The sequence below is a fragment of the Perca flavescens genome, chromosome 2 (assembly GCF_004354835.1).
Source record: "Perca flavescens isolate YP-PL-M2 chromosome 2, PFLA_1.0, whole genome shotgun sequence".
NCBI lineage: Eukaryota > Metazoa > Chordata > Actinopteri > Perciformes > Percidae > Perca > Perca flavescens.
This window is the reverse complement of record NC_041332.1, coordinates 16,800,856-16,945,034: the sequence shown is the minus strand read 5'-3', so window position 1 is coordinate 16,945,034 and position 144,179 is coordinate 16,800,856. Positions and strand designations below refer to the sequence as shown.

Genomic DNA, 144,179 nt, shown 5'->3' with positions numbered 1-144,179 from the left:
CGCTGCATACCTAATGCACATCTCACTTTTGAGTACTTGTTGAAGGCATTTTTCACACAATTGTTTACAGCTAAAAGTAAATACACACACAAAAAAAAGAAAAACTTCCAAAGCTTTTATAGAAAACCCAGGAATGCAATGCCTCCGGTGTGTTGTTGAGCGTGAACACAGAAAGCCCTTTTTACATTTTTTTGTGTTGTCTTTTTCCGACAGTCTTGTACTGTAACTGCGTTAAGCTCAAATATGCACCTTGTTGTGTTGTCATCGTTGTGTCCAAAACGATTTGATCTGTGAGAAACTCTCGGGGCCTGACGCCAGATCGAAAAAGGTCAGTGGATCTGTCCCTCGTCAGGTTTTTGAGTGAAGACTGTATCAGTGTTGGGAGTGGGTCGTTTCCCGCCTCCTTCCCTCCATGGCTCTCTCCCCCCCCCGTCTTGTACAGCATATGTTTCAGTCCAAAAGCAGCAACAGGTTCTGCTGGTAAATTCGAAGCAGCGGTACATCGTTCCCCATGACCCGGCCCCACCCCCGAGGTGAGCTGTGGCGCTCTCATCACACAGGCCTCCCGTAGTGGAGCGCATTACCACAGCCCACAAAAACACACCAAGCTGCTGCTGCTGCAAAAAACAAAGACCCAGTTTCAATAGATAACAGAATCATGATTGATTATAGAGCGGGGATGCAACACATTTCCCCAAAAAAAAAAAGAATTTAAAAAAAAAGGGTTTGTCTGATTACCTTTTTGTTGGGGATTTGAATGTACAGTCTCTTGAAATAATACTAACTGAATGCACATTTCATCATTTAGAAAAAAAGGAAACACTTAATGTAAAAGTGATTTAAAATAAACGCCGTTCTGAACTGCAATAAGCCGTTTTGCTTGCAATGGCGAAAGGACATGGGAACCTTATAACATCTCAAAGCCCCACAGACCCTTCTACAGGTCAAGACAGCAAGTTCCTTTTAAGATTGACAGGATAAAACTTCCTCAAAGAAAGTTAACTAGTATATTCTGAGCCCACTTAGCTCAACATTTATATTTAATTGATACAAATTTACATAAACCATTCGTTTAACAGATAAAATACTTTATGAAACAAAATGCCCCCATTCAAAATAACCAATGAGAGGCTACTGTGTGTTTTATTTCCGTAATATAGAGGATGCCAATGTCTTCTATTTTATTTTAAAAGTGCATAAGAGCAGCAGCATTGCTGGGACAGTGTGGGACAAAAGAAGATATATAAAAGAAAAAATGAAATTCTAAATCAAGGGAACCTTTTTTTTTCCCACCATGTAATTAAGATTCTTAGGAGACCCTGTCAAAAACAAGAAACTATAGAAATAATAAGAATATTAATGAAAAAGGAAGTGTTACCTGTCAATTTTTAATTATAAAACATTTTTTTGAAGCTCTAACACTCTCCACTTGCTCCAGAGACCCAGATAATGTCTTTTTGTTAAATGCGTGATATGTTGGTCAATGGTCAATTGAATGACAGCTATGCAGCCCAACACTGAAGATAATATCAAACCAGTAAACATAACTAAAAATTGCACTCAAGGCAACAACCAGGATTTGAATAATATATATATATAAAAAAAAAAAAAAAACCTCATCATTTATCCCATCACCCTTTTGTCACACAAAAGCAATATAGACGGGGGTCACGGCACCACCCGATTTGGAGAAAAGTCCAACTTGCTTCTTTTTTTCTTCAAGCATGTATGATTGGCATTTCTCATATGTATACATTACTAGCTTAATGTTTAACAACTACTGCTGCTATTTGTTAAAAATATCTCCAATAACCCTATTTTACAACTGATATCACTTGCTTTAACAGATTAATGTAACAGCAAAAGGAACACTTAAAAAAAAAAAAAAAAAAAAAAAGGAAAAACTAAAGTCAAAACAGCAGTAATAAAAAAAGAATTATTTAAATAATTTATATCTTTGTATTCTCATGGAAAATTTTGTTTAGAAATGAACCACTGGATCAGTCTAAACATAGGCACAGTTTTTAAAAATAAACAAATGATTAAAAAAAAAAAAAAAATTATAAACACGCCATCATCAGACCTTTGTTCTCTATGGTCAAAAAGCAGTTAGCATAAGTTATATTGAGCGAAGGTGAGGTTTAAAAAAAAAAAGTGAATATCAAAAGAAAATATAACAAGATGACAAAGTTAAAATTTCGGCAGCAGCAGTAAATGTGAAGTTCCAAAGACTTTTTTTGTTTGTTTTTGCATACAATTGTATCCTTGCTCACATAATAGATGCTTGTAATTACTGTAAATACATTGGCAATGGGAGCATGGTTTATATGGTTAAAAGACTTGCCACTTAGCTCACAGTTACTCAATATATATATAACTTCATATATCTTCAGTTTTGGCAAAGACATGGAAATATTTTCCTCTTGTATGATTCGGAATGAAACATGAGTTTGGGCTGGGGTCCTAAAATGACCGTGATGAACTCTGGAGTAACACAGAAGTCAAGTCTCAGACGATTCACCTCGTTTCTGCCCAAGGATGGCGAAAGAAACATTTTCTTCTTTCTTTCTTTCTTTCTTTCTTTCTTTTTCTTCTTCTTCTTCTTCTTCTTCCTCCTCCTCCTCCTCCTCCTCCTCCTCCTCCTGGTATTTGCCCCCGACACTGATTGTGGCCAGTCTGTTCTCTTTACAGTGTATGATACACATAATGGGGGCGGGCAGGCGAGAGGGTGCAGAGCAAGTGGAGGGTTTGGAGGTAAGAAGGACTGGGATTGAGCTGCTCTTGGCTCAGACCATGGCACGGTATGGTCCCTGCATCTTGAGGAACTGGATGATGAAGGAGGGGCCTCCCGCAACAATCTGGGGCGGCAGGTGGCTGAGGGGACAGTTCTCGATGCTCATGATGGACAGCTTGCTGCACAGGGCCAGCTCGAACGGGAGGCTGTGCAGGTTGGGGTTGTCATTGAGGTACAGTTCCTCCAAGTTCTCCAGTGTACCTGAGGACAGACATCAGTTACTGTTACTCGCGGCGTGTACTCAAACTGATGCGGTCACACAGGGAAAAAGGGTCTGAAATCAACAACCTCTGAGCAATACAGGTCAATAAAATATGATTTTCAGGAATAAAATAGTGCTCATCGCAGTAATTCCTTTGTTATACTAATTTGAGCTGTGATTGTAAATATAAGATTTGAGAAGGTTACAGTACAAATAGTAATATCTCTTTTTTTTTATTGACCAATTTTTCTTGATTTATATGTCAATCTGAAAAGAAATGTGGAATAAAATGGCCATTACAATTTCTAAGACCCAAGGGGACGTCTCCAAATTCCTTGTTTTATCTGACCAAACCCCCAAAGTATTTAATTTACTACCATATAGGACAAAGAAAAGCAGAACATTCTCACAATGTTTGGTATTTTTGCTTGACTGAAACCGTTAAAAAATGATCAAAATAGTTTTAGATTAATCTACCAACTAATCGTTTCAGCTCTAATAATACTGTATTACTGTATTTTTTTTGTTCCACCCCTGGAAAGACATGATATGGTTGAAACGCTGTAGTGGTCCTTTTTTTTTTTTTTTTTTAAATGACAAACTATTAGTGGTGATGTTCATACATTATACTGTATAGTCATACTAAAAAAATTATTGAAATGTAGTGGTTTCTAATGACAACCTAAATACCTCCAAGCCTTCTAAATATACACCCACCTTTAGCTTCTTCCTCCACTCATTTTAATCTCTAGCTTAACTCCTAAAATCAGCAGTCACCAGCCTAGCGATGCTAACCTAATCACTCGGAGGCAGAATCAGAGTGCGGTTAAGCTCTTAAATCCTAATGGTTAAGTTTAGCTTTCATCAAGAAAACAATGGTACACTTCAAATAGATTAAAAAAGCAGTTTATAAAAATTAGATTTTCAAAAAGTGCCACCAACTCCTTTAATATTGTTGACACAAACAAGTTTGTAGATTAGGCTAAATATTAGAGTTTAGCTAACTTGTGTGTATGAACGTACAATGTGCAGGTCATGTACAGTTTTACACGTCACTACAGAACAATGAGGTGTAGTTTTTTTTAAATTATTGTTTTACTCCATTTTTGTGTTTAGTTTAATAAGAGTACTTACCAATCTCCTCTGGAAGGTGTTGCAGCAGGTTCTCCCCCAAACCAAGATGAGTCAGGTTGGTGAGGTGGCCGATGCCTCTGGGTAACGTGGTCAGCTGATTATTTGTCAACACCAATTTCTAAAAAAGGTCGTTGAAATGAGAATTGCATTTACCAATAGCAAAGTATAATTACCATCAAACCATTTATAACCCGGTTATAACCAACACCATTGCCCTCACAGAGACCAAATGTGGATGATTATCTAGTGGGTAGACAGCATGTTCGATAACCGGTTCCTAAAAAAAAAATGTAAATGATGATTTGTATATAGCCAAGGATTAGCCTCTCAATGTTTTAGTTTGCTGGAATGACGTTACATTAGTTTGAGTATCTTTGACCTATTACTGCACACCAGTTCACTCGTCCAACACCATCATTAAATTGTTATTAGTTTAATTAAATGAATGGCCGTTACAGGTCGGCCAAAACATGCACCTCCAGATTCAGGAATGGTTTTTATTCCCACAGGCAATTTGAACATTAAATAAGAAAAAAAACAATAATTTCATCCACTCATGCTGCGACGCACCTGCACGTTATGTTACAATGTGCAATAAGAGTAAATTATTTACCATTTTACTAAATTATTTTACTATGTTTTAATCCTTTTACCAGCTTCGCATTATCTACTCTATGTTCTTACTTTAATGCACCATAGCATTTTTAACATCGTTGTATGTACTACAACTACAATAAAGTCCATTCTAATTCTGGTTATTTCAACCCACTAACCAGGACTGGATACTGTGGATACCAATTGTGATTTTGCTTACTGATTTAGGTTCGTGTTAGGTCCTGATTCTTATTACAGGTCCACTATTAAGCCCAGTTCAGACCAAAGATTTGCGACGAGATGAGTTGAAACTTGCAAGGCCCCTAGGTCTACAATGGTCTAAAACCTTCCAGTTTAAACCAATGCGACTAGACAAGATGGTGTATCATCTCCATAGCAACGACTCTCTTTACTTCCGTTCCAAGGTCCACCTTTTCAGTTGTTTTTTTTAGCTGGGTATAATTTGTAGTGTCTTAAAATATGAATGGGGATAGTGATAGTGTTGAATTTCTAGTAGTGATCCAATGGTGAAAACAACGTGTTATTTGTCCGATTTACTGCTTTGTTCTAGCGCCTCTCCTTCTCTACGTTCACTTGCTCGCGGGCACTTCTTGAGACTCCGTCCAAAACTCTGCCATTTCATTCAGCTGACAGCTAACTGACTGACTTAACCAGCTAACTTCGCTACTAGTTGATAGGCTGTTGAAACAAGTGAGGTCCTCTACATTCTAAAACCAGCCACTGGCGACTTTTCAAGCTGAGTCGGAGGGGATCATCAGCTGGCTCGAGATTAGGGCTGCAACAACAAATCAATAAAATTTGATTACTAAAAAAGTTGGCAACGAATTTAATTATCGATTTGTTGTGTCGAGCAACTATTACGCCACCTAGTCGCGGAGATAAAAAAAAAAAAAATTTAGTTGAGCGCGGAGCGAAAGAAAAGAAAAAAGAGCAGAGCGGGGGTAGAGGAAATACGGAGAGAGACCGGAGACGTAACGTTGTTCTGAAACACTCGGCGGAGGCAGAGAAATCAGTACGACCCAAGTCATCCAAGGTGTGGGAGCATTTCACACTAAATAAATCAAAAACGTGTCAATTGCAAGATAAGCAAAAGCGACACGGCATGGCACGGGCGCACCACGGTGATGAGTCAGCACCTAAAACGTAAACCTGTTGGAGTCCTTGATGAGGAGGAAGGGAGTTCAACAGCAGGGTAAAGTCACTACACTATCCTACTTCTGTTCCGTTCTGGAGTGAGGAACGTACCGTCCCTCCAGTAGCTCTTCTGGTGCTGCTGTTTACTTGTTATCCAGCTGACTAGCATGACAAGCTAGCATTAGCTCAGTAATAACAGTAGTAAAGCAGGGGTGGTATACTTTGCAAGACTAAAGACACTGTTTTATTCACTCGACTTTTTTGGCCCATTAATTTTTCAATCTGTTGTCATGTATATATTATGTGCTTGTCCCATATCAGTTATTGTTGACAAATATATTAGTGTGTGGTGTATAAATTAACTTAACTTGCACTTACTACAATTATGTCTGTCTGTCTGTCCAATACAACAAGTATGTATGTATTGAGTTGATGTAAATTAATGTTTTTTTTTTTTATCAGATTCATCGAAAAAAATAATCAACAGATTAATCGATTATTAAATTAATCGTTAGTTGCAGCCCTACTCGAGAGGAGCTAAAACCGGCCAGTTCAGACCCCTGCAACGTTCTAAAACTGGGCTTCGGAGCAAGAAAATAAGTATATTAAAAGCAAAAATCCACCTTTATTTACAGCAAAATTTGAGGCATGCATTGCCATCTGTTGCAGTGTGTGATACTACCAGTCGCCAAAATCAGATTTTTTTAAAATACATTTACAAGGCTCCTCAGCCATGAACTGAAAATGAGCCTTACCAAATGCATCTAAAAAGAAAGAAGCAGCAGCTGTAAAAGTCATTAAACAAAAGAGCTTCAAGTATAATGGAGAGAACTGCATTTCTGAAACACTTACCTGTAAATCTTTAAGATACGCAATTTCATTAGGTAGAGATTCCAACTTGTTTTCCTCCAAGTCAAGTTCCCGTAGCTTTCTCAAATTCCCAATACCATGCGGTAACTTCTTGAGAAGATTATTGGACAATATTAACACCTGTGGAGATAATGGACAAGAAAACAGGTCAAAAGTGACAGTCTTGCATCATGGCACAAGCCATAAAGCAATCAGTCTCGACACAGAATCAACACATCTTTCTTAAATGATGTCAAATAACCAATGAAGACATTGGTAATTTTTTTATTCAAGTGAAACCATGAAAATTAAAAAACAAAAAAAAAGTATACTACTCACACTTCACTACTCTAATATTCATGTTTAGTGTTACTTTATAGTTTTACTTTTATTTCAGCCAAAACTTAGGTTACTACAGTTTTTGTAGGGTCTGTGTAGTAGTTCTGCATTTTTAACCAAACCCAAAACTTAATACCGTGACTAAGACTTGCTAATAAGTAAAGCCCTATGGCTATCTATGTTTGTTACACAAGCCATTTGCCTCAACGATACACTGCCAAGATAAGGGTTGTAATGTCTGGCTCCACCTGTTTTATTCCTAATTACTGGTTGCACAAAATCTACAATTGTAATATATGTAAATGTAATGGTACCTTCCACTTCTTCAATAAACTCACTGGGTACTGCAATGGCAAGCTTAATAACTACTATGTGTGAACGTAAGACTCACCTCCAGAGAGACTAAACCACAGACATCCTCTGGGATCTTTGTCAGCTGATTGGTGGCCAGGTTAAGCTCGACCATGCTAGTCCATGTGCCAAAGTCCAATGGCAGAGATGTTAACTGGTTGTCCTGAAGAAGACAATGACATGCCTTTATTAGCAAAATAACAATTCAGAGGGTCAACACAAGGGCAATGCTGTTCAGAAGGCTGAGTAAACTAGTGCACTATGCCAGGGTTACCTGGCACCAGGCAAAAATGTTCAAACTACATCCAATATGGACATAAACCGGGTAACAAGTTAAAGGTTTTTAAATGGTTGTGCATGCCTGGCTTAAGGCCAGTACAGTTGAGATAAATACTGCATAAGCAAATAGGCAATGCAGTTCCACTCTACGGTGTTAAATTAAAGTGGCACTGGCCGTGAGATGTAATACTACATGTAAATGCAGTATTTTTTTATTTTTCCAGCACCACTACTTCTCACTATGAAAAACAGATTCTCACACTGGCATCAAAAATAGACACTCTAAATTGTATGCACAACCTGGCTTCTGTAAAACAATGAAAGATGCATCATTGGTCAGTGTAACGCTTATCAGTTACATTTTCTAAGCACAAACGGACATTTGGAAAAACAGAAAAATGGGTTCAAATATCAAATTTTTCACCATGACAAATTTAAAAAATTGGATCTTTAACCTGTTTTTTTCCAATTTTCTGTTTTTATTCAGAGGATCAGAAATTTAGAAAATTACAAAATTGCGCCTGGGCTCCAATTATTCAATACTGCAGAAAAAAAACTGATAGACTTTGGGGTCAGAGGTGCTTGCAACTGATGGTTTCGAGTGGGGGGGGTGGGGCGTAACTAGGCGGAACGAGGGAGAGAATACCATTGCAGTATTGAATAATTGGAGCTCAGATGCAATATTGTAATTTTCTAAATTTCTGATCCTCTAAATAAAAACTGAAAATTGGAAAAACAGTTTAAAGATCCGATTTTTCAATTTGTCAAAGGCAGAAAAAAATGATAAATTGGATATTGGAACCCATTTTTCTGTTTTTCCAAATGTCGGTTTGTGCTTAGAAAGTTGAACTGATAAGCATTACACGGACCATCATTGGACCTTGTTTTGCTTAATTGTACAATTATACACAATTTTACAGTACCAGCTCAGTTGTATTATAAATTAAGCCAAGTCAACAGTACACAATGCTGAAGACCTACAAGACAGTGGATTTACCATCTCAAAATTTACATTCCCCACTAAGTATGTTTAAGATTTAAAAACTTCTATATTACTTATGGGAGGGTATATTTTTTGTTTCTGACACAGTATAGCTCAGGTATAATTTAATTTCACAGGCCTTTTTTTATAGATTTTATTCATATTTTAAGATATATTTACATGTCGCAGCAGGAAATTCACAGGTGTATGTAAAATAATTATAATGGCTGAATTTAGCTGCTTCAGTTTCAGGGTCCTGGTATTGTGCATGCTGACTCACTGCCATGGCTTACTTGGACACTTGAATAGAACAGAGCCATCATTTATGTTATTAATAACACCTGTGTTTTTGTATTATGAAAAGTCAAAATGTGTGCTGTCTAGTCATCAAAGACTTTGATATCTTGTGATGCCGTGATCACACCTGACTTTGGCAAAAAATAAAAGTTTCAAGCAGACAAAATTAAGAAGGTATTGATTCGTGATTGTCCCTACATTGATTAGAAATTTTAAAGACAGCTGACTTAAGAATTTCTCTCAATCACTTTACAAACAAAAATGCATATATATATATATATATATATATATACCTTCATGTTAAGCTTGCTTAACACTTTGGCTCTGGAGAAGATACCAAAGGGGATCTTGTTGATGCGGTTGTGCTCCATGTTGAGGGAGTAGATGGTGGAGAACTGGGATGGTCCTCCCACAGGATACGACTGGAAGCAGTTCCTCGCCAGTGTTAGACTGGTCAGGTTAACCAAACTTGACAGTAGGCCCTGGTCAAGCACAGCAAAGAGACACAACGGAACCCGTATGAAAATGACAGGACTCATCACTACAGGCTGTGATTTTAACTCCGGATGCACGAGTGGACCTCAGTTATACACAAGAATTTAAGATGATTAGCTCTTTGCAAACAACAGTTATTAGAGGCTCTCGAGGCTCCAACATGAATTTGTAGTTTGTCAATTTGTTTTTGCATTTACAAGAGCATTGCAGGAAACAGTTGATGTAGCAATATTTTAAATGGCACTATTTCTGGTTCCACTTACCTCTGGCAAAACGGAAATGTTGTTGTTTTCAAGATTTAGCTCCTCCAGTTCTCGACATGTGGCTAATGATCTGGGGATGGCTGACAATCTATTGTATCGCAGACCTAAACGATTTATGCTTGCCAGGTTGCCTACAATGACAAAAAAAAAAAAACATATCTAAGTAAACTTTTATTTTACTTTAACATTGATCAAATCATTATGCAATAACGTTGGTTTTGAGTCGTAAAATACACTTAATTACCTATAGTCTCTGGGAGGTCCAAGAGCTCATTGTGCTGCAAGTCGAGGTTGGTTATCTGCGTACAATTCCCAATCTCCTTCGGTAGGTGTTCCAACTGGTTATGGGCAACATCCAGAGTTATGAGGTTGCATAGCTCCCCTGCAAAAAGATGCACACCAAATTGAGATATTTAGCTAATTTAAGATGAAAGCACTTTCATTAACCCACCTGCTGTACTGAAGACATCCATTCATTTATCTAATTTTTCACAAAGTCAGAATGCCATTGGTGCATAGCTTACAAAAACTAACCAAGTGTGGTAGCCACTACTCTCTCTTGCAGTACAATAAGACACTAAGTGTATGGGATACAATGAGCAGCTGGATTCATCGCCTCAACGTTCAGTAATTTGTTTGTGGTTTTTAACAGTAAGATATGTATTACTGCTGGAGCTGAAGAAGGGTGTGTACTCAATAACCATTAATTCTAGGGCCCAGCATAGTATAAGAATGTTTTACTGAACCGAATAAGATGTGCAAAATGCATTATGAGCACAAGATAAGCTGCACTGGAAATTAACACAAGCTGAATGCTATAAAGCCATTGGTAACAGACTACCTCCCACAATTATTTGATTTCTTATGGCCACTAGGCAAAAAAAAAAAAAAAAAAAAAAAAAAACTTTCCTTAATTAGAGGAAATTATCCAGTCTTTACACATTTTTGCTCACCTATCTCTGCGGGCAGCTGTTTAATTTTGTTCTCACGAATGCTGAGCATTGTGAGCTTGGATAGGTTTCGGATGTCCTTCTCCACAGTTGTAATGCGGTTGAAGCGCAGGTACAGCGTGGTCAGAGATGTCAGCCGGTAGACAACAGCCGGTATCTCTCTCAGCTTGTTGTGCCGGAGGTCGAGCATTCGAAGCTTCTTAAGGGAGTCCAGGGAGTCAGGCAAACTGGTCAGGGAGTTCTCACTCAGGGCCAAAGTGACCAGGCCTGATAGGCAACCCACCTCCGCCGGCAGGCTCTGCAGCTTGTTGCTGTACAAGTAGAGTTCAGCCAGCTGCGTCAACTCCTTAATGGAGGTGGGCAGCATGTGAATGGACCTTTTAGATAGGTCCAGTCTCATTGAGTTCTCCTCCCGACACTTGTTGAGCTCTTTGATCACCTCGGCATTGCTGGACTTCTTGCGCGTACCTGGTGCCGGGTTTGGCCGCTTTATCGTATTGTCAACAGAGAAGGCAACACCCGGTGTTGAGCTGCTGGTGTCCTTCTTTCCTTCTTTGGCATCTTTCCCTTTGGTCTTCGTTTCTTTGCCACCATCCTTTACTAAGCTGGCTAGAGCCTTGGCCTCCTTTTCCCTTTCTTTCCCGGCTGGACCACCTTTGGGGTCCTTTTCTTTCGGGTCTTTTTCTTTGCCTAAAGTACTACTCATGTCGACGTTATCGGGCCTCCTGTAAAGTTGCTCATGGGAGTCTCTCTTGTCAGGTTACTTATTCGGAAAAAAAGAGACACAGATAGCCAAGGAGGCTTTTAAAGAAAACATCCCTATACAGGCCCATGCATTTATGATTATCCTTGAAATAAAGGCCTTGTGATCCAAAGGTTTTTGGGATACTTTGTTAAAATGCCATGGGAGAAAAAATCCTTTGAAGTAGCTGGACTATGGCACCCATAGGCCACATGCTTAAGGGTTTGAACTGCATAAAATCCCAGGACCTTTGGATATAAGTTTAGGCTGCAAAGGTCATCAAGTTTGCTTTTTTTTTTTTTAAATCCCTCGAAGATTTGCTGTTGAGAAAAGAGAAATACATTTTGTTTACATTTACAATTTCATTTTCACACTTTCACACAATGTGTTCCTAAGGCTCATTTTTGTTTTCTGCCACTTTACAGAGATAAACAAACTCATCTGTTCCAAAAGGAACAAAACTAATTTTCATCTGGATTTTCTGTCCTCATGATGCATCCAGAAACTGTTAAATTTTCTACTCAAAGATGACACTGCTCGCCACAATTTATAATAAACAGGGTCTTCTCGTGGGGGACACAGATCAGAATATGCCCCCACTGTTGGAGAGTGAGGAGGAAATTGAGAAGAAAATGTGAATAAGCTGCATCAGATTCCCTCAAATAAACAGTGACTGATAAACAGTGACATTTTGCAGGTGAACCACTAAGGCTGGGTATCGAATTCAATAAAAAAAAAAAAACTTTTTTACTCCTTAGTATCGAAAAATGCCTCGTCATTCAATAACCAATTTGAATTCCTAAAGAGTAAATCTCATGAGCGATGGCGAGCCAATGGGCCCACAGCACGCTTCTACCAAGATCTAATAAAGTTTTCTGATTGGCTGTCTAACATAACACGTCGCAGAGACACGCAGGGAAAACTCTACCTTACACACAGAGACGGCTCACGTAGCATTAGCTGAAAAATAAATAAAAAGATGTGTGTTGTAATGTTGTCATTTTTTTTTTTTTTTTAAATTGTTATCGAAAAGTGTCTGGGCTGAGAGGTTTATGCCTTGACGCCGAGGTCCAGGGTTCGAATCTGACCTGTGACGAATTCCTGCATGTCTTCCCCCTCTCTCGCCCCTTTCTCACCTAGCTGTCCTGTCAAATTAAAAGGCGGAAAAAAAATTGTTATCGAAAAAAGTATCGTTTAAGAGTTGGTATTGAAGTCACGGTATTGGTACTGAAATTTTTTCTAACGATACCCAGCCCTGTGAACCACAACTCTAAAGAACCACTGTTAGTGGAAAACTTTTTCATGCCATAAAAAAATAAATAAAAATAAGTCTAAAAGAGAGGCTTTCCAAGCCGTCCTGCCATAACAAATCCACACCAACACTCCTCTCTTAACAGATATTATGCTATATGGGACAAATATTAACTATCATTTGAACAAATTTTAAGTTGGGCCTGCTGTGAGCTAAGGGTGCAATGTAAGCTCCATTATGTAGAAAGAAATACACAAATAGACCTACATTAAAAAGGAGCCCTAATACCCTGACAATATTCTTCCATATTTATGAGGCATGAAAATCTGTTGAATGTACTGAGCATAACCATAACCTCACACCAACTTACTACTAAAAAAACATGGCCCAGTGGGTGTTGACAACACTGCAAGTCTACGGCTCCACTTAAACATGCAATCAGCTATTCTCCTACGAAGCCAATAACCCAACAATCACATGGAATGTTAACATCTCAAAGACACAAAGACAAAACTCTCAACTCTCTGGATCTTACATGACAAACTGAGCCAAAATGTCTCTGGAGGCATGTCTCTGTTTAGTCTCTGTTGCTGTTGTTCCTCTGTGACTGTGTAAAGCTCTTCTGCACTAGTACAAGCTAAGCTGTGGCAAAAAGAGAGGCAGGTTTGGCTCAGGATCAGAGATAAGTGAAAAGGTTAGGACTGCTGAGAGTAATCTTTAGAAGTAGCCTTCAAAGCATGAAGTCCCCACAACAACAGGTCATATGACCTTTTTGGAAAAAGCAATAGCAGCACTCCTAATATGACAGAATGCTTGACAGTGTGTTCGTTAAATAAAAAAGGTACCATTGCTCTTTGAGACGATCATAAATAAGAGGGTCAATCACTTTAACTGGCATACCTGTGTAGAAAATAATTAACATAAAATGAGAATAACCAGGCCAGCCCAACTGCTGGGGCCATCCAACCAAAACTGCAAGCAACTTCCTTTTATGGTTGTACTCTCTACATCCCTGCCCTGGTACATCATATGGTTTATAACAAGCCACATGTAAACATTATCTGTATAAAGTCATCTGTCTATTTAAAGACTTGATGTTTTCTGCTTAAACCTTAAAACAAAGACCAAACAAGACCAGAAAAAAAGTTTAACATTCAAAGTTTAACAGAAAGGTCATATCCTAGTTAATTTTACTAATTGTAATGACATTTATGACTATCATATCAATTTTTGGTAAAGAAATCAAGCTTGGCCAGGTCATGAGAACAAAATATTAACCAAACCAAAGCAGGCATACATATTTAAGGCAGTGCCCACTTTTTTTGCATGAATGTAATGACCGAATAGCCTTAACAGTCTGACCACAATGGAGGGGATATGTAGAAATGTAAACAACCCGTTAGCTGTGGAGAAAACAGCGGAATCACTAGATGGCCATTGGCCATTTGCCATCATTAAATGATTTTTGATCAGAAAACTGCCCTATTGATGTATGCTCTGAATCGGTTTAATGCCTTCACAACAGCCTAGTATCCAGGCGTGGAGGAATCATTTTTAAAAACGTCCTGGTTGTATGTTGACCAGAACCATTGGACAATGTCAATTCAACAGGTAAGTGCTAGGACAAGACTTGCAAGAATGTAATGAGTTCCATTAAGTTAATACTACTCATTTAGTAGAAATACGTATGAGGTTCAACTCACTTACAGCTTCAGAGAAAAGCTAATGCATGTACTTCCAACACAACACCACCATAAAGTGCTACTACACACTTGGACTTCATGGCACTTGCAACCCACATAGAGACTAATGAAGTTTCCATTAAGGATATATTGGGCCTATCTGACAATGCTAGTGCATTTAGGCCTAAGCAGTACGGTCTACTATTCTCGTGCTTGTGGTTGTTCATTTCAATGCCTTTTTGATTAAATAAGAAATGCATCATTGTAAGGCAATCAAAGAATACAATAAAGCCAATGTAACAAACTGAAGTTATACGATATGACAAAATGCACTACCGAATATCTAAAACCCAGATCCTGTGTTACTGCTCGACAGTGGGCTACTACCGAAGTATAAGAAATTACAAACCAGGAATAACCTGGTCTGTCAGGGAAAAGGGTTATCCGTGTAATATTGAGGTAAATCGCAAACCAGGAGGTGAGGTGGCAGCTATCAGCTACTGCTACTACACAGCACTCCACAGGACGCAGCTAGCTTGATGGCTACATGTGCCAATGACAAATCCTTGGAAACAGATTACTGATAAAACGGTAGCAGTTGAGTTCGCAATGTCAAATCGCGTTTTGAGATTAATGAATTAATATGGACACCTAAGGAAAAAACACTACGGTTGGTACCACTGTTTGGTCATCAGAATAGGATTTATTGCCAAGTACCTTAACACTTACAAGGAATTTGCCTTGGGGATTGGTGCATACAGAAACGTATTAAAAAGGAAATAAACAATAAAGCAAAGTACTGCAAGAGAAAAGACCATAAATATTACAACAAATAGGTAAAAGACACGATAACCTTACAAATATGTGCAATATAGCTGCTTTACAATAAGAAAAAGAAGGCTGCCATGTGTTGTGCAGGGAACGTGCAAAAGTTCAGGATACATGTAGCTAATGCTGTGACAATAATACCTTGACGCCAACAGTAATATTGCTAAATGTTACGTTTTGGCTGTTAACCCAACATCAACTCACGTCACGTAGGCTAAACATATCTAATGTTAGCTAAACCAGCCTTAAAAGTGACTGGGAGAAAATATCTACAATACATATATCTTGTGACCAATCTTTAAAAAGATGGAAAATTCAATGGCTAAGCCTACTAAAAAGGACTGACAACAAGGCAGGAAATAAAAGCAGCTAAGCTAAACGTCAACAGCGAACGTCAGTTGTGCCAGACTGCTAACGTCAGCTAGCGAGCCCGCCAGCTAACAGTATTTTAGCAAGAGACATTGTGAGTCACACGAAACAAAGTAACAGTGCGGCCAATGTGAAATAAAAAAAAGAACGTCTATTACTACACGTATAGGACAGTGCAAAGGGTGGAGGCTTTCCCTGACATACTTACCAACACCCAGCGGTTAGCTTTATCTCAAGCAGAGCTACCTATGTGTAGGCCCGAGCAGAGAGGCTGTCGGACGCGGACCGACCCGTCCGCCGTGAGTTCGACCGAGAGGGGAAATCTCTGCTGCAGACACCCAAAGAGAACAGCCGGTGGAGGCAACTGATATCGCAGCAGAGCGGCCACTTAAAGCACACAATGTGCGAGCTAACTGTAACACAGTGCATAAGACCCGTCCTTGTATTGAATATTAGCCGAGGAAAAAAAGAAAACACTCTGAAAAACAGCGGCCATTCCGAAGCTGAACAAAAGAGTGCGTTCGTACTCACCACCGCAAAATGACACTTAAATGTTACACACGCCGTATCAAGGGGCTGACAAGTGTATTATCTTTGGAGAGATGCGTTATCGTGCTGTGGGGGTAAAACATCCACTGTTAATGAGATAATATAGCTAACTGTTTTACCTTCAGAGGTGTGACTCCGCCATCCTTGCTGCTTCCTCCTCTTTTCCTACACTGCTGCTCTCTGCTCCCCTCCCTCCCCTGCCACCAAACTGCGTCATTCGCACGTCTAAACAATGTTATCACGAGACTTTGAAATACAATCAAATATTCTATATTCATTTTAATTTACATGTATACATCTTAGAAGTAAATAATGTTAAAGTTTTGTATGAAATATTAGTAGTAGTAATAGTAGTAATAGTAGTAATAATAATCCACTACAAGTAAAAGTCATGTATTCAATTTTTTTTTTTTATTTAAAGACTCCCTACATATATGACAGACGACATAGAATCTGCTTGAAAAAATAATTTGTGTTTACTATCCCCAAGAAATTCCAGTTACCTTGTTAAAAAATCTTACAACTACCCATCCCTAATTAAAAAAATCCAGAATATATGAATATGTAAATATATTTCATTTGAAAATTGGAACTGCTGGACACAAAACTCCATTCTCGGTGTATGTGTCTAGGGGTTTCAAGTTTCCTCATCACTTGGGTAAATGTAATATTTCACCACGATTGGCTTCCATTGGCGGAAATATGCATATTGAGATAAAGTCATTCTTTTAAAACGTTTCTCATTATTTTGAGATACTAAATCATTATTTCAAAACGTTTCTCATTATTTTGAGATACTAAGTCATTATTTTTAAAATAACATAGCATTATTTTGAGAAACTTTCTAATTCTAATGACTTACATGATCGTTTTTTTCATCACATTGGCAGAAATGGGCTTCCATAGACGTAACTGTAGCTGTCAAATAAATATATAGGAGTACAATATTTTTCTCTACGAGTGGAATAGAAGAATAAAGTAGCATTAATCGAAGCAAAGAACATACATTGATATCTAACTACATTCAACTCAAAAAAATCATACACTAATTATGCAAAACTCTTAATTAAACAAATGAAAAATAAAAAGCAGTCATGATCATGATTTTGAGTTGTGTTGTTATATGCTGTCTATGGTTGTCATAGATATCTATATATGGTTGTGAGAGCCGCCTGCAGATCTGAGAAACAAAGCGAAGAAGAAGGTCACGTGATTCTCGCGGAAGCGTTGGCCTGACAACCCCTGTAATCTCTTCCTGACGCTAACCATAGACAGTATATAAGAAGACGCTAACGGTGGGGTAATCAACAATCATTTTTTTATGAAATGTTTTTGAAGTATATTGTAAGCGGCAATACATTTGACTTGTAGTTTGATAAAAGAAGGGTACCGTTTAACATTACTTTAGCTCTGCCTATGCTGTGTGTGCCGTTAGCTAGCTACGTGCTGAACCTAGCTAGCTAGCTAGGTAATGTTAGTCTTATTTTGAGCTAACAGCTATTATGCTATAAAAGACGGCATCCGATTTCTACTCCCAGTCTTTGAATTAGCCCAACTACCCAGTCGGTCACCTTGTTAATGTTCATATGTTTATATACTCGGACATGAGCTCACTAAATTAACGCTACATCAAAATCATCTTGTCCAATTCGGGGTCGAATAGAATACGTGAACATTCAACATATTGCAGCAGCTAAATGTCACAAAAACACCACAGGACAGCACTGATGTGAGATTATTTCTTTCCTTTAGAGTCTAGCTAGTGTGTCTAGTGTGTGTCAAAGTATGTCACCTGGCTGCAAACCACATTTTATCTCACTATCTTCCGTATTACTGAAGTTGAACCTCTAATATTAATATCACTGTGCATGTAAATAAAGTTGAACAAGTGTGCTACAGTTCAAGCTAAGCTTGTACCCCCATATCTTGCCTGAATGCAATGAATCACCCAGTCATGCCTTAGAACAAGTATATTGTGCTTATCTGTTATAGTGTCTTTTACACATTTTATTGTAATATTTCTATTCTACATTTACTTAACTGTTACACTACTTTTTATTCCATTTTCATATGTTTATTGTATGCACCTAACATACCAAGTTAAATTCCTTGCAAGTGAAACTGGCAACAAATCTCATTCCGATCACCATTCATTATCGACTAAAACATACTCAGCAACATTAGTAGCTATCTTGATGACCCCACAATTTCACATTTTTAAATATTTGGCTTCTCTTCTTGAGCAGAGCTGCTTCGCAGATATTTTGTTCACTGCCTGTAGTACCTAGGTATTATAAATGTTTCATCTATGTCAGATTGAACATGCTAAATTCAATAAACTAATATGTTTACCTTTCAGCAAGCAATCAAGAGGACACAATGCCAGAAGTCAAGTCAATATTCAGAGAAGTTCTGCCTAAAACAGGTTTGTACCACAACAGTTAGCTATTTGGACAGCAGTAGTTACAAACAAAAGGCTGTTTGTGGAGCTCAATACAACATGTGAACTGTTTAGAAATGTGCAAAAGCTTGCAAAATTAGTCAGTGGGTGCTGTGTGCTCACTCTTTACAGTCTCTTTTACAGCTCAACACCATGGACATTGTTGCTGTACAAACCGTTATATAATTTGGGTTAGTACCATAGCTGGATAAAAATGTAGTTCTGGTGTTAAAAGTGTAATGCCTTCTAATGGGTACAAGCTGTTCAGGGGCAGAGCATTGGATGTGTGAAATGTACAGATGGTATGCAGTGAGACTGATTGGTCAAAACTGACCATCAGTAACATTGTAACATTAAAAATCCTGGGGGTCTTAGGCTACTAGAATGACACAATTTTAACTGCAGAACTGTTTGGCTGTGATGCTTTATTTAAATGTTTGTAGATAGGTAGAACACAGCTCGCACTGCTGCAAAAGGAGTCTGTGAAAAATAGAAACAATCCAGCAAAGTCAGATTATTTTGCATTTAAGCCAAGATTAGTTTCAATGATTTGAGAAATTATGGAGTTTAACATTTTTTTTCTGTTTCGGCAATATCTACAGGCCAACTTTCCATGGAAGATGTCCCTACCATGGTTCTGTGTAAGCCAAAGCTGCTCCCACTCAAATCAGTCACCCTAGAGAAACTGGAGAAGATGCAGATGGAGGCTCAAGAGGCCGTCAAGCAGCAGGAACTGGCAATGAAGGAGCAGTTGCAGTAGACGATAAACGGAGGATTTGTAACCGCAGGAATGGTCAAATTGGCAGAAAATTCCTTCAGATAGAAGGCACAAACCCCAAGTCTTCACACACTGGTAGAATTAGTATTTACATTACATGGAAAGTTAGGTGCATCGTTTAGGTTTGTAGCGCACTCAACTCTATTGAAAGTCTTCACTCACTAGTCATTGTCAAATAATCTACTGCATATCATCAGTGAAGGATTACATCTATTACCAGTTTTTCCAAGACCTGCGTACTTCTTCAGACTCCCCATTTGTATTACTGCATCTGTAAGTTGGCATTAATGCATACAAGAAAATGTCAGTTAACGGCTTCCTTCGTGAGTGAATGTAGAGCAGAACAATTAATGTGTCAGATCAAAGAGTGAAGTTGCAACATGTGGATAGTAATTTTGTGTTTATATTGTGACATTCACAAAAACAGTCTTGGTTTTTTTTTTAATAGCGATTTAATGAACAAACAAGGTCCAATACTGGTACATTTACAACACCAGTACTCCCCAGATATAAAAAATAAACACTCTAAACACTATTTTCTGAAGTTACCCAACTGGTATTTGTTTTTGTCTTGATACCTTCAACAATGACATGTGTGTAATTTAAAGGGTAAAAAGAAAAATAGTCAAGCACAGCATAGAAACAGCAGCTAGTTATGGAGCTAGTATTGCATTTAACCAACGTGCTCCCCTTTTCTTTATTTTTTTTATACCCCTTTATAAAGCTTTTGACACAAACAAGTCATCTCAGTACAAACACTGCTTTCTACAAAACAAAAAGGAGTGGCAGTGAAATCAAGAAAATACTGTACAAAAACAACATGGAATGACTGACACTGCGAGGTGTGGCACTTTAAGGGTTAGCTTATGTATATGTTTATATTGAAACACCTTGAAGAAAGTGATCTACTTCAGTTTCAATCAAAAGTGCAGTTTTTTTTTCCAATTTTAGAAATGAACATTATTTTGGGAAAAAAATGGTACCCCAATATTTTGAAAAATATGCAAGTAAAAAAGTAGCTTTGTCCTGTTCTTTCCGGGAAATCTGGCACATTAAAAAGGGCTCCTCAGTAACTTTCAAGTTTGACAACACCACCATCTCCCTCGCTGACAAATCTCTTCCGGCCTCTGACAAGAGACAGAACATATTAACGTACAGTAATAACAAAACAAAAAGAAAATCAGGGAAACACATCTCCCGAGTGTAAGGTGTGTGTCTGAGAAAACTAGTAGCGTGCACTTACCGACAGGGACAAAGATCTCTTAACTTTACATCAATGATTCCCATACTGAAGCTTTTGTCAACACATTGCTCCAGGATGAAGTATGCACGAGGGACATCAATGTTGATTTCAGCAATGTCCATATAAACTCTTTCATAGCCCTATGAAAGAAAAAGAAAAAAAAAAGACACTGTATATAAACAGCATTTTCTAAGGCTAGCGCACAAATGAGCTGGTGCTGGGAAATAATGATGTGCAGTGAATAATTCAAACACCAGGTGGCGCCTTACCCTTCTCATTTGGTCTATATTGATGACGGAAGAGACAGACAGGGACTTGAGTAACTGCAGAACCATTTTCAATGTTTTCTCTCCTTTGGACTCCAAAATCATCACAATTGCCTTAGGGAAATAGAAATATTCACAGCCTTGTATTAGCACTCAAAAACCGTTGCTGCTATCCACTGGAAGAACTAAGTGCAGTATAAAACATACAGTTATTTTATTTACACTCCTAAATAGGGATTGAAAATGTAAAGATAAAAACTTCAAACTATGATAAGATGTTTCAAACGATGGCGGAGTGTCATCTGCACACACAATATTGTTCAGGTATAGAATAAACATAGTCTTTCTGGCTCAGTTTGGGTTTTGTTTAGCCTCTGACACACCTGAAATGTGATACTTTATGTGAAAGACTGAGTTTGGGCTGTTCTGCTTTAAACTAAAGCAAAGGGTTTACCTCATAGACAAACTCATGGTGGAAATGGGGAACCTCCAGATCTTTCAGGCACTTCTCAGCCTCCTTGCTGTCTCCAGACAGGATGTACTCCTTCAGCAGCAGGTTCATCTGACAATACAGAATAGGAAATAACTATTATTAAAGGTCCCATGACATGCTGCTCTTTGGATGCTTTTATATAGGCCTTAGTGGTCCCCTAATACTCTATCTGAAGTCGCTTTCCTGAAATTCTGCCTTGGTGCAGAATTACAGCCACTAGAGCCAGTCCCACAATGAGCTTTCCTTAGAACGTGCCATTTCTGTGTCTGTAGCTTTAAATGCTATTGAGGAGAGAGGGGGGGAAAGGTGGAGGGTGGAGGTGTGGCCTTGACCAACTGCCACTTTGCTTGTTTGCAAGCCATGAGGTCTCTCTCTCTTTCTCATGAGCGGGCCAAATTCTCTGGGTGGGCAAAACAGAAAAAGGGGAGGTAACCTTGCTCCTTATGACCTCATAAGGAGGAGATTCCAGATCGGCCCATCTGAGCTTTCAGTTCCTCAAAGGCAGAGCAGGATACCCAGGGCTCGGTTTACACCTATCGCCATTTCTAGCCACTGGGGGACCATCGGCAGGCTGGGGGAACGCATATTAATGTTAAAAAAACCTGAAATTTGTGAAATTTTCATGCCATGGGACATTTAACCTATGGCGTTTTTCTTACAGCTACAAGTTGTAAAAAGAGCACCAATGAGTCGTAATTGTAGGGAATTCTTGGACTTGAATGAGTGTTAAGGCTCTCTAAGCGGAATAGATGTTTACGAATCATGGTATCGCACCCAATATTCATAGAAACCCCCTTCTCAAAAGAACAGTGGGCCAGACAGGTACATTGAAACTGCTACATATGTTAATGTAGTACTGTTTGTTCTTGAGCATTTGAGAAAATAAACCTGAACACTGTTTTCCTCAAGGGGTGCTGCATAGATAAAAGTTAGGGCAGTGTTTGCACAGAAGTGATGAAAGAGTTTGGGTTTCTCAGCCATCAAAAATGTATTTCTTGTGGTGGTGAATTTACTGAACCAGATAAAGCTTTATAACACAGACACACACAAAACCACAGGTCTACTACTGGTGTCTTTATGTAATCTACCTCTTTAATGAGCTGTATGACAGGTCTCTGGCCCCCGCCTGTGCCCCACTGGTTGTCTATGCGTAGGCCACCCATACTCATCCTCAGCAGCACCGCCGCCCGGTCTAGTGACACTCTGGAAGATAAAAAAAAAACAGTCAAGGTTTGTGGGGCAAAGTTGTTACACTGCAACACTTTCTTTCATACCCACATCCATTACTGTCCCATCTCTCGTACATGGAAGTGATCTCACTGCTTCTCCTCCAATATACAAAAATTCTGATGTTTTGCATGTTTGTTTTGTGGGTGCTGTGGCTTTGATAAAGAACCCCTTTACCAAAAGTTGCTTGTCATGTTTGAGAGAACCTTTGTTTATCACATTAGTGTACTTACTGGAAAACGCTTTGGATAGGATTTGATTCCTATATGTGAAATAGAAAACTCAATACAAGATATGTTTCCTTTACCTTTAAAGTGCTCATATTATTCTCATTTTCAGGTTCATAAATTGTGTTTAGGAGGTTGTACCAGAATAGGTTTATGTGGTTTAATTTTCAGAAAACACCATATATTTGTTATACTGCACATTGCTGCAGCTCCTCTTTTCACCCTGTGTGTTGAGCTCTCTGTTTTAGCTACAGAGTGAGGCATATCACTTCTGTACCATCTTTGTTGGGAGTCGCACATGCACAGTAAGTACTGCTAGCTTGTCAGTTGCAGAGTATGAGGGTGTGCCGTGCTAGCAGCTAGGCAAGCATTATAACGTGTGTTACAAAGTGACGCACAGTCGTCACGGAAGTAAAGGCTGGACTACAATGGAGCTGTTAGGAGCAATTGGTGAACAGTGTTTTCTGTTGGAGATGGTAAGTTCCTTTGGGGTGGACTTTGGGCTTTTTCACTTTGTAAACCAATGGACCTTTTTCACAGCAGACATTTTGACTTGTCATAGAAGGAAAAGCACACCTTAATGATGGCTCCATTCCATCAAGTGTCCCAGTAAGCTATTTCAGTGAGTCAGCATGCACAATACCAGGGCCTCTCCTAAGTGGAATGCAGCCATCATTAATGGTTTTGAATACACCTGTGCTTTATCTACTATGACATGTCAACATGTCTGCCGTAAAAAAGGTCTATAACGTGCACAAAAAGATATATAACACAATAAAGGAAAGGGGAAAAGCCAAAAAGCATAATATGAGCACTTTAATACATTTCTGATCTTGTTTAACACACTCCTCTAAGAAAAAAAAAAATCGGATTCTCCTGCACTTTCTTACCTTACTTCCTGAAGTGACCACTCTATGCTATATTTAATGATCTGACTATTATGTGTGGAACTCACCATTGACAGGGCTCAATCCAAAAAAATGTGTCTTTCAAATTCCCTCTGCACGTAATAGGATAGGGCTACAACCAGGCAGAGCAACGAAGAAGGAAGAGAAGCTAGTTGATAGATTAAACCTTTGCTGTATCCGGTCGGCAAAACTCTGAACACATCTTCCTTTTTAAAGAAGGATTTCAGTGCCGTTCTTTGTTCTTTTCTCGAAGAAAAGCTTAACTCCAAGTTTTCCAGAAGACCGCTGTTCCCAGCAGCAGCAACCATAAGCCCGCCCACCGACTCTATACACGACGTGATTGGCCTGACCAAAATTTGGTTTTTCCAGCTCGCAAAACAACGGAGAGTGCCTAGACTGACCCTGGCAGCAAAATAAATTTGCTGCCACTAGGGTGCGTCTAAATTTCTAGGCTACTTTAAACCCTGACATAATCACTAAGGATTTTCATAATAAGAGCATAAAACAGGAAACTAAAATAATGGCACCAGCAGAGCTCGGCCATCCCATACCTTGTGTATTGACAGTCAACTCTGCCTTTGTAGCCATCGATGTAGCTCTTGGACAATATTTGGTCGCTCACAGCGCGTGCAATGAATTGGCCCACCAACTGGAAAATGAACACAAAAGAGGAACATTTTTTTAAATAAACATGAAAGTCAAGGGCCTCATGTTCATGAATGCCGGACATTTAAAACATCTCGCCTTTTTGTGCAGGGACATTCTGTGAGGAATAAGCATTTATTCAGAAAGACACTGGCATTTCTATGGCTCCCTATTGATTCATTTTGTTTTTTTAATCTGGGAATTAATTTGTATTTGTTATATAGAAAATACAGGACAAAGTCATATTTTAAAATCACTAATACAAAGTTGTTTTATTCCATTACTTCAAGGAACAGTGTCTTCTTGCAACAGTAAATAGAATATAGTTTTGGTGCATGAGAATACATGGAAACACACAAAAACACTGACATGACAGATGACTGGCAGTGGACTCAGGGGCACGTGTGTATGTGTTTGTTTACAGTAGTGCAAGCACATGATTTAGGGAAACGAAAGAGCTGGCTTTGCTCTTCTGGCCTCCACAAAGCCTGTGCTCAACACTGATCATTGTTCCTGTTCAGACAAGAGGCAGCTCCGTCTCATTTGACCCGTGGCTGTGTCTAGACTGGCAGGCACATGAGGAGAAAGAGAGGAGTGTGCAATGTGTGTGAGAGAAACTGAGCAAGAGAGAGTGAAATGGGTAAAGGGAGGGAGGCGGGGGCAAGGCAGAGTCATTACCCACAGAGAACTGGGAGAGTGGGATAGAAATGACTAGTGAGCCCCAACGAGACAGGAAGGGTGTGAGGGGTGGCAACCAATAACCCTTTGAGCGTCCTTTGTTGAGCTTGCATTTTGCGAGAGCAGACAGACAATGGACAGAGATCTCATGTCTGTGCAGGACGGACACACACACACACACACACACACACACACACACACACACACACACACACACACACACACACACACACACACACACACACACACACACACACACACACACACACACACACACACACACACACACACACACACACACACACACACACACACACACACACACACACACACACACACACACACTCTCAGTATGAAACAAGTCTTGTGTGTTGACTGTAATGGGACTGACCAATACATAGTCAAAATTATATAAAAAATGACTATCGTATATATTTTTCCATATCGTTTCTATGGCGAGCTCGAAAAACCAGCGCCAGTAGCTGCGTTACGGCAACATGTACATCATTTGGACGACGCTTTGTCTCATACTTGAACATTATGTTCATTTTGTATTTAAGTTCTTAATAAAATGAGAAAATACTCAGTACTCTGCATTTGTCAAGTATTTAATTTACATGAGTATACAAAAATAGGCTTCACCATGTGGTTATTTAATTACCAGAACACATGCTATATTGCGATATACAGTATATCGATTGAGATATGAAATTACTTAATTCGGGATAGAAGATTTTGGCCATTATCGCCCAGCTATAAGTTGCTAATTGAGCTACAGGTGTACACCCTCAGTTGACTCACCTGTGGGGCTCCAGGTGTGTCCAAGACCAGATCGGGCAGCTCTAGGAGCAGTTGGTCGAAGGACTTTTCCATGTCGCTGAGGGACAGCACCGGCCCACACAGGTCGGCCAGCAGCCTGGAGGTGAGCTCCCGGTGGCTTGCTTTGGCCTCCAGGGCTAACGACACAGCCAGCGAGGGCACTTTGCTCTGCATCGGTCCCAGGTTCAGTTCTGCAAGCAGCTCCTGGATGTAGAGAGAAACATTAACTTGGCATGGGCTCTAATGGCTGTGTTCACTTCTTTCAATTCTTGTTATTTTTAGAGAACTTTCTATGTAGATTTCCGCTTCCGTTTCTTTCCGCTGCTGTCACGCACAAGTACACCGACAGGTTGTTTCCTGCACACTTACCGCTACTTCATTTGTGTCTCCATGTTCAAAGTACTCTTGCACTATGGGGGTGACTGTCTTCTCAAAGTCCCTCTCATCCAGCGGGGGAACCACAGTCTCATACACACAGTTTTCCTGTCAAAACAAAATCACATTCTAGGTCAAGCATTTGGGAGATTAAATAAAGATGAGCTGTAGGGCTGCACGACATGAGGAAAATATCTAATTGCGATTATTTTGACTGATATTGCAATTGCGATATGAATCACGATATTGGAGGGAATGTGTTTGACAGTGTTACAGTGTTTGACCCCCTTTCGCCTTCAGAACTTCCTTAATTCTTCGTGGCATTGATTCAACAAGGTGATGGAAGCATTCTTTAGAAATGTTGGACCATATTGATAGGATAGCATCTTGCAGTTGATGGAGATTTGTGAGATGCACATCCAGGGCACAAAGCTCCCGTTCCACCACATCCCAAAGATGTTCTATTGGGTTAAGATCTGGTGACTGTGGGGGCCATTTCAATACAGTGAACTCATTGTCATGTTCAAGAAACCAATTTGAAATGATTCAAGCTTTGTGACATGGTGCATTATCTTGCTGGAAGTAGCCATCAGTGGATGGGTACATGGTGGTCATAAAGGGATGGACATGGTCAGAAGCAATGCTCAGTTAGGCTGTGGCATTTAAACGATGCCCTATTGGTAGTAAGGGGCCTAAAGTGTGCCAAGAAAACATCCCCCACACCATTACACCACCACCACCAGACTGCCCAGTGGTAACAAGGCATGACGGATCCATGTTCTCATTGGGTTCACACCAAATTCTGACTCTACCATCTGAATGTCTCAACAAAAATCGAAACTCATCAGATCAGGCAACATGTTTCCAGTCTTCAACTGTCCAATTCTGGGTAGCTCGTGCAAATTGTTGCCTCATTTCCTATTTTTAGTGGAGATGAGTGTTGGTGGGGTCTTCTGCTGGTGTAGCCCATCCGCCTCAAGGTTGTGCATGTTGTGGCTTCACAAATGCTTTGCTGCATACCTCGGTTGTAACGAGTGGTTATTTGAGTCAAAGTTGATCCTCTCTCAGCTTGAATCACTCGGCCCATTCTCCTCTGACCTCTAGCATCAACGAGGCATTTTTGCCCCCCCAGGACTGCAGCATCCTGGATGTTTTTCCTTTTTCAGACCATTCTTTGTAAACCCTAGAAATGGTTGTGCGTGAACATCCCAGTAACTGAGCAGATTGTGAAAGACCAGCCCGTCTGGCACCAACAACCATGCCACGCTCAAAGTTGCTTAGATCAACTTTCTTTCCCATTCTTCAGTTTGGAGTTCAGGAGATTGTCTAGACCTGGACCACATCCCTAAATGCATTGAAGCAGCTGCCATGTGATTGGTTGATTAGATAATTTCATTAACATGAAATTTAACAGGTGTTCCTAATAATCCTTTAGGGGAGTGTATATTGCGCCTCCCTGCGATTTGGATATTGCACTAGTTCATATTGCGATTTTGATAAAATTGCGATTAATATTGCAGTCCTAATGAGCTGCCATACATGCTGGTAGTTTTATCAAGAATTAACATTTACAGTAAATGACTCACTTGTCCAGTTTTTGGTATTTATAAAACAGATTAATACAACACTTTATTATTATTTTATTCACCGTACATACAAATAATAGGAAAAATCTACAATATGATGCAAGTTAGTACAGCAACGTCATAAACTACACCTTCAAAAATTACTACATGGCAACAAAGTCTCAACAAACATTACACATTATAAGCCCCACATACATTTCTTTTATTGCAGGGTTTTGCATTGATTGCATCAGATTTTACAAGTGACCATGCTATTCCGAACACTACATGCATAATAAAGAAAAACACCACAGACAGTACCTGAGCTTCGTCATAGTTGGGGTCTTTCTGATCCACCTCCTCCAGTTCATAAACTTCACCAGATCGGCCCCACACACCTTTTCCTCCAGCCCCACCTGTGGACAAACGTCAGTGACAATGTTCAACATGAGATCTGACAACATCCTGATGGCTCATTTTAAAGGCAATATGGTAAAAAGAAAAAAGCAAGGCCATGAGCAGTGTCATTTTCAAAAGATTGAGTGGCACATATCTGGTTACTTGAAACATGAGTTGTTTTGAAAACATCTCATCTCTGAACATGATGTCCCTGAAATATAACTCCTGAGAAACACCTTCAAAGCCGTTTTAAAAGCAGAGAGAAGAAGGTGGGGTAGTGGTACTGAAGGTAAAAATTGAGACACGGAAACAGAAAGGTGACGCTGATCTATATATGAATCCTAAGTGTTTTTGTACCCTTTGTCAGATTAAATCTTATGAGCAATTTAGGGTCAAACACCCACTGTATGGTGCTAGTGTCAGACAAAACCCAGACACATTTTCATTATCTGCTCATTAAAAGCCTGACCAGCCCCATGCTGTGATGAGGGTCAGAACCCCTGTCACTCCTCGATGTGGGTCGAATGCAGATGGGAGTTGCGCATGCTCAGATTCAAACGGTTTACGGCGTAACGCCAAGGGATCCGGATCCAGCAAACATTTTAGCTATCTATGATTGTTTGATCGCTAACATTAGCTCAAAACGGCATTCAAGTGACAGCCTTTGTTGCGTTTGATTGCTAACTTGTAGCCAGCAGTGAACGAACTTCGTTGAGTAGGTCCATTTTTATTGTATAGACATTACATAAGTCTCTCGTTAGCAGGTTCTTGTAGGCTACTTCAGCCTCTAATCTAGAATTGACATCAGGTGCCGTGATGTCTTACGCTACATAATAAATTACTGCTATGTAATGTACCGATCTCATTATTCTGTGGCTAACAGCAAAACAGATCTGCTAGCCTACCTGTGTGGGGCTGTCGGAAAGTGACGCATGCGCAACTCAAATCTGCACTCGACTCACATCGGTTAGTAACAACCCCCACTGGTTATTTTGTTGTCCTGACCTGACCTCCAAACATTTCTGGAGACGTCCAGATTGTTTTCAAATGTGTGAAATTATTATTATCAGTATTATCATTAAAGGCTTTGCAGTGTCAAGCCTCTTGGATTCATTTTAAAGAGAAGTAACAGTTCTAACCTCAAGAAGGAAATAGCAGTCGAAAAAAAGTGAGATGTGTTGGGGACCAAGAGTCTAGTTAAACCAAAAGGCCTCAGATTAAACTGACCTCTGGATACAGGACACACATGTGCTCAGAGACAAAGGAATCTTGGCCTGCATGTAAACCCCCAAAGCCGGGGTAATTCACACCTCTATGCGAAAGTGCCAGCCAGAAGGGAAACGCCTCACAACTGGCAGGAAGTCAAAGAACTACAAGATTGTAGTCTTCACCCTTTCAAGAGTTTCGAGTCTTCCTATTGGTTCAGCGGGACCATAAACACAGCAGGGGGTCTTAACCTATAAAAAGCCTGATCCTAGGAAAATCCTCATCTTCCATTGCAACTCGGTTGCTGAGGGGAGCGCACAAGCGCTTGTGCTGAACTTCCATTTTCTGGAGAAAGTGGATTTTATTTCGGTGGATCCTTGAAAACGCACCAGTGTTTTCATATCTGCAGTGAGAAGGAAACAACGTTTATCTTCTCAAAGTTGACTAAACTTCCCCCTTTCTGCCTTTTTGGAGGAAGTTTCTCTGTGGCTGCTGACGAGCGCCAAGGGATTTGTTCTGTTTCATTTCTGTGGAAATCTATGGACAGAAACAAACAGACTGAACACACCGTAAGAAGGCTTACGTCTGGGCAGAGATAAGTAGTGTGTTTATTAATGAGCAAAGGGTTCGCTACCACTTGTTGCCATTAAGGTGATCTGATTTAATCATGTACTGGTCCATATGCGATTATTAATCTGTTCTGTGAATGTATAACTGATCACTATACTGTTCGATTTTTGTTGTGTTAAGTAGCTTGGTAAACCTTTCACAGAGTTTTAATTACTGTCTGCAATAGAATCGCGAAATCAGCAGTTAGCCACTGGAGTGGTTATAATGACCAAAGTTTCCCTCAGTAAGTCAAAAGTCTCAGTCTGTCCTAACTACACGTGTGGTCCAGACCTGAGTAGCTGAGGAGGGCGGGTCATTATCGATAACTACGATCAGAGTGCCTCTTTTCTTTACTCTTCTTCTCTTTCTTCTTTTACAAAAGACACACACACACACACACACACACACACACACACACACACACACACACACACACACACACACACACACACACACACACACACACACACACACACACACACACACACACACACAACGCTGTAGTTTAGCTATGTGGAATCGGCTTACGTTCGTACAGAGCTAACACAGGAACTAGCTACCATACCGGCTAAGCGTGCGCGTTGCCTAGCAACCCCCCGGCTTCTTCGGCCCTTCTCTGTGCACCCAGCACCACTACCGCCCTCTTGAGGCTAAATAGTTTTGTGCAGCTCACAGGAGTAGCCATTTTTGGAGTTGTTTTTATGTTAGAACTACATTTCGACACCGCCCCTCCTATTTCACACACACACACACACACACACACACACACACACACACACACACACACACACACACACACACACACACACACACACACACACACACACACACACACACACACACACACACACACACACACACACACACACACACACACACACACACACACACACACACACACGTCCATGATGCTTTGTTTTTGCTTTGTTTTGGTTGTGATATTGTAAAAGATATATAAGTTTATTATCGAAGGATTATTGATTAGCTACTGATAATTGTGACGTTAATAAATCTTATTATACTTAATTAGCAGTTGCTTGTGATTATTTGTGTACTTGTTGTAATAATTGCAGGTCCGTGCTTGGATTCACCCCTTCCTTCATTTCCTTTTTAAAGGATTACCACAGAAATGAGACTGTTCCACAGTTTGAATATTGGTCCCTGACTTGCAGGGTGGTGCCCCGTTTTGAATGTTTTGTCGATTTGATAAAGTTATTAATAACCATATTCATAACTTATTAATATTGATAAAACATCTTTGATAATTTGCCAATGATCAAATCTGTACCCTACGAGAATCCTACATTTTGGTTCAGCACAAGCGCTTGTGCGCCCCCCTCAGCAACGAAGTTGCAATGGAAGACGAGGATTTTCCTAGGATCAGGCTTTTTATAGGTTAAGACCCCCTGCTGCGTTTATGGTCCCGCTGAACCAATAGGAAGACTCAAAACTCTTGAAAGGGTGAAGACTACAATCTTGTAGTTCTTTGACTTCCTGCCAGTTGTGAGGCGTTTCCCTTCTGGCTGGCACTTTTGCATAGAGGTGTGAATTACCCCGGCTTTGGGGTTTACATGCAGGCCAAGATTCCTTTGTCTCTTGAGCACATTTGTGTCCTGTATCCAGAGGTCAGTTTAATCTGAGGCCTTTTGGTTAAAATCAGGTTTAACCAGACTCTTGGTCCCCAACAGATGCTTTTGACAAACTGTCAACCAATAGGCCTTTAACTGAGTGTGCAGGCAGTTGCTTAGTGTTTTAGTCAAAACCACACAATAGATTTTAACCAATGATGCTCTATGTATTGTATTATCTCTGTACCCAAAATAACCCACAACAATTCTCTTTCAGACCTCCTTATATCACACAGCACATCTCTCTGCTATAGTTTATAACATGAGTTAGACTTCACGCAGGTCTTGTCCAGTGGTAAAATATATATATATATATATATATATATATATATATATATATATATATATATATATATATATATATATATATATATATATATATATATATATATACACACTATAGTTGTTATACTATTACTAATGTTATATGGATCATTATCTGTATGTGTAATCTCTACTAATACCCATGCTAAATTTGTTTTATTTATTTTATTTAACCCAAGGACCAAACATGCTGGGATACAAGCCCTCTATCTGGGGAGGTGACGCCTTTGTTTGTGTTACACAAACAAACATCGGCTGGGTCTGAGGTCAGACTGAAGACAGATTAAGAACCCAATATCAAGCAGCTTATGTGACATGCTTTAAAACCTCCATTAGTCCCAACCAGGCACAGTGGCACATGCCACTATATTTAGCACAGCCCACATTAGTTGTGGAAAACTGTTCCACTTCAGCATTAAAACATGGTGGATGCTACTTTGCTCTCGCCAGAGATTCTGCACATCCACTGCATTTGTCTTTCAAAACTGCAATCCATGAACTTTTAATGCAGGAGAGCTCAGAGCTCAAATAACAGGGCCCCACTGGCGTGTTATGCAACCAGCAAAATCAACAGACACTGTGCCAAGAGAAACTACACTTCCACGGGAAGAGCAAAGTGACTTAACTGTATTGCAGTCTGCTGGGATATATAGGTAGGCAGTGCATGCTTACATCACTGAATGAGGACCCGCAGTGAGAGACGGCTGGACTATTAGAACACTTGCTAAATTCTGATCTGCTATATATTTGTGATGTATCAGTGTTACTTTTAAAAGTACAGTTCGGGGAAAGGCAGATCAAAAGGGGCTATATTTGGTTTAATGTATAAATTGGATGAAGCAAGTAAGCCATTCTACAACATAAACTGAATACCTAATGCTGTTATCATTAGGGTCACCCGATAAGAAAGTATTATATTGTCGTTTTTCTATCCTTTAAAGCTGCCCCCATCTTCTATCTTACACTATTACAATGATAGTGTATATATAGTGTATACTGTATGTTTATTTGTATTGATTTGTATGTGCTTTTGTTTCTCCTGTCAAAGCTATTTGTAAACTGTTTTTTTAAAAAGGTGCTATACAAATACAATTATTATTATTATTATTATTATTATTATTATTAGTATTATTAGTATTATTATTATTTAGCTGTCATTGTGCTGTCCAGCAACACAAAAACGGTTAACAAAACTCATAAACAGGACAGACATATGCTCCATTAACCTTATTAAATTAAAAAGGAGCATTCCAGTCAATTTCCCCTCAAATAACAGCCAGCTGTCTCCGTCTCCACTCATGGCCATCCAAAAGGTGAAATAATAATGTCACATCCAATGGGTTGACAGATTATCACGAAGAAAAGCAACTTCTGGTACACTTAACACAAATGTTGCCAAGATAATTATTTAACCTCTAATGGAAATTTACAGAAAAGCTTGGCAGAGCAGATGAAAAGAAAAGGGCGCTTTTAAATGGGCGTGACCTGCTCAAAATCACCTAGCCATTTGTGTACATGCTAATTGGTTTATGGCTCCTAGAAGGAGGGCCAGTCACAGTGATGAAGGCCTTCTATTTGTAGCACAGGGAACTAAAACACCAGAGGCTTTTTGATGTGCTTGTAGTCGCCTGTGGTAACTATACACAAAAGGTTATCCTTTGAAAATTAGAGAAAGTGAGACATTTAATCTCTTTCATATCACACAGGTATTACTTTAACATATATCATATTGTAGTATTGAGAATATATTGCCATATTAAAAAGTAAACTGGGCAGACTTCTTCATTTATTGAAATGTTAAATCTTCGTACCTTTCTTTGGCAGACCTCTGCCCTTGCCCAGTCGGGACTTTCTGTCCAGCAGCTTGCTCTTAGGGCTGCTGGGTGCCACCGAGGTTCCACTGACCACGTCCCCGTTATCGCTGAGAGAGTCCCCCCTGCCGGAGTCCCTGGAGGAGTTCTTTCTCAGCCTCCGCTTGGCCTTCGCCTTGAGACGTGCTTCGTGGATGCTGTTGCTAGACGAGGACAGCAAGTTGCCATTTATCTCATTTCTGAAGTTTTTGTTGACAACCAATCCCCATTGTCTTCCTCTCCAGATAAAAATGAGTCACTCAGGTCCTCCGCCTCTGCTGGATTTCAAGGACAAAATAGGGGAGAGTTTAAGTTGATGAGCAAGTGGTACTGGTTTGTCTGTGCAGAACAGATCAGGGAGATTAGAGCTGATTGTTCTTTGTAGTATTTATTTCAGCCGGGGCCATGTGCAAATCCAATAAACTCAGGAAAAGATGCTTGATGTCAGACTCAATTATACTCAATTTCTATCTGCAATCACCCACAAAATGTAGGATGAATAGCAGAATGTCATCAATGCTACATTCAGCATCACAGAACCTGCAGGCAGTGCAAGAAAAATAAGCAGTCAACCACTTCCGCATGAAAAGTCCCCAGTGCCCCACATAATAAGACACAGCGGATGAGACATTTAAATTGTTGTCACACTCACCAACGGGGTTTGCGTTCAGCCAGGCCTCGCAGTCAGTTGCCATTTTTTTGAAATAAAAAAGAGATTTTGCAGCAGAGCAGCGTGCAAACTAATTATTTCAAATAAAACCTGCAATGTTGAAGAGGAAACAGAATTTTATACGCAGACAAGATTAATAACATGCCCAGACATGCTGCCACGCAACAGCCTCCCCTCCCCCTATTTCATTCAAAGTGACACTGTTGATAAACAATAGTGCTGCGTTAGCTTGAATGTTTAGCGTTAGTGTCAAAATAAAGAGCTGCGTCAAAAGACTCAACTGTCTCCAGAGTATATAAAAAGATCCTACTCATACAGGAATACGATATACACTATCTAAATATGCAGTTTACAGTTTATTAACCGTTCGTTGATGTTACTGACTCGCCATTTATCGTTTGTTAAAGCTCAGACATCAGTAAAATATAATTGTCCGCTAGTACGGTGTACATTTTTTAGCCACAGCGATAAAACTGTAAGTCTCAACAACACTGACATAAAACATGCATTTCTATCTGCCTTGCTCTGTCGATTAGCTAAATAACTCACGATGAAAACTGACCGTCCGTTGCGTCCAAACCTTCCAACTCTTAACACGAATCCTGTTGTGTTTTGTTTTATCTACCCAGCAACGCAGGAACGTAGGTCTGTGTTTTCTTTCTCTGATTGGCTGGGGGTGTGTGCGTTTTTAAAGCAAAGAACCAATGACAATGCAACACGGTTTTCTTCTCGCATGTTCTGTGTAGTTTATGTTGTTTACAAAGTGTCGCCCCCTATCTGCGGTACTGCAAACAGCGCTTTCTATTTTGGGATATTTTCAAATCGGCTACACCATTCTAGTCATTATTGATGATGATGATGATGATGATGATTATGATGATAATGATGATGATGGCGACGATGACATTGATCTGTCAAATTAGCATTATTTGTTCTTCTGGCCAAGCATGCAGTCTGAACAGTTCACTGTGTAAAAATACTGTGTGAGTAAGCAGAATAACTGTCAGACAGTGACATTTTTAATAAAAGTTCAATCATTTAGCTGAGGATCAATGTTAAATGTCCAAACAAACAAGCATATCCAAACTGACTTACACATCTATTTAGGCCTAATTTTAACACACAGATGTGTTTGTTGCCTCAACACTTGGGGGAGCTCTTTTACAACATTCCAAACTCAAGTTCTACCAAGAACTAGTACAGAAAGTGGATGGATGGATGGATGGATGGATGGATGGATGGATGGATGGATGCTGCACTGTACCTGTCTGTGTTGTGACTGTGTGGCCATTATATATCACATAGCATACACAATATGTTAGACTCTACACAATGATTATTTGAGGAAAAATACCTGTTGACACACGTTTAAAATGTTTATTCATGTTTTTTTGCATCAAAAATCATATGAAAAGTTTGTCAAAGAAAACAACCCTATAATTGATGTCACAGGATCAGTATTCACAGTATACAAAAACAGAGTCTGGCGTGATAATCCCTCTGAACAAATCACTTTCACTAAACATGAAACATTGCATGTTTAACTCTGATAAATTAAACACATGGTCCAGTTTAAGGTCTTTGATATTTAAGGCGTTACATATGTCGGCAAATATGACTGGGATTGTCTTATGAATTCAATCCAATATAAAACTTTGAGAAAATAAATATCCTGCATGATTATCAAGTGATTTACATTTACCTGACAGACAGCTACTGTTGTATGTACTGTGCATTAAAAGCCTCACATTAAATACAAATGCATTGTTGTGTACTAAGCTAAACATTGCAAATCTATTAAACAAATACAACAAACCTGAGAATCTGACTAAGTTTTTTAACTGAGTAAAAACATTCCTTGGCACATATTTCAAGTCATTTTGCAGCTGTAAATGTATCATTGCTAAAATTGATTCAAACTCAGAAAATTTACTAACATGAAGCCCATTCTATAAAAATGTGTCTTTTCAGTAATAATCATCATTGCAAATACATTTCCGTTCCAAAAAAAATAACATTTTTTTTTATCACACACAGTCCAAATGAAGCAAACTGTAAGAAAATTGATAACCCTCCAAAGATGCAATTACATATTGTAGCCTCCATATACATTACACCTCAGCTTTGTACAAAATTGAGATAATCTATGGCTGGGATTGTCAGTACCAAGACATCTAAACATCCCTTATCCCATAACAAGAAAAGCAGTGCAATTGTCGAACATGCTCTAGCTTCCATGAGTCACATTATCTATGCTGTAGTTGTGCATAGCCTTGCACAAACAGCACACATACGAGAATCTTTCCTCTGCTGTTTGCTGTACAAGACGTGAGAGGTCAAGCTGACGTCAGTGTGCAGCTGAGGGTTCAGCAAGTATTCCCGACAGACTCTCCTCTGCCAGCTGGGACAGGTATTTCTGTGGACGAGTAGAAGAACAGAAAAAGCAAAGATTTACAATCCGAAATGACTAATCTGACTGCACAGAGGTTTTTTCTGCTAACACATGGTAAAGTGTTTTCTCAACAACCGAGACCTCTTTAGCGATGATTTGTGGCAGCTTCACTGAGATAAAATGTTTCTTTTTCAAGAAAGGTCAGGACAAGAAAGCAGCATCTTGATAAATGTCAGCATTGCAGTCAAACAACCAGCTGGCCAATCCTTTCCACCACCAGCATTTTGGATTTTACTGAACGTTTTACTGAACTATAATTTTTTTTAGAGCTATTTAAACATTTTATGAAAATGGTTTTGAGTTGAGTGATCATAAGTGTCAGTGACGAGAGCTGTAGTCCTTATTTGTCCACATCCATTTTGAAAGAAGTTTCCACAAATACAATAATGAAGTGACACATTATAATCTGGAAAATCTAAATATTAGGTATATAAATAAAAAATTAGCAATTACCAGCTTCAGTTCAGTTGAGCTTGACTCAAATATTTGAGAACTGGAGCCTCGCTCACTCTCTCTTCACTTTTCTTTTCTTCTTTTTTTGTACAGCAGTTAAAGACTGGTTAAAAGCTGTGGCTGATGCTGTGTTGGATTTTAAACTGAATTGATCATAATGCAAACAATCATTTAAAAAATATATTCACTTCTCTGTGTTAAAGTTAAACTACATAGATAAGTGAGTAGAGTTAAACAGAAATCTATGGTAAAAAGAAAAGGACAAAAAATGATCTAAAACTATTAAACACCAGAACACACACACAAAGAGAGCTTTGACAGACAGCACAACTGTTTCAAACAGTTTCTTTCCTCTTGGAATGTAATCCATCAAACGTTTAAATCTCTGCTCCTCCGGCTTGCCTCAGCTGTGCTGCCGGGGACAAGAGAAATACAAGATGGCTCGGTGCTGAGTGGCCAATAATCAGAAACCTAATACAGTTGCAATTTTACATGCAATGTGTATGCTCGTTCATGTGTGTGTGTGTGTGTGTGTGTGTGTGTGTGTGTGTGTGTGCTAGTTTGTGTACCCACATCAGACAGCATTTGTGCCTTTTATTTTAGATTTTTGATTAATCTGTTGATTATTTTTTTCAAATAACTGTTTGAAAAAGACCGTAGTCTCTAAAATCTCAGTAAGAAAATCTTTTATATTGCTTTGCTTTGTCCAACAAATAGTACAAAGCACAAAGACGTTTCATTTAAAGTCATATAAGTCATATATACAATTTGAGAAACTGGATCCACCAAATTTGGCATTTAAACAGTTACTCAATTATTATAATTAATATGATTAGTTTATTAATAGGCTATATTCACTGTCTTTTGCAGTCTTGTTTAGAAAGCACCATATTGAATTGAACATTTAAAGTAAAATTCATCCCCAAAATTAGACAAGAAGAAAAGAAGAAAGGCAACAAAATTAATATAAAATGCATGTGCTGCATGTATGTGAAGTGATAACTTACCAACCCAGCAAGAGGTGGTGAAATCTTGTGAATTTTGCAACCAGACCACACTAACTGTGGACCACACCAGCAGTGCTCTCATTACAGTGGAGCATACGGGCATACAGATTCAAATGTTTAATATATATATTACGTTTGCTAGTATAAAAGGTGTGACAGCAAATGCACATGCAGACATGTTGTATACGTACATACAGTACTACATGTACATTAACTGTCAGATACACAGATCTACCTCAGCAACGGTTAGCATGCTCATATAATTCACTAAAGAATGAATAAAATGTTGAATTGTATAATTCCCGATTATCATTTTATTCCTTCTCGTCATCATCACCAACTTCACCTGAAGGACCAGTGTGTCTCTGTGCAGTGTGTACCTGTAGGTTCCTGTAGTGTACGGTGCTGCGGCAGTGAGTGGTCTTTGCAGTCTCCTCACTATTATAGAACAGTCCGCAGAGTTTACAGTAGAAGCCGGTCCTCGGCACAACAAACTCAACACCTGTTAGACAGCAAACACAACTATTAGAATTAAATTCGCATAAATCAACACCTGAGAGATGTGGGTCTTCACAAAGCATATTTAAAGTGATAGTATTTGAGGTAAGTTGCTGCACATTGTCAAATTTTGACAGTAAAAATATCATGTTTCTATTATTTATTGTACTGTATCCTCATTTGTTTTGTCACTCTCTTTATTCAAAACAACACAAAGAAACTAAAGCATGCCTCTGTCAACGGCAGGCTAAATAATTAACTTCATGATTGATTCTCGTCAACATCATTTTTTTTGAATGAATGAAAAAAAGGGACAACATATATTGTTACATATATATACCAAAATGAAAACTCTTTTAATTTACTTGCAAGTGTTTTATGTCACTCAGATATGAAATACAAATTAAAGGTAACTATATTCAGAGAGGAACTTCACATTGACAGCAAGATGTATTGTATCTGCAAAACAAATAACTTATACAAGCTTAAACCAAGGGACTGGATGTTAGTAAACTGCACATGAAAAGTATTCATAAAAACACTACAATTTTATTTTCTCCAATGTTGAATGAATTAAAGGGAAAGTGATACTATTCTGTGACTTAATGGTTTCTGCTGATAAGATGAAAACCCTCTTACAAAACATATTTCCTATATTAGTATGCATGTTATTTTAATCCCTTAAAAAGGTGAGTACCAAGATACTTTTCAACAACTCATATCTGACTGTGACAATTAAAAAAATGGTACCCAAAATGGCAACAACAATAACCACATGACTCATCAGTGTTAAATTTGTGTTAGCCATGCTATCAATGGACACACACACACACACACACACACACACACACACACACACACACACACACACACACACACACACACACACACACACACACACACACACACACACACACCCTCGGGGCATCATACTATAACAGAAATAGACACAGTCTTGTTGTCCTATTGTTGTTAAGTGCACCAGTCTCCATGCAGCAGGCCCAGTACTGGCCATGTGCTTGGCTGTGTCATTCTAGCCCTAATTATAACATAAATACTCATCTCTCAGGGGTGCATTTCACAACCTGCTCACAGAAATAGGTCAGCAAAGTGACCACGCAATTCCAGTCAATTAGAGTGCTAATGCAACAGGCTGTCGGTACACTTAATGAGGTACATGATAAGACTTTATCTTTAGGACTAGAACCACAAGCTGAAGACTCAATGAACTTGTCTCTGCGACAATGATTAAATATAGACCAGTTCAAGGACCCTTGGACTGGGTTTAATTCAGTCAGAGAAATCTGATCCGTTTTTTTCATTATTTCTACCATTAAATCTTTTTTACATATCCTGATATTTGCGGACAGAATAAATAAAATCATTGAGGGTCTCAAATATAGTGGGTATTGTTCTCATTTTCAGTGTATTATAAAACATTAAAATTAGAATCAGTGTGACAATGGAACTTGTTACACTTACCCAAAGGGATGCTGTGTTCACTGACAGCTTTGTCTTGCTCACGAGACGGCGAGGGGGCCTCAATCTCTGTAAAAGACATTTAAATGATGCACAAAATATTACAAATGATGCTCTTTGGGGGCATGTTACGTATTGACTTTTTACTCAAAAATATATAAAGATGTTTGACACAAGTTTAGGACATTACATGACAGAGTTGCATGAAATATCTGAAACAAGAACAAAAACTTTTAGAAAGTACACATGTTCCACCAAAACATGTTCCTTTCCGAGGCTATTTTGCAGCGGCAACGTGGCTTTGTCGGGCGCTTAGCACCTCCCAACATGATTGTGATTGGTTTAAAGAAATGCCAATAAACCAGAGCATGTTTTTCTCCCATCCCGGAATGCTATGTGGACTGTGTGTGGTAAAAGCGAGACTACATGTGAATCTACTCTTAACATTTGACTACTCTTTTGAAAAGTACCTTTTTTAAGCATATCAGCATCCTTGTGTTGAACCCCATTACTGATTGTTTCTGTGACCTGTCCTACTTCCAGGGTTTGGCTGTCCTCTGATACACACATGTGATTTTCCATTGGCTCCTTTGGGGGCCCACTTTTGGTTACTTTATCCTTTAAACATGTCTCCTCCAGTGCAGCCTTGAACTCCTCACTGGGGAAGTCACTAAGGTTAGTGATTGGGAGCTCAGCAATCTCTGGACTGAGTGTCTGGTCTTCAGGACTGGTTGCAGTTAAAACATTCCCTGGTTTCTCATCTACAGATGTTTCTGCCGGGCCTCCAGCATCCTTTTCCTGGTTAGACGTCTCGTTGGACGTCTCCTGCACCTCCAAGGACGAGGAGGAGGTAGGTGGTAATATATGCTCCTCGGCTGCTTTTTCCTCTGCAGACTCTTTGGGGCAGGATACATACTCTTCCAGCCCTGGAAGATCCGGCTCAATTATGGAATCATCTTCTCCTCCCACTTCATCTACAGTGACAAGTTCCTCCATGTTCTTAGGATACCAACACTCTTCATCAGTGTCATCTCCACTTCCCCACTCCTTCACCTTAGAAAAGTGATCAAGAAAAAGAGCTATTAATATTCTACTCCAACTGCAGTAGTAGCAACCTGTAGCTTTAAAGAGGGTGTACACAAGTTTACAGTTAACCGGTGGGGTCAAATAGGGGCGTGAAGGAGTTTGAAGAGCTTGATCAAAATGTTTACTTACAGTGTCTCTTTCTGTACTACATTCAGTAGCTTCTTTTGGCGTATTGCTTTGTTGAGGTGAAACAGATTTTTCTTTTGACTGGCGATCCTGGAAAAAGGAATGACTTAGCAGCTAGAAGGCTGTGCCATGCAAAGGAAGTATACAACAACAAATAATATATATTTACAAAAGTAACTCACGGTATTTTCAGTAGCATTTTCTTTCTCATGTTTTTCCACAGTGGTGTGCCTCCTGCTTATCTTTTTGTTCCTGCCCCTGCCTGGTGAACCCTGCCTCTTGTCTTCTAGTGTTCTGCGAAGTGGCTCCTCAGTTATCTCAAACTCTGAGTGCCTCGATCTACTGTGGTAGTCACCACCATCCCTCCTCTTTGGCTTTGCGTCATGCCTTTGGTATGGAGGTCTGGGCGGCTTGTCTGACTTGTACATTTGTTCCTTCATGTAGAAATCGTCCTCCATATTCCTGTAAGAGTTGAAGGACATGCCTTGAGGGCTGCCTCGTGGGTGCCAGTCTCTGTTGCCCCTCATTCCTTCACCACCTCCTCCTCCTCGCTCATCTGCAGATCTCGAGCTGATATGATCCAAGGGTTTCTGGTAAGCCTTCCGACAGTCAGCTGCCCTTCCATTGGGCCGATCGTCATCCACGCTGCCCCCATTCCTCCATGGGTCATCCCTCTCCCTTTCATCCTCACCCCTGCGTAAGTGTGATGACCTATCCCAAGAGCCCCGGCGGGGGCCCAAGCCATTGCTGCCTCTCTCCGGACCCCTGCATGGTGCCCCCTGGGGGCTGTGGGCTGAGCTGCATGATGTAAAACTGGGGCTGTGGGAATGAGGACTCAGAGAGCGGCTGATAGGGCTGCGGGAGCGTGCTCTCTCTGGCATGTAGCTGGAGGGAGATGATGGGTAGATTACATGGAGAAATCCTCTAAAGCTGCACTTTGTGTTGTTATTTATGATATCAGAAATATCACACTCTCAACTTCAATAATGAAAATTAATTAATGAAACAAATGAAAAGTTTCCTTACTATTCAACTTCTGGCATCTCATCCCTTTCTCTCTGAGAGGTGAGATCCTGGATGATCGATTGAACATCTTTACCTGGTTTCTATACAGAAAATACATTTGTGTTCAGTAATTGGCTAAAGCAACCTATAACCTGCTGTTTACTTTTTTCTTCAGTGTTACCTTGAGTTGCAGCTCCTTGTACCTCTTAGACATTCGTATGAGTAGTTTCTGATTGTTAACCATTGCTGGAGTAAGTTGGTAGTATTGAACCATGGCCTGAGCTGCTTCAACATACGCCATCTCCAGAAATGCCTTGTAGGACAAGAGAAAATTGCCGTAAACAATAATCCCCTTCTGACTTCTGTTATATGGTTTGTCCTGCAGGACATCTGCACAAACATGTTTCACATCTCCGATGTCAGACTGGATGCAAGCAAATCTTTAAAAAAATCATTATCACAATGTATCACATGTCATTGCCATAATAAATCATCGGAACAGTCGTGCCTGTAACTGATACCACGATTTTATTATGAATGCTTTAAATTTGATAGGGGTGATATTAATGGTGTAGTTCAGTTATGATATCTGAAACCTCGGAACCTGAGTGAGCTGTCATGTACTGGTAGTTAAACAACCAGTAAGTTGTGTCAAAGTAAATGATATCACATAACAGCTGCAGCAGGAAAAAAGCTTATGATAATCAGAAAAATGCACATAAATAACTAAGCCCTCATTCTCAATGTAGCCAAGATAACATAAAATAAATACACAATATCATTTAAAACACAATTTACAAATGTTGCACATATATAAATATTCAATGCAAAGACTATAGAAATCATTAATAACAATTATGAGCAATCAACATACAGTATATACTAATAAATACAATCGCAAGGTAATCCAGATAAAATTAGCATTTAAATGATTAAAAGCAATTACATCCAAAATTATGAGTATTTAAAACCAGTGCTCTAAACTGCCCATATGTTGAAAGATAACTTAATTTAAATGATTGTTGTAGCATGTTCCAGGTGGTTGGTGCATTATAGAGGAATGCCGATTTCCCTAGTTCTGATTGAACCCTCATGACCAAAAGTTAGATTTTTTGAAAAGGCCCTGAGTTCTACTCTAACAGAGCAGAAATATAAGGAGGGAGCTTACCGTTAATGGCCTTAAAAATGAACAGACACCAATGGTTTTCACATCTTTCTGCTAAAGAAGATAGACCCACTTTAGCTTAGAGTACACAGTTATGGGTGTTGTCGCTCGCTCCAGTGATAAATCTAAGAGTGGAGTGATAAATTGTGTCAAGGCGTATGAGATTAGATGGAGCAGCACTTCTATAAATAACGTCACCATAATAAAGCACTGAAAGAAAAACTGCTTCAACAATTCTTTTTCTGCTTGATAAAGGGAAGCAGGATTTCTTTCTGTAAAGGAATCCTACTTTCTGTTTCAAGTTAATGATTAGATTATCAATATGGTAAAGAAAAGAAAACTTCTCATCAAACCAGATGCCAAGATATTTGTACTTGGACACACACTCTATTTTTGATCCACTCGCAGTGTGTATAAACAAGCTATATAGTCAATATTCCTGGCCTTAGTAAACAAAATACATTTTGTATTTAAAAGCAAGGGATGGTCAACCGTATCAAATGCTTTTGAAAGGTCTACAAAAGGGAGGTACAGTGGTTCTTTTCATCAAGGGCAGATATAATATTACCTGCGACTAATATAACAGCTAAGATGGTACTATGATTGGCTCTAAATCCTGAATGGTGAGGACTCAAAACTGCAGAACTACTGAGGAAAACCTTAAGTTGATTATTTACCAGAGATTCCAGGAGCTTAGCAAGGCATGGTAATTTTGAAAGTGGTCTGTAATTGTCCATATCATTTTGCCTCCTCCTTTGTGCAGTGGAGTTATGTGTGCCAATTTCCAGATACTGGGAAATTTGCCAGTTGAAATAGAAAGGTTGAATATATGAGTTAATTGCTCAGCAATAAGTGGAGCAGCCAGTTTAAGAAAGAAAGGATACTATTTATCCTCGCCAATTAAACCCCTGGGATTATAGCTTGCAAGGCATCAAATACAACACCAGAAGACATAGGATAGAATGAAAGCTTGGAGATCTGATGCATGTTATGTGCACAAAATATTTACAGGATCAACACCTTTTCTGTCATTGGGACATGTATATGAATAACAAATAATCAATCAACAATAAGGTTCTTGTACCTGATGGGTAGAGCGCATGAGGATGTAGTTGGTGACTTTGCCAAAGGGTAGTCCCAGGTTGATGACATCATTCTCTGTGCAGCTGCCTTCAGGGAGGTTGCAGATGTGAATGACTCGCCCTGCTGTGGCCTTTCTGGGTGAAAATGGCTGCAAATAATCAAAACAATTACAACCATGAATATTATTTAAATATCACACAGATCATTAGCAAAACAATTATTGAACATCTGACAATAACATTTCTTGAATTGAGTCAACAACCCTAATAGCGTTATATCAATATTTAAACATTCAAACTTGCACCAAACCAGAATCAAAGTAACTTCATACTGCTTAAAATTACATTAAAGTTGCCCTGTCATACAAAACCGTTTTTACTTGCATTTTTTGAAATATGTTAGGTCCATATGTGTTTGTGTTATGTTGTGAATGTGAAAATGAACTGCTACCTCCTTTGTCAGCTCTAGCCCCTGAAAAGAAATACGCAGAGAAATCAGGCCAATTACAAAAGCTGGTCAGTCTGACATCATATTGCCTGAGCTCATTACTATTCATTAGCTCGCCCAGATGGGCTGGGTAAAGGATTCTGACAGCCAAGCTCTCATTGGCTAGCTGTTAGCCAATCAGATTCAAACAGCTTAGCTTGTTGAATATTAATGAGAACTTGCAGAAATTGAGCTGACTCTTCCTGTAGGCTTTCTATACCACGCTAGAATGGCTTGAAACAAGGTAACCAAGGCATTTTATCCACAAGAAATGCTACAGAGTCCATGGTAGAACTTCAGACATTACCACAAAGTAATGAAATACGTGTGGCAGGGCATCTTTACAACTGTCTGAGGCACCTTATTTTTGGCGTTGTCAGGCAAAAAATCCATAATAATCTTTCATCATATTGTAAATGAAGTGGTCTGAGAGAGAACTAGACTTCTGCATCTCCTCAGCGCTCTGTTTTGAGGCTTAAGTAACTCTAGCCTGTGACAGTAGGATTTGGTCAATCCCAGGTCATTTCAGAAAGATGACGCTCTGTTTTGTGCACACATTGCCTGTGCGACAGAGAGAGAAGAGGTCTCACTCTAATTCAAACTATGGCGTTTTTTTGCATTCTACCCCCTGCAGCTTTAACACCATGAACTGGGCCAGTCATCTGGTTTTGTTCAGTTGTTAACTTCAGTGCGCAAACCTGCCAACCCTATGATAAGAACCTCTAAGATCCTGCATGCACTGAACCCATCTGTCGTAGGTCAAGGAGTCTATTTGCAATGTGTAAGCCAACGCCTCCAACCACTTCCTTTTCTATTTCTACATAGATAAATATACATAGCTAGGCTAGCAGTTCCCCCTTGCTTCCAGTAATTGTAGGCATAACTTTCAATTAGATATGCACAGATGAAACGGAAACTAAAATGATATCTCCTCATCTAACTGTGGGCTCGACAGCAAAAAAAAACATTCTTCCAAAAGTCTCTGTCTTGATGTGTAGCACATCAAAGTCAATCATACTGTAGGAAACTAGTCCATCTAACGTCAATGTAACACTATCACAGAGGATGTCATGTCACTTTCCCTCCTTGATACAACCCACCTCATTCCATCTATTAATAGCTCCTTGGCAGTAGTGCAACAGTGATAATCAAAGTTTACTTGTTTGGATTTAGAGACTTGTCAGCTGACTGGCCCCAGACATTTCACACATTTGACATAAATCCCTCTGGGCTGCCAACTATATCGACCTGCATTGCTGCCGGGTTCGGGCCTAGCTGTTATTTCTCAATATTTCCCCGAGTTTGAATTAGGTCGGGTTTGCGCAAATTTCACAGTGTTTCTTTTTTCATGCAGACCTTATCTGTGTAATGTCATGGTCATTTGATTGTCTCATTGATTTTTCGCTGCTGTTCAAAAATCATGTCACTGATAGCAGTTGCCTAGAACAGTCCCGAGACCCCTGACTCTCATCGATAAGGAGAAATGTTATACAATCTTTATTTGGCATATATATGGTATATAACAGTTTTTTGGCTGTGCTGAACATTCGAGAAGGCGCATATCAGAGATAAGGTCGCAAATGTCTGTTACCGCACTGAAAAGACGTTAGTTGACTTTAGCTGTGTTTTTAAACGGGCTCGGACGCGAAACTGCTGCCGTAGTTCGGCTCTGGTTGGGCTTGCACAGAAATATATGATGGTTCATGTAGGGTCAGGTCAGATTTGTTTGGGCCCGATCATAGCTCTAGTGGGCTGCAGAGAGACAGTACAGAGATGGTGAAACTACTTTAATCTGTTTTGGTTTTAGGTATTGTATTATCACTATTTCTGACAATCTATTGCTTAATTATTATTTACTTTTATAGATTTATTTATAAGGCATATAATATTAAAAGTTTTTAGTCTTCCTTTGTTTCTCTTTCAGATTTCTTATTATTCATCCAACCTTTTTCCCAGCTCAAATATTTTGCAGCCCATCTGTCCCAACTTCTTGCCGAAGTATTTATCTTCACATCTGTCTTTACCTGCATCTTTCCTTCTTAGACTCACAACCACGTTTTTTCAACCTCTATCTCTGTCCAAAGCAGACATGCTAAGAAGGCAACACAGATGATCTAAAGAACTAGCTCCACCATAGAAAGGACTATGGCTGCCTGGTTCAGAGGCATGTGTAGAAGAAGTCCAGATTCCATCATGCATCATATGCACACTTTTAGTTGTTGTTTAACCTTTCCCAACAATGTACGTACTACATTTAGAATACAAAGACAACTACCACTGACTGATTGAATCTGTCTTTCTTTATTCATCATCAAACTAGCCGGTAGACTTACTGTTTGACACTTCATGCTCCTCTGACATTATAGTATAGCAGAAAGCGGTTGTAAATTCAGCTTGTCATATCTTGGAGTCTCATTTCTGCAAACATTGTGCTGTAACTGCAAGTTTTCCAGTGCCCCTCCTCCTCCTTCCTGCATCTCTGGCTGACAGACCTGACAGACAGTTCCATGTGTGGGACATAATGGGGTCCTATTTCCACCTTGGACCAGCAGCAAGGGTCTCTGTTTGTACAGGGAATTTGTTCAGGGAAAATCCAACACCAACATATACTTTATACTGGGTCCAATAGATGGGAAGTGTAGAATGTTTAAAGGGGAGGAGGAAACTTTTACAATCTCAAAGTCACTTTACTATGCATGTCGAAACATAATCCGATGCAAGTGTGGGAGTATTCAAAACAAATATGAAGCACTGATCACAAAATCCATAAATAATGTGATTGTATCTCACAAAATCCTGATATTAGTAGTTAATAAACTGAGGACACATTTAGTAGTACTTTTGGCTAGTGACACAATTTTTTAAATGGGATACTCTATTCGCAAATTGTGAAAAGGTCATATTACTATTCATACAACCCTGATCAAATGATCTGGATGAGCCAGATCACTGAATTTTTATGACAACTTAATGGTTTCTGGCCAGCAGGCTGACATAAACAGCTTCAGATGATAAGAGTGATAATGTTATTCATCAGCTCCGAGCCACCACCAGAACACATATAAAGGTCAGTGCAGGTTGGGCTCAATAAACAGATCCAGGAATAGGCTGTTTATGTTCTTGGACTATTTGAGAGAACAAGAGTCTTGCTCACTGCACTCACTAATGTATGACTTGTAAAATGCTGTCTGTGTCTGAAAGCTCAGACAGTTTGTCCACAGCACTGATATCACTGTCAAGGTTGGCTCAGGCTTTGAACGGTAGCTGTTTCTGTTAACCGCAAACCAGAGGCGCAGAGTTATGCCATGTCATTGCCTACTCACAAGGAGGCACTACAGTACACACACTTTGGCGGTTGAGACTTTCAATGCATGGAACAACAAAAACAAAACTTTTGAAAACAATGATTTTTCAGTTGACACAAGTCCTTCAATCTCGGTTTTAGGCTATACCTATATCAAAATATCATTTTAATTGGGGATTAAGTATGATTGAAACCTTGTGTATCAACATTTCTCTATAATATAGGCTTTATCACACTAAATTACATTTTACTTTTCAGTTGTTCAGCATAAAGAAAACACAAAATACAGCATTTTGTTCCTTCAATGTATTTATCTATAAATGTACAGATGAGACTATTTGTACCCTACACTACAGTCATCAGAGGTAATGGCTTTACCTGCCACAGTGTGTTCAGCCATATGTTCTGTTGCTGAAGCACTCTCAACACTATGACCAACTGAACAAGGGCCAAATGGTGTAAAGGACAACCATTTCACACATGGCTTTCCTTTTTTCACTGACAGCGTGCTGAATGACATTAGCTGGAATCTCTCCTAAGGACATGTCTGTTTATTTGTACAAAGTAGGTTCCATGTTGAAGGACCCAGGGAGATGGTCAGTCTGGTTTCACAGTTTCTCCCCACGTTCCTTCACATGGCACAGGCACGCCGATCCCTCAGATCGCTTTACGAGTCACTCACCAGTCTGAAACGTTACACCGTTGCCTGGGGGTGTGACCCGGGGTGTGACCTGGGGGTCTTAAGGTCTGTGCTCCTGACAGCAGTTAGCTGTAATCCTGTGTTTATCTCTGTTTGAGTTATCTTATCATATGAAGCTACTGTGCTACTTCAAACTGGGCAGCTGGAAACGGTAAACGACTGCTGTGTATGTGCAAGAATGCATGTGGTATGCTTGTATGTTATGCACATGTGTGTGAGCTTCTCTGTACAGGTTGTAATAATTGTTGTTTATTTTGATCACAAAATCAATTTAATTGAATGTAAATGTACAATATGTGTTTACTTTTTAATTTTCATAGACAAACATACACAAATGAAACTTAATAAACCGAAAATAAGTTTACAAATTATCATTGCATGTGATTGTGCGTGTGCATTCCTGTAAGGGCTCTCTGTTCAACAAAGGGCTCTAAAACCAGTAAAACCCCACCTGTTCTGCTTCGACAGGTGTGTGTTTATAGCAACCAACATTAGCTCATGAAACACAGCCTATAAATATTTTCCCAATGATACAATAAAAGCCATTGTCAATAACCAACCAATGAAGCATTTGACTTTCACATCACTGAGTTCAGGCTCCTGTTATATTTGGTTCCACTGGCAATAAAAGAAAAGAAACTGGCTAAGATAAAACAGCAGAGTCACGCATGTTTGTTGAAACGGAAGAAGTGGTTTTACAGTAGAGGGGATGTAATGAAAACAACATGGCCTCCAAATCCGGAACAGCCCCCATCAACCATGTAATTGAATGTAATCTTTATTCTTAGATCTTATACACATTTCTTTACGAGGCCCAAATTATCCGTTGTATTTTAATCATACTCTTTACTAGATATTTCCTTTTTACCATATACTACTAGCTTCTTGTTTTTCTTAAGTTATCTGTATAAATGCATGTAATATTTATTTATATTCTCTTTAAAGGTACAATATGTAACATTTCTGCTTTAAAATGTCTAAAAACGACCATACCTATGTTATATATTTTTATGAGTTGTGTTCTTACACTATCCCAAATGTTTACACCAAATGTCAAACCCAGAGAAATCTGTTATTTTATTTTCAGACACGGCACGTTTCCTTTAGTCGCCCGTCAGTGGCGTCATATAACCTCTCACCCTCCAGTTACTCTAACTTCCGTCAGAACACTGGCACCAAGATGATACGTTCAGGAGTAAATGATAAGTAAATCATACAATGTCACAGAAAAAAAATACTTGTAACCGTAATACTGCTTTTTTTTGCCATACAGCATCATTTTGTGATTAATTACATCCCACTTTTAGAGACCTTCTCTATTTTATAAGTTCAATATTGATACCAGCTTAACGTTACTACAATGTGCTAACGTTGATGCTAATGCTTTGTGGGTAACATTATGAAGTTACAACATTGTTCAACACGCTAATAAAATTATTTTTAGTATGACTGTTTTGACCACAGCTAACAGGACTGAGCTAACCCACGAATAACTTCACTAGTAACGTTAACGTTAGCTGTATAGATAGACGATTAATCTAATGCTTATTTAGCCAGCTAGCACACCCCGGTCTGTCTGCCTCACTCCCCCGGCGCAGAGAGACTCAGTCGGGATGACAGCTGACAACAGCCCCGGGACATATAGCTAGCTAGTTACCGTTAGCCCCCAGTCAGCTATCAGCCAGCTACTTTCATTACAGCATGTTATTACAATAACATGAATAAACGTTACTAAACGTAACGTGAATAAACTTGAATGGGTAAACTCGTCCATGAACAGATGCATTCTAACCATTGACATATGATTCTAACCGGCAGCGAAGGTGTTTAACACTAAAAACTCCCATAATTCCACGCAACTTCACAACGTCATCAAAAGTCCAGTTTTACCGTCCATTGTTTTGGTTTAGAGACCCCTAGCGGCAGAAAGTTACATATTGTACGTTTAAGTGCAATCCTTTTGTGCATTTTACATTTCTGAAAAAATCCCCAAACGTTAAAAGATACCAGATACATCAGGCTGAAATACAAGTAAAAATGTTTATAAATTGATTCATTAACCTATATTGTTTTCATTCAATATTATATTAATTATTACTTCATAGTAAATATTATTAGTCATACAACAGCCTATGTTTTGTATAGTGATTAGTATAAATGTGATATACAGTGGCTTCATTAAAGAGCCAATGTATTTTTTGGACATAACGATTTCTTTAAGGGTTGGTAGGGTATGTTCGAAGTTAAGAAAACTGCAGCTAAAATACATGAAGTACAGGGTGTATGGTACAGTATGTATCTGTGTGCAGGTATGTGCTCCTGCATTGTGAGCATGTTAATGCCTGCTGACTGTTGAAAGCTGCGCACAGGGCACCAAAGATGGCTTTCCACAGGTTCACTGGGGCTAATCACCTCACTCATCATCTGAACTGTGCTTTTCAAGAGACCTGCCTTCGTGATGGATGCCTATTAACAGCTGCTGTTTTTCAAACCCAATGCTAACACTTTTGGACAGGCAAACTGACTGTGGGGCAGCAAGGAGTAAAAAATAAGCCCTAAGAAATAATCTTATTTAACTGCAGCCAAAGACATAGTGATAAGATTAACATAGACCATTTATTACCTATTAGTAACCCTATACATTCCTACAGTGTATTATAGTTGCATCCTCCACTGTAATCAAAGTCTTAAATTTGAGTATGTTTACAGATTCTGTCACCTGGCAATGAAATAAAAAATCATAGAAAATAATATAGTACTTGTTAAATAAACTTCTGTTCTGTCTATAGTACAATGTGGATAAAAAATCTGAACTACTGCTCATTTTCACCAGGCAAGCGTCATTACAGCAGCAGCCCTTCAGCAGCCTATTCAAATCCTCTATCAACGTCCACAAGGCGGTTACATGTATAAGTAGAGTACGATTTTTAAGTGCAATTAAACAGTTAGCTCCACGGTACGTGTGTGTGATGTAGTTGGAGCATGAGCCTGTGCAGAGCTTGTGTGGACAGCTGCTTTGGTTAACATGAAACTCTTTTTGTTCTGAAAAGGCAGACAATTTAAGACATTGCTGAGTTGTGTCTGGCTTTAACACATTTGCAGTACGACGCACTTCAAAATGTCAAATGTGTTTCCCCCTGCCTAAAGTGGAACTGATGAATCAGTAATGCAATTAGCAATAACAAAAACATGATAATGAGGCATAAAACACAAAAGTATGAATAATGCAAGAACATTTTTATCTTATCTGATCTTATCTTATCTTATCTTCCTCAATACGGAAGCTATTTTATCATATGTATATCCCCATTTTACCTCATCAATTGGATCCAGGGGCTGGATAATCATCAAGTGGTAAAATAAGGATACATAAAAAATCTTAACACATATTGTCTAGCCAACATTTAATGACACAGTTTGCCAGACTATCCAGTTGAGTGGAAAAGATGACACAGTTTGCCAGACTATCCAGTTGAGTGGAAAAGAGTTGTCAAGCTCAGACAAAGCCTGCTGGGCCCCAGCAGCTGTCATCAAGAGGATCTGGGTCCATTCATTCAGCACCTTATGCACTTTTTCATACTGCTGAGCTACAAATTGTTTATAGATACATTGGAAGAAATGCAGTATGTAGGAGAAATGCAGTATTTTAGGTAAATATAGATAAAATATAATAACATACAACAATATCATCAGTCTGCACCTTGATCAGACAGAGCGCATTTTAGCTGCATGGGGCGGCTTTTTCTTATTGTTTTCAATGAGAGTGAAGTGTTGCTCGCTGCTTTTGCGGAGCGCCTCAAGTGTTTCCGCTCTATGCGCCTCGTGTTTTTGCAGGACAGCCCTGAACGTATCGAGTTGAAAAAACACTTCAACTCAGAGCGGAAAAGCGCCCGATGTCATTTAACTGTACAGCAAAATAACGGTTGCCTGAGGACAGGTTATTGGGTGGTTGCCAAGCAAGAATAACAAAAAGATGAATCTGGCATCGCTCTGTCTGATCGGGGCCTGACTCTGCACCAAACAACACCAATAGTGCCCTCCGAGTCTGTTATTGCAGTCATTGATAGGAGTCAAATGAATGAATTATAAATCACTTTGAACATTTTCCTGAAACAAGATATAATCAATCTACAGCCGTATTCATGTTCAAAGATGACAGCTGTTTCTTTTCATTAGTATTCTTTAGGGCCTGTCACAAAATTTGAGTTATATGCCAAGGGCAAGCTCTAATAATCCTGAGGAAAAAAAAAAACATTTGTTTGTCTGACCTTTGACTCTGGCTGGTGTGCGGCAAATCCTGTGTCTGACGGGGTATAAGTCTTCATAGCTGCAGCTGGCAAGTATGATGTATTGGCTCCTGAGGATACATCTGTGGAAACAATTTAAAATTTGGATTTGCCGTATTCAGTCGACCAAGTGTGGAATGAAGTTATATTTGTTAAATCAAAAGCTCAATGTTATCATTCAACCTTCATTATTATTTTTTTCCCTCACGTATTAGTTTATTTGTTGTATAATTATTAGGAAATTTGATAACAGTTGGTTGGAATAAAATGACTCAAAACATGCATCAGTTCTAAGAACTGACATCTGGGATATATGATACTGGTGCTACTAGTAACATTTTACTGTGATGTCAATATACTGTCAGGTGGTTTGTTTTTCCAGCTGTGGGTTGGTGTTTAAAACGGACAGTCTGAAAACACCTTTTAAATGGAACTTTGAGGGTACCTCTAAAATATACATACACATATTAATTCAAGATTTAATTTAAATTCTAAAGACAAGATTTTTTAAAACTTACAATTAGTTGAATGTGCTGTAATTATAATGATATGGCTATAAATCTCAACAATGGCCCATAGTGCTGGCTACAACAGTTCAAAAGAAGACACAATTTTTCCTTCTTATTTACCGCTATTGTTCACCGACCTTTCCAAACACTGAATACTTAACTGAAAGAATAATAATAATCATAGGTTACGTATTCATTGGTAACCATGTTTTTTCTGATTGAAGAGCAGTCTCTCCAAGGCTGACTCTTTCCGGCTGTCCGCAGCCACCCACGGGTGGTTTGTCTTAAAGTAATTATACATAAGGGATATAGAAAGGAATATAGATATAGGGTGAACAGATACTAGTGATGCGATAGAAAACAGGTCCTCAATTTGATTCTGTGTAGAAAACCACTACACGTGTCATTAGCTTGGTGGGTTTGCTGTTATAATATGTGCACCAAAAGTAGTAAGTGCAAATTAAGGGTTGGCTAAGTGTTGTGGTGCACCATATTTTGCATATTCTAACAGCATACATCAATGTATTAAAATACACTCTGTCAAGTTATAAAAACATGCTGCCTCATTCCCTCACGTAACTCTAAAAATACTCCCTGACCTCCATCTATCACTCTGTTTCACATATTCCAGCGCTCCGAAAAACATCAGTAGAACATCAGGAGCAAATAGACGCACTTGTGGTAACAAATGGGTTATCCTACCTTGACTTGCAGCTGAGTAGACCATGGAGTTTGTCCCTCCGGGGTTTAGACCTCCATCAGAAGACCTACTGACAGGGTAGTGAACAGCTCCAGCTGATACCACTGCGGAGCTGCAACAATCAGAGAAGGCTGATTTTAGCTGCCTCTCCCCTGCCTTGCTCACTCATATCTTGTGACAGAGCTCATATTCATAGAAACATTAAGACAGCTGTATATAGAGGAAGGAAAAGCTAAATAAAATGCTTCCAACACTCAAGAGAGATATTTACTCCAAAACGATCAAATAGTGCTAAAGCTTAAACAAAAACACATTTAAACATAGCTGGTAAGCGGGTTGGGGAAATGGCCAACCCGTGGTCAAGGATAATTAGAAAAGCAAACAAATCAACAAAAATCGGAATAAACCATGTGAAGCCACTAGCTTTGTGAACATCTTAAATTGCCACTCAGTAGTAAAACGTTTAACTCTGTCCAAAGAATTTTAGTTCACCTTTCATTTGTGTACAAGGTTCGGTTCTGCAGGTGTAGTTTTCCCTTCACGTGCTGGTCCCAGTCCTAAAAACACCCCCCCACACACACACACACACACACACACACACACACACACACACACACAGCATGGTAGGTCTTGCATAAGCTCATGTCTGAGAGCAGCCACTAAGATGTTGTCTCTTCGCATAATAAAGAGACAACATTTTGGATTAGTAAATTAGTGGCTGCACCTCAAATCAAAACAATCAAAACACATTTAGGGGTTTGAAAATCTTATGAGCATCACATGACCTTGTTTTATTGGAAGGCAAACTACATGGGGATTGTATTGCCAGCTTGCTCAATTCTCCATTTCCTATTTTTAATTGAGGTGTGAGCTGAAAAATAGCCTTGCAGGTGAATCATTCTGTTTAGTTTCAGGTGGTCTACAGCTACCGTTGTTTACAAAACAAGCATTTACATTTTGACTGATCAGTTTACTCACCTTGAGGTTGTAGACCTTCTTGTCACAGATGCTACACTGGTGTGGCAGTTGATTGGGTGTGACGGCATGGTAATCATTGACTTGATAAGGCTGAAGTGTCCTGGTACCTGAGGATAGGGTTTCCTCACTTCCATGCAGGGGCTGGTAGCCCCCAAACCCCTGTGTGCCACTGGAAGCAAAAGAGGAAACCCCGCTACTGGGATTAAACTTGGGATCAGGGGTTGGCTCCTCTGGGTTATACAGTTCCGTTCTGGGCCGAATTTGCTGCCCAGCTGCTGTCCACACATTGGCAGTGTTAGAAACCATATCCACTTTTCCAGTGTGGCTCAAGTTAGCAGGGCCTTTCCATTGCTCCTTATGCCCAGTGGAGTTATAAACATGCATGTTCTGCTCATTGACACTAAACCCAGATTGTTGCCCCAGCATATCATGCCTATAGAAATCTCTCTGAAAACCAACATTGTTCATGTTTTTTGCCTGAGTGTTAATCACTGAGTACTGTCCATCACCAGCAGTGGCGGATGCTGCAGATGTCCCCCCAACTAAGTTGTATTGAACACGCCTGTCAGTATCACAAGGGTATGTTGATCCTGAGGTTTTACCATACTCCGCACCCTGTTGGCCCACTGTGCCCCCTCCACCAGGATGGTTCAGTCTCACATTTCCTGGGTTTTGATTGAATCCACCACCCACCAAGGCCCCCAAGGCTGAATTGGAGGAGGAAAAACCTAGCACCCCAGTGGGGAAGGCACCCTGAGGGTTCCCAACCATAGTTGAAGTCCGTAGCTGATTGAACAGAGGTTGGGACATGGCGACATTGGAAAGAACCTGATTGAGAACAGTGGCAGCAGTGGCTGTATTGCCCCCTTGAGCCAGTTTCAGGCGATGGAGGGTAAGCTGGGCCTGGAGCTGAGCGAGCTGGAGGCTGGCTGGGGTCAGGAGGAGCTGCTGGTTCTGCTGCTGAGGTCCCACCTGCACACCGCCTGGCAGCTGGCCCCCTATCTGGAGGCTCTTCTTATCGGCACTGTCCACAGGCACCGCACTGAGGCTATGGGGAAAAAAAGATAAAAATCACATACTTTAAAAAACCTCAAAGAACAAATCCACTCTCCATAATGTTACACAATAATACTTCATATTTGTTTTGTAACTCAGCAATTCATGTTTAAGGCATTTGTTTTTCAAGATAACTACTGGTTGAATATAGAAATATAGGTGGTTGAATTGTGGCAGAAGAGAAAGTGTCTATTAGACATTTTAAACAGATTAAATACACTTAATACACAGAGAATTAATGGGGGGTGATTGGGACTGGTATTCCATTTTTAATTACAAGGTGAGGAAACTGGCATGGAAGAGCAATGGATGGTCATAATAGTATGTCATAGTATCTCAAATGTTACCTGCAGCACGTTTTACAGTTTTTTCCAACTGCTTACACACAAAATCTTTTCATGTCACACGATCTTTGAAACCGCTCACTCAAAGTGCAAAACTACACAGCAAATCTCTAAAACCATAAGTTATTTCTCAGCCTTTCACTCAGATTTCAATTGCTTAAAACACTTTTTTCAAAACATTACACACAATTCTCTACCTAAAACACAAAAATCTAACAGGAAGTGACGTGAAGTTTCCTTTTCCAAACACAACCAATCAAAATGCTACACTTATTTACCAGGGCACACACACACACACACACACACTCCTCACATGTGCAAACACATTATGCTTAACTGAACACTAACCAATCACTGCTTTAGTATAAGACTGTACATAGGTCAAAGGTCAGATTACCTGTTTTGAACAATGGATGCCAAAAATAGAGAGCAAGAGGAGGAGGAGGGAGAGACAGGGGACGACAATGAAGAGGAGGTGGAGGAGGAGGAGGAGGAGGAGGAGGAGGAGGAGGAGGAGGAGGGAAGAAGAGAAAGAAGGAGAGCCACCTCTGATGAGATCAGGGCCACACTTACAGTTTTTACCAATTGCTAAAACACAATTTTGCAAACTAGGCTGGTTTTATGTAACACAATTCACAAAACCTCACACCCAAACTTCAAAATACCTCATATATCCTGCAAAATGAAGCACTGCAACCAAAACTACATATAGCATTATCAAAATCAAACTTTTGCACCAAATGGCACACACTTCATTCATATTATCAGAATTTTGTATAACCAACTACACACTGTTAGGCATAATGAAAAGCATTCTCATATTTAGTATGCTTTGCCATAATACTAAAATAGTTCAAATTGTAGAAAATTCTTCAGATTGATAGATACACATGCTGTTGAAACATTATTTTTTTAATTTTTCACCAAACAAGTCAGTGCAACATATGCACAGCAGATATATTTATATTGGACTGAACAAAAATATGCTCACAAAAAACAGTAAACTGAAAAAGAAAATTGCAGAAAAAAAAAAAATATATATATATAAAAAAAAGAGGCAACAAAAATAAAACTATGGTAACAATTAATTGTAAAAAGTGTCATTTTGAATTGCAAAATGTGTGTAAAGTAGAAAATGTGTTTAGACTTTTGAGAAGAGGTTTTGCTCTCTGTGTGTCATTTTAAATAATTGTGCTATGCATGTCATTTTAGTGTGTTAGCAATTGGAAAAAAACTGTATTCATCATGTGATCAACCACAGATTGACCATGTGAGAAGCCCATCTTGAGTAGCTTTACAGTGGCATCCATACTTCAAACCTTCAGAAATGAGAACAGGCATGCAACTATCTAATGACTATTTCAGCATTATATATCAATCAGACTTTGTTTTGCACAAAGTGCATACAATTACCCTCCCCCTCCTAATGTTAGATTTCATTAATCTTAGAACTACAGAAAGAAATATCACTGGCGAAGAGACATTACTCCATAGCTACATCACTGCTTTCCTATTCTTGTTGATGGTAGCTTTTAGAAAGTTTCAGCTCCCCATATTCACACAATTGTGTGCCTCACAGCTAGTATCTGCTGACAAGGCAAATCTCTAGGTGACTAAGCAGCAGATGGACCAGCAGTTGGGCACAGCCATCAGCTGGCTGTCAGTACTGCTGGGTTTAGGATAAAGCAAAGGAAATAATCAGTGCCAAGAGGTATTGCACAGCTGGACGCTGTTCTCTAACATAACAAATGTGCTTGTTTAGGGTAAGCAAATGTATTTTCCGTTGGTTGTATGGCTGACAAAAGCAGCTAGGAAAGACGGTTATGTCAGCTAAGCAGAACAAATATATATTTGCTTAGAATATCTTATATTTTATAATTTCATAGTTTCCTTTATTTGAACAGCACTGTATTGTGTGAACTACTAGTGACAGTGAGAACAAGGCAACTCGGTTATACATCCAAGCAGCGGGACCTGGGACAACAATGGTCTAGGTATATTAAACTGGGAATAAAGTGAATGTGGAGGGCTTGATGTAGCAACAGTTGTCCTAGGATTTTCATGTCTGTCTTCTATGGTTCACAAATATGATTGTTGAGTTTACCAACAAGTAAAATGGACATTCTTCACCGCTCAGGGCCACCGTGTGCCTTGCTTGTGCCCAGGACAAGATGATATGAGGAAAGATGCAAGGCCCCCTCCCAGCAGATTATTTGAAGGTTTGAGGGCCCTCTTTGATTTAGCAGGGTTTTTCCTGCATAGAGGAGTTTTTGGCAACCCCCCCAAAGAGGTTTTAGCCAGCCACCAAAGGAAAATCATACCAAAATGATAAGAATTAAAAATAAAAAAGCTAAATCCTCTCTTAATGTGTTTAAGAGCAATTTACCAAACAACCGTATAACAAGCAGAACATAAACTTGAATAGGAGAGGTAAACTCAGTTTTATCTCCAGAGTCAGGCTGTACCGGACTCTCCCGTGATTTATTTAAATATTAATATCTTTTTTTTTTCTCCATTTTGTTAATTGGGGTTTTATTTACTCAAGCATAATATACATTTGTTGTAGCTGGTTACACACAACGTTGTGAACTTTTATAACAAGACCAATTCTAGAAGCTCTGCCATCTTTTGTAGTTCAAACATAATTTCAATTAATTCTAAACAACATACGGAAAATTATGGATTTCACCTTCCACAGAGAGGTGGTTTAACATAATTTCAATTTCGTGGATAAAGAGAGAGTAGTTGAAGTAAAACAAGGACAGCTGTATAGGGCATGGTTCAAATATCAAGAGGTTAGCTGCCTAAGTGCCTATTTTCCTGCTATACTGTTCTGTACACCACCATCATACAACACAAACTGCTAATAGAACCACTTAGAGCTATATCACCCACTGGTGCAGTTACCCTGTTTGACTGGCCTGTCCTTTTCTGATGAATGCTCTCACATGCTGTCTAAACTTAGTTACTCAACTATTCATCACATCATCTATGTTAAGCACCTGACACTGCCCTATCTAGACACTGCTCCTACCAACCCTGCTAAAAGGTGACAAGCCAATCAGATTAGACGTGTCGAAATCCCAAATTGTTCTAAAGAAGGATTTGTCAGCCATGAACTTTTGTACACAGAGAAACTGATGCACTGAATAATGGTTATTTGTGGTCATGTTTCCACAGCTTCTTGTTAAAAGGTTGTACTCTGCATGCGGATAGGTGGATTATAAAACAGGTTTTTAATTGTCTTTCTTAAATATAAAAAGTTCAAAAGACAATTTTAAATACAGTATGAATTTATGCAACTGAATCTTGCAGGGGATTATCACCTCCGGGCCTATCTTCCTACTGGCTTATGTAGTTGTGATGTGGTCTTGTGATTACATTGCCACATCATAAACTCATCATATCACAACCATAATTCATGCTCTAAGCTATACTGAGCTATAAACTATCCTGCTGTAGACATATGTTTCTGAAATTACACCACAAATCCAAAATGAAAACTCAAGGAAACAATGTAAGTTTTGTGACTTAAAAACCTTGCTGTAACTGACATAAAATAATGACATAATATTAAAATATTGTATTTATGCATATATTTTTAAGGTTGTGCAATTTCAGTTCATTTATATCACTCAACTTTACAATGAGGTGTAATGGCTGGCAAATAATGGCAGAAAGTAATTCTAAAACCTTCATAGAACCAAACAATCCAAAATCAATTTAGAGACAACTGATAACAGATTCTATGTCCACAGTTCTACATCACAATGACTTAATGACATCAATATAACTTTGCTTTCGGCATACTTGTTGCAGGGAAGGGGTAGGACCATATGAGTGTATACTTCTTCCTATCGTTGTTAATATTGTTTTATCTTATGTTAATGGGGAATTCCAGTTGATTTCAACACGTAGCTCTGTTGTTTGTAAATTTGGAGTGCTGTCAGTAGCGAGAAAAACGAAAACAATCGGTGTTGCCTACACCGTGTTATCCTCCTGCTACAGTTTGTACCCGGGAGGCTGAAACAGGGCAAGTTTTAAACGTGTTTTTAGCCTCTTAACATGTTTGAGATGTCATTACAAGTGCCTACCCATGTGAAGTGATTCCTTCCGAGTGAACACAATGAATCTGACTGCAGTAGATGTGAAAGAAATGCATGCAATGTATCTCTTTTCATTGTTGTAGTTTGTAGACGGTCCCTAAATCTTGCCATCTCAACACCAGAACTAAACAGAGCTGAATTAGCAAATCTTTTATGCATTTCTTTCACATCTACTGCAGTCAGATTCATTGTGTTCACTCGGAAGGAATCACTTCATATGGGTAGGCACTTGTAAAGACATCTCAAACATGTTAAGAGGCTAAAAGCACATTTAAAACTTGCCCGGTTTCAGCCTCCTGGGTAGAAACTGTAGCAGGAGGATAACACGGTGTAGGCAACACCGATTGTTTTCGTTTTTCTCGCTACTGACAGCACTCCAAATTTACAAACAACAGAGCAATGTCTTGAAATTGACCAATATTCTCCTTTATTTTATGTTATTTACGGTTATGTTCATGAGAATTTGTATATTGAGGGTTTGCTATATGTTCACTGTTCATTCTATTTGTTATTTTTGTTTGTTTTGTTACAGGTTCGAAATAAAGTCATACTCATACATTACACACTGTTTACTTGTTACTTGTTGCATATTTTATATTTCTATCTATCTATCTATCTATCTATCTATCTATCTATCTATCTATCTATCTATCTATCTATCTGTTATGGCTTACTACCACAATATTTATGCGGTCAACTGACAGAGAGTGCATGTCAGGCTGCTGACCACTTAAGTTCCAAGAATTGGCAGAAGTCTGACACACTCAACCTCAAATAACAAATAATTTTGGATTTCGCTGGACTAAATACTAAAAAATAAAAATACTTAAGGGCAACAGTGGATATTAAACCCTTTTTTTTAACAATTGTGTTACTTTCACTTACTGTTGCCCCACCAATTTCACACATGGTAATGGTAGATTTATGAAAACTTAATTTAGGGCAACTTCAGTCACTAAAAGTTTTACTGATATAAAAGCTGATTGCTTAAAAATAAATTAAAATGCTATTTCAAGTACTGATGTTTGTGTTTTAGAACAAACATCTAATAGATGCCAAAATGATGTGCATTAAGTTTAAGGATCACATGGGTGTTTTAGCATGGGTTTTTTGTATTTGCAATAAATACAATAATGAAAACATAAAACAGACCTATATTAAAACCACATACCACAGTCTGAGGAGTTACACATGTAATTATGGTAATTGACTCACTTCGTACAATTGACAGTTCCAAGTTCCACTGCCAATTGTACCCTCTTAAGTGAGCTAGCATGCTGATGGAGAGATATACTTACACCATTCCAGCTTATGACTCAAAGCTATAAATACTGGAGTTGCCCTCTGCCATCCTGACAAACAGTGTTCTTAATAGACTAATATGGACTCCTGGGCTACTGGCATAGTGCTGGACACTTCAGACCAATCTTGTGATTATAGATATAGGGACTATGGGTGTCAAGGTAGATGGAAAGTGAGTAAAGTTTGCTCATTAAATTATTAAGAAAATGAGTCGCAATGTGTATTATTGGGATTTAATTAATCTTAATTTGGACCAGTACACACAGTCACACCACCTGGACATATTACTACTACAACTGCAGTGGAATTGACCTCTTTGAAAGAACATATCAACCTACATTTCATTATATTCACTATACTCATGACATAAAAAAAGCATGTTCAAATGCGTTGTTAGAATACTTGTTAGCAGAGAGTACCACAGAGAGTAGCTAACTATGTGTAGTAAATAACACAAAAATGAAGTGCTCTTTTTTGCAAATGACACATTTATAAACTAAAGTGATTCCAAAGTGGGGCAAAACTGACTAAATCTGTTAAATCAAGAGCATTGTATGGTCGCTGCATTTGAGCAGAGAAGCCACATTATTTATGCATTATCTACTCTTTTTTTTCTACCATACGCTTCAACTGGGAATACAAATTGCTTTTTAAAAATGTCATTACTGACATGTCAATTGTGGAGCAACCGAGACAGCCTATCTCAAGAATATTTGCTAATTATGCAGGCGACCAGAACTGCTATCAGGCTTGCAGTAGCAGAAAAAATCAAATTTATTTAGAATGAAATCTATCAGTAAAGTCAGATTATGAGGAAGAAAGCAAGAGACAATTCTGAGACACATAATTTAAAATACACAAAATATTAAAGGTGCAAACAAAGACAAATGTTTTTATAAAGTCTATGAGGAAAAAGTTGTATTGAGCTTGGATCGATGTATATTTTAGTGTGCAAATTCCCATTATTTTCACTTCCGTTACACACTTGTATTGATGCATCACAAAGAGAAAACTGTTGCAAACATTTCATAACATTATGTATGAGATCAAAAAACAATATGCCGATGTTTTGTTTTGGCTGTGATGTTTTGACCCTTCTATGTTTTTTTATTTTTATTTTTTTCAAATAAAATGCCAGTTCATGTGTTGCTGTGCTCTTCGGGACTGAACCTTTGACAGACGAAAAAAGCCTTCACAGTCAAAGCTACAGTATGTCATAGCAGAGTTTATGAGCTCAGTCTTAAGAATAGCTTCATGTGGTCATTTAAAAACTCCTGCATGTAAACAAATTTGTAAATGTACACGTCTGCATTGGAACTCAACTGGACCTCAAATTGAACTGTCCGGTGTAGGTCTACTGATCAATTTGTAAAAACACCTAGAATAGAATTTTCACCTGAAGCAAATAATCATATATCATGGAGAAATGGCTGTGGTATTTGAAATTACTTTTAACTTGTATCTGCTCGAGAGACTTTGCTTTTCAGCGCCCAGCCCCAGGTACAAAGCCTGACAAGAAAATGTGATAGTCTTAGTGTCCAGCAGGAACCCTGCTTAACACATGGCTTCTTATTAATGCACTAATAAAAATAACATAATACTTGTGAAATACAACTTATTGATGTCATGCATCAATACAAGAATAGGTAAGAAGTAGTAAGTTTGCATTAAGAAGAAAAACAACTCGTAGTATTAACATTTTTCATTAGACAATTAACAGACTACAGGTAAACTATTCGATGTGAACATTTACTTGCAACAATTGACAATTTTTACAGATGCATCATTCAGTTTGCAAAGGAACTCATCTGGGATTTAATAGTCTAAATGCCAACCATAAATGGCTGACACCAACATCAATAGACATTGATGTATAATGGCTTCCTATCATGTATTAAAAGCTTTTAGGGTACATCCACAACTTTCAACTTTAAAGTTAAACATGCATAAATATTGCAAAAATACTAATCTGAAAGGTCAGCATCTCTCTGTGCAACACATGTATGCCCAGTGGCCTAGCAACACAATGTACATGTTATAATGACACTTTAAGTAAACTGCATCAAATATGTATATTTTCCAGGACAGCTTTGGAGAACAAACATTTTGAAAGTCTTGATTCTAAGCCACATTGTTGTCACAATGTAAAAAAAAAACACACACGCGCACTTTCACAAAGATCAAAGACAGCTACACAGTCATAACAAAACGCCACATGGGCCCAATCATTTCACAGATCCTCAGTGGAGGAAGTAACAAATTAGAGGAAGGATTCAAGTCCAGTCCAGCTACAGAATAACCCTCTACTGAGTCCAATTAAACATCCAACAAAATAATCCATAATGTTAAAACACACTATAGCTCAATCAACGGCTATAAATCCTTCCTCTATGTGGATCCCCAACACAGTACAGCTGACAAGACTTATCACCACATATACAGTACGATACAACAGACATACTGAAAAGCACACCTGGAGGTATTGCAGAAACACACCAACCTTGAAAAGACAGGCAGCGGAGGTCCAAGTTACACCTCTGACACTAAATTCTGCACTGCCTCTATGTAGCCTGACCTGTGCCCAGCAGCTGAGACTGACGTATGGCTCTACCCTCTAACATGACGACTAGTGCTAGCATGTACAATAGCATCACATCACTGTTAGTCTTCACCCTATGTGAGTTACGCTGCTCTCCTGTGTTACTGACCACTGGACAGGCAGAGGAGACGCATGTGATGAAAAGTCACAAGTGGTCAGCATGTGTGTGTGTGTGTGTGTGTGTGTGTGTGTGTGTGTGTGTGTGTGTGTGTGTGTGTGTGTGTGTGTGTGTGTGTGTGTGTGTGTGTGTGTGTGTGTGTGTGTGTGTGTGTGTGTGTGTGTGTGTGTGTGTGTGTGTGTGTGAGGACGGGGGTAGACCAACACAGGAAAGTATTTACAGAGGAGGCCATGCTGTGCAATCCTGGAGCTGCTGCTTCCACAGCGCAAATAAAACTTAATGTAGAGTCGGGAGTCAAGTTCAAAGTAGTAGAAAACCGCATTACTAACTAACCTATTACCACACACATATTTTGTAGTGACATATAATTCCTCCTCTCAAAGCTGCATGTTATTTAAAGAACACCAAACAATATGCCCCACACAGATTTAGTTTATGAGGCAAAATGGTTTTGATGGACTCTTTCCTGGCAGAGATCATTTTTTTTCATGAGTGTTTCCTGGTGATTGACAGACACAGAGCACAATGTGATGGACGCGCTCATCTCGGTCACAGAAAACTAGATAATGATAAGACGTCAAGCAGTGGATTTTGTAGCTCTGTGGAAGTGTTTTATTTAAGTGTTGTGTACTTTGGGGAAAAAAAGGCTCTATCACCAACTATTCCAAAAAGGAAAATGTAAAGGAGAAGAGTTTCCAGATTACTTGCACAAATATATCAACAAAGATACACTGGCATTACTCTTCATAGATTAAAACAAATATAATAAAAAGTTAATGTCAAATGTATTAACTTTCAAAACATGAAGTGTTTTAATCTATTTTACTGGTTTTATGTGAGGTATCTCTTTACAAGTTCATATGTGCAGTTCAAACGTTACCGTGCTTGTAACATTTCAAATCAAATTTTAAACTCAAGCTGACCTCCATTTAACTGTATGTAAAAAAATATTTTTTTTTTTAAACAAATTGTTTGATATACCAGACATTATGCAAATTCAAAAAAGGGTATTTTTTAAAGCATAATTTTAAAATAAATGATTTATAGTAAAGGCAGTCAATAAGCCAACTGTTGACTCTACCATTTGAAAAACTGGTAACTTATTCCTATGTTTATAGGAATGTTTATCCTTAATTAATTTAAATTACTACACATTAGGTAAGCTGAAGATATACAAGTTTTAGGTACATAAAGCATGATATTCACATTCAAATATAATATAATATAACGCATGCAATAATATGAAAATATGCAGTCATAATAGTCCTTTTTGGCCTGACTGAAAGAATAATTGTGACTGATGCGTGGAGAGCTTAAAACACACTGCAACCAGAGTAGTTGATTTTCTATGACTTATTTTTGTGTTCTTTATGTCCCTTAGTGCCTGCATTATGTGAATAAGTTAAATCACATTTAAATGATTTTCTTCTTTTTAATGTGTATAAAGGGATATGAGGCCAATAATTTCCAATTTAATACAAGAAAATTATGAAAATGTAATGCTGTAATATGTTTGCAAACATTTGTACTTAATATGCCATTCTTTAAAGGTGCTGTTTGGATTTTGCTTTTATGTTATATCACTCCTCAATTAAAGATGGCAATAAAATAAAAATGAAAAATACTTTTTTTCCCGTTCATTATCTTTTTCACTGTTTTGTTATTTTATGGCACGTACACCAATTGGCAAAACAACCTTATTCAGAATTACACAAAACAGTTTGTTGGAGTTTTATACAGACAAAAAAACAAAAACAAAAAAACCCAGTATGAACACTATTACAGTACACACTGTAAAACGGAAAGTTATCCTATGAAAAAAATGATCTTACATCAAAATACATGTAAGCATACTATTTTTTCTAGGCTAGTGTATACATAATTTTTCTTTTCTGCCTTTTTATATAGAGCTCCATCTGCAGATTTTTTTGCAGCTGTAAATGAGCGCTTTACCAAGCATTCAACTCCAAGGGAGGTATCACCCTGACAGATTTACAGTCACTCCATCTGTTAGCATCACGCCCAGAGGGCAGGAGAGAACAAGACACTTTTTATTCTGTGCCAATGCAATACGATATGACATGATATATGATATTTAAAAGGCATATCACCAGAATATATTATTATTATTATTATTAATATCATAATTATTTGAATGACCCACTAATGCAGCGAATTATAAAGTAATTTGAACACAGACAAGGGTACAGCAATAACAACAACAATCAGGCCTGGTTTTATGCTGCCATACAGATGAGTGCCCAATGAGGTATTTTTTTATGTGGGCTCACAGGTATCACAATATGGTCTAATACTGATGTTAAAACAACTCAAATGTATGACCTATTCTAATGATTATGATTATAAATAATTCAAAATTATGTATAATTATACGTATTTTAATTGTTTTTTTAATTGAGACCAGTAAGATATCTCACTAGAACTGAGATCCAATAGACAAATGCAGTAATACTGAATGTTATTGCACAGTGCAAAAAAAAGTGATAATCACACTGTTTATCATGTGTATTTCAGTTAACATTGTTTGTTGTTTTTTTTGTATTTATTTTTTTGGGCATTTATTATATAGGACAGTTAAAGATGTGAAGGGAGAGAAAGAGGGAACAACATGCAGCAAAGGGCCACAGGTCAGAGTTGAACCTGCGGCTGCTGCAACAAGGACTGAGTCTTTGTACATGAGGCGCATGCTCTACCAGGTGAGCTATCCAGGCGCCCCTGAGACTTGTTTTGTCCTCATAAAACTGCCCTCCTTTGATGAGCAGCTGTAAATGCAAGTAGGTGTTGGTAGGCGAGTTTAGGAGTTTTTGTTCTTAAACTACAGCTGGAAACAGAGATTTGAAAGAAATCCTAGATGCAGAGAAGTCACTAGTGTTTACCTAAACCCTTTCAACTCTTTGTTGATTTCACTTTATGAAGTAGGTATATTTTATTTTTTGCTTGTTTGATTTTGTTGTTTAGTAAATCGGCTGTTTCCTGCCACTGTGTGTGTTGGATATGACAGAGTTTATGATTATGGCCAGAGTATGGTGAAGGCACACACAGACACAGCGTAGGTGTCTTACAGAACACTTTTTACGTGGCCCACTAGGTGGTGCCACATATTTCCATTACTGGCCCCGGGAGGTCTGAAAGGAATGTATTGGCCTGCCATAGGAGGGCACTGTACTAATTTTGAGCAGAACTTTCTACCCAACCTGCTACAATGGGAGTCACGATGCTTGTATTTGCAGGCTGTGATTTAACTCTTGTGTGGTGTTCATATTTTTGTTACACAGCCAATGTTCCCTGGTCTGGTGGATCCACCACATTATTAGGCTTTTAAATCAATACAACCATAACAATTTATGTAAAAACTTACTTTAGCTCAATAACCAATGATATATACATAATTTATGGTTCATATTTGCTATTTACCCCTGTGAGATCACATTTATGAACACATGATCATTTTCGTTTTTTGTGAGAAAACAGGGAAATTCAATTATAAAAAGGTAAAAAAAAAAAAAATAGAAACAACATTTTTGATCATTATTGGTACTTATTTCTTAGAACTTAATCATAACAGGTGAAAGTGCTTGAAATGTAACAATTGTGTAACTTTGTGTGGGAATAGCAGGTGCAGAAAGACAACATAGTTTCATAGCACCTACAATTAAATACACTCGGGTCCAGTAGACCTGAACACCTCAAATGTAATATGTGTATATGTGCTCTTGTTATGTGTAGGGGGGGTCTACCATGTGCAGTCATTGAAAATAAGTTATTTTTTATGTCCTTCACAGAAAATGAGCCAAGGCCAATGAGTTTGAGTTAGAATAAATAATAAATAGCATAATGTTTCTTTTAGCAAACATCGAAAACGGGTCCCACAGACCCGAACAACATACAAGGGTTAAATATTGTGACTCATAATGTAATGTAACTTTGTTAAGTCACCTTTGAAATAGGATAAAAGTGCTTAAGAAATCATTTTTGCCAAGTCCTTATACATAGTTGGCTAAACCTTATATATAGACAGAGTGCTCATTGCAGACAGCAAATGCACCAGCAAATGTTTAAAGAGATATGCATACAATTACACATGAAATTTAGAATATGCGACTCAAGATACAAATCAAGAGGAGACCATGCAACCCTGACTCTTCCCAATATGGCATAAACAGTTACTGACATTCCAGAGCCTTAATTTAACTTTTCAACAAATCAGACAAGTAGCCGCGGCCTGCATAGTCAACACATAGCCACCATCATGCCACGAGATGAGATGGTTTCAAGGGGCGAGGTATGGGTGAGGAAGCAGGGTCGGCTTGCCTTGCTCCGCATTTGGCACAGTTGCAAATGGGGGTGGTTCCTGATTTACGGCGCCCTAGCAATGGGTGAGGTATCTTGGCAACAGAGACATAGGGTCTGGCCCCTCATGTCCACCATAAGGCCGAGGCGAATTCACAATAAGGCATCGCTTTGATTCATTCCATGTTTCTCTGAAAATGCTTGTAAAATAGTCAGATGTATCATTGGGATCAGTCACAGGGTTTTATGAAGTGATCAAAACGTAAACTAAAGTTTGTGAGGTAACTAGAACCGCAAGTACCCGGGCTTGGCTTTCCACTGTCAAATAAACCTATAAGTTCACATGCCTGACATTAAGTCACTGACTGAGTCACACACAAACAAGTTAAACCCAGGAACACTAAACCCTGAGAGGCTAGGCGGGAGAAACATTTTTTCTCCACTTCTCTCTCACATACACATGGTAGCTGTAGGTGATCTTGTTTCAACCATTAGGACGGCGTAACACAGGATATTGGGGTCACAGAGAAACATACAGGTCAAAAGGAACCTTCTGACTTGACAGCTGCCTGCCAACTATAAAACTTTAAAAGCATTCAAAAAAAAAATGTCCCTAAGCAGGAAATCTGCAATTAGTTTTACAAGCTCTGCTGACATAGTGCCCATGTGAGGACTTTAGAGTAACACCTGTTTGGGGCATTTGCTAAGAAGTTTGAAGATAAACCTCTAAAAATTAAAAGAACCAAGACTCAAGAAGACGGTTTTACAACAGTGTAAAAAACACAATTCATAGCTGTCTTGCCTGGACTAAAAATGTGCTCATCATGCAATTTTGTAAAGTAAACCAGCAAAGCTTTCTAATGTAAACCATGAATCCCAACACCCCTGTTTTGACAGATTATCAACACTTGCCCCTCTTTTCTGGCCTATCAGGTGTTTTATGGTCAGTTTTGATGTGCGTGTGCTGACAAGAGCTAAGAAAAGCTCTCCAGTTACCTGGGATCCACTGACATTGAGTGTCAAACTGGGTGCTGAGACAGCTTTCTTGGTCTTTGGACAGAGTGACATCAGAGATCCAAAGTTGCTGCTGTCAAAAGGAAAGGATGGCGACCGCACAGGCTGAAGGGAAAGTCTAAACTTACAGCAGCTATAGCTCCTGTCACAGTAGCCACAAGTTTGACAAAAGAACGTTCCCTTAAAATTCCAGTCACTCAAAAAAGGTGAGGGAGAAGGACCTATATAAGAGGGAGAATTACAGGAAAATGGCAAGCCCAAATCAGGTAAAAAATAAGAAAGCATTTCTTTAGCAAATTAATGTTGTTTAAATTGGATTAGAGAAATATTTGCCAGTTAGGGATTTAAGCACAGGAAGTGTCACAAGACTCAGAGGTGAAGAAATATGAGGAGTGGGGGAGGGATTGTGTTGGCTTTGACAACTGAGCCTGACGAGCCATTTTTCCTGCTGCTCTGAAATAGTTATTTATAGCTGCTGCCTGGGTGTAGACAGTACATTTCTTTTAGCTGTTGTGCTGTCCAGTGACACAATAAAAGTATTTACTTTTTCTTAATGAAATTCTGCAGTTTCAAATATAAACCTATAAAATAGACAATTACACTTTTCTACAGGCTGCAAATTTGTTGTATTCAGGAGCAGCTGCAGGGTACAGCATGAACACCTAACTGAAGTCTTCCCCGACAGCGGTCAGCAACATCGAAGCTATATTGGTGTACAAGGTGACGTAGCGATGATTCCCACAACCCCTCCTTCAGTCCTTCTCACCTTCCTTCCTTCCTTTCATGTCCCCCTCCCTTCGTTCTTACCTCACTCTCACTCTACTCCATCTCTGTCCAAAGCAATCATTGCATTTTAGCATCTGTCACTTACAAATACCAATCAAACCCAGTAGCATTGTCCCAATCACTGACTTCCTAGCCAAAGGCAGTAAAACTCCTGTCTCTCCTCCATAATATTTTTAATAATCTCATTGCTTTTGAGCAGTAATCAAAATAGCCTTAGGGTTTCCTGCCCTATTTTTATATTATTGTGTATTTATGGTGAATACGTAAAACTGTACATTTTCAAATCAAATCAAGCATACAGTATTGAAAGTAAACAAACAGTACAAGCACAGCACAGGTGGTTGAACGTGATTTCCAAGGGAAACAATGTGGTTTGAGACTGTTCAGGAAACAAAAGATTGCAAATAAAATCCCTGCTATTTAATTTTGTTGAAACCACGGGTGCATAATCAGTTATCAAGGAAAACTAATCATGAATGCATGAGATTATTAAGGGACCTCAGGTTTAACAAAATAGAGTGATCGGCACTGAATTTCTACAGACTATCTCTACTATTGTTATGCCTGTTTCTTCGTATTTGTCCGATGCAAACAGGTCTTAAGGAAGACAATGAAAGACATGATGAATAATAGTATGGCCTATTGTTGAGTCACATAAATACGTTTATGCAATATTTGGCACATTTAGGTGACTTAATGTTAAATATGGAAAGAGGAGATTAGGATGTTATGAGGAGTATAGAGTAAATATGGATTTCTAATGCCAATATTTGAGAATCTGTTGGAATTTTTTTTATGTGGGTCCAATGTTTGTTTCTTCTAAAATTCCAATACTGACAACTGTTAGATAGATTCCACCAAAAACTGTGTGGAGTATTGTTGAAATGAAAATGAAAATGAAAATGAAAATGAAAATGAAAATGAAAATGAAAATGAAAATGGATTAAAATGATGTCTTGAAATGCTGAAATACATTATCATGCTATCAGCAGGCACACCACAAGCCAAAGCGATATCTTCAAAGTAAAGACAACAGATGGGAGAAATATTTTGGGGAAAACAGCCAATCACACAAGCCTGCACCCACATGGTGGACGGAATACGTACAGGTCTGACAGTAATAGGGAGGGCACTGTGGCCATATGGCTCAACATGTCTCATCCCAGGAAGCTGCAGGCATAGGCTGCTCAAATAGCCATTAGTACAAATTACCCAAATAATGAAAGTGAGTGAACGCAGCAACTTTTTCAACAGCTGCTCTGCAAGACCCCCAAAAAGACAAATAAACAAAAGGGGGAAAAGGGAAAAAGAGAAAGTCGTCCAGCAAAATCCCAGTGTAAGTGAGAAATCCCTCTCAAAGCCGGTGGACAGAATGGGTCGGCTATGCCCTGGAGTAATGACCATCAAGGGACTTCTCTGTGGAGCCTGGTCATTAGATACAAAACAATTAAATAAGACTTTTAATGTTGTGTTTCATAACTTTATGGCTACAAATAAACAGGATCTACCATTAGTTTCATGCACATATAATTTAATAATTAAATGTATGGGTTTACTTAATAAACTAAACTAAAATGAATTAACACAGCATCTGAGACTGCGGAAACCAGAGCTACCAGGGGAAGGGGGAAGGGGGAAGAGTGTCAGATCTGAAGAAAAAAATAATACGTTAGGATTTGACTTGTGTGTCCATTAAGTGCTTGTCCATTTTATAGGTCCAGAAAATGCATTAAATGGAAGGCATTTGCACTGCAAGACAACACACTGAGCCAATCTGAGATAGAGAAGTTTTATCTTCAGTTTACTGCCAGGGGGAAATGGGCAAATCCACACACTGCAGGGAGGCAGGAAGGTTACTGCTCTGCTATCTTCACAATGATGACTCACTGACAGCTGTATCTGAGCTGTTCCAGACCCACACACTAAAACATAAATGTAATCTTATTTATTTATGTGCAGTGTACACTCTGACAAGTTTTGTCTAAAACAGTTTGTGTTACTGAGAGAAATGTGGAAGGCAGGGAAGAGATTTATATCAGCAGTGCAATTATAGCCAATTACTTAATAACGGCTATCTGAAAAGGGATGTACGAAGCCACCACCTGTGCCCTCCAACCTCCCTGAGGTGCAATTGATCACCTGGGAGAATAATCGGTCTCTGGTATGGGTTTTGACCTTGTGCTGACAAACAAAGACCTTCTAGGCCACTTCCCTCATCACACTGGGTATTTTTGGTGGCCCATTAGCAAGCCTGATTTCTAATCTGTTCCTCAAACTGCCAGGCATGACAGCATTGCTCTATCATTTTCTCTATTTGTCTGTGTATGCATCTACATCCCTCTTTTACTGTCTTTCTTCCTATTTAAAGCTTTTTTTCTGTTTCACCCTCTCTGCCTTCCCACTTTCTTTCTCTCTTAGCCGTGCCTCCCCAGACGCACACACACACACACACACACACACACACACACACACACACACACACACACACACACAGACATCTCTTCATCCGTCCCTGACACTCCCTGATAGCGATAGTAGTGAGGCTGATACCAAAGGCTAGGAATAGGTTGACATAACATTGTTTTTAGCTTGGAACCAGCACCATGAGTTAATGTACAAAATGGGGAGTTTAAGAATGCAAAGTAATTTTAAACTCTTATTCCAGGTAAAGCCACAAACATGTACAAGCGATGTCTATGATAACATTAAGCCTGTTTTTTTAGTTGTTGGTTTGTTTAGGTAGGTAGGTAGGTAGGTGGGACAAAGGCTACTAAACTAGTGTGACACCAACTAATTCCTGAAAATAAAAAATCTTAGTTCATCAGTCTCTAATATGGTATAGTCTTGTCAGGTATGAAGACTAGACAGGGATTTATAAGAAGTCTATTATGCTTGCCTAAAGCTGGATGGACTGGAATAAGATTATTTTGGACTACACCCTCCAACAAAATCTCAAACTAAAAATCAAGCATAACAAATGCAATGTACAATTACATTCTGTAAACTTTTCTGACATGGGTTAGACCAAAGAATATATGTAATCATCACACCTATGTGTGGTTATCTAATCCAGTGTGTGGGTGTGTATATGTATGAATACACAAATGTGTATGCATTTGGGAAGAGTAAATGAGAAAAAATGGTACTGGCGGAAAAAGAGCAATGAGTGACAGACTGAGAGACAAGAGAGTTGCATAACAGCAATGAGTCAAGTATAATGATGAAATGAACAGGATTATTTTGCTTTCACTCACTCATTTGCCATTAACCTACGTGACCAATGAACTGTAAGAACAATACTGACATTGCTATTAAAGCTAAAGAGATATCAAGCAATTGAAATAATAATCACTACCTACTAAAGAAAAAAAAAACTCATTTCATTTGAGCTTCAAACTTGTTGTTACATCAACACAACGATGATGCATGATTAGTGCTGTCAGTTAAACGTGTTATTAACGGCGTTAACGCAAACCCACATTTTTTTAGCGCAAGATTAACATTCTTTTTGGCCTAGCAAACTTTGTAGTTTTTTTCACATGCTGTTGCAACAACTAGTAATGTTAGAAAAACTACAACCCCACACTGGATCTAGCTAGACCGGAAACAAAACAACAGGCACGCCGCACACACTTGTTTGGGCTTGCGAGCCGGCCAAAGAGTAGTAGGCTAACGTTACGTTTTGAGTGGATGGCGAGCGCGAGACGCTGAAATGGATGCCAATAAGATTCTGAATGGAAAGTTTACTTTTAAAAAGTGATCGTCCAGTCTGAAATACCACTTGATGGCCAAGCACACAGCTGATGTGAATTCTCCTCCCCCTCGTCAAAGCCAGGCGAAAAAAGCACAAAGCAAGCCGATCCACTTTTCCATGTTGATAAGAGCATTAAAATTAGAAAAAAATAATGGGACAAAAATAAATCGAGGGACATTTAAAATAGAATGTGCGATTAATTGCGAGTTAACTATGACATTAATGAGATTAATCGCGATTAAATATTTTAATTGTTTGACAGCACTATGCATGATCTATCCTAGTTCCCAAAGTAACTGTTTTAGTGTTATGCAAGGTTTGTGCTTGCTCCAGACCCACAAACCTTTACATGACTCACCACTGTAACATGCAAAATATAGTAGGTTTAGAGAGATTGAGACACTCAATGGCACCTGAATTTAAGAGGAGGTTGAGTTTATCACAGATCAGACTCTTGCAAAGAGGATGGCAGATTAATGGTCAATTTATGCTTCTGCATCAGGGAGGCACGTAACCTCCCAGGTGATGCTGCTAGAACTGACATTAGCCTCCTTTGAAATCTATATGCTGATGCCATGTCTTCTCTGAAAGTTAACCTGAAACCGCATTTGTTGAATCATTGCATATGTTTTATGATGATAAAATGAATAAATACAGTTGATGATGTTGCTTAGAGAAACAAGTTTATGTCCGAAAGATCTCCAGACTGGCAGTATAAATCTGGGTAAAACTGGTAAAGACAAAGAATGAACCTTTAGGTGCTCTTGAGCAAGTAATTTAACCTTCAACTGCTCCAGAGGAGCTGGTCAGTGTAGCAGCAGATACAACTGTGATTGAGCCTGTCCTCTTACAGAGCAGTCAGCCTAAATGCTTCGACCTAAAAGAGAAAAATTCAAATTCTCAAGTTGCAGTCATATATAGCTACAGGTCATTTATAGAACATTACTTTTAATGCACTTTACATATGCCAGTCTTAGTTCAAACTATGTTCATTTCTGATTACTGACCAACTGTGTTTAAATGCATTTAATAACCATGTTATTGCACATTCTCTAATTTCCTTTTCCCAGATCCCAATAACGTGGAATCTTTTTTTGTTGTAAAGGCAGTCGATAAAAACATTTGGCACGCAAAGATGCTAAGATACTGTTAAAGGAAATGCATTATTAAATTACCTTAGTTTTTGAGTTTTGAAAACATATTTAAAAAAACTGCCATTCATTAATTTACTATTATGGCGCAGAGTTTGGCATGGTGCCATGGTTTTTGATTACAGGAAAGATAATACAAAGTGGGCTTGGTGACAGAGTGAGTGGTTCTCACTGGTGGCAATATGGTCTCATGAGAGTCAATCTTCCTATTCTGCTCAGCCCATTTAAATCTAATCCCTCAATGTAAATCTGTTCTAAAGTTCTGTGGGACCCCACTGGTGTAACATCTGCGGCTAAAGTGTGAAATAGCTTAAGGGTTGGTTAGGTTATATGCAACTGTAGCTGCAGCGTTTCTGCATAATATAGATTTCCTTTATAGCAAAGGTTGCACTCTATACAGACACAAATTACTACATAAAAAAGACAGACACTGTAGACAACATCATCAACATTATACCTACAGATCACAGAAAAGGCAAATATAAAATTACTCATTTACAGAGAGAAAGTGGAAAAAGCCAAAAAAGGTCATCGCACAAAATGAAATTCTACGCTTAATTTGTCTTGTATTATCATCTCTAATTTTTGTCTGGACAAGCTATGTATGTTACAACAATGGGATGACAAATGAGTCAAACAATAAATTTGATTGCAAAAGATTTAAAATTAAATTTCAGAATGTAAACCTAAAATAAATAATTGGTAGTGTCTTCATAACATATGTCTGTTACATCCCTAGCAATGAAATACAATAAGTAAGTCTTTTCTATCCATAAAACATTGGCCTAGATTATATTTGCAATTACAATTGCTGAGTTTTACAGTTATATATGAACCCCTAACTGAGTACAAACCTGGCCAGTATTGCAAATATACCTGCTGGTAAATTAAGGTGGGGAGGGCTGAAGGGTGGGTTGGGGACATAGCAAGTCTGATAATTTATACACCATCCACCTGGTTTTCCTTCACGCAGCATTTCTGAATGCGCCAGATGGAAAGCAGTCTTGACCATGTACTGCCTCAGCCAAGTTTTAAGTTCATCTCAGAAGGGGGTAAACAAATAGGAACGGGTCAAAAAGCAACATGAGCCAACTCTATAATACACATATATACTATTATAATACATACGAGCGAGTCGCTCATATTCTGCCATGTTGTGCCTCCATCTTTAAAATACATTAGCCAAAGAGGGACATATCCTCCATCTTTCGCGCTTTTACACTCAGTGGCACCGTGACGAATGCCAGGGGGAGATTACATGCGACTGCCGGCAGATTTGAAAGCCTGTTGAAGATGGAGGATCACACTGATACTTTACTAACATTAGCTTGCATTCTTTTGGGAACCTGATAGTTGATGTTAGCAATGAAATGGTACCAAAATAACGAAAACGTAAAACTAGTACTACGCTGGAAGGAACACTCACGGAAGAAGTCATACTTCTTGGAATAATACGGCCACCGTAGGAGTTAAAACGCGATCGGAATGGGAGGGGGTAGAAAGTAATATTCAGTTGGTTGTATATACAATTTCACCGCTAGATGGGAGAAATTCTTACACAATGTAGCTTTAACACCACAACAATCACCAGGATTCCTCAAGCTGCCACTCAATGGCACATAAGGTCGAGTATAGAAGTGTGAACGGTGCTGATGAGCCTTCATCTACTACATGTTAATGAGTCTCATACATAGAGTATAATAATTTGGTGAAAAAACAGAGGCAGTAATTTAGATTGAGTAATCTGGTGGTAATGGAATTCCTTTGATGGAAAAGAACATATATGCCCTTAAATCTAGTTATGTAAAACAAGCAGGATTGAACACGTAAAAGCTTTTTTTTAACAACCTGCAACAACAACGCTTTACTACACAAACAGCAAACAAGTCACGTTGGTAATCCTTAAGTGCTTTGCACACACAAGATAGACATGTACAAAATAAATAAACTGAATAATCACACGGTGTGCAACCACTATGCGTGATATACTATTTTAATGAAATACTTACATGCCTACTTCTAGAAATGCCAGTGTCTAATTCTGCATTCTTTACATTGCATTAGGCGGAAAAATTTTACAAAATATGCGAAACGTATCGCTAACTGCACAAGCCAATGTGTGTGCTGACGCTAAATTTACCTCCAGGAGCAGTCAACTAGAGTTCAGTGACCAAAGCGTTTTAACCTAACTCTACTGCTAAAGTAAACTGGCCCTGAAACTCCTCCAGGCCAAAAGCTGTTAATATTTACAAGGACATACTGTACGCCCATATAACGATGTTGAAAATACCAAATTGTTGACATTGACCTGAATCAAATGGGCTTAGATAACATGTCATAACACTTTTTAACGCTTCAAAGTTGATCTATTACAGTGATTTGATAGTGGATCAACTTGTGTATCACATTGCTCTGATGAAAGTTTGTCTTGGTGACCTTTATGAATTTGCCAAAACTGCTTTTTAAGAAGTTGCCAAATTGCTGAGGATAAAACTGTTAACCTTGTGGCCAGATTATACTACTAGGGTCAAATACCAATATTTTATCACCTTCACCCTTGGGCCACATATTCCCTTGACTTAAAAGGCAGCCTACCACAAACAGATGACTTGCTTATACCTAGAGCCAAAAAAAAACAAGACTATGTTGACCGTGTATGATCGTGAAATACTTGTGTGTTGTGTACTGAAGTAGAATATCACATGACATGGTTAAGATACATTTGAGGAGTGCTTTAATATAATGAATTCAACAATATAATCTTGCTATTTAAATAAAAAATGTTCTGGATTACTCATCTAAAGTGTTACTGAGTAAATAATATTACTTTGTTAAACAGACCACACCTAGGTTGCAACCAGGGTACAAAATTAGCACCATCCACCAGCCAGATGTTGGTAAAATATGCAAGCGGGTGGTAGATTTGCTTCACTCACCAGCCAAAACAATGTTAAGCTATTGAGTGGCTGGTAAAATCTGAACATTCACTAGCCATTTCCAACCAATGGTGTAATTTCATCACTCACTCACTCAGCAACAGTCTTTCGCAGTCCAGCCAAAAATTCCCCTTGCAATACTGTCTTGTGTGTATCAATACATCTATCAATGGTTATGGAATTCAGTGTAAGAGGGAGGCACACAGCCTTGTCACTGAATTGTGTCCAAGTTCTTAGCGCACAGTACATTACACTGTCACTGCATCCTACTGCAACATCTTAACACTAGTCTTGACAAAGTTACGAGTAGGCTTGACATCATATTAACCATTTGATACAACTAAAGCCTAGACCAGCTAACTTTTTTTTTTTACCTATGGAAAGTTAATCAAAAGCTTTGTGGCCTAACAAATACATTAATATCTCCCTGGTCTAAAGCACTGCCACTACCTACTCATTGATGTCAGGATGGGTGAATCATATTTCCCTAACTGATCATTTATCCGGGGATTATTCATAATTATAGGGAGGTAATTAACACCCAATGCCCCCCTTCTGACTGCATGGTACTCCCTCCTGAGCAGCCTATTTCTTTCAAGGCCAAGCCTATACATAGCCAGCCCTAATGATGAGATAGGGGCCACTTGTTCATCCTCACCATGACAGTGATAGAATTCAAGCTCTAATTCAATATAATCACCAGGGCTACACAGACTCTGCAGACACAGAATTCCACAGAATTGTCTGCAGATTTTTAACAAATTAAAAAAATAAAATAAAAAAAAAAACTCATCATTAACACATCTACACCCCAAGCAGAAAAACTCAGATTCCGTTTGGGTCTGATAATCTCGAACAGTCTCGCTCTTTACCGTAATTTATAACTGACTCTTCTGATGGCATGTGTCTTGTATCTGTTTTTGGTCTGCCCACCTCACGTGTGTGGCGGAGGTACTGTAAATTTAGAAAAAATTGTGTTCTGTCCCTGTCATCGTGTGGACAAAAGCAAAATGCCTTTGGGGTGACCACACGTGCTACAATCTCCCCTGGCCTCAGCTGTTGGTACCGGCCTAACAAAACAGAGCAGAGTGGCTGTGTAAGACTTAAAACAGGGGTGGGTTTAGGTGTCATTTAGACACCCCCACTTTTCAACTGCTAAACCCGAAGGGCAACATGCTTTCTATACATTCTCCAAGGGCTTTTACCATAATGCTGTATACTGCTTTATAACAAGAGAGCTGTGGGGCGGCAGTAGCTCAGTCTGGAGGGTCGCCGTTTAAAGTCCCCGTACGGACAAACCATGGAGTGTGGACTGGCAGCTGGAGAGGTGCGAGTTCACCTCCTGGGCACTGTCAAGGTTAAAAAAAAAAAAAAAAAAAATGCTCACTAAGGCCTTAATGATACTTTCACATCCATGTAGGTAGGACAGTCTGTGAGACAAGTGACATGAAATTTTGTCAAAAAAATTGCAGACTGCATGTCCTCCCGTGTACAAAAGGTGTGACTTTGCTGACTGTACCTACAAGCCCGTCAACTGTGGAATATTTCCTTGTAGACCCTTGTATGTCCAAAATCTTCTCATTAACTTGGAACATTGGGAAAGCACACTGACTTATTGCATCCCAGCATGGTATACCAGATTCAACAGAATGAAACAGGGGCCTCACAGAGGGTCACTTAGGCAGCCCAGAAGATCATCGGAACTCAACTACCAGCAGTCGGCGACAAATTTGAGGCCCAATGCCGAAGCAGGGCCACCAATATCACCCACCTTGCTCACCATGCCTCTTCAGGCTCCTACCATCTGGTAGGAGATTCAGGACAATACACGTCCGGAATTTAAATTGCTTCTTACATTTTAAGTGTTTGTTTTGATTGTTGTTGTTTTTTATTATTCAGCGAATACAAACACACTTTCGATACTGTAAGACAGTATTGTCAGTAATGACAATAAAGCCTCTTATGTCTGCAGAAAACTTCCCTCTGCTTAGAAACATAACTAGCTCTGCACGGAGAGGTAGACTCCAGGTTTAAATAATGGGTTGTTCCCGTGGTCTTCGTAGCATTCTTTAACACTGTCCCCTTAGCTCAGCGAGGTCCTCTGTGTATATAGTTTATAACATAGAAAAGTCAATGTTGTGCACTCAACTTAGACAGCAATGAAACAACCAAAAAAAAGAGGTAAAATGGTGTTACTGTTAAGTAGCTTCTTTACGACTGTTCTTTGTGACAAAACGTGACAAAAATGAGTATGGTCAGTCAGTATGGGCATTTGCACACTGTCTGCAGTGTCGACAAAAAACACTCTGTACTGTATCTGCCATGCAAAGTAGCAGCAACATTCAGTTCGCCCTCTTCCCTCCCTTCACAATCTCTTGAACAAATACCAAAAGCATCTGATTGAAAACAAGGATCAGAGGCCTTATACTCATGTTAGCCTAGTCAGAAGAAAATAGGACAGCAGTGGCAGTTTTGACAAGATCTTAAAACAGTGTCTGACTCACTTTATGACTCATGCAACCTAATGGGGGAATTAATAATGCTGTATTCAAGCAAAGTGCCCACGTACCCCAGCCTACCTGCACTAGTACCTAGAGTAACTAATCAACAGAATGGTGAAAACTCAAGTGGACATGGAGAAAGTAGGTTTTTTTTCTTCTACATAGTTAACTCCAAAAAAAAACTTCACTTAAATTTGAGTACATTCATTTTTAAAATCTCTGTAAACAATAATTACATTTCATTGTGGAAAAAAGTTTTGTTTTGTCTGAATTAATATATTTTGTTTAAGGCGGGGCTCCCGTCATCCACTTCCTGTTCACGGGTTTTACATTTGAACAATTTGAAAAAATCCAACATATCCCTAGATGTGAAGGCAACAAGGGGGCACTAGTCCATTACTGTTTGTTAATCACGCTCTCTTTAATGAATTACTTCTGCTTTCCGTTGATCCAATAACAATGATCCAAAATTGTTTGTTGTTATAAGATCTTGTCTTATGTTTCTGACCTTAGTAGTATTTGAGTCCAAGGGCCCTGCAATGATAAATGCACAAAATTATGAGATCATCTCATGTCCCTGAGAATTGATAGGTGAAGGACTACAGTGATGTAATTTCCGCTTTCAAGTGTAAAATTTAGAATTTTTCATATTTGTACATACAAAAACTAGAAAACACCACAACACATCCCACAAACACATGAAAACACAAAACCAAAGTCACTATGCACACACAGAGACAAACATACAGACAGACACAAATTAATAAATTCTTTATTCTTATCTCATCTAATCTGGTCTCATTTTGAGAGTCTTACAGCCTGCTTCTAATATTTCCCAAGGGGCATTGCACTTCATTAGTTTCATATGAACAACCCTTTAAATTTAGATTGTGCTTACACCGAGACCTTTAAACTCTGCCAGCTCATATATTTAAGCATTAAGGACTGGGTAGTGATGAAGGACTAAGAACTTGATTCATTTTCTCCTGTAGTTTGAGGTAAGTTCAATTCCTGCTTGATGTTCCAGGGAGTCAAAATGTCACAAAGCTTTGTCCTCAAAGCAACTTGAGTCACATTACAGCTTCATTTATTGCGGCCCCAGAAGAAAACCCGGAAACTATGATGATTTTAGGATTAACTGGTGTATCCCACTCAAGCCTGTCCAAGTTATGTGCAAATCTCATTGGTAAATATATACAGATGAAAATACTCGACAATATTGGACATTGCTATTTTTTAATGTGGATACAGTGTACAGTATAAAGACATTTAAGCCGCTTAAACTCTATCCACTCCCATTGTTCCAGATAGTTAGCCCTGCTAAGTCTACCAACTCAACGCCTGCAAACCCCCTGCCACTACATAATAATTACTGTATGCTGCACAATCAGAACCATGGAGAAAAATATATAGTACAGGTGGATATTTGGTGAAGTTTACGAATGAAATCAGACATCCCGAGGTTGCACAATTTCTGGCATAACAGTAAAAAGAAAGCCAAATGACAACTTTTCTTCAAACTGTTCTTTGATGTTTACAATAATACAACAGACCAACCGAAACCAACCAACCAATCCATACGAAGAGTTACAGAGTAGTGTGCTGATGTGTTTTATAAACATATTTTACAGATTGTATGCTAAAATGGTTTAAGAATATGCATTTAACAGTTTTGGCAATGGAATCATGGCGTGGAACGATTCAGAAGTTACAAGAGCTAGATGTCTTTAAAATTAGAAGTGCAACCCTCGCCAAAGAAGTGCTGTGTTGCAAGTTTATGTTTTTCTGTTCTAATGTCACTTTAAATTAAACACAGAGAGGTGTATGTACCTGCCACTAGAATTTCATTTGGGCAAATAAACTGGAGGGAATGGTACTTTTTTTTCTCACAGCACAATGTTGTGATTTAGGCTGATATCATGGGTGTTTTTTACATAACAATCTTATGCTGATTTACTAATGCACAAGATGCACCTAGACTTGACTTATGTCACCACAAAAGAAGACTGGACTCAGAGGCCCCTGCTTGGTGCCATGCAACTGTCAGCCATTTAACATCAAGATTAGCCACAGTTGCTGCCACGTGTCAACACAGCAATGAACACATGCTTAAGGTGGTGGTGGTGGAGGGGGGGTTGGAGGGGGAGAGATGGTAGTAAGACTACAGGAGATGACACAATAAATATACACTTTCCATTGGTAAATTGAGAGAAAACTCTTCTCACCTACAAGTGAGCCCAGGGCATAACTATTCTACTGCTTCTGTAGTTAACTGTACAGATAAGTGAACTGCTGCTGAAGAAGAGATAACGTCTAGTCTCTGTGAGGGGTTAATGTAAATATCACAAAAATCCTCCTAATGGTATTTCAAAATTTAGATTACATTTTTATTTTGTAGGAGGCAATAGACACATTGACCATTGTTTATGCACTGCCTTTCCTTTTCGTACAACCACCTAGCCTGTATAGGGGAACTTTGAACCACGGCTGAGTTGCAGGATTAAAAAAAATGTGCCTGAAATCCTGTTTCTGTTCCTTGTCTGAAACAACAAATTAAAATGCTCACTGCATTTATTTTACTCAGCCGTGTTCAAACAAATTCCATGGATTTCAAAGGAGACCTGCAATGTCACAGAGCCGTAAAGCCAGCTTCCTAATCAATCGCCACATCTAAGTCTAGACAAGCTTTTGGGTAGAGCCATATGAGGTGCGAGAAAGCCCGCCAGATTAGCTCTTGTTAATGACCTTCGGTGGGACAGGAAACTCTCACTTCACCAGTCTGTTTAAGTTAGGGCCTACCTTTGGTGTTTCTTCTAATATTTTGAAATATTTAAGCACATACCCAGTTAGGCAGACAGAGATAATGGGTAGATGAATAGATCACAGGTCAGTCACAGAACAAAACAAAAACATTCAAAATCACACCTCCCGCTATAGGCAGAAAAATCCTCTATCATGATAACAAACCTAAAGGTGCAAGATTCAGCTAACAAATTATTGGCTTAAGAATGTAGAACAGAGTAACTGCACAAAATAAATTGCTTGTTTCCATACAATCACTGACAATGCCACCACAGTGTTTGGTTTTAGTCAGCCATGGTTAAATATTAAATTAGTTTAAAAAAAAAATAATTAAAGAATAGTAGGGGTGGGGGAAAAAAATGGGAGATAAATGTCTTCTTTTTGTAATATGGGAATTACACAATCATTACTTAGTTGTTCTAATGCTTTTGAAATTGACATTAGACACAGGAGTGTTTTTCCAACGTGCCACAAAAAAGGCAACATAACATCTAAAGGATTTATTTTATAGTGCTTTACAGCTAAATGTTCTCCCTTTACAATCTTGAGTGTCAGTATGGCAATGTAACATTTGGTCCCTTCAGGTTACGTAGGCTGCGGCTCTTGCTGGCTTAACATTTCAAGAAAAAACTCAACCCCGCAAACACAAAGCGCGGCCCCCAATAAAGCAGAATAAATGACAGAAAAGCACAACTCAGTCACATTTACCTTTCCAGTGGCATTTTCCCACGTCAGTGTGTTGCTGAAGAGCTGCAGGGACTGTGGTACAAGGTAAAATTTGCTTAGACAACTTTCCCTTCTGTGACCTGCTGCCAGAGTGATATAGAGCCAGCAGGTGGGAAAGAGCGGTAAGATGAGGAACGTGAAATGGCAAAAAGAGGGAAGGGATGAATGTTAATGTGAAAATGTAGAGACAATACATGTTAACCATGCTTAACTAATATCTTTGACCACAAATCTGTTGCAATCCATCACAAAGAATTCATCACCAAACCAAAGGAAAAACAAGACTATAATTCTAGCTACGTGGATCTTTCAGTACCATCATAATTCATCATATCACTTGTCTCTGACTAGTTTCTACTGTTGACCTTGCTTGCCTGGGTCCACAATACAGAGCTACATTAAAAGGCCAGTGGATTGACATGCTTGTTTGTCTAGCTTTAGCCATACAGCTTTCACTGTTTATAGTGTAGTGTATAGTGTAGACAGTGGTTCACGTTCTTAACAGTCACAGAAAGTCAGCTAAGTGTAGACGGACATGCAAGCTAAAGCAATGGCCGATGCATCGTACCTTCCTTAGGAAAGACACATAGAGTACCTTTTTAGATCATTTCAGTTTATCATGTTAGGACTATATAAGGAGTTAAAAGTAAGTAGTTCTAACTTGAAGTAAGGAAAAAGTAAGTAGTACTACCTTGTATTTTACCCTGGCCTTATGTTATCTGCATTTCAACCGGAGCTTAAAGCTTTGTACTGTGGATTTTTACTTATTGTTATATTAATTATACAAAATATATACATACAGGAATGAATTGCAACTGACAACTTGGTCTTAATATTTGATGGCCTGTTCAGAGAATGACCAACAAATGACAGGTTTTATATCACTTAAGAGCAGAACCTAACCCTACCACAACTTTTATCCTGTAGCAGTATCACTGAAAAGACCCTGACGGGTGTTGAAACGGCAACCATGATTACATCAAAAAACTCTGACTCAAACAGAACAAACAAGGTCCTTGTTATTTAAAACAAATTCCTTGTATGTGTAAAAAACGTACTTGGCAATAAAGCTTTTTTTCTGATTCTGATTCTGAAAAGAGAGGATTTAAGAGAGATTGATAAGAAATTGTTAAAAAAGGGTGAGTGTTAAAAAAAGAAAAATATATAGTAAGCTTGTCCCTCCAAGCGAACTGCTATTTAACTGTTTATGTTCAATACAGCTACTCCCTCTGGGCCTATTTGATTTATTATATTGGTATGTTATATCCAAATGTAATATTGTTCGACAATGTTCTGTTAATTTTGTTTTGTTTGTTAGATTATTTTAATTGCCTTTTTCTATCGACAACATCTATCAATGTTGGAGGATTGTCCAAGGTGGGGGATCTTTCTTAGAGTAGCCTAGTTTCTCCCTTTAAAAAATTAAAATTCTCATTAGGCTTTTTTAGGGAGTTTTGCTTAGAAAGCTTGGTCTGGGCCAGGAACAATTGTTAATGTGGACATAATAATATTGGGCCATATAAATAAACTTAATAATAAGAAGTGAATAAGAAAGTGAAAAACATGTAGGATAATTAAACATTAAATAAAGTAATAAATCTATTACCAGTAAGATAATTCAATGTTGTGCTTTCTTGCATAAAGCCGAGCTCCATTCCTAATCTATTCATTTTGGAATTTGAAATTCTTGAAAACAAGAAGGGTCATAGGATAGAGGGTGTCGTATGCTGTAAAGCCCCTTACAAAAAAAAGAATTATGATGGGCAATTTGAATAAAATAGACTTGCTTTTACAAAACTAACTACATTGTAAGTCTTAAGTATTTTCAATGTAAATCCAATCAATTAAATTGAGTGTTACTGTATATTCTGTAACAGTACAGCAACTAGAGTGAAATGGAAACAGACAGATATGCAATTATAATAACATTAACGTGTAATTTGGTGTGTATGGCTTTGAGCAGTTGTGCATTAACAGACCTTTAAACAAAAATATTTCTTATACAAAATCTTAGAAAACCCTGCTGGATATCAGGTGTGGCGGCACATCCTTAATTAGGTGAGGATCTAAAATAAGCAGCAGACTGAAAATCCATGTATGGACGGCTGTACCCTTTTACTTTGTCGCTTAGCAAGTAATCTAATTAAATAATGCCACAACAACAACAACAACAACAAAATACGCACGTGCAATTTGCTCTTATTCATTATCACCCCTATGGCCATGACACATTTTGACCAATAAAGCCAGCTTCCAGGGCATGGTGGAGCATCCAGTATACATTAAACCACACAGTAAGGCTGCAACGAACTACACTGTCTTAAACGGTGACAATCTGATGTTCAATCTTTAGCTTGTGCCCATTACTGCTGTATTGTGGACAACAATACTAATTCATAAAGAAAAAAAGCTGCAAAGCACATTTTTTGTTGCACTGCAAATCAGCTGTGACATATGTCAACATTTTTTATTACCTCACCCGGTGCTGAAATACAGCTATGTAGTGAAACTGACAGACTGAATGTGGAGCCTTGACATGTTTTCACGGCCTGACTTAAATGACTTCACCAGATGCATTTTTGTTTTAGAGACATTGCGTTGTAATTTCCCAATTCTGAATGAACACATTTTATTAAATGTCGCCAAAATTTAAGTCTCACAGACAAGATATGGTATGTTCAACATGAATTTGGTTGTTTTATGTATGCAGTACACAGTGAAAAACTTATTTTGTATCATTTTAATGTAAATATCAGAAACAGATTTGTGTTGATAACCACATTCACTTAAAAGATTGCAGTACTGTGGTGAATGATGCCGATTAAAAAAAAAAAGATAACATAGCAGCAAGTAGTTTAGCTAATTATATTAAATATACAAACATGAAATATTATGTGATCAGTGTTAAAAAAGATGTGCTTGTAACATTTTTGTATTAATATAGCTTTTAAAATTATATGTTATTCTCCTTGATGTACACAATACATATAATAGTTGTAAAAATGTAAGATAAGATTCAACTTTGCACCCTGTCCCAAATTTGTTTCTTTGTAAAATGCCAACCAAAAATTTGATTTTGTGGCAGATAAAGTTAAGAACATGAGTTTTTTTACAAAGAATTTATAGCTAATTGAAATTTTCTGTTTTAATAAAACCTACTCCCATGTTTTAGTCTAAGTACTTAATACAAGAAACTAATTAACAGTTAATTGTGCAACATTAGTTAGTTGCAAGGATGTATATGTATAATAGCGTATAATACAAATTAATGCAATGACTGTCTCTCACCTATATTGAGTAGTCAGGCCAGTCTTTACCTAAACACAAACACCTTTATGCTGTGTACAACTTGAGATTAATGTAACTTTAAATAAAAACCCATACTACTTTATGAGAAATATCCAAATACTTAGTTAAGAGACAAACTGCAGATTGTAGTATTATTGATATATAATTCAGTCCAGACACACTGCGGGAGGTTTCATACGGGCGGACATTCCAGCACATATATAATTCATCTTCCAGAAATACTTCCCACCACCACAGCTACATTTGGAAGTTACAGTGTAATCACAAATACCATCATCCAAATCCCTGTGGAACATATTCATTTTTTCCTACAGCTATGTGAGCACCAGGGATGTGCTTATACTGTATACACCTGCTGATTTTGTGGTGGACATAACTTTCTCTTACCTCTGCAAGAGTTCACTCGTTGTCTCGGGGGGGTATCCGCCACTTTGTCCTTTTCCCAGCATTTTTGTATGGCCTCTCTTGACCAAGTCAGTGCTACTTGTCCGATCCCAAGCTTGCTGCATGGCCAAACAAACTCCCTAGCACCACCTGCAGCCTTAACACCCTGAACCTCCCCAAACACTCCCTTCAAAAATAACTACCACAGACCAAAGACAGCGAGTCCTGATGAGCCAACCTTCTATAGCCTGCTCTGTTTTTCTCTCCCCTTACTGCATGGACAGATGACAGAGAGGCCAGCAGGAAGGAAAAGACCGGCTGCTGAGCTTTTCAGCAGGGGCTCTTCCACTCAGCTAGTCCTGATCGACAGCAGCAAAGGCAGCAAAGGCAGCAAAGGCAGCAAAGGCAGCAAAGGCAGCAAAGGCAGCAAAGGCAGCAAAGGCAGCAAAGGCAGCAAAGGCAGCAAAGGCAAAAGGCAGCAAAGCACCCTTTAGCCTCTTCTCTCCAACTCTCTTTCCCTATGACCTACGCAATGTACACCTACAAGACTTTCCTTCACTCTTCTCTCAAGTGTCAAAAGATGGGGGAATCAGAACAGAGCCTCTTCAAAGGCAAACAGGACGCTGACTGAGTGAAGTTTAAGGGAGAATAACAGAAGAGGTGGGCTCAGGGGACAGCAGAAGGGGTGTGAATTGGAAGGGACCAACTAGGAGTCCCTGCCCGGGACAACTCCACGCGGCACAACAGGGAAAAGAAAGTCCCTCCTGCCACAACTGATTATCACCTCTACAGTCCCACACAAACACAAACCCACAGACACACACACCCTCACATAGTCTGGCCAATGAAGGGAAGCACTGGGGTTCTGGGAATGCAATCAGTCACTCAGTAGGTGTCGGTATCAATTTAGCTGCTGAATCACTGGACGGGTCAGATCTCCAGCCCCTGAAACACCGTGTCAGATTATTCACATTTTGTAATGGTCTGGCAGTCTGAGGTTTCACATCTGTGAGCCAAAAGGTGGGGCGTCTTTGGTAATAAATCACCATTAGCTGAAGAATAGTACTGAGTAAGAGCACATCGGAAATCCTTAAAGGATATACCACTCCTCAAAAGGAAGAGACAAGGTCTATCTTGGTGTTGCCAGGTTGGATTTTTTATTCTTTATTTATTTTGGTTTGATAGGATAGGATAGATAGGTTGTCATTTGGCAAGGGGATTAATATTGTGACTGGGAGCATAGACTGTTTCCAAAGGATCAGTCTGAGAATCTGAGGTCCCATGTCTATTTCCAGAAACCGAAACTCTGTCTCCACATAGAAACATAATCATTTGAAAGTAGATATTTGCTTACAAATGATTTGTTTGACTCAGGATTCACAACAAATTGTGACACCTTTTAAAGGTTAACAGATAAGATGATAAATAAGAGCTAAAAAATAGAAAGGATATAATAGATTATATACAGCCAAAACACAAAGAAAAGTTGCTACTTTGCTTTAATCTAGAAAAGTGGTGTAAATTTGATGAATGGATTTTACAAAGTTTTCTAATGTTAACAAACACTAACAACTGGCTTAAGTTCACACGACTCAAGCATTCTTATGGTGTAATTTGACATTTTGACTTATTCTAGGACTTTATGAATCTACTTCATAAGATGTGTCACACACACACACATACACACACTCACTCCACACACATGGTTGGTGCGTGTGTTACAGATAGCGGCTATCAGGGAAGGATAAACACAGACTGCAAAAACAGTCTAGCAGTCAAATTCGAGCAAATAAGGCAAGGCAAAAAGTTGCTTTGCATTCTACAAGTTTATGGTCAAATGTAAATGTGTGGTGTATTTCAGAATTACTGTCTAGGGACATTGTTGATCACTTCAAATCTCAGCCGACTGCAGACAAAAGCACATTGTCTCTCTCTCAGCAGTGCACAAGGACCTGGATCATACATCATGGTAAAGCACTTTCTTAATCCACCAAGAGAGAAAGCATTCTCTCCATCTTCACATTGTCTGCTTCGATGATGAATGGCAAAAGTCAAAACATATCTGACAGATTCCTTGCTGACAACAACAAGGAAACACTCGCTAAGCATTGCGTGTTTGCAAGCATCTGCATATAGTCATGTGACTCTACATAACAATCCCCCAACTTATTTTCGGCCCTGTGAGAAAGCAGATACCACTGTAGCATGAAGTGTTTTTTATAATGGTGCTCGTCTGAATGACTCAGTGTTGAGCATGGCAGTAACATACTGTAAGTGAATTACAATAAAACTTGTTTGTCCAGTGAATCTCCAGCAATCTTTCAGAACCATCAAAATCCACATCCCCAATACAATAGTTACTTTCACAAATGTACTGAAAGGATGTTTCTTGTACATACATTTTAACAGTTCCCTTCTCGTACATCACCATACTCTTTGATATTAAAACAAATGAGCAACTGCACTGCAGCAATTTACAGAATGGAAAAACTTTTTGAAAATGGACCCGGTCAGTGTAACGCTTATCAGTTACATTTTCTAAGCACAAACGGAAATTTGGAAAAACAGAAAAATGGGTTCAAATATCAAATTTTTCGTTTTTTTCCGCCTTGACAAATTCAAAAATTGGATCTTTAAACTGTTTTTACAATTTTCTGTTTTTATTCAGAGGATCCGAAATTTAGAAAATTACAAAATTGCGTCTGGGCTCGAGGGAGGGAGAGAACACCATTGCAGTATTGAATAATTGTATATTGCAGTATTGAATAATGGGTGTTCTCTCCCTCGTTCCGCCTAGCTACGCCCTGCCCCGCCCCACCCCCCACTCAAAACAATCAGTTGCAAGCACCTCTGACCCCAGAGTCTATCCACGATAATATCCAACCAATCGTTGGTAACTAGGCGGAACGAGGGAGAGAACACCATTGCAGTATTGAATAACTGGAGCCCAGACGCAATTTTGTAATTTTCTAAATTTCTGATTCTCTCAATAAAAACAGAAAATTGAATTTGTCAAGGTGGAAAAAAAATGAAAAATTGGATATTTGAACCCATTTTTCTGTTTTCCCAAATGTCCGTTTGTGTTTAGAAAATTTAACTGCTAAGCGTTACACTGACCAAACACCTACATACAGTACACACATACGACTTTACTGCCGCTAATCCAACCTTTAAAAATGATCACAGTGACACCCATGTCAAAGAACTAGAGTCTGTGCGTGTGTCTGCCTGTGTACTGCCCGTGTAAAAATGCTGTCTAGTTCTAATCATTATGGTGTTAGTAGTCAATCAGAATATCAGTAAAGCCTTCTTACTATTCTAAAAGTGTGCCATTGAACCCCATTTCCCATAATTCACCAATGCTTCCTTCACGAGCTAACATTAGCGCAGTTGTGTGAACTGAGAACATGCTGAGAAGTGATCCGTCATATTCAGTGTAGCCAGTTGTGGTTGAAATACTGAGTGATGAAAAGTCCTTTTTGATGATTTAGAGTGGCAGAAAGAGAACTAACCGATGAAAAAGTGTGGAAGTCTGAGTCACAACAAGACGAGAAGCCGGATTTGCAGATACAGCTCCCCGTTGCAAAAGGATTTACCTGAAGCTAGGGGTGCAAACAAGTGGTTTCCCTTTACTACTCTTGTACTAAAATCCCCACTGAACACTTACATTACTCAACAATTGTCTGTAAATGTGTTTTAAGTTGGTTAATTCTTATTAGATTTACTTATTAGTGCATATTGTTTCTTCAATATATGCACTTATTAGTGCATATATTGAAGAAACAAGTTTAAGCCTTTTACTTTCGTTGCATTGTTTTTTACATTTGAAATGATTGATTCTACATGTTATGGGAATTCATCTTTTGAAGAAGTCAAATGCTCAGAATATTTGAGTCTCTCACAAAACATCCAACCATCCTCTCTAGCACTGCTGATAGATACTAAAAATAGGAATGTCCAGCCCTACTCGATAGACCTGCATGTTTTGTATGACGAGAGAAGTTGTCTCTGTGGTCTGCAAATATATGATTAAATTTAACTGCCTGAAATATTGTAAATGTCTGTATGGAAAGAACATTTTTTATTTACATTTTACTTGAAGGTATCTACATAAGAGACTGTCATGAATGTGTCATAAACATTATAAACAAGTCATGAACGTTTAGGACATAAGTAACGCTTCTTTTAGTAAGTATCATTCGTTTTTGTCATGACAAGTTAGGGTTAGGATTAGGGTTCATGTGTCATGACTGTGTCATGTGTTCATGTCACTCTTATGTAGATACCTTCAAGTAAAGTGTGTCACACTTTTTCTATATATTTTGGAAAATAATCAAGGCAGACTTCAAAGTGTGTGTGTGTGTGTGTGTGTGTGTGTGTGTGTGTGTGTGTGTGTGTGTGTGTGTGTGTGTGTGTGTGTGTGTGTGTGTGTCTCAGTGTTTAAGCTTACAGTGTGTCCCAAAATTGATGTGGATTTAGCAGTACAGTATATTTTACCATGCATGCAGTCATTAGAAGAAAATTATGAGGTATTTAGAGTGTTTCTAGTTTTACGGGGATAAAGGGAACAGGGAAATGGTTTGTGCTAATCTGGTTGGATGAAAAATGTAATGGCACATCTCTGTATCAGTATCACCATTTTATTTTGTGACACAATAACTCAGTGAAACAAAGATAACCCTGACAATCCATACCATTTGCCAAATACCAAAGTAAGACTGTGCTAAGTAAGAACATCTCCCTTTCCAGGCGATCAGTTTTCCAGAAAATGCTGCGGGTGCAGCTGGGAACGTCACTCTGAAGCTGAGCATTCCCATAAAGAGGGGAATGTTTATTTTGCAGTGGATTTAGGCTGACACGTGTGAAGCCTTTAACCAGGCTTAGTCTGTTAATTAAAACTATTCTAATAGTCTACCTTTAGCCTCATTAGAGTGAGCCCTCTATGTTGAGAACTGAGCAGGCAACAGTATGTGACAAGCCAAAGTTCACAAATTCATTCACAAACACATGTGACACACTTACATACACACACACTGAAGGTCATAAGTGGTTATGGTCATTGCATGAGAAGAAGGTATCTATTTCAGCAGGCCTCTTTTATTGTGTGCACACTTGAACAGACACACCAGCAAGTAACAATGACATACATAGTTTCATACAATTCTTTAAGATAAATGTATCTTTTTAAATGATTCATTTCTTGTCAAAGAGAACAAACATTTCATTGGATTCAAAATGTCTCCCAGAAGGGCATACTTTGCAGGTTGAAAAAGCCTCTGGCAGGAGCACACAATCAAAATAAAATTCACCAATAATCCCATGCCAAGAAAAGTCTTAGGTTTCTTGCTATCTCATTAAAGGGTTTGCAGTTTCCATTGCAGGTTGATCTGTCCTGAAGCTGTTGGGCTTAAAACATAGCTTCACTTCTTTCATAATATGAGTGTGCCAATTGATCAATTTACAGATGTGTAGAACCCAAGCATGTGCACACATCTACAGCCTGGAAAATATAGACACACGCTCAGTCAAAACGGTTTGTCTAAATTACTACAAAAAAAACTTGCAGTACAGACATTGGTGCCCTCGTGGCTAACCCAGACTTCTGAGAAGTCATGACCAGCTATCAGCATTTGTCCATGGATCCAGAGAACATATGCCCTCATAAAACCAGCTTAAAAAAGGAATGAGGCACCAGCAATCACTGACAACAACAGCCTGTAAATTCTTTTGACAGCAGTTGCATTTTTTATTGTTGAACTAAAATACACAGTGACACACAGCCATGCGACAGAATCGCTATCGTCTAATCGTGTCACTGCCTTTATGGAGCACACAAAGGAAAAAAAGCCTCTTTTAAACAGCCAAAAATAGAAGTGAGTTTATAAACAGTTAACGTTTTATACACATGAATGACACTAACACCAGCAATGGAACCTGCATCAGATCCTGTGTGAATGGATTCAGTCCCAAACCTGAGAAGCTTTAAACAGCTGAGATTAGGAAAGAGTTTGTTAACACGTTCGCATTTTATAGACTTAAACAGCCCCTACAATAACTAAGTGGCAAGTCTTGTAAAAAAAATAAAAATAAAAAAAGATTGAACAGATTCTTGTAGTTAAATTGGTAATCTAACTTGTATGTGTGAATAAAAATTAAACTGAATTTACAACTTCACACTTACCATAATAATCCTTTGATGGGTAGCAGTGAGTAAAGACAGGTTACTCAGTCGAGGTTCCTGTCAGGGATGAAAAGAATCATAACATTATTCTGAAGTAGAAGTACTATTACTTGACTTAAATATGACTCAAGCAGAAGGCAAATAGTGAAAAAAGCTATTATGTTAAGAAAGTAGCTCTTGCCGCTTTCAGTTTCTTAGTTGCATGTGATTTCAGTGAAATCATCAAAGTGGAATCCTGACTGCAGCATCTCTGTATACGCCTTGTCAACCATCCCTCCTTAACTCAGAGATCTGTTCTCCATAAAAGAACACTTCTAAGAACTTGCTTAAAGATTGTAGTGTCACAGAAAAGACGTTAACAGCAAAATGAAATGAAATATTCTCCTGACTAAACTGTAGCAGCATAACTATAGGCTATAGGAATTTTCACCTTTCAAAGTTATTGGGGAAAATACTACTCAAAACTCTACTTAGGGGCAAAAAAGTAGAAATTCTGATTTTAGAATGCACTTAAGTAGCAGTGAAAATGCCTTTGTTATAACGACACTACTAATAATTGTTTACTTATAAACCACACAAGTATTGTTGCCAGACCTAAAGAAATCACAGTGAAATGTAAGCCTTCAAATGTAATATTTAGAATATTAATCTACAGAACAAATAAATAAATGTAGTTTTTTTGTTTATTTATTTAATTAATCAAAATATTCCCAGTTTATCAAAGGTTTTAAAGTTGCTGCTATGAAATACCTGGTATTGGGTAGGTCTTTCCCTGGAAAAGTCCTGCGACGTTCAGGACACGCGGACTCTTTTTGAACGAAGAACTTCATAGTTAGCACAAGCAGCCATAGACACCATGAGCCCCCGGCACAGATTTATTCCGAATCTCAAATATTAACAAGATAATTTTTTTTATGACAAATGCCATTCATGTTGTTTGATTGACAAGTAATCTCTCTGAAGTGAAGTGCAAAAATAGCACAACAATGAAAATAATAGAAATGAATAACCAAATCTTAAAGATCAAAACACTCCTGTTGTTTTTTTTGTAAATTTTACAGCAATTCAGTTTAAATTACAGAAGGTTAAAAAGCCATGTTAATCACAGAATAAGCTATTATAACAACACTGATCTTCCTTGAGCACATTACACTTTGCCTCAGGCCAGCAGCTAGGGTCATGTAGTGAAATCAGGAGCCAGATCGGCTGGTGACCTTTGGTTCCACGGAGTCTGAGCCAGGGCCTCGTGCAGGGCTCCAGCAGCTCAACAGAAGACCACAGGACTTAACTTAATGTCTCTCTGTCAGGCAGATTCTTGTCAGCTAAATACATGGGCGTTAGTCTGAGAAGCTCAAAACTAATATTATTCTTTATTTTGAATTCTAATCAGTATTTTTTATTGATATTACTTAAGCTCCGGACGCAGCGACGGTGGCTCTGCAAAATGGTCTCGGGAAGGAACTTGTTTTGGTGGAACACTTCAACACAAAAGAAATGCCATAATATATTAAATAAAGGTAACTGCTCACACAATACAGTAGCGTGAGCTATTTAAATTAGCTGGGTACATGGTTAAACGTGATTTGCTCTTACTAGTGTATCGCCGTGTGTACTTTGTCCATAGCAATCCCCACCAACATATTCTTTGTAAATCTTTACAATCATTCCCTGAAAGAACAAAGCAGGCCTGCCTTGTTGCACGATCCACATTTTCTTCAGAAATTGCCATTTTCAGCGTGTAACTTGCTGGCTTGAAGTTTGTTGTTGTTTCCCGAAGCAAACCGAGTTTGAGAACGGCAACACACGGAGCAGAAGGTGAGGGACATCCGGCGCCAGATTTCAGGCAATTATCCTGGAAATGTACTTCCGTTGATCCAGATTAACCATATAGTGATGAGGATATATGCAACACAAACATACTGCTGCACACATAACCTATAATAGCCTACATTTTACATAACAATTAGAAAATCAATTGTCCTCTAAGCAGCGGGACAAGCAAGCCTGTAACAACGCATTACGTAATAAAACATCAAAATCTAATACATTTTCATTTCATTGTGTATTAACACCTACATTATGTAATAATCTGCCGCATTTTGTACTAAAAACCCTGAACGCAATATGAAATAACTTTCTCCACATTTTGTAATAAATTTGTGGGGGTTGCACTTTGTTTTACGAAAAATGATGTAAAGGATGGTCTTTTCCCCTCCTGGCTTTGAAAGGTATTTGAAGAAAAAAAATCAAAAGGTAATAAATATATTTCACCATACATACAGTATGTTAATTGCTCATCTTAACGCAAGGTATCCTTAATACCGTCATGAAATAATCTGCTGTGTATCGTGCGTGTTTACAATAAATGCCTTAAGCCTATGGAATTATTTTTGTGCTTTTAATTCCAAGCAAAACTTCTCAAGTATCAAACAAAAATCCTAACACAAGAAAAAAAAATGTCACCTCTTAAGGTAAAACTCAAAATTCGCAAACAAAACATTTGTGTAGTCGTAAACTTTTGGTCTTTTATTCGTTTGATAATATGTCCTTTAATCCTCCTTAGCAGTTAGCTAACGATAAATGCTAACGTACACAGCTTTACTAGCTAGTAACTTAACACAATAAAACAACAAACGTCTAGTAACCATGCTTGCAACGTAGATCAAAGACAATATATATGATCGATACTTACAGTACATTTTATTAATCTTGTAGGAATCCGCTGTGTAGAGTTGTTTGAATGTCCTCCAAAGTCTCTAACGTTAGCTGCACTGAAACATCAGAGCAGCTAGGCACTGAGCTGTCACTCAAATGACTCCAAAAACTCATTAGCCAATGGGGACGCACCCCTGTAAGACCCTTCCACGCGAGAGGTTTGTGCCAGAATTGCAAACAAAGAATTTGGAAGCGCAAACGAGAAAGCTGGGAGCGCAACTGCAAACGTGATGGAGAGAGAGCAAAAGACTGATCATTGAGAAAGAAGCAGAGGGAACTGTAAACAGAAGGACATATTATCAAACAAATAAATGACCAACAGTTTACGACTACACAAATGTTTTGTTTGCAAGTTTTACGTTTTACCTTTGAGGTGACACTTTCTTTTATTGTTTTTTGTTTGATACTTGAGAAGTTTTTCTTGGAATTAAAGGCACAAAAATAATCCCATATCAGGTCCACACCATAGACTATAACATATTTAAATGTAGTTTAAGTCAACAATACACACCTACACAAGCAATGGCAATTTAAATTTCTGTCTAGAAAAATGAGTCGTTTTTTTTGTTACAACTTACCCAGGACTTGAATTCATCTCTCAGTCCTTTCCTTGGTATGGCAGTTAGCCTAAGTTTGTTACTCTTGAAACACCTCGTTTGATTATCTGTATAATCTGCAATAACAGTAACATTAAAATGTTTTGGACAATCAACAGCTGCATTGTTCAGTCAGAGATGTCATGTTAACTCACCTGTAAGATTTTATATAATGCATTTGTTGTGGTTGTTTTTTTTAAAGCTAACTGGCTAGTCTTGCAAACTAGCGTGGCCATCATATTCTAGCTTAATCTTAGCGTTAGCAAGTTAGCTTTACTGCAGTTACCGGTATGTCTGTTACAACCTTGGATGTACAACAGGTAAAATAAGCTACGGTAGTGTATCTAGCTAGAGGTGCAGTGAACAAAAATGTAGCCTAAATAATTTAGCAGCTCAAAACAAAGTGTGTGCGGGGGGGGGGTCTATGGCAAATGCTCAATTAAGTCATTTAAATATGATAACTAGAGACATCAGTTTGTTACCTCAGTAGAAAATCAAAGACTCTGAGCAGTTCACGCAACAGAAGTGTAATGTTGCGTTCACAGGAACACAGATATTTAAGTTGCTTGCATGACGGCATACAGTTAGCTGTAATTATTAACAAATCACCATACAAAATTCTACCATAATAATCTAACAATGTGGGGAAATGAGATAATTAAATCACAGGAAGGGGGAGGTCTCTAATGTCACTCCCACCTGCTGAACATACAAACTACCACTGCAAGCCCATACTTTGCCAAAAAAAAAAAAAAAGATTTCAGATTCAATTTAATGAATGAGATTGTATTTCCCCAGACCAAAACAATGCCCATAAAACCCCATCTCTCATCAGTGATCTTTTGCTCGGCAGCCTGCAATCATCCATCACCACCACATGCAGGCTCCAGCTCAGGCTTTGGAACAGTAATATGTTTATATAGGAACTTTTTACAGACCAGGATCACATGTCTGCGATAGGCACCGAGACAAGCAGACAGATGACAGACCGATCATCTAACAGGCAGATAAAACAGATGGATATGGAGATGACTTTGGAGCTGCGGAGAAAGATAGTCAGTCAGCCCGTCAGTCCTGCATGGCAGATGGACCACCATGAAGTGCAAGGACAGAGCCAGTCTGTTCACAGGGGCACCCTCCTGCTCCTGCTCCTCCTCCACAGTTAAAAAGCACCTGTTAGACAACAAATTAACTTGTTGACTGTAAAAAAGCAGGACAGCTTTATGTCTCTTTTTATGATAATGAGCTTGATTATGGGAGCTAGTATTATCTGTTCATTACTGTACTCCACATTTGGATACCAGATGGCAGCGGGGCAAGTGGATGTTTGAAAAGATATGGTGTTTATTGTCTGAGAATGGAGGGAAGAGGAGATGCAAAGGAGGGAGGGGAGGATTAGGGAGTGGGAGAAAATGCCTGCTATACAAAAGAAGAAAAAGACATACTTTATTAATCCCTAAATGAAAATTACCTTTTGTCACACTGTTATTAGTATATTGCGCACAGGCTTGAAATACACACACACACACACACACACACACACATTAAATGGAGAGATGTCAAAGTGACTGGGCTGCCTATGGCCATGTTGGTTGTTGCTGGCATCTCTCCAGCTACCAGTCCACACTCGTATGTGGTCCATACAAGGACTTGAACCAGGAAGCCTCCGGTTTCCAAGCCAATTCCCCACAGACTGAGCAATTTGGTATATTTTACAATTTACAATCAAATTATATTTAATAATCAAACTACAGGTCTAGAGGAAATGTAATCCTGAATGCTTCCCTAATATATGCCTTTAACGAAACACAACTTTCAACTAGATTTGTGGCAGTTCTTGGCTAACTGGTGCCGTATTACACTAACTTAACTTAATACAGTAGCTGTAACAATTTAAAGTAACTAGAGTGGCACTTTAATTTCCTCTTAATGTGACCTCTAACTAGAAAATCTACAGCATTATTTTGGAAGGCCGTAAGGCTAACCAAGTAGTTTACCAAGACGGTTATAGCTAGTTTGGCTAACTAGCAATCTTACTAGCCAAAGCTAATGAAGTCAACTAGCTAAAATGTAACAAGACCCTTTTGTCTAATAAGCTTCACCAATATATTTTGACATGCCACAGTAGGAAAAGCACAGGTGTAAATACTAACACTAATGATGTCTGAATTCCAACATAAGAAAAAATATGAGCTTTAACTTTAACACAATTCACACATATGAGAAGAGAGGGAGATGGAAGGAAATTGAAGAGGAGTTTTGAGAATACGGCAGAAGGTCTTCCTGATCCTCATCATCTGACAGCTGACTCTCCGACAGATACCTTGCAGGGTTGATAATATCTGGCAAGCAGAGCGACAGATCTGCTCTCTGCTGGCAGGCCCAGGCACAGAGGGATGAGGTGTTCTGTCAATACCACACCAGGCTCACTGACGTGTTGGCACCAGTTTTTTATAAACTGACTTTGCGGTCAGTGTGGTTCACATTTATTGGAATCAGAAAAACATCAAGTGCAGATAATATGGGTGATAACTTGAAGGGTGAAAGAACACAACTAAAGGACAACTAAAGTCATACAACAAATAGCTGCATACTACATTTTTGTTGTACTAACATTCACTCTCGTGAATTGAAACGAATACATCTGCTTTATATTAACGTCTGGTATCACTCTACTGTGTAAAATGATCTTTTTTTTTGTATACCTATGAGTATATATGAGAACAATAAATAACATCTATACATAACTTTTATACCTGAAATCTATCTTTTAGTTGGAAAGAGCGTTGCACTGTACTAAGATCTAAATGACAAAATGTGGGCATCCCCGTGCACACCATGATAACAAGGATATACTGGTTTGTTTTGTTTGTAAATAGTTATGAACAGTGTGCATTATTGCATCTCAGGCAATTGGAACACTTATTCAGAACGTCATCTTTGATCATTGCCATTGTGTACTAAACTTCTCACAACCAAACAGGAATGGAGTGTAGAAATGTAAATAGATGTTCCTTATATACCAGAATAATGTGTATGGTGGAGAAGATGGCAGAGGAATAAGAGCTAAGGAGTGAGAAGGGGGGGCAGGTGTTCACTTCAGAAGTGTGAATTAGTTGTTGAAAAAGCTGTAGAGAGCAGTACAGCAGAGAGTGTGACGTAAAGCAGTGGTTACCAAGATACAGAAGGTCTAGGGAGTGTTAACCAAAATATACCCATTATCTCCCTCCAACAGCAGCCCAGAAATGTATTTCTGCTTTAGGTGATGTCTAACAATATAACTGATGTAATAAAGTGGAGTCCAAATATGAAAAACACCCTCTGACGTCACGTACCATGTGAGCCCTGGCGAACACACCGGGTGGAGATGCTTTGGATGTCTGCAGCATTACCACACGGGTCCACCAATCCATCTCAGGAGGCCATGACCTGTCAGATACGCAGTCAGTGCAAGGTGATGTTACACTAGAATGATGGCTGTGTATGCGCAACATGTGGGATCTCCCCTGACACACTGGGATTCAACCTTATCATTGATATCAAAAACAGAAATATAACTGGAGGTGTAAGGGCTGCGTAATGAGTGCCAGGTTCTGACCGCGTGTCCACTGTCTCCATGCTGAATCTGAAGCGGGATGGAGTTTCTTCCTTCCTAGATATTTTAAGATTAAATACAGGCATACTGTACACACAATATAAAGAAATAGGTAACAAAAACAGAAATTATAAATACCAACAGAATACAATCATGGAATATGAGAACACATGTTGAAATTCAACATTGTTCGTAAGTTAGTGGAAAAATATATTTGTAAATACAAGTAAAAATAAGATCAATTCGGAACAGATTTGGTTCCAGCAACACAATTTTGGATTTTCAAATAATTATACTGTAAAGCCCTCTTGAAGAATGTATCATATATTTCCTCAAAAGTTCAGACCTGTCCTCTGTCTAAATACTGCTTTGACCATGTTAGGATGTCAGGTATCAATGGCACAGCACCACCTAGTGGTCTCATTAAGTGGGATGCAACAATGACTGTCACAGTTTATTTTTTAAATCTTTTATTATTTTTGTATGTTTTCTAATAACATAAAATGAACCAAATTTAAAAATCAGATTTGAAACTAGGTGCAACATATGAGGAGTTTAATGCCAAACAATATATCCAGTTAGGAAATCAAGAAATGATAAATTACAACTTGGCATTCCAGAAAAGCGTCACTTCTACTGAAGATATTTCAGGACCCAATAAGATATGGTTATCAATCACTGAGTCCCTTCAGCTTTTTGAAATATTGACTGATGAAATCAGGGAGCTGTGTTGATTTCCACAATGGATATCTGGTGTTTGGAATTAAACCTTTCACATATTTAAGTGACCTAAAAACAGGAAATTACACAATACAGTAAGAAAAAAAGAACCACAACCTTTAAACATTTTAAGCCACATGGCTGGTTATGACATATACAAGTTAGAATTGTTTCACGGGTATAAAGAGTATACATTACAGAAACCTCAGAGTGAACAAAAACTCTTTTTCCGAGGGTGGCAACAAAAACAAAAATCCAGATCGGCTCGAGAACCTTCCCATCTCCACTGAGCTTTAACAATCTTCATCTAAGTATCAATATCAAAATTCAACTGTCTCAACTGTACACAAGATGATCTGCTTTCTGAAACGGCCCTGAAAGATTGTTATCTTTTAGAGCATCTGTTGTACTTTGCATTTCAAATAACAGATTACCAAAATTCTGCTTAAAACTATTGTTTGACAGAAAAATTGTAACACAGTAACCCAAAAGGTTTGTGCTCTGGAGGACCTCTTTAGACTAAATTAATTTCAGTGTAAAACAGCTACACTTTTGTAAGTTGTCAGTGTGATCCAGTGTTGTTGATAAACACAGAGGCACAGAAATGCAAGTAAATGTCACAAAACAAATGTCCTCTGCACGCAGATTTTTTTTTTTTTTTTTTTTTGTAGAACCTTTTCCTCAAATTTGTAGTTTCCGCCTGGAATGATGTCAAAGGTAAACAGTAAATATCAGTTATTTCGAGCTGGGGTTTTCTAAGCATATCCAATTTAATCCACTCTTTGGAGAGGAGTCTGAGAAGCATAAGACTTGCTGCATTGTTTATCTTTAACAGACTAAAATAGGTTAGTGGATCGAGTGGGAAAATGATGTCTTTGGGCCCTGTTGTGGAAGTCTTCAAGCTACGCAGTGCACTGTAGAGGAGGAGGGGGCGGGAAGGATGATGAAGAGCTGAGAGCTATTAACCATGGGTGGTGTCATCCTCCACAAAGTCTTTGGCCTGCTCCGCTGTGATCACATCGATGTGACTCACCTAAACACACACACACACACACACACACACACACACACACACACACACACACACACACACACACACACACACACACACACACACACACACACACACACACACACACACACACACACACACACACACACACACACACACACACACACACACACACACACACACACACACACACACACACACACACACACACACACACGATGACCAATCAATGCCTCCATTTTAACCACTCTGACAAGCAGTGATCATTTGTTATTAAGCCACAGGCGGCTCAGCAGAAAAATCAACCTAGCCTGCAGGGAAAATTGTGAAAACACAGTGGACTGAAAGAAGAATCAGTAACGATTACCGTATTACGAAACCGTAATTTACAGAAAATATATTGCCCTTTTGTGAGGATGCTTGTTTATGTGATAACAGAAGTGTAAAAAACGTACTGAAATGGAGGGGGAATGTTTTTTCTCTGTTATACATCATTTTTTAGACTCTCCAGGATGAGAATGATAATGATGACACACTGGCAGATACTTTCTCTTTTTATAATCCAAAAGCAAGTACCAATTTGGATGTTACGGTCATGCCAAGCAAACCTTACTCTGACCAAGCTGCTAGTAAACCATTTGTTTGCATCACGACAAAACTCTCGCTGCACACTTGACTCACCCATCCCAGACACTACTGATTATGTGTTGAGTTTGTGTGTTTATGCTGAATCATGCTTTAAAGTTTAATCTCAAACAACTCTACAACTGCACGTTCAATCGTATCTTTAGGAACATGGCACGGATCATGTCAGCTGCGGACAGCTAATGGAACAATATGGTTTTTGAACAAAACTGGAGTTCCAATGGCATAAAAGCATAAGGTGTAGCAGGCTGTGGTTACACAGTCATGACAAACACTAAACCCTCACCTAAATATAAAACAAATAACCAGCATGGCATCAACAAGTCCTCATGAATTCTCCTCAAAAGGTTCATAGTTTTGTACAGGATAAATGGGATATTTATTCATTTCTAATATATTCTTCACTACCATTACATTTTGCACTTGTACATCCTGAAGAGTTTTTCATGCTCAGCTAGATAGGTTTTGCTTTATGTTGCTGCAGCAAAATCTGCAAAAAAAAAAAAAAAAAAAAAAAAAAAAAGTTATGTTGTACTTTTAATGTAGCACTGTTAAAGCTATAGTGTGTAGTTTCTGTCGCCCCACGATACAAGCATGATGGACTCTTCAGAAGAGGTAATTATCTTCACTTGAGCTTCTGCACAGAAAAAGTCACCAGACGCCACAATCTTCTCAAAATAGCCAGACTGAGAAATACAGAGAGAGTTGTGTGGAGCCGATAGTCTTAATTAGCTTTGTAGCAACTCATCTGGCAATGGCTTGAATGTAACAGATGTTCATTAATATCAAAAAGTTATGCACTAAAGCTTTACAATCCTACACGTACACATAAAATTGAAACTTGAATGATCCTTGTGGACAAGTGGACAAATCCTGCCCTTTAGCAGAAGACTCACCTTGTTTCTGAATTTGACACCGTAGAACTTGTCCGCGGACTCGAGCAGCTCAGGCCTGAAGGTCGTGGTGATGAACTGGGCGTGGCCTGCCAGCTCAACGATCATGTCTGATATTGACGTGTAATACAAAAAGAAAAGTGATTTTGACTTTCTTACATTTTGTGTCAAAGACAGACAAAATCATCTTGCTGGGGAATGAGGTAGCATATTGCTCACTGGCAACTTTGATAAACTAATTTTCATTATTAAAAAAAGGAAAATTTCAAAAACTTCTGTATTACACTGTACGTATGCTACACAAACCCCTTTCTCAAAAGACTACAGGCTCACAATAGGCTATACAACTAACAAGCCTTTATTATGCTATGCATTTAAAAATACCACAATACAGAGAATAACGAAACTGAAACTTGTGCATTAGTGTTTAATTAGTGCGTTGTGAAATGTCAACACGAATGTGCATTAGCATGTTGGATGTTTTTCCATCATACGTATGACATTCACTTAATTCCCTCTCTGCATATATCTAAACTGGCACTTTACCTGAGACAGCCTTCCTGTGCTGGGCGTCGAGGGCTTGGTCGATCTCATCAAACAGGTAGAAAGGAGCGGGGTCACACTTTTGGATGGCAAATATCAGTGCCAGAGCCACCAGAGACTTCTGACCTCCAGACAGCTGCTGCATCTCTCTCATCTCACCCTGCTTCCCTGTGAACGACACCTACACGGGACAGGGGAGGGTGGTTGTTAGACACGAGGCAGAAACACGCAGAGAGAGAGATTTGTTATTTTTACTTAATGCTTTTATTATTATTATTATTATTATTATTATTATTATTATTATTATTATTATTATTATTATATTCTGCTTTGGATGACCAAACCGATAAACAGAATGCTTCTGTGCTGTTTTGACAGATTTAATAATAACAGATATATTTAGAGTGAAGAGAATCGGGTATTACTCATCGCATGACTAACTTCACCTTGGTCCTGCTTTGTAACGATGTATCAGGCTTGATAGTCCAGAAATACACATTCACATGTTTCCAGACAACACCTCAAGGAGACTCTCATAAACTAGGACAATGTTATACCCTTGCAATGCTTACCGTAGTTCAGTCTGAATGTGTGAATTACAATATATAATGTGAATAATAATAAAAAAAGGAAGAAGAAATGCACCAGAGAGCTCACCTTTCTACATTTTCTTACCATTTTACATTACAACTGCCTTACAGTTATAGAAAATACACCTTTAAATATAGTTTAAAAACTAAATCAAAGAGATATTGTCATTTCAACACATTTGACTTGGATTTAAAAACATGTAATAATACTTTGTGTAAGAAATTGCTGTACATGTTGAATTACTGTTATAAAAGGGGAAAGCACTCTCAATCAAAAGGGATCAAATGAATAAGAAGACTCTTACCCTGATGCCGACTCCAGTGAACTGGTCCACTGAAGGAACGCTGCTCTGTGAACCGGAGCCCCTCTCACTGTCTGCACCACCCTCTCCTTCATCTTGAGACTGGCTGCCTTCAGCATCACCCTTCTTCATCACCAACGTAGCTTTGCCACCTGGCACCAGCTTCTGGAAAACCTCACTGAAGTTCTTTGACACCTGAGGGAAAAAAACATGGCAAGAAGAGGACCAAAGTGAAATGAGTCATATTTGTCAGATTAGAAAATGTGAGGTTGAAGCAAAATATTCTTTTCTAAAAGTACAACTATGAGAATAAATATTAAAGGAGTGATAGAATGATTATATAGGGTATTTTACACTGTTCCTTAAGGTCTCCTAATGGGGTATGTAACATTGGTTGGGCTGAAAATTGCCCGAATGGTATTTTATTAGGCCCTTAACTACCCTGTGAATATGGTTCAATTTGGAACAAGAGCTTTTCTTCCAAATATGGTATGCTCATGAATATTCAGAATGAGCTACGCGCTGATTGGTTTGAGCAAACTACATAGAAACACATGGGAGACTCGACAGCAGGTCTCATTGCAAAGTTATACATTGTTTGTCGGGCTATTACGTTATTAAATTCACTTCTGAGACTTTTCTAAGCGAGAAATCAACTATATAAAGCTCAAATATGGGACGTTTTACGAAAATTGATGGCTTATTGCAAATTTGGTAAGACTGTGTGTTGGAGTTCAGCTGCCGGTGCTGCCTGTGTTGCTGCCTCGCTGCACGGCCGGCCTTCCTCCATAGACCCCGGCCTGCAGCTCCCCTCTTCCTGCGAGCTAAATGGCCCGTGTGTGAGAGTGATAGCGCGGTCAGCGAGCTTGTTACACCAGCAATCTCTTACCACAGTTCCAGTTAATCTTAGCTGGCTGTCAGCATAACTAGCTATATTTACAGTTTGAATTTTGTCACGCCACTTATACAACATCTCCCTAAAGGTCTTATAAAGCTAACAACTGTGTCCGATTTCAAGTTAATGAATTTTTGTGAACAGTGGGGGTTTCGTTAGCTATGACTGTCCCTTCAACCCTAGCTATGTGTAGCTAGCTACAAATCACGGATAGTTAGCTTCATTTCTGGCGTAATTTCTGTATATTTACAGTTTGAATTTCATCACGCCACTTATACAAGATCTCCCTAAATGTCTTATAAAGCTAACACAGTGTCCGATTTCAAGTTAATGAATATTTGTGAATTTCAGAGGAATTCTAGGAGGAGCTTGCTCTCATTCATTGAGCTACATCCAGCCGCAGGCTCTATCAATGAGACTCGCGGACAAGCGGCGTTTATTTCCCCAATCGTTTGTTTAAATAACTCAACACATTATAATTACACACATTAAAAGATTAACTGGAACCTGTGGTAACAGATTGCTGGCGTAACAAGCTCGCTGACCGTGCTCTCACTCACACACACCGGGCATTTAGCTAGCAGGAAGAGGGGAGCTGCAGTCCCTGGAGCTCTGTCAGAGCACCAGCGTTTAGTAGTCCATTATCCTAAAACCGGTGACTTTGAGCGGGTATGGAGTGCTGTGGGCTGCCGGTTGTGACGGAGCTCCAAGTACCTCAGAGCAGGCCGGGGTGTGTGAAGGAAGGCAGGCCAGGCGGCGAGGCAACAACACAGGCAGCACCGGCGCTGAACTCCGACACACAGTCGGACAAAATTTGCAATTAGCCATCCATTTTTGTAAAACGGCCCATATTTGAGCCTTACATAGTTGATTTCTCGCATAAAAAAGTTTCAGAAGTGAATTTTGTAATGGAATAGCAGAGATCTGCGTGACCTAGCTAGATTCAGAAGACTACCTGATCTCAGGTCAGTTGTGTAACCTATGTAAATGTTGGGGCGTGACCGTTCTCTTAATACACCCATGGACAAAGGTTCCGGTTTTTGGGAGGTTGACGTCAACTTCCAGCTTTGTTGGGATTCGCCCGTTTTCAGCGGCAGTTTCAAAATATGAAATGTTCATAGTAAAGGGGTGTCAGTGGGACTTTGAGATTCTATGTATGTCCTATTTACCCACCGAACTGTCGTTATTCAACTATGACAGGGTAAAATCGGTTTTGCATTCTATCACCCCTTTAAGTGGAATAATTTATCAGATTGCTAAAAATTTGAATTTTTTAAAAATACAAATAAAATGTTAAAACTGCTATACTGTTCTATTTTCATGGTGGCAGTGTTTGAACAGCTGAAATTATATATATATATATATATATATATATATATATATATATATACATACATACATACATACATACATACATACATACATACATACATACATACATACATACATACATACATACATACATACATACATACATACATACATACATACATACATACATACATACATACATACATACATACATACATACATATATATATATATATATATATATACATACATACATACACACACACACACTATAGTAGTAGTGTGTGTTTAGTAATGATTTGTTCATTCATATTTTCTGCAACATTTGGATCACTTGAAGATGCTGACTGGCAAAACTGCCACTAATTCTCTACACTGGTATAATATTGCCCAATCTAACTCTAGGGCCATATTCTATAAATATACAGGATTGCATTGACTCTTATATCTTATGCCAGAGCGCCACTGTTGGCCACAGCCAAGGGGATTAAAAACATGCATGTCTGAGAAATATTTAATAAGCCACCTACAGGCTACATTGGTGGTCCTGCAAAACCAGGCTTGTCTTGTCATGTTAACCAATGAGTACCCATTAGCTGACTGATATATGACAGACTTGTGTGTCAATGGATGTATGCACCCATCTGGACACTTTGAACAGTCTGTTCTGGCGCGCCACGTACCTGTTTGAAGGTGAGCTGAATGGCCTCATACTTGCGCAGCTCCAGAACATTCATGAGCTCCATGATAGATTTGTAGCCACGATCCAACTCATCCTGACGCTTGATTAGCTTTTCCTTTTGCTCAGAGAAGTTGACAAACTGGTCCAGAGCTTTCTTGTTGACATGACTGTACTTCTTCAGCTCTGTGTTGCACTGCTCCAGTTTTCGGAACAACTGTCGGACAGGAAAAAAGGAAAGATTGAATTGTTATTAACTTTAACGTAAATCATGCTTGTATGTTTAAAATACCTCTCAAAACGTGCTTGTTTTCAGAGCCTTGTCTGTAATGTGGGTCTGAAGAAGAAGAAGAAGAAGAAGAAGAAGAAGAAGGATTGCTGTTTAATTTCTTCCATTCTTCGCCAGATTAGTCACTGTTTTTTACATCATTTGTCCCTTTTTATTATTCTTGGTAAAGAGGTTTTAAATATACTATAAAACCCTAAGATTAAGATTCTTAAGTTAATGATTTAATGTTTTAAGATATATACATTGAGAGGCAGTGTAGGAAAAATGCATGCCTGCTTGAATTAAAAGATTCTTATCTAACGTTTTGAAAACTTTTCATTTAGCATTTTTGCTATTATTACACCTACACTGCCAGCAAATTTTGCAGAAATGATTTGATTATTTTTTTAGGGATTTCTTTTCCACATGGAAATATGCAAGCAGAATTATGCCAACAAACCTGTGTATCATCTTGACGGACACAAGTTTTGCAAAGCTAGACAGTGAGCTGTATCCCGCTAGTATTAAGAGTGTGCACTTTTAGACTTTAAACAAGGACATGAATTCAGATCCATTATTCATTTCAGTACAAGTATTTAAAAGTTTGCTGCCAGATTCTATTAATATCTGAAGATGACCTGATTAGGAAGCAGCTTTGCCTGGATCAAAAATGGCATGCACTCTACAAACTCTCAAACTATAAATTTATCCAACTGAATCACTAATGACCGAGGGAACACGAGCAAGTGCCATTATTACTTGGCCTTGTAATCCACTTCTGCAATCAACGGCACCATCTTGCCCCCGAGCAGTCCGTGTCCTGTGGAGAGCGATTAACTATGTGGAGTGTTTATCAGACAGTGTGAGGCTATTTTCAGCATTGTCAAGTCGGGAAGATGACACACACATACACAGACACATACACAGACAAATACACAGACACACACACACACTCAGACACTTATTAAAGATGCAGCCAAGTTCACTCAACTCAGAGTCTGTGCTCCCAGAAGCAGCTGGCTGAAAGAAAATCAGAGACCGAGCACTATCTAGTGTCTTAGTCACTGGTGAGTGGGTGGGATATGATGGCCTTGGGTCTTATTCCTCAGGAGATCTGACTCTATCCTTGTGTGTATGTCCGCACACTAATAAGCTAGTAGGATTGGATGCACAGAAAAATTAGATCTTCATAGTTATAGTTAGCGCTGCTGCGGTTATATCTTTAGTGTCGATGTGAAGTATTTGTACTACAGTATTTAAGTACTATTTTTTTTAGCAACAACTGCTCAAGTGACTGTGTTATAAAAAAGCTCATATCTCAGCAAGGAAAGACTGTCTGGGGACAATCAGACAGTCTTTCCTTGCAGTCTTGAATACTAATTTCCTACTTTGTTACCTAAAATATTCAATTGAAAGCATACAGGCACCTGACTATTATTTTAAAGGTCCAATACGTAATACATTTGCTGTAATAAATCCAAAAATGACCCCATTGCGTCATCAGATGTTAAGGAAACATGCTAAGTTAAAACTATCTTTTCTGACAACGCTAATGCCAGTATTTTCTCCTTCTGAAATTTCCGTTCCTTGACGTTATTTGTTTGTGTTTTGGCCTGTGTGTTGTTACTAACTGCCCAGTTTGACAGCCAAGCCGGGTTGCCAGATATACCTGTAAAAACGTAAACCCAGAGCGCTACAGCTGTAATGTCAGTCCAGCCATGAAAACAGCAAACAAATGAACAGGATCAATGAAAAAAATTCTACCCGACCTAAATAAAACGGCATGTTTCTAACAGTTGCGTGACCAGAGACGTAACAAACCCCGGGTAAATATCAGAGTTGTATTTGAAAGATGGAGACAGCTTAAGGTGCTGACACACCAAGGAGATTATCGGCCGTTGGACAGTCTGGCGAGGTCGGTGACTAGAGTTTGTTCGGTGTGTTCCGTGCCGTCGTCAGTCTGGGGGGCTGTCAGCGTTCATTTTGGCCGACCTGACATGTTCGGTCGGCGGCAGGGCAGTCGGGACTCACCCGGAAATGGCGAGGGGAATGAGGTCTCAAAATCTGACGAAAATCTTTTAAACTGACCTTTGTTGATCTGAAATGAAGACAGATTCAGCAAGTGCATGGCTTATTTCTCGCTTAAAATGTTTTCAGAAACATGTTTCAGTGAACTATTTTAGTACAATATGAGATCGTATTCTGAACGGCCGCCATGACAGTCTGGCTTTGAATTTCCAGAGAAAAACCGGAGAAATGTGATGCATTCGTCCAATCAGCTGCCGTTTTCATTTCTTGGGCAACAATACAGATTAGCGCCGCCTGCTGTTATGGAGGCGTATTATGTCTTGTCTCGTCTCTTTGGTGTGTTCTGTGGCACTTTTTGGACCAACACGAGGAGACTGATCATCTCGACTGGCTTTTCTGTCAACGGTCGGCCGTCTGCTTGGTGTGTCAGCACCTTTAGAGCCCAAAAGGACGCAGAGTTGGCTAATTTCCTCCAAAGGGTAAGCATTAGCTTCATGCTAATTTATCACGACTACAAGGGACGGGCATTTTATGTCATTTCAACATTCGTGTACTCACATTGAATTATATAGCTAGAGTACCCAAATTGGTTACTCGCAAAAAAAAATGGGAGACATAGCCAGTAAAGTGATCCTGACTGGTCCTGGCTAACGCCGCCATGCTAACCCTGCTAACGTTACTAGAGGACCAGGCAAGCGGGCCACGGCTGTTTACAACGTGAAGCCTGTTCAGCGGCCGTAGCCGACAGCGGTGAGTTAGTTAAAGCCAGGAGAGGGGGGCTGTAAATCGGGAGGAGAGGACCGTGAGTTAGCAGTGTGTTTAGCGATTGTTGCCGTAATTCTAAGCCAATAAAGTGTGTTCAGTCGGGTGAAGAGGACAGCAAGGTAGTGGTATTTTTAGCGGTTCTCACCGTAATTCTAAGCCAAGGAAGTGTGTCTGTCGGGTGGAGAGGACGGTGAGGTTGTGGTTTTTTTTAGTGGTTCCTACCGTAATTCTAAGCCGGAAAAGTGTGTCTGTCAGTTGGCTACAGAGCTCCCCGTGAGCATGGACTTTTATGACTTTCAATATAGCCAGCATCTAACGTTAGCTACTCCGCTGTACTGTGAAGTAATGTCTGGCTATGTGAGACAAGCGTCTAGCAACATTGTTGGATGCTGCAGTCTCAGCCTGGCAACCTCCGTGAACTTCGAGTCTGGGGAGAAGGGGTCGGGGGAGACGACTCCAGTATTTTGAATTTGTACTGCAGTCACTATTTTAAACACTAGCTGTCAGTATTACATATTGCACCTTTAAGACAAAATTATGTGTGTGTGTGTATGTGTGTTTGTTTGTGTGTGTGTGTGTGTGTGAGAGTGTGTGTGAGTGAGAGTGTGTGTGTGAGAGAGAGAGTGTGTGTGTGTGTACCTGTTTGAGTGTGAGGGTCTGGTACTTCTCAAAGGCCTCCTGAGGTAGCGAGCCAAGCTCTCTGATCTTCTTCATGCACTCCTCCTTCTTCTTGAGCAGCATGCCCTGCCTGTTAGTCATCTTCTCCAGCTCCTTGGTGTCGTGGTTGATGGCATCATTCTGCTCCTTCTCAATGTTCTTCCAGCGGTCCATGCTCTTTATGTGGTCCTTGATCTCCCCCTCTGTCTTGTCGACCAGAGAATCCAGATCTGGGAAAGACATTGGAGGTGGCGGTAAGGTTGTGCAGCAATAGAGATGGTTTCATTCCAAATGAGACCTGAGTACATTAATCCATGGCTCAGAAAATTATAAATACTGTCACAGCCTTCTAAAAGTTACTGAAATTAACTTTTCAAAAGTAGACTGTTGCATGAACTAAATACATGGGTTTCATCTTCATTCAGTGGCCACAACTACTCCATTTGGCTTTACAACCATCATCAACAACCTGCTAACATGGAGGCTATTTCTCCCACCTTGTTAAGAGAGAGACAAAAGAAAATACTGATTGTTTAATGAATCATAAATGGAAAATTGGCATGCAAAGATTTAAGAACAAAGGATTTAATATAATGCCTACTTAAGAATAAGGTCATGCAGTGAATATGTCTTTACTTAGTGACAATGATTAAATATGAACCCATAAAAAACAATTATATTCAGCAACCAGTGTCATAGCACCACGAGAACATTCATACAACAGCCAGGCACTCTCTGGAACAACATATTATCCACATTGTGAGTCGATCACATCACAGCGATTCTCCCCATCTGCTGGTGGTAGCAACCCAGTGAGGACAGTTTCTGAATTTAGATTCCTCAGTGACAGCAACTTTTGTGTTCAATAGATATTTAATCAGTTAAGATTACTTATATCAGACAGTGAAAATCTTTGTTAGCTGCTTGGAAATATACCTAATGATATATATGGCTGTCAAGTAGTGACGAGTACTGCATTAAAAAGGCTGCTTAAATCAATTATACAATCCAAAAAATCATCATATCTGCCACTTAATGCATCTTGATATCCATTTATATCCATAAGTATTAGTGTACATGTGTATGTGTGTGATGATCTGGATGAATTATCAGAATTATATTTTGTTTAAGGGTCCTGAGGGAAAAGTGTGTGTGCTTTTTGAACTGCTTATCTAAAGTTTAGGCTACTCTCAATAGCCCAGTGTTGTGTCTTTGGTACAATGCGTACCTTCTGATCGTGCCAAAGTCTCTTTGACACGTTTGTTGATGCCGTCCAGCTCAGATGTTGTGGCTGTGAGCACTGTGCCTCCCTCAGTCTCTCGCAGCTCATTTAGCTCCTGTGTCAATGCAAATTAGGTCACATAAAAAAAAAAAGAGGGTCATACAAATTCAAACACCTCTGACTTGTATGAATGAAAGCATTGAATCCAAGACTCCATTTTAATCAGCACATTACATTCATTGAATCATCCAACAGCTGCAAACAAAACCTTTGAACTTGTTGGTTCTGCATACAAGTATGTATAATTGGATTTAAGAACAACAAAAAAGAACCAAAGAGCACTTAACATAAATTTTACAATACCCTATGGAAAAATGATTCTGTATGCAGAGCCTTACTATGAGATGTATGACTAACATATGAATAATTCAAGGGAGTTTAAAAGGGACAGCGTACCTGCTCCACTTGGTCAAGACGCTTTCGTAAGTTCTCGTTGAGATACGTTTCCACTCTGGTCATTATGCCTTCCAGCTTAATCCTCTCGTTCAACAACTGTCTGTTGTCCTGTGGGTGGATAGAGAGATCAACACACAAAATACAAATAGTTACTCTTTGCCAAATGCAGACAAAACAAGACATTGGTATATTTTCAGTTAACTCCATATGTAAACATGTTTAACTAAGTTTTATCTTGCTCCATGTTTTAGATGGAAGAAATCTGACACATCGAATGTGCAATTAGAGAGCTAGAAATGGGAGTAATGTTAAGTGAAATAATATCTGCCTTTGACATCTTATACAGATTGCTATAATGTGACAACAATATCCACTTCTCACACAACACTGAATAAAGCGGTTGCTTAAAATTGTGTATAAGCAGTCTCTGGGTAGTTATTTGTGAACAAGGACGCTCGTACATGCAGTCTTTGCCCCAAAATGGTAAACAAACCCCTCTGTGTGTGCGTTCACTTAAGTCCAGGCAAATGCCATATTAACAATAACTCCTAACAAAGTCTTATGTCGCAACCAATATAACTTGACAACCGCCAACACTGCAGAACCAAACATGAAAGGCTCCATGTTGTGGGGGCGGAGATGTTGCACAACGATAGGGAGAATGGCTGTGAGTTCATTGAGGTGAGAGCTGAGAGCAGCTGGCAGTGAAAGAGAAGGAGGGGTCAACACTGGATCACAGGAACAACCCACACACAGATGCTGCCTGCTACTCTCACCTCAGTCAGGTCATTTGAATACATTAACAGAAGGCGGAGAGGGAGGGGAAACAGAAAAACAACAAAAATGTAGGTAACCGCTGATTCTCTGAACTACATATAAGCAGGTAGAGGGGTGCGTATGCATCCACTAGTTTAGCTACACAGTGCTTTTCTAAAAAGGTTTCTGAACCAAATGATCCTTCAAATCAATGTCCCACATTATGGCTGAAACAAACATTGTAGGTTATTGTTGCTCCAATAATTGAGAGGTCAGACATTCCAATATCAAATCTAATATATCTGACCGCTTCGGTACAAAACAATTTTTTAGTGTTTTACTGATCCAAGACAAATCTATTAACCTGACTCCGCCAGATGGATTGCTTCGCATTTGCTCGGCATATCCATCTGGGAACTTTCCGTTGGAGAACTTTTGGGAAGGGGCGGAATACTGGTTATTTGATTGAACGAACCATCTGTCTATCACCTAATTTGGTGATAGACGGGCCAAATCAACCAATCAGATCCACGAAGCGTATGAAAATACAACCACAAGCCCGCCCCTGCTGCTGCAGGCAAAGCATAGCTCGTAAGCTCAGCATGCAAGCAACATGTCGGTAAAGGATATTTGCCATTTGTGTAACGAGAATTTAGGAATAAAAGGCACCATTTCAGGTTCCCGGACCATATTCCAAAAGAAGGATCCAGGAAAAAAAAAAGCATTAGCGAGCAGCTAACAGAATTAGGGCTACCGCTGGCTGATAATACTGGTTAGCTGATTGGATAAACCATCGGTCTATCACCACCTAACCCACCTCAAAACCAACGCTGATTGGCCCGGTCGTTTGGCTAACGGCTCCAAATTTTCTCTGCCTCAAGATGCCAGACTGATCTGCGAGTGGAAAACTGGAGCTCGCGAGATCAGGACGGTCTCACGAGGCTACAAATCTATACCAGGAACAGAAATCCCTGCGACGGTTGGTTATTTGAAAGATCCTGCATAGAACAATAGACACAGATCATACGTCTCTGTCCAATCCTCCTGCTGACCTGCTGGAGTTGACGAATCTCATCGTTGAGGTCATCGACACGCCTCTGGTCCTCCAGGCTAAGCTGAGAGAGCAGATCTGTACCGAGCTCGGCCTTCAGTGACTCCCTGGTGGACTCCATCGCATGGAGGCTGGCCTCCAGACTCTGGAGACTGCGTTGCTGTACAGGAAGGAAGAGTCAGACATCAGTGGATAGCACATACAGACTGAGCTGGGAACAGGCTGAACCCGTCATAGAATATGCAACAAAGAATATTCAATTTGTTTAGGTCTTAGTGACCTTGAACTCTGGGCTAGTATATAAGCTTAAATGATGATATCGTGACAACATCAGTATATGATCACCTTGGGCATGAATGTCTTCTCTGACTGCTGCCTCTTCTCCTTCAGCATCTTCATCTCTGACAGAATACTGTCTCTGGATGCCTTGAACTTCCTCTGCTGTGTCTCGATCTGCTGCATTTGGTTCATCAGTTGGTCAATCTCATTGTTAATGCGTGGAGGCAGGGATTAAGGAAGTATCAGACAATTTTTATTATGGAAGAGCATTTTCATTTGCATTACTTCTTGCACTGCCTAGGAGTGCGAGTCAAGTCAATATTTTTATATAGCCTTGTTACAAGAGGTCTCTTGAGTAGTTGGCTGATAGGGCGAGTGACTTTAATGAGGGGAAAAAAAAAAAAAGGAAGGAACCTCAGTCAAGCAATAGATGTGGCATGGACAGAAAAGATCAACATAATAAAATGACAGTATGAACAATCAGGATGACAAAATTGTTGATTGTAAAGATATATGAAGAATGGGTGCACATTGCAGTTGCCTTTTGCATGACTCACACTACATACTGTTCTTCCACTCCGTAGGACAAAAAAGCATTATCCACAAATTAACCAAAAACAGAAGCAGCAGAAAATAAAACATGTCACAGGACAGCTGGTAGGCTTTTTAGTGCAACAGAGTGCTTCAATAATGTGATTGGCCTTCCAAGGAAAGACTCTGTCATCATTGATATCAAGGCAGAGGATTAAGGGGGGCTGCGCGTCACATCATTAATCTAATTTAACAGACAGGCTTATTGATCGTCCAGGACTACAACACTCTTCTGGGCCTTTGAGGTTCAACAGGACTCAATAAATGCTGAAGCCAATCAATCCGCTGATTTAAAAAGAGCTACTGAAAGTCAGAGGACCGACTGCCCAGCTGTTGTCCAGAGCAGCTGGTTTAAGGCCATCTGATCTGAGTTTTCAAAGCTGACATTAGGTAACTGCCCTGAATTAAATTAAATAAATAAAAAATGTAAGTAAAAGAAACCTGCATTAACCTCTGTGATGACCATTTAATCTCTCATGAATAAAATACCAATCAGGGGTATTTGACATAACCAAGTTAAGAGTTGTAGCAGTTATGAGCAGTCATAGCACAAGAGCCCTACTGCGTGACCTCAATACTTTCACTGCAATGCGGTGCTGGTGGCAAAATGAAAACTTAAAATAGAAGGGATGTGTGAGGTGCATCAGCGTAAATCTCATGCTTATCGACAGGGCAGAGGTGGAGAGTGAATAACAAGAGGCTTTTAAATAATTAATCTGTTCTCTGACTCATCGCTGCAGGACTGAAGGACTAGCACCATGTCATCCATCTCCCCTGCCTACGCACACATATGTACACAATCACCAGGTGCACACATCAACCCGCATACGCAGTCACACAGGTGTGCAAATACATATAATCATACCTGAGCGGAAGTGACCATATCCATAAACATACCGTACATGCTAAATCCTCTCTGATCTGCCTGTTTTGTCTTAATCAGCTGTTGTCTTCACCTGCTGGGTGAAGTAGCTACATAACCCAGATGATTAATTTGCATTTAAAATTTCAGGCTCAGTCATGCGACATTATCACACTGTAATTGAGTGAAGACTGCACTCAAGGGTGTTATAACTTCTTTCAATTGAGTTCCTAGACATGAGAAAGGCTCCTATACACTGCACAGTGGTATATGAATTATAATAATTCTTTATCAACAGATCAACGGATGACTGTGTAAAGGTCTTTTTAAAGACAGATAGTTTCGGCTTCCAACACAAAAATATTGACTGTGCACGATGTTTCCTCCTCCATTTCTCCAAGGCCGAGTAAAGAATGCCAATATCACAAGTGCCTACAGTTTTACACTTTCAGTGTATTCCAGACAACAGCCTTGCATTGCCTGCTGTCCTTAAAATATATATTAAAATACGTGATTTTATGCAAATATGTCAACTGCAAAACTAATTTGGAAAAACTACTTCCAACTAAAACTCATCATTTAACATTTTGGAAAAATAGGCCATTCTAGTCTGAAAACCGAAACACTTTCGTTACAAGATAAGAAACTGATTTCTGACTAACTGTATTCAATTTATATAAATATAACAATATTTCAAATGGGATGAAGTCTTCAATAATGTTGAATAATTAATTTTCAAAAATGTCACGTACTCCATCTACTTCCCGTTTACCCCATGGGATGAACACTGACAAAATAATTGTCAGTATTCATTTGTGACCCAACCCATTTTCTTATAATCAATACATCTCAATGCCAGCAAACGGAAAGAGACCTTTCTAAAACAGATTTCCGTTGCAAGTAATACTGCAACAATGTCTGCAGCACTGCTTGCCATGCAGGGACATTTTAAAACTCCAATACAAATCTCACAATGAAAACAATGTCAAATGTGACTGACTTCAGAGTGTACAGTTTTTCTGTGGGCACTGATGATGTAATATTATATTTATGAGATATAATTAAAAGGATATGTTCAATGTTCCTGCGCAGGTTCTCATTGAGCTTGGCCTCCAGCTCACCCAGCTCCTCCTCAGCCTTCCTCATGTCTTTCTGCAGCTCCAGGCGAGACTTTCTGGTATCGTAGTAGCCTCCTGTCAGGGCTCCACGGTGGCTCACCTGGTCACCTAGAAGGTCACAACACAATGTTCCGAAAATAAAACATATAAGGTTTCTACAGTACTGGAATTACAATGACATATAGTCCTTAAAAATAAACAAAAGTATGCTACATAAAAAGCTCAGCCACAATGCACTACTTCTTGTGGTAGTGGAATATGCTACACTGTGTATCACAGGTCAGCTTACCCTCCAGAGTTATACAGTCCATGGTGAAAGCTCTGGCCAGCTGGGTGGAAACTTCCATGCTGCGACAAATCAGGGTCTTCCCAAATACGTGCTTGAAGGCCTTGTCAAAGTTGGTGCTGTAGCGTAGCTTGCTGATCATGGGGATAGCGTCCTTATGGGGGCAGAAACACATTGGTATGAACTCAGTGGCAAATACTGCACACTTCCTCATCAAACAAGAACTGTCTGTTGTAGAATCGATAGTCTATATCGACAACGGTTCATTTACGGGATAGTCCCAGTGCCACTGGAATTTCCGCCAGAAAAGCCTCACTTTCCGCTTTCTTTGAGTTAACTTTAAACTCCAGTCGCATTAGGCAACATTAACCAGAACCTCTGAGCAATGTTACAGGTTGCAAATGGCAACAAGTTTTAAGTAAATTTGGATTGTGCAACAAGGCAGGCTTGCATGGTTCATTTTTGGGACCTATTGGCTATTTGCCATGGACAAAACACACAGCAATACACTGGTAAGAGCAAATTACATTTAACCATGTATCTAGCTAATTTATTTCATGCTCGTTAATGTATTGTGTAAACAGTTCATTTCATTTTATATTGTATGTGATGTTTTCTTGCTGGGTGCAAATGTTCCACCTAAACAAGTTCCTTCCCCAGAATATTTTGCAGAGCCACTGTAGCTGCGTCCGGAGATTAGCACCGCCCAAGACGATTGTGATTGGTTTAAATAAATACAAACAACCCATTTATTCCTGGAATGTTGTGCGGACTAGCCAGACCTTCCTTCTGCAGCGCTGTGGCGAGGTCTGGCAATATAGGACTATAGAATGGGTAACAGTGGAATATATGGTTGGTGTATCTGGAAAAATCGAGTGAGCTCATTGTGGCCTCATGTCCCAAAGGAGACTAAGTCAGGATTAAGTTAGAGTAGGTGTATGGTAGTTATACCTCAAGGTAGCAAAATCAAGTAGGTTCTTAACATGCATGAATACAGTTTATTGTATGTTAATTGTTTCAGAGTTAGTTTTACACATTTGCTGTCAGGGTCTAAATGTACTGCCTACAGTACCAGGTGCAACGTATGCATGTTCCTTACATTGGTCTCTGGGTAAGCGGTGTCCCTGACATCCAGCTTGGTCAGGGGCAGGAATGTGACTTCTCCAGGTAGGTTCATTTTGTTGAACTCCATTAGTATTTTGGTGCTGACCTCATCAGTCTCCACAATGTGATAAAACAGTCTGGGGGAAAAGACATGACATGAGCAGGTAGGCAGAAATAACGACAAGGAAAAAGAAAAATAGAGACATATGAGTTTGCCACATTGTAACTTTAACTACAAATCAACCAACAAATATGTGTACACTACCGGACAAAAGTTTGGGGTCACTTAGAAATTACATTATGTCAGATTACATTATGTGCTTATATAACTGCAAAAGGGTTCTCCAATGTTTTCTCAGTTGGCCTTTTAAAATGATATCAGATTAGTAAACAATGTGCCTTTGGAACAATGGATGAATGGTTGCTGATAATGGGCAATATAGATATTGCATTAAAGATCAGCCACTTCTTTCTACAACAGAACCCTCGACTGTTACGGTTACATAATGTAATCTGAAAACCGCTGCCCTGGTTAAAAAAAAAAAAAAAAATGCAACTGATCTCAGCTGGTATTCTGTCTGTAATGGAGTGGAAATTTCTAAGTGACCCCAAACTTTTGACCGGTAGTGTATATCTATGGAAGCATTTAATGTAAAATGTAAAAAAAGAACTGATCCCATAATTAGTAGACCTTGTTTGATAGTGACATTTTCAGTGAAAACACAAGGAGCTAGCAATGCAAATTTTAAATGCAGCCCCCACCTGGTACCGGCAGTCACCTCCACACAGGTGTAAAAGGCAGGCTCGCACTCAAAGTTATTCATGACAATGCCGTGGTAACCATTGATGACATGTTGGTTGATGCCTTTCCGACGAAAATGCTCAAGGACTTTGTTGATGCTGTCAATGCCGTTGAGAATAGCCTGGAAGACCACAAGAGAAAGAAGAGGAATGAGTCTCACTTCAATTAAAAAGAAGATTGAATTTGATCCTAAAATCAATTGTTTAAAACTTCAGATTGAAAAATAACATTGACTGCAATATGAAAAATACTGGAAGAATATGTTTTTTTTAAATCACAAAAAGCATGATCTCTTCACTATAAAGTAGAATATTATTACAGAGGGATTTCTTAAGAGATGAAATACTGTGCTGTTAAATGAAGAAAATCAATCTAAAAAAACAACAATGAAAAATGTGTTTCAAATACATTGTAGTTCAAATTGTGAGGTATAGACAAAAACAGGAAGATAACTTTTAATTTTGTTAAAACTGTGCTGCACTATGAACTGTACACTATGAATATAAAAAGGTGACAGAAGAGATAGCCCATCCTATTCGCGGTTGCTTGTCCTGAAGACAGGTTGAGTCAGCTGGGACCAATGAAAGAAAAATAAACACTGGACATTTGTCCATGAAGACACAAAAAGCCTTCTTTCATCTTGGCAGACATTATTCAGAAGTGATATTTGATTGATACCAGAAGAAACGACTGGCGGTTATTGGATGAGGCAGCGTGGAGTCAGTCATATGTAAATTTAGCTAGCTATGATAAGGTGCCAGTAGCGAGGCAGATGAATGATTCTATTTGATATACCTATCCTGACAACTGGCTGAGCCACAAAGTGAGTCCTTCGCTGCTTCAGCTGGGCTCATATAGAGAAAGGCACTTTTTCATTTGGGATTTGATTTATCTTCACTTGCCCATTTCCTCTCTCACAGTACTCCAGCAAGTAAGTGAATGTGGGAAGGTTTAAAATGTGTGACGTGTCTACCTCTGGTCAGTCTATATCCTTGACATTCCACTTCCGGGATTGCTCCGTTGCCGCCGGAAAATCCACCGGATTTCACTCATTTAGGCCGGATATCTGTTGCCTTGGGCTTCCTTTGTGTTGGCATTTTAAACTCTGGTCAGTTTATAAGGACTATGGTTAACCTTTTCTCAGATCTCTGCAGGGTAAATCCAGACAGATAGCTAGACGATCTGTCCAATCTGAGTTTTCTGTTGCACGACTAAAAACAACTTTTAAATGTACACATGTTCCACCAAAACAAGTTCCTTCCGAGCCTATTTTGCAGCGTCTCCGCAGCAAAATAGCACCGCCCAAGACGTTAGTGATTGGTTTAAAGAAATGCCATTACACCAGAGCACGTTTGACTCCCATCCCCAAATGCTATGTGGAGTAGCCAGACTCTCCTCCAGCGTGTTTTGGAGGAGGGTCTGGCAAACAAGTGTAATCCGGAGAAAAATGCAGGTAAGTGTGTGTGTGTGGTACCATTAATTTGTCATCAATTTCAGTCCTCTGAAAAAGTCATTTCCATTTCTGTGCTCTCACACGCGCACACACTTTCACTGTTGAGATGGAACCATAAAGGTATCCTGTAGCTACGTTAGGCAAGTCAATAATTACACAGTTGTGTACAGTGACACAGACCTTGCCAGTGGCCGCTCGAAGGAGCTGCTGTTTCTTCTCCAGTTCCTCTCGTTTGGCAGCCAGTGCCTGCTGCTCTGCATTCTCCTCACGCCACAGGTAGCTGGACAGACACAGACAGTCACACACTCTTACACTTATGTCACCTTAATTCTTGTTAAATAATCAAATTTAAATAATTAAAACAATGTTATTATGCTGCCTTTTCACCCACTACAGATAAACAATGGATCACAGTGAACAGGTGGGTGGATTCAACATTAGACAAACATATTCATGAAATGTTTAATTTAAATAACAGGCCCTCAGTACTATCACTAAATAAATAATAAATGTATATGATTATTAATAGTTGAAGACTTAAATGCAGGCATGAAAACGGGTCAGGGGTGAAAAAGGTGAGAAGGATATTACCCCTCTAGGGGGGTCCGGGGCATGCTCCCCCGGAAGAAAATTTTAAATATTCCATATTTTAAAGCATCAATCTGATGCATTTTGAGATGCATTTTTTGCCAACCAACAGTGTAATATTTCAATATGCACTCATTAAAGTTAATTTGACTGGCAAAACAGTTAAAGTCCTTCTGACATTACACAATAATAAAAGTCATAATTCTTAAAAACTAAAAAGTTTTGGATCAATTTTTACTTCTTCCAACCATAGGTTAAATTAAGAGTCAATGTGGATTTACATATTGCAATAATATCATAATCCCACAATGAATCATTGTGAAAACTAAACTTTACTACTTTGGTCATCATCAAAAAAGCAAATTAGTACATTCAAGAATTTGTCCATGTTGATATTAGCTGCTTTATTTACATTTATTAAAAACATTGCATTGTTTATCTTTTCCTATAGCTAGACGTCTAGACTCTGGGACAAGGCCGTTATGTTTAAATACCTGCCATGCTGATTCCAAACAGACAGCTTTGTCAAGGCAGTTTGGGCTTCACATAGCTTTTACAAATCATGTTCCGCTATGAACGTGCACACTAGGGCTGCCACCTCTTACTCGATTAGTTGACTAATCGGTCGTTTTGGTCTTAGTCGACTAAGATTTCTTTAGTCGATTAGTCATTTTTTATGCTTATTCATGCTTAATTACTTATTTCCAAGAAACTTCTGAGCACATTTATGGTAAACACAAGATTTAAAGTGGTGCTTTTGCAGGATTAATTGTGGAGAAACTCAGTTTTACAGATGGTTAATTAACTACATTTATATTGTGCTTTTCTAGTCTTAACCACCTCTCAAAGCGCACAGCTCTGTCAATTAAATCAACTAATCGATTAGTCGACAAAATCGTATAAGTGTTAGTCGACTAAGAATTTCTTTAGTCGAGGACAGCCCTAGTGCACACTAGGCGTGTAACAATATATCGTGGTACGATTTATTGCGATGCAACAATGTTACGATACGTATCGTAGAGCTATGGCAATATTATTATAATTTTTTTTAAATTCTTTTAATTTTTTTATTTTTACTACCACCATATAGGTGCTGACTAACATACCAGACGGCCGACCATCGGCAGAAAAGCCAGTCGAGATGATCAGTCGCGTCCCTGAGGTCCAAAAAACCGTAGATATAGAACAATATGCAAAAGACTGCCTTGAGACACATCAAAAAGACGAGAGGAGACGAGACGTAATACGCCTCCATAATAGCAGGCGGCGCTAATCTGTATTGTTGCCCAAGAAATGACAACCGGCACCTGATTGGACGAACGCGTCACATGGGTTTGTTTTCTCCGGAAATTCAAAGCCAGACTGTCATGGCGGTCGTTCAGAATACGATCTCATATTGTACTAAAATAGTTCACTGAAACGTGTTTCTGAAAACATTATAAGTGAGAAATAGGCCGTACAGTTGCTGAATCTGTCTTCATTTCAGATCAACAAAGGTCAGTTTAAAAGATTTTCATCAGATTTTGAGAGACTAGTCACCTCATTCTGCTCGCCATTTCCGGGTGAGTCCCGACTGCCCTGCCAGCGACCAAACATGTCAGGTCGGCCAAAATGAACGCCGACAGCCCCCAGACGGACGACGGCACGGGACACACCGAACAGATTCGTGTCACTGACCTCGCCAGACTGTCCAACGGCCGAAAATCGGCCCTGTGTGTCCCGGCCTATGACGTCCATTTAATCCTATTGGTTGAGCTACCGTACCCGTTTACATTCACTGCATTCATGCTCCAATGAATAGGATATGACGTCTGACTTTACATACAGAATATTAAACTAAATCTTGATTTATATTGAAGTATTGTACATTCATACATCTTTAAGTTGTATGTATAACAAGACAGTTATTGAACACTGTTAATGTTAAATAAATCTGTTATTTGATTTTCAGTTGAATTTTTTTCTAAATATCGTGATTGTGAACTCAGTATCGTGATACATATCGAATCGTGAGCCGAGTGCATCATTACACCCCTAGTGCACACACGTATTGTTTGTATCACGGTCGGTCAGTAAAGGCGCAGTCGCAACGAACAGTAGCCGTCGTTTCTGGTACTCGTATGACAGAGAGCACGGACCGAAGCTATGTGACTAGCATCTAATGACTAGAAAGCACTTTCTTACCACTGCTGCCGTCCAAAACATGCGCTGCAGAAGCAAGCACCCGGCTCCTTCAATTTGAGGCACCAAGTGCTCAACGGCTTCCCGTCTCCACCCTTTTCCTCTCGTCCTCTATTCATGCCCAGCGCCATTTCTTTTAACTACTTTCTCAACTAAAGCTGACTGTATCTACATGCTCCAAGTTTGATAAACTTTGCCTCATTTTTTTTTTATAGCCGCGTTACGGTTACCACGGAGACCACACCGGCACCACACTGACATTTCGGCAAAGACCCGCCCTACTTTGCATCCGATTGGCTAGAACTCGTTTCATTGGTTGGTGGAACTCGTTTCATTGGTTGGAAGTTCGATGATTAAATCCATAGACCGTATGGTTAAATCCAGCGCATCAAAACAAATCCCATGTGGACTTTTTAAATGTATTTATTTTTCTAAAATAGTCATACGCCAGAAATCGGGCACCAAGCCTGAGTACTTATATTATTATTAGTTTGTCACATTTCAAGAAGCAGGGAAGCAGCTGTCCCGACTACATTTTCTTCACATCCCACAACACAATTCAAAAAAGGAGTCTGGCAGCAGAGGCCCGAGGCATCATCCTCTCTGTTATATAAATAAACCTCATTGTTTAACAGGACAGAGAAGGCCCGGTGACATTCACAGCAGACAATACTCTGATATGTAACTAAATGTTGCCAAGCAGAAACTGCATATTGGCTTTAGGGCTGTCAACAAATATTCTTAAAAAAAAAACAGGACATATGAAAATGTATATTCAAATATTGTTGGGGGGGGGGGGCGGTCTGCCTCATGCGAGAGACGCTGCCAGAGGTAAAGAAACAACGAGGGGGAAGAAGACGCCAACAAAAACGTCTAACTGGAGAGACGACTAGATTCAGGAACTTCTGTCGGTAAGGGCAGATGCCAAAATCTTGAGACAAATTCAAGTTACAGCAAGAGACTTTTTGGTTTATTACCAAATTAAAAACCGGATACATTATTGCAGCGTAATCTGTATCATGTCCTGCCTCCTGCATGCTCCAGAGAGAGTCTATTCATGTATTTGTTTATTTTGTAATGTGTAGGTATGTTGTATGATATTTTAAAATAACTCTGTGAAACTACACACAAATATAAAAAAGCATGAGCACAAGAAAAGGCTGAACTTTACATTAGGTTCAAGATGAGAGATCAAAGAGAGGTCTAGATGGGAAAACAAAGTTCTTACTTTCTTTCGCTCTGTAGCTCATCTTTCCTGTTCTTTACTTCATAATACTTTTTATCCAATTCCTCAACGCGGGTCTTGACCTCATTTAGATCTTGATCGAGTTTCTATAAAGACAAGTTGAAAGTTGATATCAGATATACTCACCTGCTAGGAGGTTATATTAAAACTACAGAAATTAAATGACAAAATACATCATAGAGTAGCATTTAAAAGTAATAATAAACAAAGTATTTGAATCATCAAGATTAAAACCCCTCACTGCAACCTGATGTAATTTCAAAAAAGAACTAACAGGTTATCACTTTGTTATCTTTAAACAAAAAGAACATACACTGTACTGCTCAAGGTTCTTCTCCTTGTTGGTCTCGGTGTCCTCCAGATCTTTGTGGATGGCTGTGATCTGCCTCTTTTTATCATTGATGGCCTGGTCCAGAGACTTCAACTCCTTCTTAATCCACTTGTCCCTCTCTTCCTTGGAGGTGAACTGGCTGCCACGGCCCTGCTTGGCATACAGGTCTGTCCTCTCCTGTGTAGCCTGGGCCAGTCTGGAGTGAGAAATACCACGCAGGGAGTTACATTTTTCAAAACTAATTCACAAGTTCACACCGCATCCCCCTCTTGCAACGCAAATGGATTCAAAATGTGATGATTGACTCATCGATACATACATGGTCATCAGCTGCTCAAGGGGTCATGGCTGAGAATGAGTCATCCCTACCTGGATATGCCCCGCTCCTCTTTTTCCTTCACCATGTTGAATTTGGGTTCAGTCTCCTGAAGCTCTTTCTGCTTCTCCTCGATTTTCTCCAGCAGCTTCGTCCTCTCTTTCAGCAGGCGTTTCTGGAAGAACAGGCAATTTTACAACCAATCTTCAAAATGCGGAACGAAGTGAGAAAGGGAAGGAAGAGAAACTGTTGGAAAATGGATACGTTGTTATGAAAGAAAGATGATGAAGTACAGTACAAAGGCTAAAACAAAATTATTGGAAATAAATACAAGTTGTATCCTATACTGCTCAGATGCACTATTCATATTAAGTTTGCACCTTAATTACTATGATTAAGATACTAAATTAACTCCTGCCTTTTAAAAGTTGAGGACAGATGCCATACATCTGTGCATTTATGGTGTAGGATAGATTCACAATATTCCGATAACAAAAGGCAGCGTGGAATTCGAGGTTCACTTATCTACGCTTTGGAGTCCAAGGGAAACTCTGCAAATGTGTATACCCAATGTGTAGATTTATTTAAGTATAATTAATAGAATTTACTTTATAGTAAACAAAGAAAACACCATAATGAATTCCCATCACGACAACTGATGGTGCCAGTAAACCACTGAACAAAAAAACTGAGATACTACAGGGAACCAACATACAACATTAAAACCAAGTATTAACCAGTTGTGAATTCAGGAAAAATGCAGCAAATTCAGAGGCAGAGAAGTAATAGGAAAAAAGATCCTATGTAGAGTAAGCCCATTCTGAACAATTCCATCTCGATTTGAAGAAGAAGAAAAAAAACGCAGTGCTGCCTAGTGACTAGTGATTTTGACAGATTGTTCTGTGTGGGTGCTGATGGAGGGTTGTCATCCCACAGGCATGAAAACCTATTCTTTCCCCTCCGTGTCAACACCATCTTAAATCTGAACCATCAGCAGCTAGTGACGAAGTTCTTCTTCCCTTGCTTTTCATTTTGCTCCAGTAAATTTTGGCTGATGTTCTGCCAGGTGGGCTTAATCCAATCAACAGTCAGCATGCCACCTGGGACCCATCATGGGTCACACACAGACTGAGCCAATAAAGCCGTTATGTATGATTATCGTCTTCATACTCACACGTGCACAAGGCCAAACGGAGAGTGATTCATGCCAGCTCTGTACACACAACCTAATGCCAGGAATGATGTATAGTGGAGCTGATGGCAAAGAGTCTGATACACAGGCTCTGTTTTGGTTCTCAATTCATCCCACTATTGAACCAGCAAACGTTCTTCTCAAGGATTCAACACTACAACGATCAACTCTATACATTAGGCCAAACTGCTCAAGTAAATTTAACAGGTAATTCATCAGGACAATTTTGTCAATTAATATCAATATTTTTACATTTAAAGTTTTACAAGTAATATTAAACAATGGCCTTTCCTGCAATTCACTGATAAGGATTTATTGTACTGTTGGTCAGAGTAAATACAATTTTAAGATATATAGAGATAGATAGATAGAGATAGATAGATAGATAGATAGATAGATAGATAGATAGATAGATAGATAGATAGATAGATAGATAGATAGATATCTGGGATCTAGTAATCCTACTCCTCTTTTTTTAAACATTGTACAGACTGCATAATTGATCAATGAATTAAAAGAAATCAAAAGGATTATGAGGGCAGTATTATTGAAGGGAAAAGTAATTGTACCCCTCTTTCCAACTGATAACAGGGATGAAAAGAGAAAAACACTACCATCGTTCTCTACATACAGCGATGGTGCAGGGGAAGGGGGTGGGGGAGTGTTGCTGGTGCAGCATCACGTGTGCAAAGTGACGCAGATGGGAGGCTTCCGTACCCTCTGTTCGCTGTTCCCTGCCAGCTCGTCCTGCAGGTCCTTGGTCTTCAGCTCCAGCTTGGTCCTCTGCTTGATCTGCTCTTGGCGCTCGGCCGATAGCTGCTCCCTCTCTTCCTTCATGGCAGAGATCTTAGACTTCAGCTCTCGCACAACACGCTCCGTCTCCTAAAGAAAGGAAGCCAAAATAAAAAAATGATTTAAAAGGAACAAATTGCTTCCTCCTCAGTGATTAAGATTTTTTTTATCAAAGCCACATAGTGTCAGGAGAGTTAGATACATTAGACCTATTAAAATGTAAAGTTAAATTAATTACGTATTGTGTATTTATTTGGTGGCAGGGAGTCTGCTTAGTAGGCCTGCACGATATTGGAAAAAACTGACATTGCAATATTTTTTTTCCCTGCGATATGAAAAAAGAAATGTAATTTTTACAAGATGACATAAATAGCTCTATTTGGAAATAATAAAATCCTTCTCGACTCCTGGGATGATTTTGTAGGGGTGTGAATCTACATACATGCTTTACAAACACCAAAGCAACTAACTGCGCTGTGACTACTCTTCTGAAGTGATTTTGGAGAGGGAAATTACACTGGTTGACTGACATGACACCATTGTATTCATATAATACCATCAATCCAGGCTGAAGTGAATGATATTAATAATGCATGCATGTTGCTTCCTCTAAATTTCAGGTTGTGGTCAACTAGTGGGGCCTGCTTGTTTGTTTGATAAATTAATCAGCAGTGATCGTGATTGGAGGTTTGCTGTGCATGCAGAGCCTGTATGTCACACACTAGCAACAAACTGTATCCAAGAACACTTAAATCAGTGTAAATTATGTTATATCAGACAGACTGTTGTAGATTAGTGTTACGTTTCCAGTGTTGCGGCTCCGAACAGTAACATTAGTTGGGACAGACGCCTTGTTTCTTTAGGCTAACTATATTAGCTTTAGACTGGCTGGTAGCAGCTTTCTGCTGTGAAAAATGGCCAGGAGATGTTGTGATAACATTGCATTATTTAGGCGATTTAGTTATTTTTTGCAGCGTACATAAAACACTGACTACTTTAGCTTCACTACCCATGGAAAATCATGTGCATTACTGTGTCAGCGGCAGCTGCCGCGGCACTTTTCTACACACGGAGAGCCTCACTTCCCATAACAAACCCCGTCGGACTAACGTTACATCACATACACACGTTGCCCACATGGCTACCGGTCTTAAAAGTTTTAGCGTCAACATCGTCCTGCGATGTGACTATCGCGCCTGCACACATCGCGATGTAGACGATGAAACAAAATATCGTGCAGCCCTACTGCTTCGAATAGGACATATAAACATTTTATTTCTGATGCCTTAAGTTTTGCAGCCAAGATATTTGATAGATTCACGTTGAGTGACATCATTCAGTATTTCCCATCAATTAGGCTACCAACCTGCTAGAGTACAACATTCTTCATAGAACTAGCCTCTTACTTTTGCTTTCAAAGTGCACTAGATGATGCATTTAACTTTAAAATGTACAAAAGGTTTCTTCCCTTCCCTCTAGGAGGTCCGGGGTCCACCCAAAACAGTCTTTAAAAAAATCCTGTGGGAAACACTGCATCATTCATCATGTCTCTCTACAATCACATCCTGACAACATTTATGGTGAAAACATCTTAATTTATGTCAAGGAAAACACAAAATTCTGGTGGCAGGTAACAATTCAAAATATAATGAAATATAATGCAGTAAGGGAAGGGGGCTTTCGAATCCGACTCAACTGACCACAAAGTCCAGTTCATTTGATTAGTACGATCAGGGCATAACTGTGTGTGAAATACAGTTTAACTGCTGCTGCTACTTGAACGGGGCTCCACATAGAGGAGGAGCGAGACAACGTCTCTGCAGCTTATTCAGGGAGTCAGGTCAATGCTCAAAACTTTTTCTGATGCACTGGAAAATCTTTTTAATGCTACTACAAAACATTTTTACAGGTTATGAAACTGTGGGGGGGAGGGGGGAGCCAAAACTTTCTCTATGCAGGAAAAACCCTGACAGTGTAAAACAATCTTGTTTTTTAAAATTAGATAATTCTGGACATAAAATAAAATCACTATTGAACTACTCAACATCTGAAATGGGGCCATATAATTCACAAGATATTAGACTCCTTTTTGGAGATATTGCTGTGATGCTAATTACAATGTTTATTCTCGCCCAACCTAATCCAAGATATCAACACTTCTTCTGCAAGGTGGAATTCTTTACCTCTACTTTGTCTCTGGCATCTTGTTGAGCATCACGCAGCTGTCTGGATTTGTCTCCACAGGTCTCTCTCTTGCTGGACAGCTGGGGGAAAAAAAAAAACAAACCCAAAAAGTCTGGTTATTGAAGCTGTATACAACAGAGGAGGAAACTCATGTTTTGGATAACAGGCCACAGTGACTTGCATTCATTTGTATTTAAACAAGGATACCTCTTTTTTCTACAGTCTTTCAAATGGCTCTATACCAGTCTTAAAAAAATGCTGATAACTATTCATAGCCAAACTAAGATTCTGTATTGAGAATATGTAATCCAAAAAACATGTTCTTTTACTGTATATACACAGTACATAATTAGTTTTTCCTTGAATTTGTTACCTCATCAAGTTTGGCGCGGGTTTCATTCAGCTCCTGGTTGTAGATGGTGTACTCCAGGGCTCTTCTCATCTTGTCCCACTTCTGGTACTGAGCCAGCTCCTCCTTTTCATCCTCCAGGGTGTGCAGCCGCTCCTCAATGTACTTCAACAGCTCATTGATCTTCTCTCGCTTCCCCTCTGAGGAACACATACTTCATGATGTTGTTGTTGTTTAAATGTGACTATTAACTACATGTTGAATTTTCTGGGACTGGAATCTTTTTGATGCAAGTGATAAATTAATGGTGACTAATGCTGTGTAGTAGGAATTGTAAAAGCATGACTGAATGAATGACAGTCTATGAGACAGTGATGATAAGAAGCTTTTACCCGTCTCCTTCATGAGAGAAATACTCTCCTCTTTGCGCTCATCATACACTCGTGTCCCAGCCACCTCTCTCAGCAGCTTCAGACGCTGGGAGTCGGGTGCTGTGGCCATTTGGTTGATCTGCATTAAACATTGAAATAATGTGTGATGTTAAAGATTATAAATTGTATTTAAATTTAGCAGATGTTGATTTCTGATTTTAACAAAAACTCTTAAATCAGCTGATATTGGCCAAGATATTCAGCTAAGTACAGTTGGTACACTTTTTACAGACCTGCTTAAATACTGCAATACATTATACAACACTGAAAAATAAGCTATTATGTCTTAAACAAGTGTGAGGTTGGCACCCACTCCTTCCTCACCTTTCCCTGCTTGACGATGTAATAAGGGTTACTGCGGGAGAAGCCGGCACTCTCCAGAAGGTTCATGACATCATTCTTACTGCAAGAATCACAGACGCAAACAAGTGATTACACAGGAGTTATTTCCTTCAATTAAATGGACAGTCCATCCACAGCAATACTTACGTCACCATCTTCTTGTCTAAGAAGTACTGGTCCTTCTTTGCACCAATGACGCGGCGAAGGGAAACTTCCTCTTTGTCAATCTGGAGGAAGAGACAGTTATCACTGGTCAATAGGAGTATCACACACATCAGCGGAATTGGCTGGTTATGTCACAGTATTACCAAGCAGCAAATGGATTTCTAGAGTGGTGCAAACATCCGGCCTTCATCGTCCGAATAATAAGCACTGTGTGTACTGGAAGCAGTGTCACTACAATCAGTGATCGTAGAAGTTTAATAATGCAATTTAGGGAGACAGTTCAATATGAACTCAAAATAGTATAGTGATAATGTACCACTTCCACTGGTAGCCTGGACTAAGGCTAAAGACACTTTTAAAGTTCTTTTAAAAGTGATGCCAATATCTGGTACCTTTGCTACATGTATAATGCACCTTTTAGAGTATTGGTACAAATGCAGGTGTAAAATGGGTTAAGTTGCCTATCTTAAAAGCTTTTTTTAAAATGATGTGCTTAATTTGGCAGTGTTGCACACAAAAATGTAAATTTTACTATCAGCCAAACTAAAAAAAACTGGATATACAAAGTTATGCACATTTAAGATTAAATTGGCCAATCCAGGCGGCATACCATTACACCTCTAGCTTTAGCTCATACTGGCTCAAACAATTAAAACAACCAAGTATGTATCACATATCAACAGAGAAGACAGGGCTTACTGGAAGGTTTCAAGAGTATCAAGTTAAAAAAATTCAATCAGTGTGCCTGCGATTACAGTAATAGATCAATATGAAAGGATTGCCATTCCTACCGGCAGCCGGTTGTCAGAGTTGTCAAATATAATCTCCACAAAAGCCGAAATGACACGAGGACCAGTTCCCTCCTACAGTGACAAGGAAGAAAAAACATAATATTAAATGTTTACATTTAGCAATAGCCTTGTATGTAAAAAGCTGTTTCCCCATTGTGTTTCAATCTTCTTCAATACTTCACATTTGAACAGAAATGCAACTAATCCTATGAAGAATAATCCACTGGTTATTAGGAAGTTAGCATTTGACGTTTGCAAGTCCAACAAGACATTTTTACAAAACCACTGTCACAGAGTCATTTTCAAAACAGTAGCTGGGATCTGTAAAGTGTCTGGCATTTGTCTGAACTTACATGGAGCAGGGCCAGGCGCTGTTCAGGTCGCAGGTGGCTGAACTCATCACTGAGCACAAACTGGATGGCTAAGAAAGCAGAGCGGAGCCACAGTTTGAGACAACAAGAAATAGCTACACAGAAGGGAAACATGTTTGACTGCTGTATGGTGTAATTCATTAAGGCAGACATACCATAGAAAAAGTTACTTTTTCCTGACCCATTTCTTCCAACTGTAACAGACAAAAAAACAAAACATAATGACGACAAGGTGACATAAATACACTACAGCAACCCACATGAGACAAGTTTTTGGCACACCTATTTTGGTCTAGGAACTTATGTAAGTGCCTTCATTCAAAAGTACATCCCCTTACACCAACATACATATATTATTAAAAAATGCAGTATCATACAAAAAGAAAGTTGAGGTGAGCACATAACGTTACTCACCGATGACATTGTGCTTTGGACTAAATGGATCTACCACAGTTTGGTCCCTGTAACTTCGGAACCCCTGGATGATGACCTGCACAAGAACCCACAGACCACCGTGAGCACAATATCCACCTATTTAACATTAACCACATACTGTAACGTTAGCTAGACAAAGTTATGTAAAGTGACTTCAGTAGCAATACAGGGACTATTCCTGAATGCAGAAATTACGCTAACGCTACCTCGCACTTCCGATATAAGTTAGACTCAACATGTTACAACGTTATAACTTTGGTGCTCAGCGCAGCATCAAATGCATCATAAACGGGGCACGATTTCCAACAGGGCCTTGCCTGTCGGCTACTGTATGGGCCAGTTTTCATTCAGAACGCCAATGGGTTTGCCACCTTGGTAATAAGATAAACCATACGGTAGACAACCACAAAGCTATCAAAGCTCATGTTAACATATGATGCAATCGACTGCTAGCTATATGATATCGTGCAACATTAATAGAATAGCGACCACTCCGCTAACCTAATGTTTTAGCCTTGTAGCGTTAGCTTAGCATCCTGGGAAAGGGGGACGGGCAATTCCAACTATAGCTAGCTAGATTAATCCAGGTAGCCATAGCTAGCGTTAGCAAGATAGCTATTTGATGTATCGCCGTCGTTGGTGTGATTTTGCATATCTCTGCAACGAAATTAACGTTAAACTGTGTGCAAACCCTCGGTATATCGAGCACAGCCATGTAGCTAGCTAGTGGAATAACGTTAAGAGGCCAGGGAGAGTCGGCAACACGCACAAGTATCGTTAGCTTACCTGTTTGATATACATGGCTGTCTAAACAGAGCGTCTCCTTGTCTGAATTTGGAGATAAGCTCCCCCCCTTCACTAAACTGGAGAAGCCAGGAATTTAATAACCGAAATTTAACAAATTATTAGAAATTCATGCATTCAAAATTGGTGTGGCAGAAGAGAATAACATGGAAAATGGCGGCGGGGGCGGGATAATATGGATCACACCATTATGTGAAAACAGGGTTGTAGCAATAAACATATACCAATGATGTTTTGGTAGTGAAAACAAATTAGACGGAATTATAAATAGAAAAATACCATATTTATTTGTAAAGTATCTTCAATCGTTGGTCGTATGTGCTTGTGCATAATTACAGGTTGGACATGTTTGTTATCTACTTACCTCCCTATTTGTAAAGCTGGTATAGTCTAGCTGCCTGTCTTCTAGGCGCCAAAGACCGAAAGAGTCGATAGCGCCGATTGATGGCCTGTCCAATTTCTCCTTCTAAAAGCTGCAATCAAGTAGAAACCAATCGTGGTGGTGTTTTTTTTTTTCTTCTTAATGTTCTATCAGAATTACTTGAGAGTCAAAAAAAACAACATATACCATTATAAAAATCTAGGTTTCATTAAAGTTGTTTCACATGATGAAGAATTGTTTTTTGGAAAGCGTGGCTATACGTGGCTATATGTAGTTTGCTGCTAGCATGGAGCCTGAAGTCGGTAAACATGTATTTCTTTGTGACTGCATGCACATGTATGCACAAGTTACATTTGTAATAAGCACATTGGCTAAGTTGTCAGAATGTGTGACCCCACTGTAACTGCTTAATAAAGGAGTTAAACTTAAAAATATTGTTTGGGGTAGTTATGTCATCTCTTCACACTAATGTGGACACATTTTCTTATTTATAGTTTTCACAGAGCCAGTATCTCAGAGGTCACCATATATGACAAGTAGCAGCCATCAGAATGTGTGACCTCACTGTAACGGCTTAATTAAGGAGTCAAACTTCATAATATTTTATTTTTATTTACTTTCAGATAAACAGCGGTTTACTTTTTCTCCTTAGGAAGCAATAACAAATCGCGAATAATCATACAGCTTGCATCAGTGGACGTAATGTATTAATGTTTACTCCGTTTGCGTACGCGCTCTTCTTCGCCCTCCATTGTCTAGCACGCACGAGCAGACGATGTGCAACAGCGCCCTCTGCGGTCACACGTCCTGATGGGTAACAGCTTACGGTGTAACACCGGGACACCAGCCTGAGCCTCCATTTAAAAAATGAATGAATGAAAATTCGCGTTGCAACTTGCAGCCAGTGAGCAGCCGATGGCATTTATATAACACATACTCTATGGTCTTACAAAGCTAACGTTTTTGATCGATTACAATTTGATCATTTTTTGTGAGCTCGAGAGGTCTCGTTACGAGGAAGCTAGCTATAGCTCTGTTTGCCATGCATTCCACTGGGGAAACATCGCGGCTAGACTTTCGACATACATTGCATATATTTACACTTTGAATTTCGTCATGGCATTTATATAACACATACTCTATGGTCTTACAAAGCTAATGTTTTTGACTGATTACAATTTAATATTTTTTTGTGAGCTGGAGAGCTCTCGTTATGAGAAGCTAGCTATAGCTCTGTTTGCCATTCATTCCAATGGGGAAACATCGCTGCTAGAATTTCGACATGCATTCCGGTGGCGTATTCCTTTAATTAAGTGGCGGCAGGATGACTCAATCACCATGAACAGTTTTTAATGTTCTATCAGACTAGAACTACTCGAGAGTCAAAAAAAAAAAAAAATACTCGAGAGTCTGCTTTTGAAACTTTGCTCTAATTTTCGGGACAATTAGGGTAGGATTCGGGATTCGGGACAACTGCTTGGATTTCGGGACTGTCCCGAATTTTTCGGGACGTCTGGTCACCCTACTCGAAGTACTTATCAGTCATTTAGTATAGGCCTACTTTACTTGTGTATTTCCATTTTATGCAACTTATTGTACTACTTTTTTTATAATTTGGTGATTTTTAATTCTTTCTGATAAACTGAAGTTGAACTGATTAAATGTTCCTTTATGGGTTGATAAAATTCTACTAGCCTACTTCTTATTATAAAAAAAAAAACAATATAAACACCCTCCTGGATTAGCTAGAAAATGCATCGTCACAAAGCTGAAAACAGGTCTGTTTCTCATTATCCAGGTGTCTGAAGTCACTGAAATTGTGAGAAATCAAGACACAACTGCACACAGATGATCAGAAACCTGGATACTGTTAGGGTTTTGTATACGAATAATCAGGTTTCTCATGTTCCATGTAAAAAATCATATGTCAAATAAGATCTAAACCACGATAAGGCAAGAACAGGATACAAATGCGCATTTTAACGCACTCATTGATTTTTCCTCTGTCTTGTTTGAGGGACTAGTCCTAAATGACTCCCATTTGACTTCTCAGTTAATAGACCTATCAACTACCACTAAAAACACAATTCTAGAATGATTACATGACAACGACTTCATCGTGTGGTGAAAACATTTATTAAACACATATTAACATCCACATTATTGAAAAAAAACTGTAATTTTCAAATAAATTAGGTTTAAATGCCTGACTGTATTTGTGAATAGGCATACATCACAATAACAACCTAAGGCATGTATATTGCAGTTTATCACTGTGCTGTGTTTTTTCATCATAGCAGTTCTGAAGACAGGAAAACAGCACAGCGAGTGTTGGTAGCCTATAGTTTTCATAGGCCTCGAGTCCCATGGACTGAATACTATGATCTTGACTGTTTCTGTCTAACTGCCGGTTTCGACACCAGGCACACAGAGAGCATTAATCTTTATTTTTTCAAGTAAGACTACAAGCAGTCACAGTTCATTTTAAGGCAGTGCCGTTATTGGGCTCAGTTTGAACTGGTGGTGGACCGGGGACTGCAGGCAAGAGGTAGGGAGGGTGAACACAGATGGCTCAAAGTTTTTGGTGTTGAAGGTGGTGTTGAAGTCGTTGGCAAAAAAGGAGGCGGACTCCGGGATGCAGGGTGTGGCAGGTTCAGGTGTGGCGGCATGAGCTGGGGCCATGGAGAGGACCTCTGACTCAAACTGCAGCAGCTGACCCATGAAACTGAAGTTGGGTGAGATGACTGCCCGGCGCTGCTTGATGATGTCAAAGGCTGCATCCAGCCGCAGCTGCTGCGTCCTCATGATGTAGGCCAAGCAGATGGTTGGTGAGCGGGAGATGCCTGCTTCGCAGTGGACCAGAACCTTTCCCCCTGATTGCTTCACGTGATCTGGAAGGACAAGAAGAATGGAACAAGCCAACGTTAATGATCTGTGGTGAGATGGGGGCAGACGTTTTCTTTCTTGATGTGATCATGATCTTGTTTAAGTATTAAAAAAAATTACTATTTTTAACTATTTCAAAATAGAGGCTCTCATGTTTTATTTTTTTGTTTTGTTTCTGTCTGTAATTGATATTTTTCAAGTCAAGTTATGTTGTGGAGAGGTTCCAATTAATCAACAGGGAGTTTTAAACAGTGAATTATAGCAAATGAAAAATCAATTTAATAATTTTAATGGTGTAATCATTGCCTACTTCTTACTCCCACTCACTAATTAATGCAAACACTTTTTTGCACATCCATCTAGTTTTCTCAATCACACATACATATCCAGCAGCAGCAGGATGTAATGGACAAACAGGAATATAGACTTGTCAGTATACTTCATTTGTAGGGATACACATCTTTAACCAGTTTCAGAAACTTGTGAGGCTTGTCTGAGTCACAGAGTGCAGCTGTACATGAGACTTTTTTTCTCCTCCACTGCTGTGGGGGTGCTGGGTGCTGCTGCAGAGCTCGCTGTGGCACAGAGTTGTGTTCTAATTTAGAGCTGCAGCACTCCCACACACTCATCTGTATGTTCTAATGCCCACACAAAAATCTACTTTCTGTCGAGTGTCACTCACGACACATTTGAAGATTTTGTTAATTTCTAGAACTACTGCAAACACCTACAGGTCTCCTTCTGTCTGTCTCGTGTGTAAATTCGATCTGACCTATAGACAGTTCCATGAAGCCACTGCAGACACCTACACGTTTGTGTGCGTTTCTCTCTACACAATAAAAATACTGAGGGGCCACTTCTGTCTGGTCCTTAGAGCCACGGCAGGGGGAACAACGATGATTTCTGACAGCTTCTCGATAAACCACATGAATGAATCATGAACTTCCCATCTGGAGTGGAGGATGGTGGGGTGAAAAAAAGGAGTGATGGCAGCAGTGGGTCAATAATATTTATCATCTCCTTCCTGACCAGTCACCAGATCATAAGGGTTTCTGATTGGTGATTGATTTCCAGTTGGGGCCTATAGCTGCAGCTTGGTGATTATTTGTGTGCACTGTTTCTAATCACTTGGCATGGTTGATCAATTTTGGTGGCCCTATCTAAATGTAGGCTAAATCTGACCCTGGAACAATTTTCGGCCTTATTTAATAATAGACGGGCTTACACAAAGACACTCTGAATGTACGCTGCATCCACAAACAATGCACAATACCAACAATAGCCACCCAATTTCGGTCAGCCAAGCTGCTTGTGGGTGAGCTTTGTCCTTAGTTATGCCTGGCTATAAATAGCCACCAGCACATTATGTACATCTTTTGCTGCTGCTGCGGCTGCTGCTGCTGCTGCTGCTATTATCCAACACCCCTCTCCTCTCCCACACACTCTCTTCCTCTCTAACACATTCACTGCCCGGCTGCCCTCAGGTTCATCAATGATTCCCACCTGCAAGCAACCAACAACTATGCTTTCTCATTATGTGTCAGTCAGCTGGTTTTTGTCTTCCACCCAACCATCATAAACAACTGTGTGTGTGTGTGTCAGTCAGCCCCCAACCTCCTCCACCCCACCATTACTAAACACGGACAGCTCACCCAGTTGTCACACTGACTGGCCACACCCGGCAGAGTAAACCACCGAGATTAGGCCTGGAAGGTGATGACGGCATTTCGTCTTTTTCAAGTAAAGACGGGGGGGGAGGGAGTGAGCAAATCCTGAATGAAAGCAAGCTGGCTGGATATGCTGGTTGGGGATTGAAGGCAGGCGATCAAGTTAAACTGATTACAGCTTGGTTTCTTAAAGCCTTCTTGTGAATGGCAGCCGGTGAGAGGCAGCAACAAAGACTAAACACACCTATGTATAAGAGACTCCTTAGGGTGATGTTGCACTATAAATATACAGTAGCTGATGTTCCAGGAAAAGACTCCATTTTGGTGGAGTATTTATTTCCCTTTCCAATTTGAGTGATGAAACTATTTAGAGTATTGAGCCATGTGACTTTTTAGGATACAGATTCAGACGTTTGAGTGCAAACCCCTGTTGATCAATAGGAGTTAAAGTGCTACACCCCATAAAAGGAGAACCAGGCACAACGTTCATTCCGTTCAACTCACCAATAAAATCGATGGCCTCCTGGAAGTGGGAGCTGATGTCGGCCATGTTGTTGTCCTCCACTGGGATCCACTTGTAGTCATAGTGACCCTTGGCCGGCTGCAGGTCCCTGCGCGACACATTGAGCAAGGCTGTGATGTGAAGGTCGCTGAGATAGTCCTGTCTGGAGGCATGGTAGGCACTACCGAGGTAGAGGAAAGGCAGGATCTCTACAGGTTTACCCTGGGAGAGGTAGGAGAAAAAAAAAGAAGATGTGAGTTCATGTAGATAAGGACTACAATATACAACACCTTACAAGACCCCCAGATCTTGATGCATCTGCTTTAATTCACGCATAATCCACACCTGAGAAAATAGTCCAAGCCACAACACCCAAACACCTGTCAGCCCAATATGCTGCAGGGTAGAACATTATGTTCATCTGCAGACAAAACACACATGGATGCATGCAGCTGGACTAATGGATTTCCCCTATTATGTAAACCATTAAGTTAAATAACCACCAATATGTCAACCAGAGACAATATAGTGTTCTTTGAGATGTGAAGAAGCCACATGCTTTCTATTGGGGCAGTGGAGGAGATAGAAGAAAGGTCAGAGATGAAAGACTGCTTTTCTCTATGGGGTGTCCTGTTGTCAGCTGGGCATCATTGTGGTCTCTCCCTTTTTGAGCCAAATATGAGATGGCTGGGGAGCATGAAGGTCAGATAATAGCCTACCACTGGTTGAGAAAATGTATTGATGGACTGATGCCAAATATAAGTCTCTCTGATATCAGCAGGGCTTGGATGTGTATTTTTATAATCTCTTTTTTTTTTTTTTTGATAAGGTTAAAAATACAACTGGCAGTGGATGTATGGCCTATGTGGCCTAGGAAGTTTAGTAAAGGGTGTTTCCATACCTGATCGTAATCTGGTTTGCGGTGAGAAAGCTTCTCGCTGAGGCTGTTGACTCGTTTCTCGGTTTCAGTTTCGCCCTGGTCAATGGTTTTCACCTCAGTGCAAAGTTCAGGGTATTGAGAGTGGAAGTTCTCGTATCCGCCTGAGAAAATGGGTTTAAAAAAAAACATGAGCACTATACTATAATAAATAATTCTGCCTCTACTCCCAACACACACACACACACACACACACACACATGGGCTACACATATTGTAAAATGGCAGCGTTTATGAAAAATGTCTTAGCAGTGGATTGTAACCTTTACAACCTGATTATAGGCGCCTAATTAATTACAGGAGCCAGTGGAAAGACCGGTAATCCCTTTAGGGCAGCATCCTGAGGACGCAGAGGTGACAGACGGAAATGGATGTGTTTCAACACATTATCACACACCCGATGGTTTTATTTAACTAAAGTGATGTTGCAATGGGATTAGTTTTTCTTTTTTCTTTTATCAGTGAAAGTTATTGCACCACCAATTTTTCTGCGTTTCTCTCGCACTGACTCATCCGCTCCGTTGACGCACGCAGGACATTTGTCTCTCCAAGAAGTGAGAGAAAAATGTAGGCTGCTCTCAACAACACAGGCGAGAAGGATAATAAGAGAAACATGACTTGGTCTTAACTATATGCCTCTCTGGATTATAAAGGAAAAGTAAAATAAAATATAAAAACATGGGTTAGGCCTATAGGGTTAGTAGTAAATATAGTGACCTACGAGGAAATAGGCTTATTAGCTGTCAGAAAAATGGACAATTTATTTAGGCCTAATTAAGAATAGTCTCGGCCACTACTTTTACATTTGTGGTGCATAAACTACAGAGACATACCCAAAACAACTGTTTAATTTATTTAACAAAAGGCTAACGTGAAATATTTAAACTGCAGCAAATGGCTTTCTTACAATTATAATCTATTCTTGAAACAACAACTAGGCAAATTGATAGTCCCCAGAAATCTCTCACCTTTCAGGAAACAGACGTTTGCCCCACTCGCTAGATGAGAAAGAGTATTTATTACTATTTGTGCTACACTGTCCTTCTTCAGTTTTTGCCAGTGGGACGTCCGGTCATCCAGAGCTATGATTGTCGATATGCTCCCCTCCCGAAGCCGAAGCAGGGATCTCTCATCCGGGATGACAAACTGCAGAGGAACCAGCCCTCCTCGAGACCTCCGGACCACCACTGAGTTGAGATTTACATTGACAGAGCCTTTGATATTGGAGTTCGTGAATGAAAGATAAGGTCTGCAATCCACAATAAGGCAGCTCCCGCACTCCTTCCTGATGATTTTCCTCAGACGTCGGCAGTCTATGCTGGAGATTTTCATTTTGACTCCTCGGAGTTGTTATTATTGCCTAAAGAATTAAACTGAATTACTTCTGAACTGCGGATACGGGTGAGCGAGGAGTCCCGTGCGCGTCTGTACATGTCCTGAAAGGGGATTCCGGCAGATCAGTTTTATGTGAATGGCACCTCCGGCGCTTGACGTCAGGAACCATATATGGACACCGGCGAGGTGTGATCGCAGCAAAAAGCCCTCCTACATCGATGACTGGACTGTGACTCCGCCCCCGGCCCTGGTAAATAAAAACCCCACTGCAGTGTGTTTGATTCAACTATTACTCACCGTGTATCCAGCACATAGGCTACACCGGGCCTTTCATTTTCAGCTCCCACTCTGTGTTCAGCAAACATTTTGTGGACAAACCAGAGTGACTAAATCCTCTTGACTAAAACAAATATGCAATGGTTTGAAAGGATATTACACATCACACATCACAGCCACAATCACAAATATTTATAGGAAAAAAAACACAGTAAGAGATAGCCTATAGGCTATGAATGATGAAGAATACAACACAAACACACACATATAGGCCTTTCCGAAAGGAGGTGTTACCATATGGATACAATACAATATTATATGAAAAAGGA

The 144,179-nt window shown here is 39.2% G+C and overlaps 5 protein-coding genes across 10 annotated transcripts in view; all 5 read right to left on the bottom strand.

The window, feature by feature from the left end:
* shoc2 (SHOC2 leucine rich repeat scaffold protein) overlaps positions 1 to 16,312 on the bottom strand; it is an 18,173-nt gene extending 1,861 nt beyond the window's left edge. The window contains exons 1-10 of one of the 4 annotated variants that reach the window (XM_028601969.1): positions 16,089 to 16,219; positions 15,766 to 15,970; positions 10,688 to 11,746; positions 9,979 to 10,116; positions 9,735 to 9,865; positions 9,270 to 9,458; positions 7,459 to 7,581; positions 6,732 to 6,869; positions 4,131 to 4,248; positions 1 to 2,995 (exon numbers count right to left, since the gene is read on the bottom strand). The exon at positions 1 to 2,995 is cut by the window's left edge and continues 1,861 nt beyond it. In XM_028601969.1, coding sequence (XP_028457770.1) covers positions 2,787 to 2,995; positions 4,131 to 4,248; positions 6,732 to 6,869; positions 7,459 to 7,581; positions 9,270 to 9,458; positions 9,735 to 9,865; positions 9,979 to 10,116; positions 10,688 to 11,390 — 1,749 coding nt within the window. In that variant the 5' untranslated portion in view covers positions 11,391 to 11,746; positions 15,766 to 15,970; positions 16,089 to 16,219 and the 3' untranslated portion in view covers positions 1 to 2,786. The other 3 variants (XM_028601952.1, XM_028601976.1, XM_028601961.1) reach the window with 3 other exon arrangements.
* A 3,442-nt stretch (positions 16,313 to 19,754) lies between these two features.
* pdcd4b (programmed cell death 4b) lies at positions 19,755 to 35,111 on the bottom strand. Its single transcript, XM_028591858.1, is given in 13 exon segments — positions 19,755 to 20,451; positions 20,568 to 20,707; positions 20,837 to 20,947; positions 21,288 to 21,395; positions 22,415 to 22,529; positions 24,240 to 24,337; positions 25,813 to 26,034; positions 26,200 to 26,313; positions 28,092 to 28,186; positions 33,748 to 34,009; positions 34,012 to 34,061; positions 34,439 to 34,546; positions 35,006 to 35,111. Coding segments are annotated over 12 exon segments (1,419 nt in total). The 5' UTR covers positions 34,482 to 34,546; positions 35,006 to 35,111; the 3' UTR covers positions 19,755 to 20,390.
* A 702-nt stretch (positions 35,112 to 35,813) lies between these two features.
* Positions 35,814 to 89,694, bottom strand: rbm20 (RNA binding motif protein 20). Of its 3 annotated transcripts, none has more exons than XM_028591834.1 (15): positions 88,976 to 89,693; positions 85,262 to 85,362; positions 55,774 to 56,821; positions 55,288 to 55,352; positions 54,798 to 54,907; positions 53,569 to 53,669; positions 44,812 to 44,958; positions 42,744 to 42,875; positions 42,584 to 42,663; positions 41,740 to 42,442; positions 41,561 to 41,647; positions 40,816 to 41,398; positions 40,349 to 40,414; positions 38,749 to 38,870; positions 35,814 to 36,872 (listed from the first exon to the last, which is right to left on the bottom strand). In XM_028591834.1, the coding sequence occupies exons 2-15, from the start codon at positions 85,273 to 85,275 to the stop codon at positions 36,804 to 36,806; spliced, it is 3,327 nt and encodes a 1,108-aa protein (XP_028447635.1). In that variant the 5' UTR covers positions 85,276 to 85,362; positions 88,976 to 89,693; the 3' UTR covers positions 35,814 to 36,803. The 3 variants fall into 3 exon arrangements, with proteins under 3 accessions (XP_028447635.1, XP_028447645.1, XP_028447629.1); XM_028591844.1 differs by having other exon boundaries at positions 85,262 to 85,312; XM_028591828.1 differs by lacking the exon at positions 85,262 to 85,362 and having other exon boundaries at positions 88,976 to 89,694.
* A 13,495-nt stretch (positions 89,695 to 103,189) lies between these two features.
* smc3 (structural maintenance of chromosomes 3) lies at positions 103,190 to 136,036 on the bottom strand. The gene is made up of 29 exons (XM_028595852.1): positions 135,848 to 136,036; positions 135,041 to 135,116; positions 134,782 to 134,820; positions 134,609 to 134,676; positions 134,256 to 134,327; positions 133,447 to 133,526; positions 133,282 to 133,360; positions 132,919 to 133,036; positions 132,551 to 132,726; positions 132,177 to 132,257; positions 129,919 to 130,083; positions 128,063 to 128,184; positions 127,676 to 127,889; positions 127,345 to 127,448; positions 123,528 to 123,627; positions 121,855 to 122,015; positions 121,088 to 121,229; positions 119,992 to 120,142; positions 119,658 to 119,810; positions 117,198 to 117,349; positions 116,854 to 117,012; positions 115,046 to 115,153; positions 114,596 to 114,704; positions 113,350 to 113,597; positions 109,654 to 109,866; positions 106,768 to 106,959; positions 105,876 to 106,053; positions 105,333 to 105,439; positions 103,190 to 103,812 (listed from the first exon to the last, which is right to left on the bottom strand). The coding sequence occupies exons 1-29, from the start codon at positions 135,860 to 135,862 to the stop codon at positions 103,741 to 103,743; spliced, it is 3,654 nt and encodes a 1,217-aa protein (XP_028451653.1). The 5' UTR covers positions 135,863 to 136,036; the 3' UTR covers positions 103,190 to 103,740.
* Positions 136,037 to 138,378: 2,342 nt separating this feature from the next.
* On the bottom strand, positions 138,379 to 143,695 carry dusp5 (dual specificity phosphatase 5). The gene is made up of 4 exons (XM_028597369.1): positions 143,208 to 143,695; positions 142,204 to 142,343; positions 141,305 to 141,524; positions 138,379 to 139,138 (listed from the first exon to the last, which is right to left on the bottom strand). The coding sequence occupies exons 1-4, from the start codon at positions 143,569 to 143,571 to the stop codon at positions 138,732 to 138,734; spliced, it is 1,131 nt and encodes a 376-aa protein (XP_028453170.1). The 5' UTR covers positions 143,572 to 143,695; the 3' UTR covers positions 138,379 to 138,731.
* Between the last annotated feature and the right edge of the window lie 484 nt (positions 143,696 to 144,179).

Bases quoted from the DNA above. Each gene is read 5' to 3' on its own strand.
- rbm20 (XM_028591828.1), bottom strand. From the start codon at position 89,097: ATGCAGCAAGCTTGGGATCGGACAAGTAGCACTGACTTGGTCAAGAGA. The intron at 54,908-55,287 runs GTGAACTAAAAT...TGATTGTTGCAG, and splicing joins ACCTTGTACACAAATGAAAG to CTCCGCAGTGGTATCAGCTG. The intron at 53,670-54,797 runs GTAGGATAACCC...TTGTTTCCACAG, and splicing joins CTACTCAGCTGCAAGTCAAG to ATGTATCCTCAGGAGCCAAT.
- smc3 (XM_028595852.1), bottom strand. The intron at 134,821-135,040 runs GTGAGTAACGTT...TGTCTGTTACAG, and splicing joins TCCAAAGCACAATGTCATCG to TTGGAAGAAATGGGTCAGGA. The intron at 128,185-129,918 runs GTACGGAAGCCT...CTGTTCTTCCAG, and splicing joins CAGGGAACAGCGAACAGAGG to AAACGCCTGCTGAAAGAGAG.
- dusp5 (XM_028597369.1), bottom strand. From the start codon at position 143,571: ATGAAAATCTCCAGCATAGACTGCCGACGTCTGAGGAAAATCATCAGG. The intron at 142,344-143,207 runs GTGAGAGATTTC...CCATTTTCTCAG, and splicing joins AAACGTCTGTTTCCTGAAAG to GCGGATACGAGAACTTCCAC. The intron at 141,525-142,203 runs GTATGGAAACAC...TACCTCTCCCAG, and splicing joins GCAAACCAGATTACGATCAG to GGTAAACCTGTAGAGATCCT.